The 101,640-nt window shown below is 36.9% G+C and overlaps 8 protein-coding genes, 1 long non-coding RNA gene and 1 pseudogene across 14 annotated transcripts in view; 5 read left to right on the top strand and 5 right to left on the bottom strand.

The window, feature by feature from the left end:
• Positions 1–4,001: 4,001 nt before the first annotated feature.
• Positions 4,002–14,505, top strand: LOC141835894 (magnesium transporter MRS2-1-like). 3 transcript variants are annotated; one of them, XM_074723288.1, is made up of 6 exons: positions 4,002–4,549; positions 5,936–6,064; positions 6,141–6,476; positions 6,553–6,600; positions 14,215–14,308; positions 14,427–14,505. In XM_074723288.1, the coding sequence occupies exons 1-6, from the start codon at positions 4,025–4,027 to the stop codon at positions 14,432–14,434; spliced, it is 1,140 nt and encodes a 379-aa protein (XP_074579389.1). In that variant the 5' UTR covers positions 4,002–4,024; the 3' UTR covers positions 14,435–14,505. The 3 variants fall into 3 exon arrangements, with proteins under 3 accessions (XP_074579389.1, XP_074579387.1, XP_074579388.1); XM_074723286.1 differs by having other exon boundaries at positions 14,215–14,505; XM_074723287.1 differs by lacking the exons at positions 14,215–14,308; positions 14,427–14,505 and adding an exon at positions 13,322–13,530.
• A 4,812-nt stretch (positions 14,506–19,317) lies between these two features.
• LOC141836755 (phototropic-responsive NPH3 family protein NPY1-like) lies at positions 19,318–23,200 on the top strand. Of its 3 annotated transcripts, XM_074724279.1 has the most exons (5): positions 19,318–19,456; positions 19,523–20,046; positions 20,831–20,900; positions 21,233–22,396; positions 22,636–23,200. In XM_074724279.1, the coding sequence occupies exons 2-5, from the start codon at positions 19,985–19,987 to the stop codon at positions 23,128–23,130; spliced, it is 1,791 nt and encodes a 596-aa protein (XP_074580380.1). In that variant the 5' UTR covers positions 19,318–19,456; positions 19,523–19,984; the 3' UTR covers positions 23,131–23,200. The 3 variants fall into 3 exon arrangements, with proteins under 3 accessions (XP_074580380.1, XP_074580378.1, XP_074580381.1); XM_074724277.1 differs by having other exon boundaries at positions 19,318–20,046; XM_074724280.1 differs by lacking the exons at positions 19,318–19,456; positions 19,523–20,046 and adding an exon at positions 20,364–20,576.
• Positions 23,201–28,253: 5,053 nt separating this feature from the next.
• Positions 28,254–35,206, bottom strand: LOC141835510 (beta-galactosidase 7-like; annotated as a pseudogene).
• A 3,937-nt stretch (positions 35,207–39,143) lies between these two features.
• Positions 39,144–40,557, bottom strand: LOC141836425 (chorismate mutase 2-like). Its single transcript, XM_074723913.1, has 5 exons — positions 40,223–40,557; positions 40,051–40,140; positions 39,843–39,986; positions 39,686–39,778; positions 39,144–39,600 (listed from the first exon to the last, which is right to left on the bottom strand). Exons 1-5 carry the CDS (start codon positions 40,499–40,501, stop codon positions 39,358–39,360), a joined length of 849 nt encoding a protein of 282 aa, XP_074580014.1. The 5' UTR covers positions 40,502–40,557; the 3' UTR covers positions 39,144–39,357.
• Positions 40,558–45,606: 5,049 nt separating this feature from the next.
• LOC141836426 (uncharacterized) lies at positions 45,607–46,799 on the bottom strand. Its single transcript, XR_012602452.1, has 3 exons — positions 46,425–46,799; positions 45,919–46,281; positions 45,607–45,827 (listed from the first exon to the last, which is right to left on the bottom strand). It is a non-coding gene; the product is annotated as an uncharacterized LOC141836426 (long non-coding RNA).
• Positions 46,800–56,661: 9,862 nt separating this feature from the next.
• Positions 56,662–67,738, bottom strand: LOC141836610 (sister chromatid cohesion protein PDS5 homolog C-like). 2 transcript variants are annotated; one of them, XM_074724112.1, is made up of 13 exons: positions 67,575–67,738; positions 66,371–66,574; positions 66,075–66,256; positions 58,966–59,092; positions 58,700–58,891; positions 58,401–58,434; positions 58,195–58,301; positions 57,980–58,044; positions 57,850–57,901; positions 57,657–57,755; positions 57,544–57,581; positions 57,312–57,377; positions 56,662–57,224 (listed from the first exon to the last, which is right to left on the bottom strand). In XM_074724112.1, exons 1-13 carry the CDS (start codon positions 67,671–67,673, stop codon positions 56,936–56,938), a joined length of 1,554 nt encoding a protein of 517 aa, XP_074580213.1. In that variant the 5' UTR covers positions 67,674–67,738; the 3' UTR covers positions 56,662–56,935. The 2 variants fall into 2 exon arrangements, with proteins under 2 accessions (XP_074580213.1, XP_074580212.1); XM_074724111.1 differs by having other exon boundaries at positions 58,195–58,434.
• An 18,194-nt stretch (positions 67,739–85,932) lies between these two features.
• LOC141835971 (putative CCR4-associated factor 1 homolog 7) lies at positions 85,933–87,051 on the top strand. The gene has a single exon (XM_074723382.1). The coding sequence runs from the start codon at positions 86,127–86,129 to the stop codon at positions 86,952–86,954; it is 828 nt and encodes a 275-aa protein (XP_074579483.1). The 5' UTR covers positions 85,933–86,126; the 3' UTR covers positions 86,955–87,051.
• Positions 87,052–91,526: 4,475 nt separating this feature from the next.
• On the top strand, positions 91,527–97,545 carry LOC141835509 (brassinosteroid-related acyltransferase 1-like). The gene is made up of 2 exons (XM_074722923.1): positions 91,527–91,622; positions 97,048–97,545. The coding sequence occupies exons 1-2, from the start codon at positions 91,527–91,529 to the stop codon at positions 97,543–97,545; spliced, it is 594 nt and encodes a 197-aa protein (XP_074579024.1).
• A 109-nt stretch (positions 97,546–97,654) lies between these two features.
• Positions 97,655–100,640, bottom strand: LOC141836575 (putative aldo-keto reductase 2). Its single transcript, XM_074724082.1, has 5 exons — positions 100,347–100,640; positions 100,055–100,255; positions 99,200–99,372; positions 99,008–99,110; positions 97,655–98,145 (listed from the first exon to the last, which is right to left on the bottom strand). The coding sequence occupies exons 1-5, from the start codon at positions 100,578–100,580 to the stop codon at positions 97,810–97,812; spliced, it is 1,047 nt and encodes a 348-aa protein (XP_074580183.1). The 5' UTR covers positions 100,581–100,640; the 3' UTR covers positions 97,655–97,809.
• A 724-nt stretch (positions 100,641–101,364) lies between these two features.
• Positions 101,365–101,640, top strand: part of LOC141836574 (26S proteasome regulatory subunit 6A homolog) — an 11,120-nt gene continuing 10,844 nt past the window's right edge. Inside the window, exons 1-2 of the mRNA XM_074724081.1 lie at positions 101,365–101,511; positions 101,635–101,640. The exon at positions 101,635–101,640 is cut by the window's right edge and continues 111 nt beyond it. Of these exons, the coding sequence (XP_074580182.1) occupies positions 101,395–101,511; positions 101,635–101,640 (123 nt within the window). The 5' untranslated portion in view covers positions 101,365–101,394. The remainder of the gene's footprint in view (positions 101,512–101,634) is intronic.

The following is a 101,640-nucleotide window of genomic DNA, read 5'->3' as shown; positions in this document are numbered from 1 at the left end:
TTAAATAAATTTTATCTTATTTTATTATTACTAACTAAATCTTTTTTTATCTTCTTTTTTCTCATTTAATAGACGTATTTTTCATAGTTTCATATCACCTAACTAGAACATTTATTGGTCGTCTAAGTACATATCCATACTATTTTAAATATATCTCTTGAAGTTTTTTCTCAATAAATAAAATTCTGACTTTCTTTTTAATGCTATCATTTCTTATTCTGTCCAGTCTCGTATGATCATACATCGATCTTAACATCCTCATCTCTGCAATTATCATTTTCTGCTCATGTGCTTGAGTCATAGCCTAACATTCAACGTCATATAACATAGTAGGTCTAACCGCTATTTTATAAAACTTAATTCCCTTTATGTTTTAGAGGTATTTTACTATCATATAAAATACTCGATGCTCTCTTCTATTTCAACCATCCTACTTGTATTCTATGTAAGACATCTCTCTCAATCCCTCTTTTATTTTGTAAAAATGATCTTAAATACTTAAAACTCTCAATTTCAGATAACTCATCATTTCAGACAATTTTATGTATAATTGCATGTATTGACTTATAACTTACATGTGATTACTAGTTTAAGTGGCACTGAAATGGTTGTAAGTAAACCGTACCACCTATAATGGTGAAATCTTAAAATCCAAAGAGAGTAAATTTAACTTGTAACTATCTTTTCTATTCTTGCATAACAATCAAAAATCTAAATTTTCAAATGGATGAAGAATAGACCATAGGTACTGCTAGCGCTTGCACCTGGCTCACTTTAGCGCTCGTGCCCGCACCCGGATTGCCTTGCTGTTGCTTGATCGACTAGCGGCCGACCCGCCTCAACACCATGCTTGCCCCAACCAGCGGTCGATCCACCCAGCCGTAGTGGCCAACCCGCCCAGCCGCATTGGCCGGTTCGCCCAGTCGCAGCAACTGACTTGCCTTATCGCCGGGCCACCCAACTCCATCGCCTTGCTCGCCCAACCCCACCGGCCCAACCCAATCGGCCGACCCACCTTAGCGCCAGACCCGCCTCAACGATCGACCGATCAGGCTCATTGACATTCTGGTCGGCCAACCTAATTGCCCGACTGGCTAAATTAATCGGCTGTAGGGAGAGGGGAGAAGAGGGGAGCTGGAAAGGAGAGGGGAGGAAGCTTATATCGCCAAAGCTATCGAACCCCTCGTTCGTCGCCGTCAGGATCGGGAGTGGGAAAACGCTGGGATTGTTGAATGGGGAATGGAGATGGAATGGCGAATTTGGGTTACGTTAGAGTTTTTAAATTCGTCATCAATTTCGTCATCGAATGTCGTCAATTTGTGATGAATTTTGTAATAAAAATATTTTTAGTGATGAATTTGATGACGAAATTTATTTGTTATTAATTTTACGACTAAAATATTTTTATCGCAAATATCATCGTCAATTGACGATGAAATAATTGTTCGTCACTAAGTTTGTTGTAGATTTGTAATGAATTATTTTCGTCATTAAAATTCATTGCTAATCAACTCATTTTTTGTGGTGACTTATCATGTTCAACAATATTTATGTTATAACAACTATGAAACTGTAGTTACTATAACTGCAATAGTAGTTACGAAACTGTAAGTATTACAATGTAGCTATTATAATATGGATTTGTCCAGTTCATACAACTGATCGATCCGTTCAAGATTTAACCTTGAAATTGATTTGTTCAAATCAACTGTCATTTTACAGGAGGGTTGATGGGATGGAGCGATCTTTTGATAAAAAAATAAAAGAGAGCTGCTACTGCGACGATGTAAATAAAAAGGGATGCTTCTTTGATTTTTGCCTTAAAAACTTTACCAACTCTTTTTTGCCTAATTAAGATGCACCTTAAGTTTTTTTTTTTTGATAGTGCAATAAAATCCTAGTGTTTCATAGTATATCCGATATAAGAGCTTTAGGGTTTCTCCTAAACCCTAATTATACTTTCCAACTTAGTCCATAGATGGGCATAGTAGAATAGCCACACAAAATCATTGGAAACTATAATTAACCCTAGTTTCTTCTAAATCCAAGATCATTGGAAATTAAATCCATCTGTTCCCATCCATCTGCTCCCATCCAAGATCATTGGATGCACATGCATGCAGTAAGTAGCACCATGAAACAATTAAAGCCTTCAGCTACCTCTAACTGGAGCACTGTAGGTCTGTAGCCATGATTTGGCAAATCTATACTATATATATCTTCATGTGTCTCACAGCTGTTGCCTTAGTGTGGCTTGAGTTTAATTGGGGCCTGCTACAAAGTTGGCAAGCATAAAGAAGTAGCTAGAGAGGCAAAAGGCTAATTGCTTCATGTGTTTCAGGCAGCCAAGCCAAGCCCCTTCATATTATTAACTAAGGAAACAAGATGCATGTGCTCTCAAAAGAACTTAAATAGAACACTATATTTACATTTATGGGAGAAGTGAAACAAATTAATTGCTCATCATCATGCCATGCCAGCTCTAAGTACTTTCATCAAATGCTTGTACTTAATAGATAAGGGAGAATGGGTGAAGGAATACTTTGGAAGAAATTTCACTTGCCACTATTCACAAAGGCGCTTTCTATCCAAGAGAATAGTCAGCCTTAGGGCTTCCCTTTAAAGTTAGAAGTGCTGTAGTTTGGAAGCTAGCTCTGTGCTTCTTCACATGCACTGATGAGAGTTGGGAAGTTACTGCAGGAAGAATTGTAGGATATATATATAGATGCCAAGGGAGTTGGTCAAAATGGAAAATGATGGTGAAGGCAGTGAAATGAGAGTCAATTTTCTTCTTGACAAAGCAACTAAAAGAGCAGAAGACTTAGATCCAGTAACTTGGCTTTAAAGGATGGAGCCTCTGAATTGCAATACAAGAAAAGAAAGGATTACTCGCGAAGTCGTTGGAAATGTTACTATAAACACATGCACTTAACAATGCCCCTTCATCTTTTACATGTGTTTGAGACTATTTCTTTGCTTCAACTCCTGCTAATGTCAACTGACTCCTTAGAAAGATTACCTGAATGTATTAGAATTATTGAGGTGGAGGGCATTTTTTTTCACCTGGTTTGTTCAAAGTTTATTAAGGTAGAGGTATAGGAATACAAGGGTATAACTGTTTGTATATGAGACATAGAGATAGAAAGAACAGATTGTGAAACAGAGTTAAGCATGACCTCTAGATCATCCTCTTTGTTTCAGTTTGATAAATATAAAGTACAATTATATTGAACTTTTTTTTGGTAATTTAGATTTCTAATTCTTCGTGCTATTTTCCATAATATTTCTATCAAATAAAGAATATGTATGTTCCAATCAAGAATTGATGTTCTGAAAAATCCACCAATAATCCTACCATTGTACCTTGATTGAGGGATAAAATTATATTGAACTTGATCCTTCTAAAAGAAGATAATTAGATAGTTTAAAATAAATATTTTAATCTTAACATATAATATATATGTACATTATATATAATATTCAAATTATATTATATTATTTTGTTATAATTATTAAATTAAAGACGTAAAATATTGCAATAAAATTTAATTTAAAATTGTAATAATTATTTAATAAAAAATTATTACTTTCAGAATTTGTTTACTCAAGAAATATTATATTTATTTCAGTTCACTTATTCATATCACAATTAATTCAGTTGACTTAATCATTAAAGCATGAAAGAAAAAAAAGGTAATCGATCATTTTAGAGAGAACAAATAAGATAATTGCAAGTAAGGAAATATCAATCAATTTTTTTAGTGAAAGGAAATAAATTTCTTCCTTCTTAATTTTCTTCAACATTCTTCAACTGAACTGGGCTTTCCATGTTCTGGGCCCAGTTCAGCAGATCTCCGGTTCATTACCGGTCCAGCCCAATCTCGTAATCAAACCGTTGCAATCAGGCCGGGGCCCGCGATGCTGACGCCACTGTGACGTTTCGCTTTACCTTATCATTTAATTAAATCCAACAGCGTCGCCCCAAAATCCAAAGCCTTCTTCTTCGTCTTCTCCTGCCACTCGGATGGCGGAGCTCCGCGAACGGCTCCTCCCTCGGAAGCCCTCCTCCACCTCCGGAGCCCACGAGCCCGCCCACGGCCGCCGCCCTCTCTTCCAGGGCGTCGATTTCTCCGGCCTCAAGAAGCGCGGCCAGAGCCTCCGCTCCTGGATCCGCGTCGACGCCGCCACCGGTAACTCCCAGGTCATCGAGGTCGACAAGTTCACCATGATGCGGCGCTGCGACCTCCCCGCCCGCGACCTCCGCCTCCTCGACCCCCTCTTCGTCTACCCGTCGACGATCCTCGGCCGCGAGAAAGCCATCGTGGTCAACCTCGAACAGATCCGATGCATCATCACCGCTGACGAGGTGCTCCTCCTCAATTCCCTGGACAGTTATGTCCTCCAGTACGTGGTCGAGCTCCAGCGCCGTCTCGCAGCCGGCAATGGCGAAGCGCTCTCCGGTGGGACGCCTTCGCCTGATGATCTGCCCTTCGAGTTCAGGGCCCTCGAGGTCGCCCTCGACGCCGCCTGCACCTTTCTTGATGCGCAGGTTCTGTACTTTCTCCGGTACTCAGGTCCTTTTCCTTTTCTTTTCTGCTTCTTTTGTGATTCGATTCCCTTCCTTATATCCAGACTATGGCGTCAGGATTCCGATAAGCCAATCTAGGGCTTCAATTTTGTTCGCTGCTTTACTGTTTCTCCATCTCGCTTGGACGACATGGAAGTAGCAGAAATGAAAATCTAAAATTAGGATTGAGATTGTTTTCGCAAAGTTCACATATTTGATGCTAAAAAATAAATAGTTCAATTAATATGACATAAAAATTATGTTTTTCTTTGTGTTACCATTGATTTGGAATTTGGAAACAAAATTGACACCTTATAGGGGACGAATATGGTGGTCTTTGATATAGCATTTAGTTCTGGTGGTATTTTTATAATATTTTTCGTGCAAGCAATAAATTCAAGTAGTTGATTGATTAAGTAAAGAATGGCATCAGTTCAAGACCTAAAAGGGACTCATCTGCTAGTAAGAAAAGTAGTTCAGCTGGGAGAAGAAACATATTTGTATTCCTTTGTGGATGTGGGTAAGGTGTTTTCTGTGGGTCTGTTGCACACTTGGATTGAAGGCATACTATACAAAATATACTCATTTTTGCAAATGACATAATGTGTACCATTTCACCAAACAAAAACACTAAATACACTAAGTATTCACAAGAGAACAGAAAGGATGGTCTTTATACCCTGTTTTTGATGTACACTATTAGACAAACAAGAACTTGGTTTGTGCATGAATAAGGATATCCTCAATTTGACATTCTTCACAAAGAGTGAAGCATGTAATATGCATGACTTACCCCTTCGCAGAAGAAGCATTTGATTCTGTAATTTCTAATGGTATGTATCTCTATGTTGGATCTGTTTATGGAGGAAGTACTAACTGACAACTGCCTCCAAAATCTGTCTACTAATCCATGTTCATATTTAACAGATTCCCTGAATCTCTTATATGTAATCTAACTTCAAATTGCATAACTTCTATAGTGCACCTATATCTGAAAATGGTTGGTTCATTCCTCTCAACTTCCATCTACCATTAGATTTGATGAATCCCTCGTGATAAAATAAACACATATGAACTTGTTGATTTTGTGTTTTGGACACTCCTTTTCCATCAGTCTTTTACATATTTTCGGAGAAATGATAACCTGATGAAAAAAGATTTTCATCCATAAAGTAGGAAAATCAGTTGGTGTACCTTTTTGTTTTACTAGTTACTTCTTTCAGTTTCTTAGGCTCTTGTAACTTGTAAGCATCTGAGTTATAAATTTGCTCAACTGAACAAACCTAGCTTAATGTTGTAACTAGATAATATTTCATTTTCATGATTAAATAAGTGCTAATGGTGTGAATGAAAATTGCAAATTTTTAGGCTGCAGAGTTAGAAATTGAGGCCTATCCATTGTTGGATGAGTTGACATCTCAGATTAGTACCCTTAACCTGGAACGGGTTCGTCGCTTGAAGAGCAGGCTTGTTGCCTTAACTCGGAGAGTTCAAAAGGTATACCACAAGCTACAAGTTTCGTGCTAATTCTGTAGGATCATCCCACTCTGACTGTACACTGAACTTTATGTAGGTCAGAGATGAAATAGAACAGCTGATGGATGATGATGGTGATATGGCCGAAATGTATCTCACAGAGAAGAAAATACATATGGAAGCATCATTTTTTGGTGATCAATCAATACATGGGTTCAATTCAGCTGGTGGTGCTGTATCTGCTTCTGCTCCGGTTTCACCTGTTTCTTCACCACCTGACTCTCGAAAGCTTGAGAAGACGTTAAGTCTTGCAAGGAGCAGAGTTGACAGTATGAAAAGTTCCAGCACCATCACAGAGAACATAGAGGAGTTGGAAATGTTATTGGAAGCTTATTTTGTGGTCATTGATAGCACCCTGAACAAATTGACTTCGGTAAGCTGTTATTCTACAGTGATCTCCCTGGTATAAATTTGAGAAACTCAGAGTTTGGTCTTTTGCACATTTTCAGTTGAAAGAGTATATTGATGACACTGAGGATTTCATTAACATTCAGCTGGTATGTTCTGTCCTCTTGATATTTAAGACAATAAATGATAATTGCTCATTTATTTATGAATACATATAGATATTTTTGTCAAAGTTAACACGGCTAGTTACATTTCTCATAACGTGTAAGATTTAATCAATAATCAATCACAAATAATGACAAAAAGAAGCCTTTTCACATTTCAGAAGTACTTCCTATTGGTCTATGGCATAAATTCCTCCTTTGTGAAGGATATAGCTTGATACAATCAGTCAAACTCAATATGTAAGAGGTGTTGCATCTTATACAGTTTCAATATGTATGAACATAGATATACTAGACTAATTTGTTTAGTGGAGAACTTAGCAAGTTGTGGATCTTCAATTATGTTGCTCGTATTATTTCATCTAATTCTTACCTACCCACATTGGTTAAAACTAACACAGTGAATCAAGCACCAATATTTCCATTGACACTGCCAGCCACCTAAATTCTGTATCTGTGTCAAATGTTCGAGTAAGAGTAACATAGATCTTCATACTTGGTGAAAGAAGTGGAATTTTCTTAACCATCAGAACATCTCTTTGAACAATTAATTTCAATAGGTTGTGCTAGCTCATTGAAGACCGGAATGCCAATAATGAACACAACAACTTGGTGATTACATGCATGATCACAGGATCTGTATAATTGAATTGAAATTTCTCCAAAGAGTGAATGCATACTCGTCAACAACTTGTAAGGGTTAATCAATTCTGAATAATTACAATAAACAAGGAAATGAAGCTTTTCAATATTCTGAAATTCCTTGTAGTGGTATATGGCATACATTCCTCCTTTGTCGAGGCTGTGTTCATTTCCTTTAACTTGTATTTGAATATCTTGCATAACTTTATGCAACAACCAATTGAAATGGAGGAAGAAATAATATTATGCAATAAATAAGAGGCATTATAGTGCACATTACGGGTCTAGAAATGCATGAAAAGAAAAGAAAATAGCTTATATGGGATTCCTATTACATGTTATTTTAACACTCCTCTTAAGCTAGAGCATAAATATTACCACACAACTTTAAATTCAAAAGTAGAAATGTGCTAGTTGTTTAGTGAAGAACTTAGCAAGTTGTTGATCTTATGTTGTTCAAAATGTTTGCCATAGAGCATATATGATTAAATAATATGTATAATTTATCTGAAACTCTTCCAAGACCAAATTTAGCTATCAATTCATATATTATTGTGTGTGTGTGCCATAATAGCTTTTTATCTTTCTTTGGTACTGGAACAAAGCATCAAGAATATATATTTTTTTCCATAGAACTAGATGTCCATACATCCTAAATACCTTAAAAGGAGGGTGTTTGCCAACTATACACCAACTAAGGTGTAAAGAAAATGAGGATGGTGGCAGCGAGCTTAGTGATGGTAATAGCAGGAGGAACAAAATAGTATGTATGGTCCAAGGATAGAATCAACTGAAACAAAACTGCAATGAGGGAGAACGGTAGCCGATAATCCTTTTGAGTTTTAGAAAGGAAGAGACATCAAATTAAATTGGGGATTAACATGATATGTATAGAGTGAACAAACAAAGAAATGATCAATGGGATCTAATATGGCTCACAAGAAAGGAGGGAGCCTGACCATCAAGAGCGCACACAACCAAACACCATGTTTAAGGCATTATCAAAATCCAAAATATCACCACCAAATTTCTTTTATATTTCATGATAAAAGACTTAGGAATTATAGGAGATCTCCTTTTAAGGAGACAAAGCTATGTCATGTAAGAATAATCATCTATTATGGCAACCAAATATCTAAATCCAGATACAGTAGAAACTAATATTAGGGTAACACATATATCAGTTTATTTTGATTTGGATTTTGTTTATACATATCTTTTACCCTATGCTTGTTACAGTTCTAGATATGCGAGTCCAAGCCCAACTTTTAGAATTGTATCACTCTGGCTAATGATCAAAATTCCTTCATAGAACGATACTTTAAACCTTGTGGATTGGTGTTGAGTTGGTGTACACCGATTCACAAGATAGTAAACACTTACGGAATCATGATGCCTTTCTTGCATATATTGCAAAAGATATAATGAATGATCAAAAAAATGTCACAGAATAGATAAAAAAACATAGTAGGGTATGACATGTAAACTAACTAGACCTTGTGGATACATTGTGGAATATAGAGAACTTACCAATAAAAAATAGAAGTATGAAAAGAAGTATCAGAAATAAGGATGTGAGAGCCATTAACAATATAAATATGAGGTATATGTATGGATAAGTTAGTAATAGGTAGTGAAATGTAGCTTATGGGAAGATGCATTTTGATCATGTAAAATTATACAAAGAATTATAGAAGATCCATGACAACACACATAATAGATATATCTACCACATCACCTATTCAATAGTTAAGTAATCATCAAAATAATTATTTAACTTCACTTATTAAATTAATTATCTAAGCTCTAAAATGAACATAAATATATAAGAATTCATGTTAATCAGCTTAAAAATTCCATATAATATACAAAATTATCTACCTAATGAGTTTTATCTATTAATTGGATTGGAATTGATTTCATCAAATTAATACTAGTTTGAACATGACTCTGACTTTAATATGCTAGAGATTGGTTAGCTCACATAAAATATGGCTCCTCATTGCATAAGTAGCTTTAGTGACCATTTTATACTCAGAAGCTTCTATCCCCTTTAGACTTGTATATATTGACACTTTGACAATGACACTTTGAGTGAACATACACTATTCTTGTTGACTACATGTAAAAGGTTTTAATAATAGTTATGTTGAATACTTGGATCCACACCTTTGTTGGATATTGGTTGCCAATACCAGGTAGATTGTTATTGAAAGTAAATATTGAATGTAATTATCCAATAATACAAGTATTCTGACTTCTCTATATCCGGAGAGGATGCAACAAAAGGTTCTACAATATTGTAAAACATTAATCCTATGGGGTATAACAAGTGTATCTTTTCTATCTAGTTGGTCATTCCGCAAATAATTAATAGTCTTCAGGCTGTCTGAAGATGAGGTAGTTTCCTTGTACTCACAAAACTGCTAAGGAATTCAGGATACAATATTTATTTAATAATATGGAAGTAAGTCTTCCAATAGAATGTGGTAAATCTCCCTTTGGAACACAAGTCCCCTTGTAAAATGAGTTATGTTTATGTATTGGACTAAAATTGATTTTTGTCAAATTAATAATTTGAACATGCCTTGGACTTTTATATGCCGAAGATTGGTTTAGCTCACATATTAACGTTCTTCTTCATCGCACAAGTGGCTATAATGATCATCTAATAGTTGGACTCTTCTTTTTTCTGAATCTGTCATATTGACACTTGGATACGTTGCCACTGCGACGAAAACAGATTTTCGTCGCAAAATATCGATAAACAGTAAATTACAATAGATTTGCGACGACAATGGATTCATCGCAATATTCATCGCAAAATCTAAATTCGTCGCAAAATCTGGATTTTTTCTTCCCTATCCTACTCATTTATAGGTTATCCCGTAGATGCATAACGATCCGATCGGATCGATTCAAATTTTCCATTCAACCTGTTTATACAAACATAATAAACAACCACATTCATTCAACACAATATTCATTCCACCACAAATACAAAAATATCAAATCATATAACATATAAAATGTTTATACAACCATTTCAATCCACTACATGATAACATGTTCATATAACATCTAATCAAATCCACTACATGATACCAAATCAATCAACATGATATAAAATATAATCCACAACATTTAGTCATAATAAAAATCCATATCAAATGATACAAGTACTATAAAGAAGTCTGAAGACAAGAAAAAGATACAACTAAATCATTCTTTGCCCTCCGGAGACTCTGCTTTCTTCTCCATCAATATATTTTCTCGTCCTGCATAAGAAAACAAACAAAGAAAAAGTATCATTCTTAAAAATAAAAATAAAACCTATAAACTAAATATGTAAAGACTTACCTCTTTTTCTGATTTTGCTTCACAAATCCTGCATTTGGGAGGAAGGTGGACACCTTCATCCAAATGCAAACTGAGCCAACTATGACCCTCAGTAATGAGGATTTTTTTTTTATTTTTTGAATCCATTCATGTAATCTTGTAACATGACCTGGATGGAACTTTGTAAAAATGATTTGCATAATGAATAGAATGACATGATTGGTCGCTCAAAATCTTTTATTAATGAATAGAATGACATGATCTGGAGGTAAATAGAGGAACAGAAAATAGATAAATAAGTGTATGAAGAGGAAGGTGGCCAGATGACTCAGTGCAATGACTGTAGTCAATGGGAATGGAATGCAGAATGGCAACCACTTCTCTCTAGAGGATATTTTGGATCACATGGATGATATAGGCCTACCACAAACTGGAAAATATAATAGTTCTTTGCTTGTTAAGCAGCAAGGCAACCCCCTTAATAAAAAAAATGTATGAAGTATATAAAGGGTTAATAAGCTTGATTAGAATGCTGATAACACAAGTTCTTCACATAATACAATAAACCAAAACTTGAATTTACTACAACATAAACAATAACAATGAATAAACACACTAGCTTTCCTAAAGGGTAACTTTGTGTGCAAGACCATGTCCAAAGCACAAGCTAGTCTGGTGTCCAGAAGGACGAATGATATACAACATTATCCGGGCACAAGGAAAGTAGTTTCCATAGCCTGAACCAACATTAACCCGGTGACATGGAAGCAAGTTTATCTTTGTGCCAAGGTTTTTCTACTAAGATGCTTTACTTTCTTTACGATTTTAATCAAGTTAAATCAACGCAAGTACTAGATTTAGAGTTGACCAAGAGAATGTGCAATGATTAATGAATATGCCAACAGAGCAAAAGTAACAGGAAGGTTATAGCTGAAGACTTTAAGTTTGTTAGTAACATAGAAACAATTTTTGACAAAGATATTTATTGGATTGGCCTAGCGCATTATAAGCTATCCAATGATCTAAGATTGAAATCAAATTCACATAATATTGTTAAGGATACAGAGATGGTAGATTGGTAGAACTTTGCATAGAATGGATAAAGTAAATTAAAAAAAAATCAGTTCAGTATCTGTTAAGGTCATTACCCAGAACATTTACTAGATAGACTTTCTCTGATAGATTGCATTTGATGGAAATAGAAATCCTAAGAGCAGAATGGATCTTAAAGGATCCATCAAAGTAGTCAACACTCGGAGCCTTATCCCTTCATACGAAAACTAAGGGGGGAAAGTCCATTCAACATTCAGAATCAGATAACATCTTCATACTTAAAGAAAATATACTGGAAAGGAACTAATTAAGCAGAAAATTCATCAAAAATCACAGAGACAAGGAAAGTACTTTGCAAGGAAACACTTGAAAATCTCAAAAAAGAAGAACAATATATCACGATCTAAGTCGGGGAGCAAGCAATCCACCCAAACCCCCCCTTTTTTTCAGAAGAGACGACAATAAAATCCAAAACTCGATCCACAATGCAATCAAAGGAGGGCTGCGCCGGGCCAGATCGAAACTAATTCTCGAAAATCCCCAACCCCTCGGCGCAGATCCAATCCCCGCACCCATGCCACGAGCAACGAAAACCGGCAAAACCACCAGACGAAGCTAGAAGAAGCTGGCAAAGACTACCTGGCATCCAAAGATCACAACTTTAGGGCACCTTCTGATGGACTACGACGCTTATCGCTTCCACCGCGACATCGTCGTCCATGGATCGCCTCTTGCTGCCTTCCTTCCTACTCATCGGTAATCATTCAGCAGCGCGCAGGAGAGACAGAGGCGCAGTTAGGGAGGAGCTTACCTAGCCCTAGACGCGAGGAAAACTTGGAGAGATCCGACAGAAGTGGCGATGGTGGAGGCGTGTTGCGAGAAGTGAAAACGTGAGAAGGAAGGAAGTGAAAACACGAGAAGGAAGAAAGATTGGCAGATCCAGGGTTATTTGGGAAATTTGGCGATTGGCGATGAATTTCAAGTTTCGTCGCCAAATTGGTGACGAAACACGATTTCGTCTCCAAATTGGCTAAATTAGCAACAAAACACAATTTCGTCGCTAATTTTTGGCGATGGATTAATATTTTGTCGTCAAATTGGCGACGAATTAGATTTTTATTGCCAACATTTAGCTACGAATTAAGTTTTCGTCGCCAATTTGGCGATGAATAAAGTTTTTGTCGCCAAATTGGCGACAAATACGATTTTCATCGCCAACATTTGGCGACGAATCAAGTTTTTGTCGCCAATTTGGCTACGAATTATATTTTCGTTGCCAAAATGGCGATGAATTCGATTTTCGTCGCCAATTTGCGACGGATTGTGTTTTGTCGCAAATTAGCGATAAATATTGCGATAAAAATATTTTCTGCAACGAAATTTGCGACAAATTTAATATGTTGCAGAATTAGCAACAAAAACTTTTTCGTCGCAAAATTTATCGCTAATTAGCGACGAAATTATTTTTTGTCGCAAAATATGTTGCAAATTTGCGACGAAAAATTTTCGTCCCTAAAAAATTATTTTTTTGTAATGTACTAACATTCTGAGGAATATCCGATATTCCTATTAATCACATATAACTTTTTTTTGGGAATCGCTACATCGAATACTTCGATCAGTATGTGTATTGGATAGTGTATTTAATACAATTCTGACTTCTCTATATCAGGACTGGATGCAACTGAAGGTTCTACATTATTGTACAACATTAATCCTCTCATCTGTAGCGGGTTTATCTTCTCTGGAGTTAGTTCATTCCCCAAAAAATGTTGTCTGAAGATAACTAGTTTCCTTTCTACTTGTAAAACTGATCAGGAATTCAGGATGAATGTCTATGTTATATGATTATACTCATACTTACAATTGGAAATGACTCTTTAGTGCTGCATAAGACAATGGAAGAACAATTATTTCTTAGTAGTTAGAAAGTTAACTTAAAATAGCAACTTAACCATGAATATTGCTATTGAGGTATGTGGTTGGCTCCAGGTAGTACATATATCTTAAAATGGATTTTCTTTTCATCCATTTAAGCTGTCTTCTAAATGATTCGAAACATCTGTTTAAGTTTTCTACAAGTCATCCCTCAAATTTCTGGTGTGGAGTCAGATCACATAGTTTAGGAAGTTAGAGAGCCATGCTGACTACATAAGTTTTGTACATTGATGCAGCTTAAAACTTTACCAAACTCCAAACTCGAAAGATTTCTATGTATACAGCTGAAATCTTTTTAAAACTCCTTTTCACACTCTTCCTGCCATATGGCATTACTAAAAAGTGGCCTAGTAGCAATATAAGTATCTACGTTCCTACAATCATAACATTCTTTAGCTTTGAACGTTTGTAAAGTAAATTTGCATTAGTTGTACAATTCTGAACTATCTTTCACAATCAGAAACCAATTAAATATTGTGATAATGTTGATTAAAGTTTAATAAAGCAGTCAATGCAATGTTCTGTCATTCGTTTTGTTCCTCGAATGTTTTTTTTCTTCCTCATCATTTATGTGGCACATTCACAATGTCTTATTGCGTAATTTGACATCGTTTGCCTCGTCTTTAGGACAATGTGCGGAATCAGCTGATCCAGTTTGAACTGCTACTAACTACCGCCACATTCATCGTCGCCATTTTTGGAGTTGTTGCTGGGATATTCGGTATGAACTTCGAGATTGCTTTATTTGACGTACCATCTGCATTCCAGTGGACCCTTGTGATCACTGGCGTGAGTGGCGTGATTATTTTCTGTTTGTTCCTTTGTTATTTCAAGTACAGAAGACTAATGCCCTTGTAAGTAGCCGTTTGAAGAGATGAGGGGCTCTTCCACCAAATATTATGCTTTAGCTTTCGTCAATTCGCATCCTTCAACCCGGCCCCCATTCGTGTATATTAAATTATAGCATCATGCTGGAAACAAAAGGCTTTTGAATAAATCATAGATTTGGCAATGGAGAATATTTATATTCATCTTTGCCTTCTAGTTTCTCATGAATGTTCTTGCATGTAAAGAAGGATCACACTTGTTCTTGCGAGTGAGCACTTGATAATTGACAAAGCGAATTGTAATTCTCCACTGTAATTACCTAACAAAATTATAGACTTTTGAAGTTTAAGTGTATTTCTAGGTACCATTTGAATTAAAGTGGTCCATTGAAATATTTTTTTCTTCAGCAGACCAAACTAGTCAACTGAATGCCTGGATATTGAACCTTGCAAGCTGTGGATGAGGTTTCCTGTACCCGAAATGCAGAGGTGAGTGTTATCTTGTATGACCTCTAAATCTTCTGATGTCGACTTTGTCTCAAGATCTTTCCATGTTGTTATCATGTCACAACTCTGCCTTCCCAAAGTCACCAAGCTCAGCTTGTTTGTTGTGGAAGAATGAAAAGAAAACTGCCAATAGACAAAGTTCGCCCATGTGAAAAGTAGCTAATAGTCACACAAGGCACATGATTGACAATGCGAGTCGAAAGACAAGTATGGTTAAGGTCGAGCAGACAGAGAAGACCTCATCCAAGTTAGAGAGATGAAAGGGAGAGGCTTTATAAACCTAACCAATCATCATCTAATTGCAAGAATATCACAATCTCTATAGACATGGTGGACCACAGTGTTCCCGAGTTCGGAAGGCGCATAGATCATGAACTCGGAAATCCCTCAAAGAACAAGTGATCCAAATTGGCCATTGCTAATGGTTGAAAGCAACAATTCCATTTCTAAGCTCTGAGGACAACGAGCAATCCAATAATTCACAAGGGAAAGCTCATCAAGTCATCCTTTTCCCTTCTTTTAGGAGCAAATCTATAAAGTTGGTTCCATATGTGGACCAAATTAGGGTAGTCCATTTCCTTGACACAGTGCTACACGCTCCATAAGGATGATGGTTCTCTCATGGCACAAAGCACCAAAGTCATCAATCATTTTGCTTGTGGCAATCCAAAGTCATTCATCATGAGTCCATTTTGTTGGTTAGAATTGTTTAGGGACTACTTGACTCCAAACCAATCTAAGGTAGATGTGTTTATGAACCATTTTGCTTGCGGCAGCTCAACTCTGTCCGTGCCACCTCGTACAATCTATCTACACCCGCGTCGAGCTTAGCACAAGCTTCGATCAAGCAGCAATGAGCTAGGCTCAATGTTAGTCCTTATTCTTCAGCAAAAGGTGAAATCCGCCATCCCAGCGGCCCTATACGGTCAGTCCCACGACCATATGTGAGGAGGTAAATCGAGAAGTTACAGTTGACCACGACGGAGGAGAGCATTATCTCAGCTTCGCCGAGATTCGACCCTTGCCTACTTTAGCAAGTCTGCTCCGTCGTAATCAACTCAACTATGCTTCGGGGATAATATTAGTCCTTATTCAAAACCTAGCTAGGTGAGGTCTGTCACTGTACCTCTATGCAAATTAAATCATATTGAAAAGAGGTGATCAGGATCAGTATTGTATTGAAGGCAGAGATGTTGAGGCATTGATTCCTTCAATCAGTAGCCATGCATGATTGTAAGCATTGTTTTATCATGGGACACAATATATATATATATATAGCTAGCTTTGCAGCTGAAAGAGAAGGTGGGCAAAGGCCATGCATTTTGAGATGTGCAGGTTGCCTTGCCTTGAGCTAGCACATGAGAACCATATATATTTTATTCAGCAGATCTGCAGCCTCACATGCACCTCTTTTGACTGACTAGCTAGGAATTCTTAAGGATTGTTGGCATCAACTCCTTGTCTTTTTTATGCTCTTTCCTTAGCTTCTGTTTTTTTATCGTTTTGAGATTTCAACTTCACACTTTGTTTTGTCCAAAACATACACATATTACCGGAACACTCGGGTTTGTTCCTAGCTAGCTAGTATAATTTAAGCTTTTAGTCTTCGTCCTTCGTTATGTTGCTTTCTCAATCAATTGCGTTAAGTTTATTCGTACGGGCATAGGCATGTGATGAAGGTTGTCTCTATTTCTATTCTACTCTATAGGTAACCTTCACTTTCATTGTGTGGTTCTAAAATTTGAGACGTGTTAGGATTTCTAAACAATATGATGATTTCGTCAAGATGATATTTTAACACTTTAACAAAAGACCTCAAGACAAATAAGGACACAATTTTTGACATAAGTCTTTATGGACCACTAATGTGGTTTGAGTCGAATTAGGATAGTGAACCTAAGAAGGTCAAGTGATCGAAGGATATGGTTGGATTCCTAGGAGCTTTATGAACCACCCATTGATGGTTTTAAATATTTTTTTGATAAGTTTAAATAATTTTAACTAAATTGATAAAAAGCTTTTTGATATTGAAGTTCTCTACATATAATATTTTTTATTAAGTTAAATTAAAAAGAAAATAATTTACTTTAAATATGTTGTAGTAATTATGACATAGTTGTTATAAGTCGTAGCCGCTACTGTTGGAAAATTAGTTTTGAATAATAAAGGTGTGAATGAGAAATTAAAGTCCTTCACTTGATTTGTGATATGACTTAATTTGGATCATCGTATTAAGATTATTAAGATGGGCAAATCGGATTTATCCAAATGAGAAGGCTTAAGTGCCTTTTCGGATGACTCAATTTCATCCATATAATTCAAAGTGGAATATTTAGATATTTCCAAACGAAGAGACAAAGCACTATTTCAAATGAAATTTGATCTGAATCGTTAGTTTCAAAATAGATGAATCCAATGAACCCAAGGGAAGGGACATTATATTCCTTCATGAATGGACATTGTGTTTCCTTAGGAAGCAATGTGATCTAAATTATCCAATTCAAGTTGGATTGATGAGATTTGATTGAATCAATAGATTCTTCTATCCATTCACTGAGTATAAATAGGATCTCTAGCTCATATGGTAGAGTGTTTGTTTGGCAATATCCTCCTGCGTCGTAACCAACTGCACTTTCTCGATTTACCTCCTCACAGATGGTCGTGGAGCCGACCGTGTGGGGCCGCTAAGGTGGCGGATCCACCTTTTTTGCAGAAGAGTATAAATAGGATCTCTCACATTTTCATTTCATTCATTCAATTTAAAAGCAAAGCAAGTATTACATTCCATACTTGCATTTGGAGAGTTCAAGAAGCTTCTTCGGTTGGAGGTCTTGCAATTTGCAGTGTTGCTATCATAAGATAAAGTCATTGTATCTTAGGAGATGATTACCATATCTCGTGAGCATCGTGTGTGAGGTAAATTTGTCTTAAAGAGATAGAATCCAACTTCACCTAAGTGGTGTTATATTGTTATTCTATCCGTGCTTAGATTACACCATCACCACTAGATCCAACAGTTTAAGATGAATTTTCATGCAATCTTGATGGATTCATCATCGACAGCTCCTGTTCCACCAGTGCATGGCGAGAAATGGAGAAGTTTACAAGTATTGATTTCAAGATGTGGTAGTAAAAGATGTTATTTCACCTAAGTACATCGAACCTTGTGAGGTTCCTATATGAAGATGCCCCCTCTATATCTCAAGGTGAGACTGATAAAGGGAAGAGGGCAACATATGATGCTTGGAGACATAGTGACTTTTTATGTCAAAACTATGTTCTCAATAACTTGGACAACACGTTATACAATGTGTATAGTTCAATGACATTTGCAAAGTAATTATGAGAATCTCTTGAAAGGAAGCATAAAATAGAAAATATTGGATTGAAGAAATTCATTGTCGGTAAATTCTTAGACTTCATGATGATTGATTTCAAAACTGTGATGACTTAAGTCCAAGAGTTACAATTGATCCAATATAATATGCATGTTGAGGGCATGACAATGAATAAGTCCTTTCAAATTGCCACAATAATTGAGCAACTCTCATCTTCGTGGAGGGAATTAAAAAATTATCTAAAACACAAGTGAAAGAAGATGAGACTTGAGGATTTGATTGTAAGATTGTGGATTGAAGAAGATAATAACAAACAATCATAATTCGTAAAAATGCTTATATATGCTAAGGCAAATCTGATAGAATTAAATACTAGTAGGAAAAGAGAGTATCTTGGCACACAAAGCCAAGGGAAAGCAAAGAAGTTCTAAGGAACATGTCACAACTGTGGCAAACTAAATCACAAGATCAAAGATTGTCGATGTTTTAAGAAAACCACTCAAGTGCAAATGACCGAATATAAGTAATGCCAACAGTCATGTTGTAATTGAAACCATAAATTGATTTATAAATTTGCTTGCAGTATATTTTATTCACTGCACAAAACTATGTCCTCCCAATCAACATTTTAATAAAGATTAAGTCAAAATGACAATTAAAAAAATGAAGTAAATTTATCCATTCAGTATATTTCAGAAATCGGATATTGAATTTTTTTTTTGGGTTTGTTTATCAAGAAGAGAATAAAATATCATAGATCTAGATACGGCAAATAGAATATTGCGAATTCTGAACCAAATCTATAAATATCTTGCAAGATCCGACAAAACGAATTCTAAGAAACTCCAAAAGATAAAATAAAAAAAAAAGTTTTGATCTTGCCATTTACATAAAAGCTTCGGTGGATTGGCTTCCTCCAGTCCAACTCACCATCCGCCATTACGTTTTTTGACCAGTCCTTTGTCTGCAGACTTAGCTTCGGAAAGCATCCAATGCCCAAGTCGACGAGTATTTTGCAAAGAGAATTCGGCGGCCATTCAATGCATGATTGGCATGCCAAGAACTGTTAGAATCCCCTCTCCGGTGGACTTTGTTGTGCTTGATTGATTATTCATATGCCGGCAGCAGCCAGCGAGTAAAAAGTCATAGTTTTCCCATCTCAACAACCGCCATGATCAACACCTTGCTTAATCGTTGGTCCTCACTGCTGCTTTACTCCATCTCTCTACTCTTTTTATTATATATATATATATTTTGATGCAGAGAAAGTTAGAGAGAGAGAGAGTTCGCGATTGCTTTGTTTGGAGTGCGGAACCACAGCACCGAAAGCGACGCTTACACTGGTCCCGGAGGCGGCGGCGCAGCGGGCGAAGCTTTGTTCATGCCTTTTGGAATGGAAGCTGAGCGCGAAGTGGGAAAGCAAGCTGCGGCGGTACGGGTCTAGTGAAGGAAAAGGGGAGGAGCAGAGAGGAAGGGCGACTGCAGTTGTATTTGTATAAGGAATAATACAGCACCACCAGCGAAGAGGGAGTGCGTGCGTGCCATTAGAAAGCGAAGGGGGAGAAAGAGGAAGCCAATAGAAAGAAGCAAAGGACGCAGCTAAATTAATACTCTAACGTATCGCCATTGCTGGACACACCGTTTTCTCCTCGTCTCAGTCCCCACACTCTCTCCCCGAGAGAGAGAGAGAGGAGAGGAGAGGGTGCTTCTGCTCGTATAAGAGAGATGAAGTATATGAAACTGGGATCGAAGCCGGACGCGTTCCAGTCGGACGGCCGTAACATCAGGTTTACACTTTCCCTTGTTTCTTGATTTCTCATCCTCTCAAAATCCGCCCTTGCGATTCATCCTGTGATTTATTCTTCTTTCGCTTTGTCTTTGCATGAGTGCCAAGTTTTTTGGGTGCAAATTTTTTGGTCTTCTTGTTGGCCATGATAAAAACAGGAGCTCCATGCTTTGATCCTTTTTGGCGGTGCTTGCTAAAATCGAAGGAGGTGAACAAGGGGATTTCTTGGACGAGGAGTATGATGCAGTAGATACCCCTTTCTTTGACTTCGATTCCAGGGTGGAAGATATGCTTTTGAATGATTGAATTAGAGGCATTGCATTATTGCAATATCGTCCCACTCGATGAACGGAGTGGAAGACTCCCATGCTTACAGTTCGTCATTTCCCTATCTGAATGAGACTGCCTGTAATAGTTGGACCACTGCGCGCCTATTTAGGTTGCTGGTCTGGTGTTTTCAGGCCTTCCTTTCAGCTTAGCAAGGACTATCTTCTCCATTAGAAATTAGATGACCTTTACTTTTCCTCTTAGGTACGTTTCAAACAGTAGTTTTTTCATCATTTGGTCAGTCTTTGTGAGTCTGACAATAATGAAAAAACGAAATGGAGGAAGCAAGAAGGAGACATTTATTTAATCAACTGAGCTGAAGTCAATGGTTGCTTGTGCTTGTACTTCCAAAAGTTGGTTGGCATAAGCTTGAAGAATTACTGATTGCCTACTTGTATTTTTATGTATTTCAAATATAAGATTATTTAAGGTTAGCTATTGATGATCAACCCATGCAGATTTTTCGTGTCCGAGCTACCAGCGGATGTCTTTGTGCATGTGGATGAAGTGAGGTTCCATTTACACAAGGTAGAGAGCTCTATCCTTGAATCCACAAATTACACTGAAATAAGGATATCCAATTGCTTGTTTGATATGGAAGTCTAAACATACATCAGAATTTTCTTTAGGATATGCGTTTACCGGCCTAGAAAGCTATTTGCAATCATACTCTATTTGGGTTGTTTTCTTAAAGATAACATTCTTCTAGATATTGAGTTTAGATTGCATGTTGATGTTTGAAGTGGTTCCAGAGCAGTAGCAGTAACTTCGCTGTGACATCTTTTTGGGTCTCAATCTGGCTGTTGAGTTATCCTGTTAATTTGTTCTTATGATTGCATATTCCAAATTTCTCAATGCAGTTTCCTCTATTATCGAAGAGTAGACGACTACGAGGGTTAGTGACTCAGGTCTGTGACAACAGCAAAGATGAAATATTCTTGCATGATTTTCCAGGAGGATCAAAAGCCTTTGAAGTATGTGCTAAATTTTGCTATGGCATGGTTGTCACTCTCAGTGCCCACAATGTTGTGGCTGCTAGATGTGCAGCAGAGTACCTCGAGATGACCGAAGATGTTGATAAAGGAAACCTGATATACAAGATTGAGGTTTTCCTCAACTCGAGCATCTTAAAGAGTTGGAAAGATTCTATTATTGCTCTACAGACCACAAAGCTTTTATTACCATGGTCTGAGGAAGTGAAGTTGGTCGAAAGATGTATCAAATGCATTGCTTCTAAGATATCTACAGACCCAAGTAATGTTAGTTGGTCTTATACTTGCAACCGGAAGTGGACTGCGTCTGATAGCTTAGTTGAGATTGAACAAGGGACACATGAAATTCCAGCTGATTGGTGGATCGAAGATATAAGTGAGTTGGACGTTGAGCTTTACAAGCGAGTGATGATTGCTGTGAAATCCAAGGGGAGGATGTCGTCGGAGATTTTAGGAGAGGCACTTAAGTTCTATGCACTCCGATGGTTGCCAGATTCTTATGATGCCTTGGTTGCTGATGATTATATGAGAAAAAACAGGGTTCTAGTGGAGACCATCATCTCTCTGCTGCCTTCGGATAAATGTGGGGGGTCATTGTGCAGGTTCCTTCTGAAATTATTAAAAGTCGTCATTTTGATTGGAGGCGACGGTCCAATGAAGGAAGAATTGATTGATCGGATTAGTGTGCAGCTGCACAAAGCTTCAGTAAAGGATCTACTTGTTCCAGCAAAGTCTGATGGTAATACGATATACGATGTGGATCTGGTACAATGCCTAGTGAGTAAATCTCTGATGCAAATGAATACCGAAAATGACACAAGCTTTGATAAGAGTGACAACGGGTTTGTTGAAATTGCTTCCCAGAACAAAGTTTTACTGGCCTTAGGAAGGCTTGTTGATGGTTATCTTGCTGAAGTAGCCCATGATCCAAATTTGTGCATTTCTAGCTTCATTGACATCGCGAAGTCAGTTCCTGAAGAAGCTAGACCCAGTCATGATGGATTATACATGGCCATCGATATCTATTTGAAGGTGTGTTATCTGTTAACTTGTAGATGTTTGGGGGGAAAATTTTTGAAAAATATACTTTAATTTCCTTTTCCAGAATCTTTTAGATACAATAGTTTTGATTTTAAGAATCAACTGTTCAAATATATATCGAGTGTGATTCAAGTTGAACTTATGCATTGTGTGAGATCATCAAGATTCAAAGCTTTTTATTGATGTTATGGAAATCACTTGAGAAATTTGTGATATTGCCTATTTTTCAGGATCATCCAGACTTGACGAAAGAGGAAAAGAAAATGATTTGTGCTTTGATGGATGTCAAGAAATTCTCGTCCGAAGCCAGCATCCATGCAGCACAAAACGAGCAACTGCCTCTCCGCATCGTCGTCCAGGTGCTCTTCTTTGAGCACTTGAAGATATCAGGGGTCATGCCAACCGCAACCGATGACATTTCAATGAGTCAAGCAACCATGGATGGAGATTGGGAGGGGAGAATTGCGGATCACCATGACATTCTAAAGCATCAAATGCAGAACTTGAGCATAAAGGCTGATGAGTACCAAAATGGTGAAGGAAAAAAAATAGTTAAAACTAGATCCACGAGGATTTTCGACAAGTTGTGGATAGATAAAGGGCAACGCGAGACTGGTAAAAGATCTGAAACATCTAGGAGCTCACAAAGTACGTCGACTTCTGTCAAACGTGGAGAAGACAAAACTACTGGATCTTCAAGGAACACAAAACACTCTATATCATGAGTTTCTTTTCTACACATTGTACAGAAACAAAGAAAAAAGTGGCAGTGTGCCTGGTACATGCATTTACAAATTATTAGCTAGATATCACAGGTATGAAACAGTTGGTTTAGATACAATGATGATAAGGAAGAAAATGAAGAAGAGAAGCAAACATACACGAAAGGGTTAGTGTTGTGTGCTTTGCATCTTCATCGTCGTCATTTTTGGGCTTTAGTTTAATGATGTGTGGCAAACTGTAATGCTGTGTTTGGGATTGAAAAGTTCTACAAGATTTTGCTTTTGAACTAGGTTCTTGTAGTTCAAAGAACATTGAATACCCAACATTTGAGAAGATGAGGTGAGATTGTGTGGTAATTAAAGATGGTGACCACTTTGTTTCGATTGTGTAGTGTTAAGCTCGGCTTGGTACTCCTAGCTGATTACTGTGGATTCTAGAGTTTGTCTTTTAGGTTGGGAGATTAATGCCTCTGCTAACCTTAATATGAATCTTTACAGAGTGGCTTGGAGATCAAAAGTTGACACATTGTCTACTTGAAATCAAGCAAAGCTCACTTTTGTAAGATTGAGTTGAGGGGAGGGTGAATAGTATATCATCGTTCTATAAATACTCGCAGAGGATATTAAAAAAAAGAGATAGGGAACTTGCGGATTTACTTGGTCTATAATTCTTCAAGGTTAGTACATCTAAAGTCTATGCACGGGAAGATATCCGTCTACTATTGATCTTCTTTTTGAAACTTTTTCGAAGGTCGTGAAACTCGTCCTTGAATGAAGCACACTCTTTCTGGAGCTTCTTTGGTTGTACGAGCTCGCCTCCATTCATGTTCAACAACACCACAGTATGAAGATTTTGGAGTAGTAGAGATGTTTTGTTGTTGCACATGAGGCTCCTTATATAGACACTTCCGGATGCCTAGATTCTTATCCAAGCGTCCCGATCTGATTCGATCTTTTCGGTTTTTATTGGGGTCGATTCTTCTTGATCCGGGCACCTGGACCATTCAAGGGCGCTTGGAGTAACATCCAAGCGTCCGAAACTAATTAACTCGGGTTTGACCCGAGTTGACCCCAGACTTGATTCGACTGCTCCGATTTGCTCCTCTTGTGTTTCTTCAGTTTTATTTCCAGCTCCTGGTTCCTACAATATTAGCATATAAACAAACAAGCAACCTAAGTTTACTTGTAGTCCATTGATTTACTAGGCTTACTTAAGTCTTACTCTGTAGGTCTAACCTACTAGGCTTATCCGTGCTTAACTTCAAATTAGGACTAGTTACTTTCATAGGTAGACTTTCCACTTGCCAAGCATCCGGTCACCCTTGACCTGTTTGGACTTTACCTTACCTAACCTCCAATTAGGACTAGTCACTTTCATAAGTAGATTTTCCATCTGCCAAACATCTGGTCACTCTTGACCTACTTATATTTTCCCTTGGCAAATCTCTAGTTAGGACTTTCTATCCATCTTCACTCACTAGGACTTCTCTTAGCCTCCAACTAGGACTTCTTCTGCATAGCCTCCAACTAGGACTTCCCTTGTCTAGCCTCTAGATAGGACTTTCCCTTGCCCAGTCAACCTGACTAGGATTTCCTTGTCCGGTCCAACTGACTAGGATTTCTCGCTAGTCTTCTAGTCAAATTGACCTGACTAAACTTTACTCATATCCAAATATTATGGTCTATTTGAATCAACCCTTGATCAAACAGACTAGACCTAGGTGTATTTGTAGAATCATTGGAGTGCGTTAGAGGGGGCGGGATGAATAGCGTGTGCTTCATTTTTTTCAGTCGGTTCGTTCGTTTCTAACATAAACAACTTACCAGCGGATTAAATAAACAAGCATAGAGACTCACGGATTTTACTTGATTCCTAACCCCCCCAGGGTTAATACGTCCAAGATTTATGTACGGGAAGTGCCTGTCCATTAGTGGTCTCCTTTCTAAACGTTCGTTCGGAAGCAGAGAAATTCATCTTATAGTTCAGAGTAATAACAAAAATAATAAAGGGCAAGATAGTAATAAAAAGATCAAACTCTTGTGTAGACCATTCTGGAAGTTCTGAGCATAGCATACCCTTTCTGGAACTTCCTCGGTTGCATGAGTTTGACTCCGTTCGCGTTCAGCAGCACCGCAGGATGAAGAGAATGGAGAATTAGATGATCCTTTGTACGTGGTGCACTTCAGCCGCCTTATATAGAGTCTTCCGGGTGTCTGAATAAGATCCGATCCGATCTCCTCAGACTATATCCGGGCTGATTCTTCTTGATCTGAGGGCTTGGACCATCCAGGCGCCTAGAATAACATCCGGGTGCTTGGATCTAGTCAACTTGGGTTTGACCTAAGTTGACCCTGAACTTAGTTCGACTGCTTTTGTGTGTTCCTCTTATGCTTCTTCCGTCTTGCTTCTAGCTCTTGATTCCTGCAAGATAAACATACAAATACGCAAATAACATAAGCCTACTTGTAGTCCATCTGACCTATTAGGCTTACCTAAGCCTTATCCTGTAGGTCTAATCTCCTGACTTACCCATGCTTAACTCCCCTTAGGATTAATCACTTCCAAAGATAAATTTATCATCTGCCAAACAAAATATGTCTCTACTCTTATTCATCATGCAAAGATAAAAAACTCCAAGTGGTTGTCATGTTTTTTTTTTTTACTATTTTATGTATTCATATTAATATTATTATTATTATTATCATACACATTTTTTTCTCTAGTATATGTTTTTATTCTGGGTCATATATATTCTTGTTTCTACTTTGTACTTCTATTTTTTTACATTTTTTAAAAATTAAACAGTAGACAAGTTAAATTTCCAAATTTATATAGTCACATTAAAAATGGGGAGTTCAACATCCAAAAAGAAGTCTTCTTTCCATGTAGCCATCAGTAACACAATCATGTATCTTTCACTAACATGAAAATTGTTTGGTGGATGAGATTTGTAGCGTTGAGTTAAACTTGGTTGAGTGTATAGTCTGAATAGGAATTGATTCAAGAGCTCCAAATCTCAACTGCCATGCACCCAATCAAATTGAGCAACAAAGAAATAGCTAGGCTACATCCAGCTCAACTCCTAGGTCATATGGTGCACTGTCATTAAGAGGGTGTGAGGGTGCTCACTTTAAGCCTATACATGATAGACACTCACTATACTTTGGCACAATCAACCACACCCCTGACACCCAAACCAATTCCATACAAATCCATTTTGAAAAAAGTTGCCTACAGTTTGACCAAAGTCAACTTACTTTAGGCGTGCTCTTAATAGTTCAACCATTGTAAACTTGACATCTAGCCTGATTTGTTTGTCAAAGTGTTAGTGATCAAAGTAGCAATTCATCTGGAAAATGATAGTTTTTAGCTCTGTCACAACAAATACATTGACTAAATTTCTTCTCCTCCTCTATAAGATATTGAACATACAAGAACAACTAAATGTTTGGTGCATGAGCATACTTATTTTACCAAAGTTCAAGGACCAAGCAAAGTGATAGACTACAACTTGTGACAAATAGTGCCCCAATCAAATTCTTTAAACCAGGCAACTAGGTAATGTAACCCTTCCTAACTAAAGGCATCATCCCCAATGAAGTTGCCTCAAAAAACAAATCTCTAAGATTATATTTTTATGTGATATATCATGCTTTCATAGCTATAGGTCTTCAACCTAATCAATGATCCTCACCATAGAGTTTATCTCACCAAGCCTTTGGTATATCAAATACACCATGCTCCCAAGCTTGTTCCATGCCATCTAATCCTCCTTGACTCTTAGTCCATTTTACATGCAATCCTAGATTCTACATTAGATTAGACCTTGGTCCATCAAATGCATAAAGCTCCATGAGATTTCTCCCATTAGATCCTCCTCACCTTCTATAACAAGCTTGTCCCAAGTGTCAGAGCCACCAAACCTTTGATCAGATAATCACATACACAACCGCTCAATGCTCCTAGTACTAAAGTGTTTTTGAAGCTCCTCCAAATGTGCAACACTTGGTTATAGTCCTCCAAGCCATCGAGGACAAATTGACCCTACCTCATCAAGTCAAATAGCTCTGAGCTCCATGTGCATTAAGTCACTTCATTGCACCTAAACTCATTTCCCCAATAATGAGCCTTTATATTTAGTGTTTGATTTTAATTATTTCCTCTATTCTCATTATATCTCACACATTTATTTTCTTCGCTTTGCACTTGTGTTCTCAATCTCCACTTTCTTTTAACCTCCTGGTTCATAGTCTTGAGAAGATTACTTTATGTTGGTCATGTGTTTAGTTTGTTCACGCTTAGAAATGCTCGACAATTGATTGGAGATGAGTTGTAGTATTGTATCTTTTTACTATTTCATGTATTCATGTCATTGTTGTTATTGTCATAGGTATTTTTATTCAAGTATGTTATTTTACTATTGTATGTGACATTATTCAGCTAGGGTTTTTAGATTTATATGAATAAAATAAAGACTCTAATACTATTTTAGTGATTTGAATTTTCCTTTTGTGTTATCTTGTGGTTGTGATGTAACAATTGATGTCATAACAAGTCAAGAGCTTGTTCCTTATATAGGAAGGGAGCTTAAGATGTTGACAAATGGAAGAGGAGAAAAGATGGTGATACAGTGTAAATTTCTAAGGTTGGAAAATGATGCAATGATAGACAACCATCTAACTATTTCATATATATTAAATAAAATCAACTGATTAATGGTCCAATATTGAAATAGGTGAAATAATTTTAACGACTCATGATAACCATTGCACTTATACAATTTAATCAAATCGAGATGAATTATGGCATAACAACATGCATTTGATCACTGAAATATAAGATTCCATTGTTGACTAATTATCAAGCCCTTCCTCCTTAAGACAAAGGAAGTGTATTGACTTGTCTAAGTCAATGACATACCTTTAATTTGCTAAGTTCTCAATTAATATATATAGTGATGTATAACACATCCATATATTATTCAACGAGTGTAGACGATGACATTTAGCTTAGACATCCATCTCAAATTTAGTAATAAGAAATTTTATTCAAGGAATTCAATATGGTTGGACAATGTACAATAGGAGTTCGAATTTAGCATCCTCGTATTGAAAAACATAGAAAATTAAACACCTAATCGACATCTTGCTTGCACCACTGCTCTTTTGGTAAGATTATTGCATCCACTATATTTAAATGCACTCTTTGTAACATCGATTAAGCATCGAGCTTGGGAACACATGCCTGCAATCACAAAAATTTGATCATATATTACTTAATGTTGTGGTTATATTCATATTATAATTATGTTATTACTAAAATATCTCTTAACTTTGCGTTATTGACAAGGCATCAAGATCATCACAATATCCTTCCGCAAATAAGCCTCAAAATATACTCGCAACAGACACTTTTTGAAGACTTATTTTGGATATATCTCCTCCAAAATCTTCAAATAAGATCAATGTATTGGGCCCTTTTGTAGTGAAGTATCTGGGAACATGGTACCTGTTTGAAATTGTGCTCTTAGGATCAATGTAAAATTATTGCATAAGAAGAGATACATCCCGAATTAATATCCACATAATCATATCAATATTAACTGAAAAAATATAATGAGAAACAAGAAAATCAAATAAATTCTCAAGTGCATGATAATTTAAGATGTAATATTTTTAGAAACCAATGCGATTATACTTTTACATTATCTAGAAACTCACTAAAATATAATCATTTAGTTCAATTCTTTACATATTCTATTGTGTAGCCTTAGGGAGCGGTGAATACAATATTTGACAAGATAAACTTTTAGATATCTCAAATGTAGTAGTAGTTGGTACTTAAGAAAACTTGTCTAACAATTGAATGTTCCTTCTACCAAAGTTTACTATTCTACAAACCTATAAGAGATCCACAATGAAATTTTAGGGAAAAAAATATGACTTTCAACCATAATTTCACAAAATTTAAATGCAATATAGAACTTAAGTATCCAAAATTACAAGGATCGAGGCACTTACCATCTTTGAGAAGGCTTTCCACAATCAGTTCTACATCTATTTGAGTCATACTCTTGTCTATAATCACAAGGTTCACATCCTTTACCATCAGCAATGAAGGATGGCCAATATCGGCCAATGCTCTGTCCATTCACCCAAGCATACCCTTTCCCCATCCCTTGCAAATCGAGTACCAAAGTATCATTTCCCTCAGGAACCTCAAATAGAGTCTGGGATAATAAAAAAACAACTAGTTCATAATTGTAATGAAAAAAATGTTAAACAAATTAAGTATATGACTATAGTGGTTCGACAAAGACAATTTAATATCACAATATGAATTTGTGTTTCTAATAGAAAGACCAAAAGTTTCTTACCTTATACCATGTCAGTGGTCTATTAATAGGTAGATGACCAGAAATCCACTTGATACTCTGTTGTTTTGATGGCAAGTAAAATTGCTCATCCTCTCCATCCAACCCAATCTTAGAACAATTTTAGCATGATTTTAAGAATTTTTGTAACATACAATATAATATTTAAATGAATATTCTAAAATATGTACTTGATGGTACCTTATATGTCCATGTGTTTGATGTCAAGTTGATTGTCGCATTTCCATATCCAATAAGTGTAACTGGACCACCATCGATTCCGGCCCTTTGTAAATCAAAATATGCTCCATAATTCTAACCAGTGCAACAAACATAATATAATATTGTTAGCAAAGTTTTAATTCCAAAAATTAGTTGGAAGAAAAATAAAATAAATAAGGTCTTAAAATCATGCATTTTCTATTAAAACAAAGATATTGTCTTAAAATCATGCATTTTCCATTAAAACAAAGATATTGTAATACCAATATAAGGAACTTTGTAAAAAGTAATATTGAGATACAAATTTTATCTTAAAATACATTAGTCTAAGAGATACAAGAAAAAACTTTTGTGCTTAGTGTCTTGAGAGAAAGAAAAATAGTAGAATATTTTTTTCTCTTACATCTCAATTTATGATCTTTCAAATATGTTCATAACATTTTTAATTTTCATGCTATACTATTTTAATTCTCAATTTCCTCAATTGTTGGATGTATGATCACAATTGTTTGAAGAAAGAGAAATTTTCATCTTTTCATATACTTTGGCAAAAAAATTAAAAATATATCTTGTTGAAGATAAAAAAAATGATATAGAATAATAACATGTTTAATATAAGGAAATACAAACCGCAAGTCCATTTGTAGCACTAAGAAGGGATATGTAATTGTGCCCTTTTCGCATTTTTGTTGTCGGCTCAAATTCAAACTCATACTTTCCATTCACAGCATATTGAGATCCTGGTTGATAAACTTCATTAAATTCTTTTCTAAATTTTTCACCCTAGCTAATAATCATAAATAATTTGAAAAATAAATTGCATCACTTTATTGATCTAAAATTTAGACAATCTAGAAATAATGGTCAATTAGATTCAATAATTAGGCAATCAAGATATAGATGGAACATCAATGATGGAGATTATTAGTAGAACACCATATAACATTAAGAATAAACTAGGAAAAAGTGATCACCTATAAAGTGCTTGTTAACAAAAGCATGAATAATGTGCCCTTTTGTGTTAACATGAAGCTTCATTTTCTTACTCCAATATTGGTGGAATTTGCTCAAATCAATGCTGTAACATGTGGAAGAATAAATCATAGTTAAGTCGCCTACAATGGCTAAGAAAGGGACAAATCAAAAGTGAGTTCTTTGTTCTCTTTTGCATGACTAAATTATCATTGTTTTGAAATCTATGTGGAAACTTACTAAAATTGATTTAATTGATGTAAAAGCCAATTACCTAGTCATGTACCATAGGTAATCACTAGTATCACCAGTAGTCATGATCTGCTCTAATAGAGAGTTGTTAGAGAATGATCCCTTTTCATGAAGAGTGTCCTTGATATTCTCAGGTCGCCATTGCCAATTGAAAATTGATTCAGTAGGCGTGGTGACTATCAAATTAGTTGGAGCATTCACCTGTTTTCATGAAGAGTTGACTTTAAGAATAAAAATCTAATTATCTCTCAGTATCGAAAGAGGTGACTAAGTTTGATTTATTTACCAATAATAATTTCACTTTTCATGAATTTTGTTGCTATATTTTGTTACAAATGTTAAATGTATCATCAATTACAAACATGTTAGCTTTCCAAAAGATGCCTAAATTTTACCTTAGCAGTGTTATACACTTCTTTCTCACAATTAGAAAGGACACTGATAGACTTGGAAGGAACAAAATATGTCTTTCCATTGTATGTCGCATTGATATCACTTGATTGATTAGCATTTATCAAAAAACAACCAACACCAATCCCATTTGCAATGTATTTTGTCACCTGCAATTTAGTAGTGTAACATTACATTTTATGAACAAGACTGAATCTGATCGTATATAAGAAGCAAGTAGTAGACTTACTGCTAATCCATCTCCTAAGTCTGTAGTATTGGCAACTCCATATACGAGAATCTTTTCCATTATTTTTATGACATTATGTAATTGCTTTAAGTGTCCCCACTTGGGTTGCCTTATATTCCCTATATTTACAAGAAGAAAAGAAAGAATCATGCAAGTCACTAATTTTTAACAGGTAAAAATAATTTGACTTTTGGATAATAAATTTTTCTAGACATTGATTAATGAAATATATACCATATTCATCTAGAGGAGCATCATAATCGTATGATGTTACTATATACGGGCCACCTGATGTCCGACCAAAGTTTGTTCCTCCATGATACTGAAAATAATTATGCTATTACCACATGAATTCAAAAAAATATTGAAAAGAAATAAAGATGTACGAGGAGCTAATGTAAGTTAGTAAGTAGCAATGAAACATTAGTTATAGAGTTCAAACCATATAATAGTTTTGCAAAGTTCCTCCAGATGCAAAAAAGTATGCAACCGCATAAGCTATGTCCTCGACAGGCCTATGTGGTTTACTTTGCCCCCAACCTTGAAACCTGAGCAAATCACCATTTATTTATTTCATATTATTAAAGAAGTGTAATACTCATTATAATTTTAAAAAAACTAAACTTACCATCCTGTCCAATTCTCTGTCCACAATTTAGGGCTAGTTGGACGATTTGGTGTAAACTTGTGACAGTAGAAACCATTACAAGTATTTATCTGTTAAGAAGGAGAGAAAATATATGCATTTTACACCAAATGAATTAAAAAATTTATCATGATCATGTGCCTATAGAATGTTCAAAATGATATTGCATTCAAGATTGTACATAGGCTCATTTGATTAACAATTTTATCATTTACCTTATTATAACAATACTTGTGAGAGGGAAGTTAACTGATATAATTCATAATAAAATTTTAGTAGTTTTACCTTGATGCCTTTAAATTAAAATATTTAAGAATTATGCACTTACCATAGGAGATGGGGCATCCGCTTGCTGGCACATTACCCATGGCACACCTACATTAAGTGATTCTGCCATATTTGCACACCATTGGATATATCGTTTCCCAGCAGATCCGTACTTGTCCATGATGTTGCCATACTCATTTTCAATCTAAGTACATGTCACAAGTTTAGTAGGTCTTTCAATGACAATGAAAATGGTTAGAGGACATTGCTACTTTGTTACACAAGGTATAAAAGATGACAAGGTAATTAATAATCAAATTAACTACATAATTTTATGGTACGTATTTCAAATTTTGTCTAAGATAGCTACTATTTAAATTAACTACATAATTAAAAATATATGTAGAAGTTTGAAGAAGACATGGAATTGAAATAAAATCGTTTGATTGTATTTTTTTCCCCTTTTCTTAGTACATACTTGGGATATGATGATCGGTCCACCTTGTGAAGCAAAGAGATCTTCATTCTTGACCATGTTCACAATCAAGGTGGTGAAATTTTGCATCTCAGCCTACACAATATTAGATGGTAACATAAAAAAATAATATAAAAAGGAGTTGAATTCAAGAGTCAAGCTAAGTGCATATTAGTACCTTAAATATTTCATTATCAGTCCTCATTTCGATTCCTGGAATTTGGTGCAGCCACACAGGAAACCCACTGAGAGGAGCCAAAACAATTTTCATATATTCTATCCTTACACATGGAGACAATATTATGCAAATGAAGTTGTTTAGGTTACCCATAATTCCATTCAGCACAAACATATGGTCCGATTCTAAGAATTGCATAAAGGCCTGCATCTTGCACAATCTTGATGAACTTGATAAAGTCTAAGTTTCCAGTAAAATTGTACTATTGGGAGTACAGAAAAATAGATAAGGTTAGGAAGGTTCAACATAGGTACATGATGAATCACAATAAGGGTAGTTAAACCTCTCCTTTGGTAGGCTCATGAGCATTCCAAAAGATATATGTCTCAATGGCATCAAGTCCTCCTTCCTTTGCTTTTTGAATGAGGCCTGACCACATCTGAAAGAAAGGAAAATCGAAAGGATAAGGATGGTGGCGAGGAAGGTGAATAGTTGATCATTCAATTTGTTTGCTTATGTTGATAATCGAGTTGATATGCAATGGAATATTAAACATAAATACAAATGATGAAAAAAATTATATCATATTAATAACTTTTTGTCAATATTTGTTCATAATTAAAGGGAGTAATATGCCATCTTAAAACAATTATATCATCCTAATAATTTTTTTAGCTTAAGGCCCAGTTTACTTGGAGGTGCGGAAAGTAAATCTGAGGAAAATTTTTCTTTGCATGCATACATCCACTGTTTACTTTTATAAAATCTTAATAGAGGAAAGAAATATAATCCATCCGTGGATCATTTTTCTCCCAAAAATGAGCCCTCCAAAATTGGACGGAAAGCGAGGATGGAAAATAAAATTACATTTCTCTCCCATCTTTCTCTCCGATCGCGCAGCCTCCCTCCTGCTCTCTTCCCCTCCTCCGCCATGACTTCGCCGACACCTACGGCCTCCCGCCGGATCTTCGTTGTCGTCCGCGCGTTGAGGAAGCAAGGAGCAAGCCGAAGCCCTACTACTGTTCTTCTTTCTCGGGAGCAGAGGTGTGCCGCTGTCACGTCTCATTCGCGCGAGGGTGAGTACCGGCATCCTTCCTTGTTCACCGGTCATAACCTTCTCCCTTGCGCGGCAGAGTCTTTTCCCTCGCACAAGAACCTTTCTCCACCTCCACCGGCAGAACCTTCTCCCCTGCGCGGCAGCCTTCTCCTCTGCTTGACACTGATCTCCTCTGCCAGCAAGAAGAACAGAGAACGAGAGATGTTGCTGGAGAACTGCTCTTGCTGTCGCTGGAGAGCTGCTCATGCTGTCGCCGGAGAGGAGCCCATCCTCCACTCTTGCTGTTGCTGTCAAGAACAGAGCTGAGCTCGTTGTTTCGTGAAGAACAGAGAGCTCTCCTTTGAGGCGGAGGAGAAGGAGCCACCGGCGATTAGGACGGCGAAGAAAAGAGGATGGCTTCGACGAGGAAGAAGAAGGTTCACGGATGGGATGGGTACTTTAGACCAGAAACATAAATTTTATTTTCTTTCCTTAGTTAAGGTAAACAAGGTTTCAGGGATAAGGATGAGGATGGATTTTATTCACCTTCCATCTCTTTTCCTTATCCTTAGATTTGTTTCATCCATCCACCACCCACTCTTTCAAGTAAACTGAGCATAAATGATTACTTTGATATGATTATTTAAAGAATTATTCTATGTTATAATATTTCACCATATTTGTGAAGTTAAATGGTTAAGCTTTTATGTAGAATTTAAAATAATATTTTATACATAAAAATTGTTCCATAAATATCAAAAAGATATGCACTATATGTGAGAGAAACCATATAGCTACTGAAACACTTAAAAACTCAAAGTTACATGTGAGACAAACCACAATGGGACTTACATCAGGAGTGCTGCGTGGATAATGAATTGAACCTGAGATGAGAACTCGTCTTTCTCCATTAATGATAATTGCTCTCCCATCATAGGTAACATTTGTTGCTAAGGATGGAGAAATTGAAAAACAAACAATAAGCAATAACAATGAAATTCTTGTTGTCATCATCATTGTGATAATTAACATCGCACTTGATCATCCTCCAACCCTCTTGGAGCTTTATATAGTGGGATTATTTTGGATAAGTCTTAGGCATGATTTCATGTGTTGTCATTGTACGTTTCTTTAGCTATAGATAAGTTTTTTTGTAGGCATATTGAAATAACTTTGTTAGTCATTATCTCTCAATATTTATCTACAATCTAGATTAAAATAGACGACAAACAAATTATAGTAAGAGTCTAATATTAGATTACATATGATCATGTCAAACTACCATTTTGTTTTATTGCCAACTTGGATTTACAAGTCTTTTAAAATTTACCAATTAAATATTTATTGTATATTTATTCACTCATTTATGATTGTCATTTATTGGGGTGAGCAATTGATTAATAACCGAATCGATTGAATTGATGAAATCAAAATCGAGCAAGCCAAACCTATCGAACTTTATCATGAAAATCGAATTGATAAAAAAATCAATTAATCTGATCGATTACCGAATTAACTGATATTTTTTTATCAATTGATTGATTATGTACATCAGTTGACTTCTATTATACAATCGTGTCGGGAATCAAGATTTTAGAAAAAAATTTAAACACCAATCAATCACATCAGTCGATTATTTATAATATAATAGTAGATTGATGCTGGTTTAATTTAATTGATTTAATTAATTTTTAAATTTTAAAATTGAGATCGAATCGAATAAATAAAAATAACTAAGATTTTTTTAAAAAAATTGAATTTTTGAATAAACTCAATCAAATTTTCAAATTTGATCAGTTTGATAGGTTAATTCAGTTTAACCGATCATTTGCTCACCTCTATTCATTTGTATCTACTAATTGGGTTGGTAAGTAATATTTATGTTGGACTCTTGACCATCTTCATTCATTAATTTTTTCCTTTTCTATAATTCTGCTTATAAGACTTGATATTGTTTCATATGCCTTTTTAAATTGTGAATATTTAAATAATTTAAATTAGTGTATATATATTAAAAGTTATGTCAAATACTTGGAGTTCTAATTTTGTAACTATTATACTTTTGAAGTTTTGTTAAACTAGCCAATCATATTCTTCATTTATAACTAAGCAATTATTTATATATTGGTTATTTAGTGTCACATGCATTTGCCAAAGTAAAAGTGATACCGAATTATTAAATCTCTTTTGAGATGCAAATTATTGTATTATACATGACCGTTTGTTTGCTTCATTAGTAAAATTGTAAGAGAGTTTGCACGGGAGATTTAATTCTCTTAGATAAATTTATGAGTTTTGTAACTAAAAATCAAGCATTTTTTTCAGCATCTTTAAAGAGCAATCTTGTTTGATAAATATTGGGTCCAAAAGGATGTTCGTATGTCCACAATGGTATGATATTGTCCACTTTGGGCTTAAGCCCTCATGACTTTGTTCTTGGGCTCTCCCCAAAAGGCCTCATGCCAATGGAGATATCTTTCATCCTTTTAAACCCATGATCTTTTCCATGTGCTTTAGATGTGGGACTATGTTTGCACCCTTGCAACCCAACAATCCCCCCCTCAAACAAAGGACCACAGGCCCCCCGGTCTGAATCCTCGACCCATCAGGAATTTTTACCCCTCGGTCCACCTGACCTACCAGGACTTTCACCTAGCCGCAACTAGGACTTTTGCCCCTTGGTCCACCCGACCTACTAGGACTTCTCACCTGGTGTAATCCCCCCCTCAAACAAAGGACCACAGGCCCCCCGGTCTGAATCCTCGACCCATCAAGAATTTTTACCCCTCGGTCCACCTGACCTACCAGGACTTTCACCTAGCCGCAACTAGGACTTTTTGCCCCTCGGTCCACCCGACCTACTAGGACTTCTCACCTGGTGTCTGGTTTTCTTGATTCAGACACGGGAGCACCCACTTCCTTTGTTTAAGGTTCAAACCACATGGTTAGATCTGGATCATGGCTCATCCGGCGGTTAGTCCGGTGAAGAGCAACCTCGCTCTGATACCACTTGTTGGGTCCAAAAGGATGTTCGTATCTCCACAATGACATGATATTGTCCACTTTGGGCCTAAGCCCTCATGGTTTTGTTCTTGGGCTCTCCCCAAAAGGTCTCATGCCAATGGAGATATCTTTCATCCTTTTAAACCTATGATCTTTTCCATGTGCTTTAGATGTGGGACTATGTTTGCACCCTTGCAACCCAACAATAAATTTGTCATATTAAGCTTTATCCCTTTCAAGAAAGTGATGAGTAATAACGATGTGGGATTTGGTGTAGGAGAGTTCTTCAAAACATTGTAACATGTTTATTAATATTGCTTGTTAAATCACATAGAGAACCCAAGTGAAATAGCATATAATTATATATATTAAAATAAGAGAAAAAATTGATGTTGATATACTTATTCTGTTGTAATTCAAACTCACACTCTAGAGTGATCTTCAGTACATTAGCATGTTATGCAAGAATCCAATCCATTACTACATACTTCTAGATAAATGCCCCCTTGTGCAACTAAGTATAAAATTCTATGTTTGTATTTTCATTTACATATTGGATATGCATGAAAATAAAATTAAAAAAATATTTTATTTGATGAGATAGTAGTTTTCGAACACGATCTTATCTGATAAGAGCGTATCAACCCTAAAAGTTAGAGTTTGATTTCCTCTTTACATAGTAGCTAGCATTATGACGTCGGTAACAAAAGATTCTCCAATCATGGTAAATCCCAGTCAGTCTCATGGACTCAATCTCTGGGAGTGGTCGGCTCGGTCCCACGGAAGTTTTCCACCGACCACCAGGGTAAATCGGGAAGCGCATACGGCGGTCAATCCAGATGCCTAGCATCCTTTGATTGCATTCCCCATTTGGAAGAAAATTCTTACAAATATGCCGTAGTTGGGGATCGAACCGACAACCCGGGTGTCAAAGATTCTCCAATCATACTCATGAGACGGATGACTATTGTGCTCATATGGATACCATAGAGACGCGAACATATTTATCGCACTTAGATCGACTACACTCTCCAAATCCACAAAAGTTTTACTCATCAAAAGGTATCTTTCTATACAAATGATTAAGTTAGAATTCGCATGAATCTTTGATGGATTTCTTTTCTACTGTGTTTTCATGTTTTATTTCGCTATGGAACTCAACAAAAACAACATTAAAGATCTTTAAAAAGTATCATAAAGAGGTTGTTTGCGATTTTAAGTTATAAACACTTTGATAGAGTAAATAAGGTGAATTACACTATGATACTTGATAAATTAAAGAAAATGTAATGATTATACGAAGTAAATGGAATTTTAATTTTTCATCTTCTCATTATATCATCCATATTTTTTTACTTCACTTGGCATTTCTATACTCATGCTCCACTTTCTTTGACCTCCTCCTTCATAGTTAATTTTAAGACGATTAGTTTAGTCATGTTATTGTCAACAACAACTTGGAGACGAGTTCTGGTATCATGCTTTTTTTACTATTTCATATATCCATATTATTGTTGTTATCATCATATACTTTTTTGTTCGAGTATGTTTTTATTTTCAGTCATATACTCTTGTCATTCATATTCTTATTCCTGATTTCTGTTTCTATCTTTTACATTTTTCAATTGAACAATAAACATTTCAAATTTATATAGCCTCATTATAATTGGAGAGTTCAACATCTAGGAAGAAGTCTGCTTTCCACGTAGCCATCAGTAAGACAATCATGTGTCCTTCGCTAACATGAAAATTGTTTGGTGGTTGAGATTGATAGCGTAGAGTTAAACTTGGTTGGGTGTATAGTTTGAATAGGAATTGATTCAAGAGCTCTAACAGTTCAACCATGCTAAACATGGCATCTAACCTGATTTGTTTGTCGATTTGTCAGTGTTTAAGCTGGCTGAATCGTTTCAGCAACCAACATGATCAAGCTAGCAATTTATCTGGAAAAAGATAGTTTTAGCTCTGTCAGAATCAATACATTGCCCAAAGCATACAAGAACAGCTAAATGTTTCATCTCAGTTATTACTTATTGAAGGAACTGTTATATGGAAATAAGAACTGATAACCATTAGAACTGTAATTTGTTTGACTCCTTCATCAATTCAATAGCCCAAAGCATGAGATCAGATTCAGTGCACCATTGCATCACCAAATATGATCATCAATCAAGGCGATGGAGAAGGTACTCCACTTCCACAAGCTTGGTCAAAGGGATGACCCAATCCCCATAGAGATGATAAACTACAGCAGGGTCAACTTTGTACTTGGGACGGCTGCTCTCGTTTCTGCCAGTGTTATTTACAGTCACATCTTGCCCAAACACCTTTGCCTTCTTCTCCGCTCTCCTCTTCACTGTTTCTTCTTGAGCCTCGGATGTAAGCAATCTCATCAAAGCATCCCTATCCTGCACAAACATCATCGATGTCTCTGGATTTTTTTATTTTTTAGCAAAATGTAAGGAGAAAAATGGAGAGTCATTGAGATGCTACTCCAGCTCTGATTGCCCTGGTGTAGTCTTCTGGGGCATCTCTGAACTTGGCTTCTGCCACAAATCGCCCATAATTGATCCTTCTTGAAAGCGCCTTCATTTAGAACACACATACGTTAACTAAATCAAACAAAGTATTCATTAGAGATTGTGTTCACCTGTAGGCACACAAGATCTGCAGCTGCTGCGAGTGCATATCTGCCATCATCTCCTTTTGCAGTGAATTGTGGAAGAAGTTGATTAAAATACATCTTCCAGATGGCGTTCCTAGCATTCACAGATGCAGCAGCAGGGTGCAACACCTGTGAGTGCATTGCAGAGAATGAGATCCATCCCTGGAATATATATATATATATATATAATCACCTCTGGATATTTGTAAGGAGGGACAAATATTGGCGGCACTAGAATCTTTGGGAAGAAGGGAATCTCCTCTGGGTTTTGATATCTTCCAGCCTACAGTACGTACGTTGAAGGAAAATAGAGACGAATTACACAATTTATGAACAAATTCAAGCAGTGGAAGTCAACGCCTTACCCTGGCCTGCACTGCCTCTGTTTCCCTGACGAATAGGTCGAGCAGGGAATAGTTACGGAAGACTCCTCCGGCCAGGTAAGAGGGATCATAAGCAGGAAGGTTTGAGGGGTATTTGGCCCTCTCGATGAGGCTGAACACGATGCTGTCTTCTTCCCTAGTCAAGAACTCTCTCACTGATTCGAGATTGAACTGGTTGGCCATTTCCTGGAGTTGTCTGCAGCTGCAGAGACAGGAAAAGGCGAGGAAGGAGAAGGCATAGAACAGTGGGCGAGAAGCCATGGACGTGAAGCTTGATTGATAGGCAGAAGGCTTCTGATCTCTCTCTCTCTTGCTTCTTTTAGTTTGTTAGTTGCGGAGGTTTTCATTCATTTTTTAATTTCAAAAAATATATCAATAATTTGACTAAAGGACTTGTTGAAAGGAAGACAAATGTGTTCAATGAACGCAATGATTTGTTCGAGTTTCAACCAATCCACAATCATCTCTACTTTGACTTCCTATTCTAGTTGACTTTTGGATGTTAATTCAACGGCTTACGACAGTTATTTTTGACTTGTACAATTGAGAAATACCATGGGGTGCCAGGATTAAACCAAATAGCACTTAGACACAGTGATCGGCATATGGCTGAGTTATCATCTCTTCTGTATAAGATGGAATCCGTCACCTTAGCGATCCCACACGGTTGGCTCCACGATCATTTATAAGGAAGTAAATCGAGAAACTGTAGTTAGTTACAACAAAAGAGGGTATTGCTCGCCTTTCGAGATTCGAACCCTTGTCCTCTTCTGTAAGTCTACTCCGTCATAACCAACTCAGCAATGCCCTGATACTAAGTTATCATCTCTCTATGAGCGTTGACTATCTTATCCTAGCTATACCTCCCTATTTATTTATTGAATGCCACTTGAAGTTATCGTTTGAGTTCATCAAAGTCAAATTAAGTTACGCGCGTCTTTCAAATAAACGTTATCAATTGAAGATGCACTCTTTTAGCTATAAGAGGTACGTACGTCTTTTCATTTGGTTATAACAAATACTTTCAATTAGTTATACTAAGTATTTTTATTTGAGCTATAAGAGGTTTTTCATTTAATCAAAGTATATATCTTCCTTTAGTTTAAATGACCATTTATGGCAAAAATAATTTGTTTCACCTTTAATCATGTCGTCCACTCAATCCGAAGGCGTTTTTGAGCTGTTGTTTTCATCCAGCGGAGCACGCACGAGTACATACATGCGTGAAAAGAAAGGGGAAAGTCAACTCAAAAGTCAACGCTGAGTTTCACAAGGCACTTGTGGATAATGGATATAAACCTCATATCATTCACATGATTAATTCACAAGATGTTTGCTTTTAGGGTGGGTTGTTGCTCGATCGCTTTCTAATCGAGAAAGAGTGAAAAAAAATTTCTTTATAGCAAATGGCTAGAATTTGTTATGAGTTGCGTTAACTATGAGAGGCAAGTGTAGTTTAGTTGGTATAATCTTCAATCGCTCATCTATTGCATTTATAATCCATCAAATATACATCATTAATAATATTATTTATTATTATTTTTTAAATTTATCTTAATATTTTATTATTATCATACTAACATTGTATATTATCTAACATTAATGTATATAAAATATCTTAATTTTCAAATAGAATTTAATTTAATTTTAAAATAATTTCTCCATCCTAAATTCAGATCAATTCAAATCCAATCCAACCAAAAATATATATATCCAAGTCAAATTTCAAGTCCAACCCAATCTAACCCGAACCCTAAAACTTTCAATCCTAACTTGATATTTTTCGTATCAATTCGGTTGGCGAGTCAAATTGATTTTTGACACCCCTCTATCATTACTAATATATAAATATTGTAAAAGTGTTTTCTAGATTTTCATTATTAGAATTTAATCCTTTTTTTTTTGAAAAATATCATAACGATAGTATATAATCTTTAGGGGTAAAATGATGACAATATAATTACCACAATCTCATTCACTCTCTCTTTCTTTTTAATTTTGAGAGACTATAAAAATATTTGCTAAAGTTGATCGTTTATTTGCTAAACATCTGTTTGAAAATGTTTTTTCATAGTCGAAGGCTTCCATCGTGTCAGAAGTCAGCATTGCTCTCAGATCTCAATCCTAGACAGAAATTCTTGAAATTACAAAGAATGAAGTTAATATATCAGACCAAACACAGATTATAGATGTATTCATGGATCGTGTTAAGTCAATTTTATAGTATTCAGCTTCGTAGATCAGATTATATGGTCAACCCATGATCACTCTATTAATGATCCATTCTTAGCGATGAAATCTAGAAATTCTATCCCTACACTCAGCCAGAAGAAATCTCCTGGCCTGATGGATCTTGTGGAATTTCTATTGGCAACTTGAAGATATATACATCATTGAAGGTAATATATCATCAACTTTTCATCCATTTTTATTCTAGTTCTATGAATCAGGGCAGCTTAAAACTAAACTTTAATCCTTGCTAACAAAGCTGGAATTAGAGAGTCTTGTCCTATCTAGTTTTAAAACAATAGCTCCCTAATCTTAGTAATCACACATATTTCTAAGGCCGTTAATACATGTACCAAATTAAATTACAAACTATGAAACAAAACCAAATTAAATTAAATTTCTAGTAAAACTTTTCTATAATATTAAATAAGATAATTAGCTACATGATTTCCTTTAAAGACTTTTGCTCCTAAAGAGGAAGACATATCAAAATACTCTTATAAATATTAATTTTTTAAAATTAAATTCTTAATTTTCATTATTATCATTCCTACTATTATTGGCTCTCATCAATATGCATTCTTAGGATCACAGGTAAAAGAACTATTTTAAGCAGCTCCATAGATAATCACTAGTGCAAAACTATAATTGCAGAGGTTTCTTTACTGAAGATTGATATGGAGAAAGCTTTTATTTGGTAAACTAGCATGCCTTTCTTTATGTATTATAAAGGTTTTATGGAAGATGGATTATAAGGATCGAGGCTATATATTATCTCTTCTTTAGTGGAGGCTTGACAGTTTTGTTTAGTAGCGAGTCTGATCCTTGGTTGAAATGTCCTCATGGATTGCACAAAGACAATCCACTCTATCCTTTACATAACCTATAATATAATCTGTGTAGATCTATACAGCTAGGTAATTCAAATGGCACCATCAAAGCTAACAATTTCAGATATAAGTGGAGATGATCAGCAAATTTTAAGTGTATTGAAATTTCAACGAAACAATCATTTTCTCAAAGGTAGAAGAGATAGCCATATGCAACTTAAAAGTTTTGCTTAAAGTCTTTGCTAGGTAATTAAGGCAGACTTACATGCGAGCAGGTGATCTTGTGACATGGCTTATATGCAACTACCCTGACCTATGATATCAGTTTTACACTAGGCAATATCCAGCCATATCAAGAAATTTTGTTCAAGGTGATAAACAAGGGCAAATCTATAGGTGGAGGATGTAGATTGGTGAATTTTGCAGTGGACCACTTGATGGGATGACTTGAGCATTTATGTCATCCTATCTTTTTAAGATCTCAAGTGAGATCCACCATGATCAGTTCTTGAAAATTCCACCTGAAGGAATTAAGAACAATCTACCTACTAGGTGAGGCAGTCCCATTGCAGATCCGCCTAGGCTTACCATGATTTTCATGTACATGTTCGACTTTATCATCTAATTTTTATCAACACTTCAGTAACTATAAAAGTCACGATCTCTATTATTTTTACATTGATCTAAATATAAAATATTGATATGATACTGAAATAGTATCGTTTCAATCAAAATTCAAAACTCTAACATAGTTCGACATTTTAAACCTTAGTGAGAAGAGAAAATATTAATGAAAATTTAGTAAAATAATTAATTAGAAAGTATAGTGGAAAACGAGAAAACACCCTTAGAGATGAGAATAGGGGAAATCATAGTTAGAGAATCAATGAAAATTATAATTGGAAGCTTGGATGGAAAGATACAAATTATGATTATATTTAAATATGAACAATCAAACAAAAAATAAATTTTCCCCACTAAACTACTTGGACCATCCATGGGACCACCTGAGCTACCTAAGTTGTCTAGGGGTTCTTCTTGGGGTCGCTTTCGAATGGGTTGCTTAATATGGACCACCTACCACCTAGGCAAGGTGAAGCCTACTTAACCTTATCTAAAAATAAAGCCTACTCGAAAAGAGATCAGGCTACCATCTAAATTGCTTTTTAAAATATTTCTCTAGAACAATTATGGCGATCTCAAAGAAAACAATTAAGAGAATTTACTTAATTAGATATGATCAATAAATTATCAATAGGTGATGAAGACTAGTTTACCATATACTTTACCTGTGTTGTTTAACTTAATTAAGCTTAAGAAAGTTATGGAAGAAGGTTAGGAGATTAGGAATTAGAATCTCTTCCATTCAAACACTAGCCACGATATAATCTTTATTACTTGGGAGTGTTACGAGTTGCATAAAATGGATATGTTTTCCTAGTGGCCTAATATCGATATCATTTGAACCATGAACCATCATCCTCACTACTATAAATCACCCTTCAAAATAATTTTTGATTTAATGAATTTAGAAATTTTTTTTTGAAGGTGTTACTGGCCTTGCAAGTTTACCCAATATTTGGAACCATCAGAAGAAAGATGGATAATTACTCTACAGTAGCATAAAAATTATTTTAAATAAACATAACTTAATTACCTTCTTTTCAGTGACAAGGAAACAACGATACTCCAAGATGAACTCAACAAAGGATATCATATAATAAAACAATTTGGTATACTGACCTAATTTGTCATAAGCTCAATGAACCAACTGTGCAATTGCAGGAAACGAAAAGATAGCAATAGAACTTCTGTCAATTAAATTATACCAAAATAAAAGCACTAGCATTTCACATAATAATTAAACTTTCTTTCCAGCCCAAACATGAAATTAAAAGATGATCTAAAATTAAAGTGATCCTACATGTCTCTGTCTCAAATTTCATAACAACCAATTTTCCTTTATGAATTTATGTATAATTATTTTTATGAATATTTCCAATAAAACTGTTTGATTTTAACCATATATATCTTGAGACATAACAAGACAGACCAAAATTCATATCGCATTTGACTGTGAAAGTTAACACCTATGTGTCATCAGTGTATTCCCCCATGAAATCAATATACTTTCACTTTAGGTATGTTTATTTATGTTCAATATACCTTAGCTAGAGTTTGAATAATTTGATTGCATATCCAGGTGAGCTGATGCAAAATTCTAAAGCATATTAAACGGACCAGTATGGTATCTGATGGTTTAAAAGGAGTAATCTGGAAGTTCTCGATAGATAAGTAGCACACAGAGTAAATCTGGAATTTTTCATTCAATTAAAAGACCCAATTAGTAATCACCCCATAAAGAAAGCATGTGAACTTATGCGCACAACTATAACAAGAAGTTTTGTAAAACATACAAAACAATGAAGCAACAAGAAGCTTTATTCTCACCTTAAAGTGGGAGATGTTCCTGAACCATTTCTTCACTGTTGTATAGTGAAGAATATAAAATGTTAACGTCTGTTTTCCTAGAAAAAGAGGATCTGTAAGAAATATTACATGTATTCATGTAAACGTGACTAAATTAAAGAAAGTAGCCTCAATAAGTTCTCTCCTTACCTTCATCGACGGAAGTTGGTTGCTGTCTACGTCCCGTTCATAATTGATGTAGCTCGACCTTTGCCAGACGAGAAAAAGCAAACAAAGCCGGTTCAACAAAGTCTCTTGGAGCTTCTTCAAAGAATACATTCCTCCAGATAAAAATTAGCAAAGGAACGAGCGGCCAAATAAATATTTCCAACAAACAAGTTGAAGCCTGCCCGTGATGAGTCGCTCTCACCTATGTCTGCCAAGAAAATATTGACAACGAGATCAAGCGGGAGGGTCCTTAATCACAAAATGAAGATGTGGCTTTCCATCTTCGGACAAAATTAGAGAGTACGGAGACGCAGACGGCCGAGCTCTAGAAATCAGTACATCAATCTGCAGGGAAGAATTTTAAACAAAAAAAAAAAGATACAAAGCAAGCAAAAGAAATTGTTTCTGTTTTAATGAAAAGAAATAGAAAGCAAAAGAAGAACAGTGATTTCCGTTAAATCCGAATAGATGGCAGAAGTAGGCGGTACGTGTATGCAATTGGTTCCTTCCTTCCCCGATGCAAGAACTCTCCTCCGAAGTCACGCTTCCACGCAAAATATTTTCTTTCCTATTTTCATTCAAGTTCTTTGTTCCAATCTGGTCTAAATCGAGCAAAACAAAAAAATAAATAAAGTGGGGATGCGTTGAAGACGAGAAACAAGTACACCCTGTAATCACATGCCGAAGCCTCCTCGGAAACCAAACTCGACAGGACAGAGGAGGAAGGTAGGCTAACCGGCATGAGTTAACATGAAGGACAGCCTGCACCCCGAAGTTCGAGGACGAAGGCAAAACCGAAAAGATCGAATAAAATAAAATAAAGCAGATCGAAAGCGTGTAAATCGCACCACCCACTGCTCGACCATTCCATCTCTCTCGTCCCATTTCTCCACAAAGAGTAAGGAACAGGACGCAGATCTGGGCAGCGGGGGGCCATGCCATGCCGGTGGCGCAGAGATCATCGGGATGACAGAGGATGACAGACAGAGCAATGAGCACGCAACAGCGAGGTCACCGCGGCTGATGCCCTCCCCGCTGCGTGCTCACTCTCTTCTGTCAGCCTAAATCACCTCCCAAAAACTTCAAAACAAGACGATTCATGCGTCGATCAATCAGAAGCAAATCCAAAAACGGAGAAATATCACAAAGAAGCAAATCCCAAAAAAAAAGGAGAAACATGTAGTGGAAGAATCTCGCCTCCCCTTCGCCTCCGATCGATCTCCCTGTCACTCCTCTCTCTCCCCCGCTCTCTTTCTCTCTCTTTATCTCATCCAGTTCTAGGGTTCGCTCTCCTTTTATCGCCGCTTCGCACGTGCGGCTTCACCGTCGTACAGAATTTGAATTAAAGCATTTTCGGGGGGCAAAATGGAAATTGGACGCTGACTACGTAGGTGTCGTACAGGCACAGTCCCAATGGAGGGACAATCGATCGCATGGACGTCGAGAGGGAAATGTTTTATGGCGAGTCCCGAGGCTACCGTTTGATAATTGCTCCAATGCCACGACGACACCGCATCGGCCGTCCGATTCCCGCAGCGTGAATCTTGAAGCAATTTTGTGGTTGAATTTGATTTTTTTTTATAATTCAGTTATTCAATTCTTCTGCAAGTTTGCTGCGTCGTAACCAACTCATTTATGTTCCGGGGGCTACAGTTATTCAATTCTTGATTAGTCTGATGATCGATCCGTTAAAATTTTTCATCGGACACAGATAAATTCTCATAAATTTTTATTCAAATTATTCAAATATAATATAATATATCCAGAGTGAAATTTAAATTTTTATTATTTAAAAAAAATTCTGATCTTTTATCCAGTATCATAACCCCGAAGGTTGATCATCTTCAATGTGAAGAAGAATTGAAGTGTGGGATGATTATCTCCGAGGCATATCTGAGTTGGTTATGATGGAACAGACTTGCATAAAAGGGGAAGAGTTCAAATCTCAGTGAAGTTAAGCAATACCCTCCTCCATCCCGCTGGAGTGGCGGATTCCATGTTTTGCTGAAGAAGTGTGGGGTGATTAAACACTTAACTCATTAGTGTCCCACAATGATGTTGGATTTAGAGGGTGGATGGGAATGGACCATATTAACCAATTCGTTTAATTGGAAGGAGACATTTGAGCTATGCTGACTAACATCTTCGTTTGAGTGATTGACAATAAATGAGAATACTAAAGATTTTTACTCCGAGGAAGGAAAAGAAAATCTAAGGTGAAAATAATTCCATAAGAAAGTAAAGTGGAAAGGATAAAAAAAAAAGAGAAAATAAAGGAGAGGAAAAGAAAAGAAAAACACAGCTAGCCTCACAAATCTCGCAGCCATGAGCGAGGCAGACCACCCGTGGCCATGAGTGAGATCACCCGTAGTCAGGAAGTTGCAAGTGAGGCAGCTCACGCCCAAGCGAGGCTGCTCGTGACTACAAGCTGCCTATCTTGTGGGCATGTAATCGACTGATTCTATTTGAGATGAAGGATGAGTTGATTCCTATCGAGTCATCTTCTGCTGTGTTAAACTCTAACTAATTGCTTTCTGTCGGCTCTCGCTCTAGCAACTCGTCTTTTGCTATGTTAAACTTAGGCTAGTTGTGTTTTTTGAGCCAACTTCCGTCTAGTCAAACCCTAACGTGTCGTCTTTTGTTGCGTCGATCTCTGCCGGATCAACTTCTGTTGCGATCTCGAATAGTAGTATAGACTCGTCTGACATCTTAGACTTGTTTGACAAAGATTGTCAGCTTCGACCACTGGAAGAACTAGAAAGAAGTTAAAAAAGAGGACCCTTCCATGATAATAAATTGCCTTATATAGGGAAAGAGAACACGTGCAAGGTTCCTAGTAGACACATCTTTGTAATCGGCGCACCTCCTTCTTTACTTGACATCATTATACTTTGCAACTAACATACATTTTTCTTTAATTGTCACCAATATTAAAGGCGGCTCCAATCTTCCACCGTTGTCTTTTCGATAACCAACACTTCTTCTATCTTGTCACTGAAATAAATTCCATCTGGGGATGGACTCGGGAAGTTCAGTCTAATCTAATCTAAGTTCGCCCCTAGTTAAACCAACTTGAATCGAGTTTCAACTTAACTCAGCTTGACCAGGATTTACGTTGACCAAGTCTTGTACATGTCATGTGGTAATTTGATTCCTCCACGTCATAAGTATGCCCCTCAAGTCTACTCGAAGGAGGAAATAGTCCGACTGACTAGGCGGTTATTGTGTCTGTGACTTCCGAGCTCCTGACATCAAGGTCTACATGGCATATGTTTTCTAATAGTCAAATGTCATTTTGTCAACATAAATCGCCACTTCCATCGACCTACCTTTTATCTGATATCTATCGGTATTATTATTGATTTGCTTCGAGAATCTTCTAATACTCTATCATGGGCATAAATGTTTCCTTGCTCGCATCATCATTCCATGACCGATCCCGAGAATGACCTTTCCCCTACCAAGCCTCATACAAAGGCTTCGCCCAGGGAGCAGCGCTTTTATCCTGGACCTTGGCTTAACATATACCCTTCCATGATAATAAATTGCCTTATATAGGGAAAGAGAACACGTGCAAGGTTCCTAATAGACACATCTTTGTAATCGGCGCACCTCCTTTACTTGACATCATTATACTTTGCAACTAACACACATTTTTCTTTAATTGTCACCAATATTAAAGGCGGCTCCAATCTTCCACCGTTGTCATCTTCCACTGTTGTCTTTTCGATAACCAACACTTCTTCTATCTTGTCACTGAAATAAATTCCATCTGGGGATGGACTCGGGAAGTTCAGTCTAATCTAATCTAAGTTCGCCCCTAGTTAAACCAACTTGAATCGAGTTTCAACTTAACTCAGCTTGACCAGGATTTACGTTGACCAAGTCTTGTACATGTCATGTGGTAATTTGATTCCTCCACGTCATAAGTATGCCCCTCAAGTCTACTCGAAGGAGGAAATAGTCCGACTGACTAGGCGGTTATTGTGTCTGTGACTTCCGAGCTCCTGACATCAAGGTCTACATGGCATATGTTTTCTAATAGTCAAATGTCATTTTGTCAACATAAATCGCCACTTCCATCGACCTACCTTTTATCTGATATCTATCGGTATTATTATTGATTTGCTTCGAGAATCTTCTAATACTCTATCATGGGCATAAATGTTTCCTTGCTCGCATCATCATTCCATGACCGATCCCGAGAATGACCTTTCCTCTACCAAGCCTCATACAAAGGCTTCGCCCAGGGAGCAGCGCTTTTATCCTGGACCTTGGCTTAACATATACCCTTCCATGATAATAAATTGCCTTATATAGGGAAAGAGAACACGTGCAAGGTTCCTAATAGACACATCTTTGTAATCGGCGCACCTCCTTTACTTGACATCATTATACTTTGCAACTAACACACATTTTTCTTTAATTGTCACCAATATTAAAGGCGGCTCCAATCTTCCACCGTTGTCATCTTCCACTGTTGTCTTTTCGATAACCAACACTTCTTCTATCTTGTCACTGAAATAAATTCCATCTGGGGATGGACTCGGGAAGTTCAGTCTAATCTAATCTAAGTTCGCCCCTAGTTAAACCAACTTGAATCGAGTTTCAACTTAACTCAGCTTGACCAGGATTTACGTTGACCAAGTCTTGTACATGTCATGTGGTAATTTGATTCCTCCACGTCATAAGTATGCCCCTCAAGTCTACTCGAAGGAGGAAATAGTCCGACTGACTAGGCGGTTATTGTGTCTGTGACTTCCGAGCTCCTGACATCAAGGTCTACATGGCATATGTTTTCTAATAGTCAAATGTCATTTTGTCAACATAAATCGCCACTTCCATCGACCTACCTTTTATCTGATATCTATCGGTATTATTATTGATTTGCCTCGAGAATCTTTTAATACTCTATCATTGGCATAAATGTTTCCTTGCTTGCATCATCATTCCATGATCGATCCCGAGAATGACCTTTCCCCTTCCAAGCCTCATACAAAGGCTTCGCCCAGGGAGCCGCGCTTTTATCCTGGACCTTGGCTTAACACATACCCTTCCATGATAATAAATTGCCTTATATAGGGAAAGAGAACACGTGCAAGGTTCCTAGTAGACACATCTTTGTAATCGGCGCACCTCCTTCTTTACTTGACATTATTATACTTTGCAACTAATACACATTTTTCTTTAATTGTCACCAATATTAAAGGCGGCTCCAATCTTCCATCGTTGTCTTTTCGATAACCAACACTTCTTCTATCTTGTCACTGAAATAAATTCCATCTGGGGATGAACTCGAGAAGTTCAATCTAATCTAATCTAAGTTCGCCCCTAGTTAAACCAACTTGAATCGAGTTTCAACTTGACTCGGCTTGACCAGGATTTACGTTGACCAAGTCTTGTACATGTCATGTGGTAATTTGATTCCTCCATGTCATAAGTTTGCCCCTCAAGTCTAGTCGAAGGAGGAAATAATCCGACTGACTGGACGGTTATTGTGTCTGTGACTTCCGAGCTCCTGACATCAAGGTCTACATGACATATGTTTTCTAATAGCCAAATGTCATTTTGTCAACAAAAATCGCCACTTCCATCGACCTACCTTTTATCTGATATCTATCGGTATTATTATTGATTTGCCTTGAGAATCTTCTAATACTCTATCATGGGCATAAATGTTTCCTTGCTCGCATCATCATTCCATGACCGATCCCGAGAATGAACTTTCCCCTACCAAGCCTCATACAAAGGCTTCGCCTAGGGAGCTGCACTTTTATCCTGGATCAGACGATTCTCTACAGTCGGTTAATTCTTCCTTAGGGCAAAAAACTTTTCCAATCGGCACCACTTGCGCATTTGTTGTCGTCATTCTCTTCCTCTTCTCAAACTTGCGCATTCAATCTTCTGTGTTTCTTCTACTCTAACAACCTTCCTCAGTAAGGTTTCTTCCTCATCCCTTTCCTCTTCACCACTCTTTTCTTTGCTTTCTTCATCATGACTTCCCCATTCTAGTTTGATGTCACCCTGTCAATGTATACAAAGATCGATAACTCTGTTTTCCTACAACCTTCAACATCCCCTCCGATCATCTAATTTAGATCCTTGTTCCTCCGAATGCCCCCATCTGCCACCCATCGATTACATGACCTTCTTCTATAGCCAACTGGCCGATGAACTCTGATTTCCCTTCCATCCTTTTTTCGAGGCAGTGCCCTCTTATTTCCACATTTTTCCTCAGCAACTGACTCCAAACTCCTTCTGACTCCTTTATGGGGTAGTGATTATTTTTAATTTTTACCATCTTCTTTTAATATCAAGCATCTTTCATTAATTCTTTTATCCTAAGATGAGCGAAGTCAGGATCTTCTACTTCACGGTCTGTCCTTCTTTCCAATTTTTGGAACAATATCCGACCTCTAATAACTCTGGAAAATCCATTAATTCTCTATCAAACTCTATTCTCCCTTCAAATGGTCTACTGGTCAGCAAATAGAACTCCTGCCCCAACCTGACTTAGGCCGATTTAAAAAGAACCCCACCTATCAAGAGATTGTTGACTTCCAAACTGATTTATATTTTGATATCAACTTTCTTCTCGAGGAAGACCTTATGTTTCATTTCGAGTTAAGTCCTATAAAGACAGAACTCGCTCTTCTGCTTGGTAAGCGATTTGAAAAGTTTATCTTCCTTCTATGATAACTCATGTTTTCTTCATCTTCTTACAGACCACAAAATGTGGCATGCCACCCTCAACAAAAATATGAAATTGACTATAACTGACAGTACTCCTCCAATCTCTGTCAAGACGAGCACTTCCGCCAACCCAAGTCCCTCTCTCGAGATGAATCCTTGGTCATACATACTTCCTCAAACTATTTCCTCAGGAGAGTCTGAGGAACTCCTACGCCCTCAGGCTGATGACTAATACATTATGCTGGTCACAACTCCTCTCGACTATCGTCCAGTCCAAGTCTAGGTCCTCCTTCACCACCTTGTCCTCGATAACCTTCCTCGCCAGTACTTGCATCATCAACATTTGCACAACTTTTATCTGCCCAGGATGCAGCACCTTCTTCTGGCCCAAACTCTCCCTCTCTACTAGAAATTACCTTGGCCCCTAATATCCCCCAACAAGCTAGGTCTCCACCTCTTAGTAGCTCATTAGCCAGTATCCAGGCAACTGAAGAAGAGGCAATGCGGAACCTTCATCTTCAATGTCAAGGTGATGCTGCTTCTCTTATTGATGAATTCCTTAGTTTCACATGATCTACTTCTTTCTGTTTTACAACTTCTGACCACTTTGTAGGAGCTCATGACTTGCATTCCCTACTTGACCGAGCACCTTCTTTTGGCCCCCTCTGCTAGGACTTACCTTGGGTTTCAATATCCCCAAATGAGCTAGGTCTCCACCTCCCAGTAGCTCATTGGCCAATATCCAGGCAACCGAAGAAGAGGCGGTGTGGAACCTTTCCCTATCGATAACATGGTCATCTTCAACATCAAGATGATGCTGCTTCTCTTATTGATGAATTCCTTAGTTTCACATGACTGACTTCTTCCTATTTTACAACTTCTGACCACTTTATGAGAGCTTATGACTCGCGTTCCCTACTTGACCGAGGATTACCGTCGGATGTCTACATAAGATGATGACCATCGTGCACTGATAGAGTGCTAAATCTAGGAATTGGCAAAGGCCAAGGCTAAGTTGGTTCATTTAATCAGGTAGCTGAGTAACATCTCTGAGCAACTGACCACTGCCCCAGTTAAATTGGAAGTGAACACAGTTAAGCGTTAGGCGACAAAAATAAAAATAGTCAAGGAGAGAGACAGAAGGTGACTGAGTTGGAATGCGCCAAGGAAGAATTGACCAGGTATAAGGTTGGTGAAGAAGGGTGTTGGTTGCACAAAAAGAGAGCCTTTCCTGAGCTGGCTCGAGTTCTTCAAGTTGCTTGGTCCTCATCTGCTTCTTTGTTCGAGCATAGTTATAAAGGGGTTGTCAAACAGTTCAAAGAAGTCGGCTACCCACCTGAGGGAGCCTTGATGAGATTCCTGGATCTTTAAAAAAAGTCTTGCCAACATTTTTGATGACCAGTTAATGGATTAATTGTTGCTCTTTGTACTTGATTTTTTTAACGATATTGTAATATTAGCAGGACCTAGTCCTTCTTTTTGGTATTTCTACAACTCCTCGCACCTTTATACCTGTGATTTCTTGTGACTTCATAGTTAAGTAGGAGAGACTTAATCGATTAGTTAGAAAGGATGACTTTCCTTGAGACAAAAAGGAAACGGAAGAGATAATGAACATAGACTATAAATTGAGTATGTCTTGAGTGGAAGAGATCTGGTCCTTGTGGTGATCAAAGGTGAGATTAATCCTGTTGGCAGGACCATCATTGTGTCAGCTTGTATGTACGGATCGACATCTGGATCTGTGTGTTAATCACCTCTCAGAAATGGAAACAATCTTGTCCCACTGTCTATTCTTGAGAATCTAAAAAATTATCCACTTGAATCTGCCTATTGGCTCATCATTGGTTGTGCTTTTTGCTTGGATTCGTACGTTTGTTCCCTATTAAATCTTTCCTTTCAAGAAGCAGGAGAGCCACGTCATCAAAATCTTGTCTTAGAAACCGTTGATTCTATCTTCATAAATATAGATGTTATATCTACTGTCAATCTTGTCATGTCCTCGCACTTCTCCAAGAGACGCCCTATAATTGTTCATCGTTGAATCTGACGATGCCCAATTACGATTGCTTGAATTCAAAATAGGACTTTCTTGGAGCTTGATCATTCGGCCATCATCTTCTATCATTGCTTCTAGCCTTCCGCTTCCTCCGAACTTCAGTTCTTTTCTCCGATAAGTAAGTTTGTTTTTTGTTTTCTTTTTTCTAAAATGGCATTCAACATTTCCTCCCAACCTTGGTTCATAGCCCTATCTACTACTCACACTAATGAGGATAACCCAACCCTTAGGGCTACCTTTGCAATCCCTACTGCATACCACCTTTGCATCCCATGACCTTCCAATCACCCACACTAACCACCTTCTGGCTTCTCCACCTTCTTCAACTTCAATAAAAAGGTGGAATCTGCCACCCTAGTGACCCTACACAGTTGATCCCACGACCATCTGTGAGGAGGTAAATTGGGAAGCTGCAGTTGGCCATTACGAAGAGGGCATTATCTCGGCTTCACTGAGATTCGACCCTTGCCCATTTCAGTAAGTCTGTCTCGCAGTAACCAACTCAACCATGCCCCAGGGGCAATTCTCCACCTTCGTCGATGATCAACTAGTCAATGACCTTCAATTTTTTCTTCCTTTATTCTTTGAGGAGATTTTCATTTATTTCTATGTTCCCTTTAACCAATTAACTCCTAATGTCATTAGACTTCTTTGTAGGGTTTTCATCATTTTCAATTTTTATCAAATCCCCCTCACAACCATGATTTTTCATTATTTCTTCTTCCTAAACAAGTTGAGGTTGGAGTCGTTTACTTTGGTTATTGCCCTCCTTTATGATTTCTTGACCAATATTCGGCTTCTCACAAACTTTGGAAAATACACTACTTCTTTCTTTGTCCTGCCTCTCCCTTTGTCTAGCTGTCTTCATGACAACTCGAACTTCCTCCTCAACTCGAACTAGGTCAATTCAGGAGTAGCCTGACTTACCTAGAGGTCGTTGGAATTTTGAAAAATCTTTACTTTGACAACAACCTCCTACTCGAGGAAGACCTCTTTTCACAATGGAGATGAAGCTCACTCTTCCCTTAGGTATGTAAACAAAAACTACTCCCTTACCTATGAGAACTAATTGATTCTTCCTTTTTGTCTTTTATAGCTAAGAAGATGTGGCGAACTTCTATCAACAAATATATGAAATGGTCACTAGTCAATATTGCAGCTCTCTTCTTCGAAACCCCTTCTAACACTGACACCCCTGCATCTGCCGAGACTCCTGCTGCGCAGGAATAAGTATAAGGTTGAGGCAACTCTTTTCTCAAAACAACTCTTGCATCTTCAAACCAGTCTGGAGGAATCCAGAAGGTACGAACATCGCTACATAGAAAAAATGATAAATCCCAATTAGCCTCATTGACTATCCCTGAGTGACTGGCTCGGTCCCATGAAAATTTTTCACCGGCCACCAAAGTAAATCGGGAAGTGCACGCAACGACCAACAACATCACTACATAGAAGAATAGAGAAAAGAAAGAGAGAGAAAGAGATCAATACAAAGCAAGGAAGTTCACTCCTTAGAGAACTAAGCACTCCATTTGTCAAAGTAGGTCCACTCTGGATCAATTACTCACGCATCAAAATACTAAAGAATAAATACAAAAGAAATAGAAAAGAGGAAGAGCGGTCTTAAAAGATAAAGAAAGGATAGGAGTGTTCAGCACAAAACAACTCTTCCATCTTCAAACCAGAGGGATATAATGATGCTAACTAGATATCGAAGAAATCCATGAGTGGTTATGCTTTCACCTTTAAAGAATGAGTAGCGTCCTAAAAGTCCTGGAAATAGACTTTTAGGAATCAAGCAGTGACAATCCTATTCCACTATGAAAGTTTTAAAGAACAAACTACTTTTCCATATGCAAACTTAACAACATCAAGTGGGTTTTCAAATCCAAATTTCATGCTTGATGACATTCTTTAAGGTTGAATCTCCACACATGATTAATTGCAACCGCAAGAAGGAATATTTGCATCCTTCAATGTAAATAAACTAGCAAATATAACTGAACTGAATAAAAACAAAAAGCAATCCGATTAAAAACCATCTCCTGATGCCACAACTCCTTGGAGTAATTTGAAAGAGACGAGTAAACCAGACAGCCAGAAAAAAGTTCAGTGACCAAACTGATTATAGAATTTGAAATCTTAACTCTTAAATTATGCCCTTCCGCCTTGCAGTTCTCTTCGCTTTCAGCTTTCCCTGATGGAGGCAAGTTCTCCTTTGCAGGAGATGCCTCCATTTCTCCAATCTTAGCTGTTCTCTCTTTGGGGATTTAAACTCGTCTTTGGTTCTCCACCGCTTGCGTTCAGGGAAGGTATATCCTCTGGTTTTTGATCCGGTTTAGAGGATTCATCCTGTTTACTTCTCAGTATGTCCTTATCATTACCTGTGACTTTGCTTCTAGGTTCATGCATGTCCTTGAACAAAAGCTTTTGGTCAACCTTGGGAGAAACATCTTCCATCGGCTTAGATTGGCCAGACCTTCCAACTTTAGGCGGTCGGCCTTTTCTCTTCGGCAGTTCAGAACTGGCAGCAGCACTGAAATTTGAACCAATAGCCATGTAAGGGAGTTATCCAGAAATTTTATCATCATAAAGGCAATAGGTTGAAAGAAAATTAATCAACCTCTTTATCACTGTCTGCACATTTGTTTCTCCAGCTGTAGAATTTGATTTTGTGTTTGCCGCTTTGCTGAGATGCGAAAGATCCAATGAGAATGGATCAGATAAAACAAGTAGGTCATAAACAATTAACATCTTCAATAATAGCAACAGCTACGCAATCTAAAGATGGACTTATGTTATGCATATCTTTGAAATGGGAAACTAATGATATAAAAATTCAAATTAGCACATACTCGTCCAAAGAAGCATCGATAGCATCTTTTGCATCCTCCTAAAGAAAATAAATAAGCTGAATTAGACCTCAAAAAATCACACGACTAAAATGATATTGGGCAAAACAACTTACAGCAAAATCATGCGTTGGAGATGTTCTTATCTCACTGGCAAACATCCAACGCTCTTCCTTGAGCAAAAGTATCTCCACGTCCCCATCATCATATAAGACCTGAAAAATAAAGAAAAATTTAGTATGCTAACAAACAAAGCAGAAGAAAAAGCAGCAAACCCATTGAGGATTCACAGTTCAAAGTGCTCAACACCTTATGTTTTTTAGTGGCATGATCATACTCCATAATCGTGCCAGTGTAAAACCTGAGGATCAAACAAATGGAAAATAAATTTTTTAACAATTTCTAACTAAAATATATACATATATATATATAAACTCACAGCTGATCATCGGGCCACCATACTTGAACTCTTTTACCAACTAATCTCTCATCCAGTTTTCTTATCTGAGAGTCAGAAAACTGGGTCAACACTATAATATTCAGAAGCCAAATATAACGAGCATTGCCATGAAAGTGATAAGGTATAAAGATATTAGCTGTGGGATATCTTTGGAGATTAGGGCAAGCAAGAATGGAAATTTACTGCACAAATACCTTCTTCCTCATCTCTCCTGCAACACCTTTCTCTGAGTTCTGTTTTGCAGATGAAACTTCCCCAACAATCTTACGCTTTGCAGCTGCCAGCATTTTTGGTTTTGTTCCTGAATTATTTGAGCCATAAGAACAACCTACTTTTAATCTAGATTTATCAGAACTCTCAGAAGGGTTTAGGCTTGGAGATGTAATGTTAAGAGTCTCACCATCTGTGTCCTCTCTCTTTGTATTTGCTAGTTCCTAAACAACAAAATGCAGTATGTCATTTAAACAAATTAAATAACCCCTAAGCCTAAATTACAATGTCTTAGTTTATATTTAAATGCAATGTCCTGGCTATCACACAAGCTATTAACATTTAGAAACCATGTTCCTTATGTGGAAATGCTCACTTTAAATTTCGAACAGTGCCTATAGGATGCTACAATTAACAGCTAAAAACATAAAAAGTAAATGCATTAAATAGGAAAGGTCTCAGCCATATCTAGATAAAAGACTGTCACACCTTAACATTGGCAGAATTTATGACCTTTTGCCCTCCAAAACCAGAATTTCCTTCAATTATGGAAGCAACAACTTTGCTATAATCTCTTAAGACCACCCTTGGCTTAACGAATTTCCCTAAATATGGTTTTAGTTTTGAGGCACAGGCTGCAATTACTCTTTCTGCAAGCTTGTGAGCAATTGGTAATGTGTTCTGAGCAGAAAAGCAAAAACATCAGAAACTAGTAAAGTCAATAGATAAAATATGGAATTAGAGCAATATTTTACTTTATTGTCAATTTTAACAGCATCCAGAAGGCAGAAGAGAAGCCCTTCCGAGATGTTATCACTTTCTTCCAATAAAACAGTCATAATGGTTTCCATGGAAGAAAAGATGCTCTCATTATGATTTGGCCTGAAAGTTCAAAATTATACAGTAAGAGAAAACAGACACGACACAAGCAATGATCATAATAGGCAAAATGGAGCAAACATGAATTAGAAGCAAATAGGAACGACATTAAACTAGAGCTTACTGTCATGTTATCAAGTGGATATAGTGCTCGCATGGGAGAATAGGAGGAATATTGCTATCTATAGTCCTCATTGCCTAATTTGGAAATCACAGGCCCTATAAATAAAGGCACTCCTCTCCCAACTGTCACATCTGAGATCGATGGGAAGAGGTATGCATTCTAAGAAAGTAGGATGGTCATGGCACTGCTAAGAATAATCCCAGAACATCAACTTCAAGAATTTCTGGACACTTTAAGTAAAGGCTGCACTCTTAGATGAGTACTCACTTTGTGCCAAATGGAAAGTGTAAGACACTAAAAAAAGGAAAGAATAAAAAGGTTATGCTCAAGACTGAATGATATTTAATGCTAATGATTGAAACAAATTATCGATCATCATCCAGAAGAAATGTAATTTGATGCTTTGCATTAACAATGTGAATATTAATCAATAATTTAGAAAAGACCATATTTATCTACGTAATATGTATATAATTAATATCTGAAATGTTTATCACTTGCAAAACAAGTGCTTTAGTTAAAACTTAATAAGTTAACCAAAATATTTATGTAAGTAATATGTATATAATTAATAACCTAAATGTTTATCACTTGCAAAACAAGTGTTTTAGCTAAAATTTAATAAGTTGACAGGAAAATAGGATAGCTTGGATTTAAGTTAATGTGGTCCAGTGTAAATCAATTCCAATGAACCAATAATGTTTTCTTAATTTCTTAATCATGTAGGATGCACCTTGCTGCCTAAAGAGGGACCACCATCCCAGTATGCTATTCAATCCCCTTCTAAATCCACCTTGGTGGTTGCATATGTGACCCAAGCAGCCACTTTCAAAAACCATGATTAGATAACTCCATAATAATAAGGTATAACTAAAATGTGATGGGAAATAATAATGAATCTCACATAGTTACACTTAAATCACCAATAGTTATGATCATAGTACGTTGTATTAAAATATTCAAGTATTACTAGAGTATAAAATAGTATCAGATTTCCATATATCTGTACTGAATAATTAGTATACAATCACTATTTAATAATAGAAATGTCACGTTGATATATGATAATTAACAAAATTAATTAGATTATCAATACTTTCATTTCATATTGGACCATTATTAACATATAGTTATTAATAAATAAAATTTGTTTACTAACAATTTCAATTTATTTATAGAAATAAACCATGTCATACTTGGTCATTAGTTAATAATACATAATGTAGCCTTCAAGAATTGAGTCTTAGAGAAAACCAACCCCTAAATGGGCCTGCAAATGTCATGTTGATATATGATAATTAACAAAATTAATTAGATTATCAATACTTTCATTTCATATTGGACCATTATTAACATATAGTTATTAATAAATAAAATTTGTTTACTAACAATTTCAATTTATTTATAGAAATAAACCATGTCATACTTGGTCATTAGTTAATAATACATAATGTAGCCTTCAAGAATTGAGTCTTAGAGAAAACCAACCCCTAAATGGCCCCGCCCCCCCCCCCCCCCCCCCCCCCCCCCCCCCCCCCCCCCCCCCCCCCCTAAAAAAAAAGTTCGTGCTTCCCACCACCACCAAAAAAAAATATTTGTGTCAACTAGCAAGCTTTGTCCTTGCCTCCGTGGTATGCCACTTTCATCAATGATTCACCTCCGACCAAGCTTCCACAAGGGTCCACTCATAATCAAACCCACCAAATCCAAAACTTTGTTCTTGCCTCTGCCAAAAGCAACATTGAGCACACAGTTACCCCATTTCAAGATCTACTTATAGTGCACCTTCTCCCCCTTTCCCATTCCTTTTTCTATACATTTTCCCTTTTCAACCTGATTCTAGTCTAATTTTATTCAGTTAGGCAAGCTAGTTCTCATATTGGGTATATTCTGCTATCTCTTCTGATGTCTTAGTAATGCTTTGTTAGTTGTACAAATTCTAGAGACTGAACCGATCAATCCTTATCCAACTTGTCCGATCCAATGAAGGATTCACTGACATTTCAAAATAGGAATACAGAGCTATGGAATTGCATCTGGAATATGACATTAAATATGCATATATAGCCATCATAAAGTACTTTTATAGAAATATATTTTAGAAACAATTCAATTGTCTTAGCAGGTACCTGGGCAATGGCTGTCCTAGTTGGAGCGAAAGGCAATGGTTGAGAGTCTTGAAAGATTAACAACAAACCTAATGAGAAAAATGAGACGAGGGATAAATTTTTGAATTAATTAGATAGAGATCAAGAACAACCAACCCTAAACTACTCAATTTGTAGATGGGTCGATAAGGAGCAGGTGGTGGTGTCAATAATGCAGATTAGGAAAGAAATTGAAGAAATGTGTTTTTTTCATCTTATAAATTAATACAATTTCCAATTTGTCTCTCTGAGTGAGAGTGTTTCCCCTAAGAATTTTCCCTTTGAATAAGGGCTTCGTTTCCTTATTCACTCATCACGCTACATCAAGCAGTATCAAATTCAGACCTAGGTCGGTTCACTACCTCCTCCTATAAGCTTTCATCTTGTGATTCTCTTCCTCGTCATCCATTTTCCTCCACCACTTTTCCCATCATATTTTCCCATCACCTCCACCGTTCCACCACTTCTGCTTCACTCTTTCCCATTATTATTCATCTCCACCGCAGCCTCCAACTATGCCTTTGTCTACATCTTCCACCCTTTGTTTGTGCGCCTCAAAACCCTCCTCTGTCCAGTCACTATGGTGACCCACAATCTCCTCTAAGCAAATCGACATCCTCCTCTCCACTATCCACCTACCACCACTTCTTCTCCAACCTCCACCGTCGATAAATCCACTACTCTTTTGGATGCTCAAATTATGGCCAATGGTATCCCTGTCTATTGTCACTCCCATTTGCATATCTAGATTAGGAGATCCTTATCTCCCTTTACCAGCAAATTCGACCTATCATCACAGTATCAAGCTCCTGCTACTATAGCCAAGTTGACACCACCTCCGGCTCAACACAAGTTGCTTCAAATCTAACAATCTCATCATCATTGGTGCAACATGCACCCAACAACACCACCAGCAGCACATTGTCGCCTCAGTCACACACTTCCTCTAAAGCATTACCAACACTAGCTTCTCATGTTGGTCATGATATCATCGCCCCTATCTCTTCTAAACCAAAGCCAATGTCAAATTAACTTGGATATAATTTAAAAAACAAGTTGGTATTTTTTTTTCATTTTTAACCCAAAAATCTTGTAATTTTACATTTTAGTCCTAAAGAATCATTTTTTGTTGGAGTTTACCTTTTCTTTGACTCACCATGAGATCTTACTTGTGTGGGGACTTCATAGCATAAATTCTATGGCAAAGAGACTTGAATCAATCTAGTAATATTGCTCTTTCTTTAAAAATTACTATTGTTCTAATTTAGCAACTAGTTAACTTCTATGCATTGCTTGTTTTCCCTACATTACATTTATTCCTATCATCTTCTTTTTTTAGTTTATTGCCTGTTTCATGTCATTTTATTTACGAAGTTTTTTGCCTAGTTTATCATTATTTCCTAAGTTTCTACTTATTTCCTTAAATTACTTGCTTTTATCATTATTTCCACATTAATCATGACAAAAAGCCAACTAACAGAAAGGTAAACAGTAGGTGTGAGCTGTATAAGATGAGCTTAAGAGCCTCCAATCTATGGTGAAAGATTAGAAAGGCTTAAGGTTTATGCTACTAGCCTAATCAACAAACTAGTAAAGGACAAGAGTCTCGATTCTGCAGACCATACATCATATGTAACTTCACAATCACCTAGGCATAATTCACACCGAGGCCATCATTCTATCCTTGATGAAGAGAATCACTTTCTAGACACTCGAGCCCAACCTAAGCCTAGACCATAAATAGATATTACCCACCGAGTCAAATTGGACGCCCCTAATTCCAATGGTTAGCTAGCCCCAAAGACATTTGGGTAGCCAAGATTAAGAACTACTAGCATAGCATGACCCAAACCAAACAAGCATGATTTGCAAAACCAAAACTCATAACTTCAGCAAAGTAATCCTGGCAAGTGTCCAAGATCAATACACCATGAAGGGTAATAATCAAGCTTAGAAACAAAATGGATACTAAATAGAAAAATATGTTCTAACATACTTTAAAGGCCAGCAATACACCATGTGGATCGATATAAAATAATTGAACATAGCGTAATTTGATACCTAAGCACACCTAAAAACTTACATATGTGATGTAAACCCAATAAACGCTATGGAAACTCTTATCCAGTTTATCATTGAATTAACACTGAAATTTAACAAGTTAAATTATTTGCCTCACGCTTGATCAAAGAGTTCCGCTAGAAGGTTAAAGAGATTCAATAAAGAGACATACCTTCCAAATCTAGGTAGTGACGAAGAGGTCGAACCTTTGACGAATTCCACGAACCTAAAAGGACAGAAGAAGAGACTATAGGACTTTATGTACTATGTTGTATGCTTTCTATGCCCACATCAAACAACATATGGAAGTACACTAACATCTTCCACACATAGGCAATATGTAAAAGTGTTACAAAATGCTTATCAACAACGGTTACACAAAGGTGTTTGGTTCTTGTTGAGATGGATCCATATGAGGACAAGATGTAGTGCGATGCCTGAGCACGGTCGTATGTCACCCTTGGTTAGTGTTGGCTTTATAATCTCTTTATCACTCACTAACAACAACAACAGCAACCAAACCTTTATCCCACTAAGTGGGATTATATATATGGATCCTCCTATGCCTATATCCTCTTTATTACTCACTATGAACAAGAAAAAATCTACTCTTTAGGACACAATGAGAAGAATGCCCAATTGTACCTAGCAAGCCCGAGTTTAACCCTAAACCAAGCTAGCCCAATCCTCAAAATAATCTGTCCACCTTCTCATACAGTCTCAAGTCTCAATTTAAAGAAGGAAAGAAGTTAAGAGTCATGGTACCATTAGTGGCCCAAGACCTTGCAGTAGACCCTAGCGAATTACCAAAGGACCTTCCAATTGAAGTCAAAGAGATTGTCAACAAGTTCCAGAATATAACTCATGAGAAATTTGCTAACCAACTTTCACCTATGAACACAATCCAACACACCATGGATCTGATCCTGAGGCCACAGTTGTCTATCCTACCACTTGTCAAATTTGCTCATTACTTGGTAAACTGATGTATTAGTCATGGTTTATTCGAAGTCGTGTATGGGTCGAAGGTTCATCAGCCTATTGAATTGTCAACTGAGAATTTTATTGAGCATGCCAGGGACATCCATGCAAATGTTAGGAAGAAAATTGCATTGAGTAATGGGGCTTATAAAATTCAAGTTGATACACCTAGTGATGAGTACAATGTAGGGGATTATATATTTGTCCATATTCATCCTAGAGGCTTTCCTATAAAATACTTTAAAAAGTTTCATGCCCACTCCTCTAGTTCATTCCAAATTGTGAGGAAAATTGGTACTAATGCATATGTTATTAACTTGTTTATTAATTTGAACAACAATCATATTTTGAATATTGAGGACTTCCTATCAATACTGGGACATCCAATCCTTCCTCTTATCTATTTATTTACCTATAGGTTGTGTGACTATTGGCTCCTGTGCTCCCAACAATGACAAAGTTGTCTCATCAAATTGAGCATGCATTATGGACTCTTAAATGGTGATATCTCTAAATGGAAGTACTCATAGGTACCTAGTCCATTGAAAATGGTTTCCATAGATTGAAACGCTTAGATCACCAAGGATGAGATTCAACATCTTTCCCCCGAGCTTCTTGAAGAAATAGAGAGGGGCACCCACCACTTCACACATATGTGTAGCACCACAAGACCTGACTTGAACCATTCTATCTCCCAACAAGTTCTTGGTGGGGAGCAAAAATTATGAAAGAAATTGAAAAATTATTTGAGATTGACATGTCTGCAACAAATTTTAAATTTGATTTTAACGTTTAGTAATTTAGAGCCAATTAGCATTTTTCTATTTTGGTAATCAATAGAGAATAATTACAATCCAATTAAAATCTAGTATATTTTTCTTATTTAGAATATTTGATTCTATGTTTGTTGTCAAATCAAGTTCATAAAAGTCTTAGAGTCTTGTAATTTATTGTTAAATTAATATAGCTTCCATTTTCTCTTTCTCTCTAGGAGAGTTTTCCCTTTAGGTGAGGGGTTTGTTTCTTTTCCACCTGTTGTGCTACATCAATTGGCCACAACACTTTCAACCTACGGGCCATGCTCAATCTCGGATTATGTCAAACATGGCACCAAGTTAGGCTGCGGATAACACGCAATTGTAACTAACCCATGAACTATATTTTTTTATTTTTTTATTCAAAGATATTCATGTTTTTTTCGTAACATAATCTTAGTATAGTTAAAATCTTATCAATTTAGTTTTATTTTTTTAAAACAATATAATTGATTTTCTTGATATTTTGATTTTCCACCAATTTTATCCTTCAAAAAGTTATTACAATCCCATTACTAAATTCGTGATCTAGCCAAGCTTAGTGTAGCACAGACCAATTATTCTAAGACTCATGTTGGACCTAAGTATATTCCATCCCAAATCATGCTTGGCACAACCCTATTGAACTAGGATGCCTTGACATAGGCATGGTTCATTTGGCACCCCTTATTGTCATACATGGATAAAAGCATCATAAAATACCAAAAATAATTGATAAATTCACAAAATATAATATAAGCTATTATGGAAGAACACAATGTCAACGAGGCAACTAAACAGGATATTATATCTTACTTTACAAATATAATAAACAACTAAGACATTACTATTTGTTAAGATAAATGAGCAACCCTCACCGAATTGTTCTAAGGAAAATGCGAAACATATTCAAAACCAGAGCATCACATTCAAGATCCAACATCACAACAAATGATCGAACTTTGGCAAAGGTGTCAACAATAGAAACCCTCTTAAAGAATGAGTCATTAGATATGTCATCCAATTTGTCAAGTGTGTCAACTATGTTCTCAAACACTTCCTGCATGATGGAAGAAAGAAAAAGTCACAGATAAGTACTTGAAAAAATAAGTTAAATTTATGCTATGTAAAAGAAATAATGTGCATGGTATAAATGAAATCCATATATCTAGACCTTCATTAAATCATCATTATATGGAGCATCAGGTGCAGTGATTCTCATAATTTCATTTGTACATGAAGCAACTATCGCTTTCACATCTTCATTTGGATGCCTCAAAAGTCTCTTGTCAACCAACAAATTCATTGCAGGATGAAGCGCGTCTATAATTGACTGACTTGGTGACTGACGGACTCTCATTAAAAGTTGCTCAGTTTGCTGAAATCAGAAGGCAACATCAAAACAAGACCATGTGCCAAAGATAAACACTATTACAAAGTAATGTTCCCAAAAAAGATTGATACTATTAACTCAAGTGCATGAAAGAAAAAAGCAAAGAACACTAAATATCATTCCTAGTTTAGCAACACACAATCACCGAATCAATAGATTCACTATAGTGCAAAAAAGCCATTTATTAAAAGGAAAGAATGCATTTTTCTTGCTTCAAGTCAATAACACCCCTTTATTCAGCACTTATACTTCCTCATTGGGCAAGATGTACATACATTTATTGTGTGATTCACGTAATAAGTGATACAAGAGAAAATGTTACTTTGCAAGTCTTAAGTTAGTGTAGGAAGCTTTAAGATAATATCATGAACTTAAGGATAAATTTTTCGTGCCAATATTTAGATCTCAATTATCTCTAAATTAGCACAAAAAAACCCATTTCCAACAAGTGACTCTAGACTAGGTATATTTCACATCTCTAAACTGGCACAAAAAACAATTTCCAACAAAGTGACAAGTATATTTCACAGCTCAAGCTTACCTTTCCTAAGTCTTAATTAATTGTATGAGAATACAAAATACGAGTATAATTGTTGATAAAGTTTTGCACTTATTTAAATCTCAAGCAACTCCAAACCACTTATGAAAAACTTCTCGTACAGAACCACAGGTAAACTGTATTTCTTACAGAATGTCAAAAGTTCACTTTACCAATATATCCAAAGCCACTATTAGATTGTTTAAGAAATTTTTCCATAGATGTCACAAGAAAACATCATGCAAAACACGAACACTCCACGAAGAATGCAATAGAAATTAGTATTTAGATATAAGATAAATATGTGCAACCTTACCATCATCCAAAAAGTGAGAAGCAATACAGCCAGATATTATATACAAAATCTGATCAACTGCGTAGAATACTAGCAAAAAAAAGGGAAATGGAACGCGATGGATAAAACACAACCAAGCACGGGGGTCTTACGTCAAGCAGGGTGAGGAGATCGTCGACATCGGTGGGAGGAGATTCGAGCTGCTTCCCGACGTCCCTAAGATCGTCCACCAGTTCCTTCTCGGTGTCCATTGCTCCGGCCTACGAACTCCGGGACTCGCGTTATGATCAAAACCCTGGAAGAAGTAGAAGCTACGGCGGGGGAAGGAGGGGGCAGCGATCGAGGGCGAGGGTTTCGTTACATACGATGGAGGAGCGGAGAGAAAATGAAAAAGGTGGAATTCCGATCTCCGCTTCTTCGCCACCCGTCGCGGCTCCTGCGATCGCAGACGCAGCCGTTTCCGTTTGCAGAGTGCGGGTGGGGGAAGAGTGAAATGGAGAATGGCCACGCCTTTTTATTCAGCGCAGCGCCGAGCAGGGGAGGGGGGTTTAAGATTTTGCCAATAGAAAGTTGCCAAATAAAATTAATAAATATTTAATTTTAAATTTATAATTGTTTGATTATTTTGCATAACAATATCTGGTTTCCAATCTTTCTGATTAACTGAATATTAAAATCAAATGGGTGATTTTATAGTTTTGTTACTTTCCAAAAACATTTATAAAAATAAATTATATATATATATATATATATATATATATATATATATATATCCCTTAGATCGTCTTCTTCGGTTAAGTAAATCATTAAAATTGAAAATTTTAGATAAGGAAAGAATCCTTTACAAGACTTAGAGGATAGTAATAACTCTACTAATCCTCTAATAAAATGAAATACAATAATTAAAATTACTGACAATAAATGAATAGAATTTGGAGTAGATTGTCAGGGATCATTTCGGTGTAGTAGACGTGCAGAGCTTGCTCAAACAATGAAACAGATGAAGGAGTTGTGTACAAAGAATTAATGTTGAGTCTCGAATTCTGAGCTTCTTTTATAACATTCCTTTGGTCGACTAATCTTACGTTCAGTCGACTGAACCAAATATGATCCTGCCAACTTTGCACTTGATTTTTGAGTTTTCCAATCGACTGAACCCTAATCTTTCCTTCCTTGTTCGATTCGATCCAATTACATCCATCACAATCCGCTTGATCAGTCGATTGAACATCTTATCGATCTACTGATCCTCAAAGTTTCCTTCACTATCATACCTGATTGCATCTGATTCTCGATTTTCATATGTGTTTGGTTGACTGATCTTAATGATCGATCGAACCTTAGTTTCCTTCTGATTGGATCAAAATCGAGTCGTGCTTATCTTCTCATGATCGGTCAATCGAATCCTTTGGTCACAAAAGACTTTATTTTTCTGCAAAATTAAATTAGTATAATAATAATAATAATCCTGCAAAATAGAGATAGAAGTAGTTATATTTGTGTATGCTTTATTCTGATAGTATGACTGTCTGATTTCGACTAAAAACTCTGAGTTGATTTTTTAGTTAGATCATCACCTACATATTTTATCTCAATTGAAGCACATTTTCATTATCTTTCATTCTGAAAGGGCTCTCCAGGACTTACCTTACTTACCCGTCAAACATCCGGTGCAGCTGACATATTTGAACTTCCTCTACTCAATCTCTAGTAAGACTTTCTTGCAACATCAAATTAGCACAATATAGATAATAGAAATACTAGTGTAAAAAAATGTTAGCCACACTATTCTTTGGTCAATCAAATATGCTAGTCCGATTGACTATGTAGTCACCCTTAATTGCTTGAGTTTTCTCTTCTGTTAAACGTACATCTGTTCAATCTTGACCTATCTAAACTTTTTCTTGTTAAACATCCGATCAACCTTGACCTGTTTGATTTTCTCTTTTGTCAGTCATTCGGTCAATCTTGACCTAACTAGACTCTTGTCAAATATCTAGTCAACCTTGACCTATTTGAACTTTATCAATTATCTGGTCAATCTTAACCTGACTAAATTTTAGCCTTGGTAGTCATTCGGTAATTCTTGACCTGACTAGACTTTCCCTTTACTAGTCATTTGATTCCTTAACCAGGCTAGACTTCTTTTTGTTAGTCATCCAATCAATCTTAGCCTGACTAAACTTCTCACTTAACTAGATCAAACTTGATCAAACTTCATTAAATATATTGTTAAATAAAAATCAAACCCTAGAGGTCTATTGCACTAACACCTATCTCTTTTGTCATTAGCATTCCTCTAACTTTAAAAGGAGATGAAAGATAGTTCATCCTACCATCAATTAGGGTTAAGGACAAGTTGCTTGATTTGAAAGCAACCAAAGGAGGGAGCTAAAGTGAATGCAAGGGAGGAAAAAAGAAATAAGGTAAATAGTTGACTAGTTACTGTTGTTCCGGTAGCTCCGGGAGTACGCAAACTGATATGTATCGTCGAGGCTAGTGTTAGACACTATCTCCGTAAACGATATTGCTCCGCTACTGGTGCTAACGGATAGCAGCAACTCGTTCCCAAGATACAACGACGATCGTCTCGGAATAGTAGCACTCCAAATTCCGAGACCAGCGAACCTTCTCGTAGACTTCTTGGACTCTTGAACTCACAAGATGAGATGAATGCTCAAGAGAGAGGAGAGAATCGATGAATTGGATGAGTTTTCCACCATCTGGAGGGTTCTATTTATACTAATCAAAGAGGTTTGAAGAGAGGATGTGTTCTTTGGGCTGGATCGATCTGGATCGTCCAATTTGAAGGGTTGTAACCCTTCACACAGCCCACTCGAATCTCATCCATCAGATCTGAGGGACACAACCCTCAGATCTCGCTTATTACCATCAGCCATCGGATCTGGATCCATTCACTCCGACGCTTCAGATCAAGTCTCTTCCCAAGCGGTCTGATCGTGACTCTTCGCGATCCAACGCTCCAGATCGCATCACAAGCGATCCATCACACCTCTTTGATCGACGGTTGCCATCTGCCTGCCCAATCAACAACACAGTCACCTCTACTTGCCCACGCGGATGCCACACAGGCAATGCCACGTCACATGCGCGCCCGACACGTCACCCGAGTGCCACGCAGGCACTGCAATGTCACCCGGAGCAATAATTTAAGCTCCTCAATGCTCCTCGCGACGACGCGTACGTGCGAAGTGCAAAGTGCGCCTACAAAGCGCCCATTGCGCACGTGCGCACGTGCGCACGTGGCGGGTGGCGGGCTCACAGGTGCGAGCACCAGCTCGCCCATGGATAGAGAGTACCTGTGCTTCTTGTGTTAACTTCATTAACACAGCAACACATATAAGGAAACATTAGCTATCGCCGGTTAGCAATGTGGGACTAAAATCCCATCTTTTCCTTAATATTATTTTGGACACCACTTTAGCCAATTAATTTCTCATTCACCCATAATCGGTTTTGAGCAAATTAATAGTCTAGATTTATCTACGCGAAACGTAGATTTCGATTTTGAAGTCATATCAGACTTTCAACGATCGATGGCACTTTAATTTTGCCTTGCAAAATCATATCCAACAATCCCCCACATGAATGGAAATTAATGCAATGTATGTATGCATGCTGACACTTTACAAGAGTCCAATCGATAAGTCACTGCATCAGGAGAGGTAGCTTGTGGCTTTGAACCTTCCGTAGTGGAATGCTATCGAGTATACTAGGCTGCGCAGTGAACGTGATGTCTTGAACTGCTCAGCTGTTGGTGTATACTTAGACAATAACACCCACACAGAGACCTATCTCACCTACTTTAGGTTCTCATGGTTGGTTCCGTTTCGGCCATGGACACCATCTTGGATTCATGAGTGTTTCATTGAAGCGGCCTGTCTTCACACTCACATAGGTGACACTTCTATCAAGAGTATCCTACCATACTCCACCTTATAAGGTATAGAAGTCATTAAAAGCATAAGCTTAACCTCACTACATGTGGTAGGACAGCACAAATTCATCCTAGGATTGGGATAGAGATAAAATATCTCATGTGCTGTAACACAACTTCTGTAACTTCGTTATCCCATTGAACCAAGATCTTGGGATCTCCAGTCAACAAGGTTGGGTTACCGCTACAGTCGTTTTCAGTTGTAGATTTTTAATCCCATTCCTCTTGATGAGCAGTATACTTGATCTCGACCTAGCCCCTTCGTTAGGGGATCTGCCAAATTATCTTTGGATTTGACATAGTCGATTGCAATCACTCCGTTCGAGATCAACTGCCTAATGGTATTGTGTCGACGACGTATATGTCGTGACTTACCATTGTACATACTACTCTGTGCTCTTCCAATCGCCGATTGACTATCACAGTGGATCAGTACGGCAGGCACAGGTTTCGTCCAGCTCGGAATATCTTCCAAGAAATTCCGCAGCCATTCAGCTTCCTCAGCTGCTTTGTCTAGTGCTATAAACTCGGATTCCATAGTTGACCGAGCAATGCACGTCTGCTTAGTGGATTTCCAAGATACCGCTCCCCCACCGATCGTGAATACATATCCACTAGTGGATTTGGAGTCTTTTGTATCTGATATCCAATTAGCATCACAATATCCCTCCAACACAGCGGGATATTTTCCATAATGTAATCCATAGTTCATAGTATATTTCAAATACCTAAGAACTCGCATTAATGCTTTCCAATGGGTGTCGTTTGGATTACTCGTAAAACGACTTAGCTTGTTGACCGCACAGGCAATATCCGGACGTGTGCAGTTTGTGAGATACATCAAACTGCCTATTATCCGAGAATATTCCAACTGCGATATGGGTTCACCATGGTTTTTCGCTAAGTGTTGACTTAGATCCATAGGTGTTTTCACTGTAGAGAGATCATGCGCATTGAACCTTTTCAATACTGACTCTACATAATGGGATTGTGTCAAAACTATCCCATCAGATGTTCTGAGAATTTTAATTCCCAATATAACATCTGCTTGACCCATATCTTTCATATCGAAATTCTTGGTCAACATTTTCTTTGTAGTCATGATTACATCATGATTACTACCCATTATTAGCATGTCGTCTACGTATAGACACACGATTACATATCCTTCAGGTGTGTTTTTGACATAAATGCATTTGTCACATTCATTTATTCTGAATTCGTTTGACAGCATTACTTTGTCAAATTTTTCGTGCCATTGTTTAGGCGCTTGCTTAAGTCCGTACAATGACTTAACAAGTCGACACACCTTCTTCTCATTTCCTGGAGCCACAAACCCCTCGGGTTGCTCCATATAAATTTCTTCTTCCAACTCACCATTTAAGAATGCAGTCTTAACATCCATTTGATGTATTTCAAGGTCATACAGTGCTGCAATGGCTATTAGCACTCGTATGGACGTAATCCTTGTCACTGGTGAGTAGGTATCGAAGTAATCAAGGCCTTCCTCTTGCTTGTACCCCTTGGCTACAAGTCTGGCCTTATACTTGTCAATCGATCCATCAGCTTTATACTTGCGTTTTAGTATCCACTTACAACCTAATGGTTTATTACCAGAAGGAAGGTCTACTAATTCCCAAGTATGATTATTCATGATGGACTCGATTTCACTATTGACAGCTTCTTTCCACATTGGAGCATCGGGACTAGAGAGAGCTTCACTTAATGTTCTTGGGTCCATCTCTGACATAAAAGTCATGAAATCTGGCCCGAACGATTTCTCAACTCTAGCCCGTTTGCTACGACGTGGCTCTTCGCTTTGATCGTCAATAGTTCTTTTATAACAACTAAGTTCGGTAACGTCATTTCCGTTTGAACTTCCGTTGTTATCACTTTCAACGTTTCCCTTCTTATTTGGGAATACGTTCTCAAAGAATATCGCATTCCGAGATTCTATGGTTGTTCCCACATGAATATCAGGAATGTCTGATTTGTGAACTAGGAAACGATATGCACTACTATTATGGGCATATCCGACAAATACCGCATCGAACGTTTTAGGTCCGATCTTTACTTGCTTTGGTTTAGGTACTTCGACCTTTGCCAAGCACCCCCACACTTTCAGGTATTTGTACGATGGCTCGCGGCCTTTCCATAGTTCGTATGGAGTTTTATCACTTTTCTTGTGAGGGATTTTGTTGAGAATGTGATTTGCTGATAATATTGCTTCCCCCCACAAGTTCTGAGGTAAGCCTGAATTTATCAACAAGGCATTCATCATCTCCTTTAGTGTCCGATTTTTACGTTCGGCAACACCATTCGATTGAGGTGAGTAAGGCGCCGTTGTTTGATGAATAATGCCAGATTCTGAACAAAATTCATTAAACGGTGCACCATATTCTCCACCTCTATCGCTACGAATTATTTTAATTCGTTTGTCAAGTTGATTTTCAACTTCTGTTTTATAGGTTCTGAACGCCTCTAAGGCTTCGTCTTTACTTCTTAAAAGAAAGACATAACAGAACCTCGTGCAGTCATCGATAAAAGTAATGAAATACTTTTTACCTCCTCTAGTTTGCACGAATTTCAAGTCACATAGATCACTATGTATTAACTCTAGAGGAGTCGTTGACCTTTCCACCGAATGAAAAGGTAGTTTCGTCAATTTAGCTTCCACACACACTTCACATTTGTGTGTTTCGTCAACATTGACGTTCGGTAATAAATTTAATTTGACGAGACGTTTCAGCGTATTATTATTGACATGCCCAAGACGATCATGCCATAAATTGAAACACTCAACAATATAACTGGAAGCTTTTATTTTATTACCATTGAACTCACGGTGTACAGTCATTACAACCATTTTGAACAAATTTTGTTCCAAATATCCCTTACCTACGAAGACACCGTTCTTCGTAAGTACAAAGTTGTTGGACTGGAACACTAGTTTGAATCCGGCTTTAACAAGTGCCGATCCAGAAACTAAATTCTTCCTGATGTCCGGAACATGAAGCACATCAATGAGAGTTAGCTCCTTCCCGGACGTCATCTTGAGAACCACTTTCCCGAGTCCAACAATCGGGGATGTCATGGAATTGCCCATATAGAGCTTTCTTCCATTTATTGGGGTATACTTGGAGAACATAGCCTTGTCAGAACAGACGTGGCGGGTTGCTCCAGTATCGATCCACCATTGCTTCGGGTTGTCCACCATGTTGGCTTCGAACACGACCGCAGTGAGATCCAGGTCCTCAAGAGAGGATGCGACGTGGTTCGCAGCATCCTTTGGCCCCTTGGTTGGCTTCTTTGGGCGTCTGCAGTCCTTGGACATGTGTCCTGACTTTCCACAGTTGTAGCACGAGCCCTTGAACTTCTTGGGTTGAGCCTTCTTCTTGAACTGCTTCGGCTTCTTGGCGTTCGGCTCAATCAGGTTGGACATGTCGTCGACAGTCCGCTTTGTTCCTCTAGAGTCGGACAACTTTTGATTATCCTCCTCTATTCGCAGCCTCAGGATCAGGTCTTCCAGTCCCATCTCCTTTTGCTTGTGCTTTAGGTAATTTTTGAAATCCTTCCATGACGGAGGGAGTTTCTCGATTACCGCGGCTACAGCGAAGGACTCGTTCAGCTTCATGCCTTCGGCGTCCAGATCATGCAGTATTAATTGCATATCCTGAACTTGGGATGCGACGCTCTTAGAATCCACCATCTTGAAATCCAGAAACCGGCCGACGATGAATTTCTTCAACCCGGCATTCTCGGTCTTGTATTTCTTCTCAAGTGATTCCCATAGAGATTTTGCCGTCTCCAATGAACTATACACGTTATAGAACGTGTTGTCCAAGGCGTTGAGAATATAGTTGCGGCACAGGAAATCTCCGTGAGACCACGCATCGCAAGCAGCCTTACTACCTTCCGTAGCGGCTGGCGGGTCTTCGCGCAAAAACCGTACAAGGTTTAGCGTCGTTAGATAGAACAACATCTTCTGTTGCCATCTTTTGAAGTCGGCTCCGTTGAATTTCTCCGGCTTCTCTCCGTGCGGAATTGATGTCGGCGGCATGGCGGTTGGAACGGCCGTCGGAACGGTCGTCGGAACGTCGTTGGTAGCCATATCAGATTGCACAAATATCGTTTACGACTGTTGTTCCGGTAGCTCCGGGAGTACGCAAACTGATATGTATCGTCGAGGCTAGTGTTCGACACTATCTCCGTAAACGATATTGCTCCGCTACGGTGCTAACGGATAGCAGCAACTCGTTTCCAAGATACAACGACGATCGTCTCGGAATAGTAGCACTCCAAATTCCGAGACCAGCGAACCTTCTCGTAGACTTCTTGGACTCTTGAACTCACAAGATGAGATGAATGCTCAAGAGAGAGGAGAGAATCGATGAATTGGATGAGTTTTCCACCATCTGGAGGGTTCTATTTATACTAATCAAAGAGGTTTGAAGAGAGGATGTGTTCTTTGGGCTGGATCGATCTGGATCGTCCAATTTGAAGGGTTGTAACCCTTCACACAGCCCACTCGAATCTCATCCATCAGATCTGAGGGACACAACCCTCAGATCTCGCTTATTACCATCAGCCATCGGATCTGGATCCATTCACTCCGACGCTTCAGATCAAGTCTCTTCCCAAGCGGTCTGATCGTGACTCTTCGCGATCCAACGCTCCAGATCGCATCACAAGCGATCCATCACACCTCTTTGATCGACGGTTGCCATCTGCCTGCCCAATCAACAACACAGTCACCTCTACTTGCCCACGCGGATGCCACACAGGCAATGCCACGTCACATGCGCGCCCGACACGTCACCCGAGTGCCACGCAGGCACTGCAATGTCACCCGGAGCAATAATTTAAGCTCCTCAATGCTCCTCGCGACGACGCGTACGTGCGAAGTGCAAAGTGCGCCTACAAAGCGCCCATTGCGCACGTGGCGTGGCGGGTGGCGGGCTCACAGGTGCGAGCACCAGCTCGCCCATGGATAGAGAGTACCTGTGCTTCTTGTGTTAACTTCATTAACACAGCAACACATATAAGGAAACATTAGCTATCGCCGGTTAGCAATGTGGGACTAAAATCCCATCTTTTCCTTAATATTATTTTGGACACCACTTTAGCCAATTAATTTCTCATTCACCCATAATCGGTTTTGAGCAAATTAATAGTCTAGATTTATCTACGCGAAACGTAGATTTCGATTTTGAAGTCATATCAGACTTTCAACGATCGATGGCACTTTAATTTTGCCTTGCAAAATCATATCCAACAATTCAGAGAGTAAAGGTAGATGTTCTTTTTAACGATGACATGATCCACCTCTAAGCACTGCTTAATCTTGTTAGGAAAAACTTCGCAACGTGGGAAGATGCGTTGAGTAATATAATTAATCTAATGAGAAGGCTAAGGCCGATGGAAGATGAGTTATGGTTTTACGCCATCATTGATAGACACTAAATGTAAGTTAAACATGCTTTGCATAGGAGTTATGATAGTGATTCAAGAGTTGCACATGCTTTAAAGGAAGAGAAAAAAATGTTCACTTTTGTCATCATCATTTTTAAAAAAAAGTAAAATCCATTTCAAAATCATCTATGAAAAGGTAAATCAAGAAGTTGTAATTGGCCACTATAGGGAAGGACATTATCTCGGCTTCGTCAAGATTCAACCCTTGCTCACTTCAGCAAGTCTGCCCTATTGAGATACAATCAAAGTCCCATATTGAAAATACATGGAAAAGATCTTGAGGTTATAAGATAGAAAATATCTCATTGGTATGAGGCCTTTTGGGTAAAACTTAAAAATAAAACCATGAGGGTGTAGGCCTAAAGTGGACAATATCATACTGTTGTGGAGATATATATGGTTTCTATCAGATCTAACTCTAGTATCAGAGCGGGTCTATGTGGTTGGTGGGGGCTTTAAGGAGGGGCTCCCAATCATGAGAGCTAGTAGTAACTACTCTTACATCAACTTTGTGTTTCTAGTTTTATGCGTGCAATTTGTGTCAATTTTATATTACAAAGCTCAATTACCCTGTTAACAAACCAATGCTAGTTCAAGTGATATGATTCTTAATTTAATTATATAAAGAAAAAAAATTTATTCATAACTTGATATTTATTGATACCTCAAGTGGGTTTTTGATCAATTTTATTACCGAGTCAACAAAACAAAACATGATTTGAAAGTCATATAAAACATCAATCGAGCCTTGTAAATTATGTTCTCTGATTTTTTAAATTGTGTTTTTTTTTTAATCTAGATTTTCAATTTTTCGAATTGACTAATTCTGAAGATGACCGACTCGACCTCATAGAAATTTTTCACCGACCATCAAGATAAATTCATGAAGTGCTCATATTGAAGCCACTGATAGTCGACTTCCACGATCAATTTATCACTGTAGAGTGTCATGCTCCATTTGACTATTAGAACTGTGAGTCGTAACATGATGACTCCATGAGATGGTAGTCCGATCATCTAAGTAATCGTACTTTATACTATTTTTCATAATTTTTCTGCAAAATAGAGTACATGTATATATATATATACTCTAATCAAGAATCAAATCGTGGCACTATGGAGAATCCACCAATAATCTTACCGTTGCACTATGCCTCAGGGTTGTAAATTGTGTAAATTAGTGATAGAGCAAGATGTTGCAAATTTTATAATTTGATCCTACGATCATGAAATACTTGAGTATCTTAGATGAGCTTGAAGTTTCTAATGCTACTAAATGAGGTAAGACATGATTATTTGATGAGCAAGTGTGCACATTGATGTTGACTCATTGTCAATTTGATGATATTGACTTCTTATTATTGTTTGTGTCTCTTAAATTGACTCTTCATCAAATGTCATTTTGAAAGATCTTGTCAATATATAAATTATGCAATGTTCTTATCAAATAATTATACAAAAATCATTTTTTTTCTTCGTGCATTTAAATCTTTTTTTAAAAGGTATATAATTTGTCACAATTGTATATTGAGTTGGTGACAATATAATTTAATTGGTGAAACCAATTTGATGTGTGATAAAATTAATATGATTTACTTGAATATTGTGTCATATTAATCTGATGATTATTAAAAAAGCGTGATCTTATTTGCTTAATGTTTATTGTTGTATTTGTCTCATGATTACATATGTCAAACTAGCATTTGTATTTGTATAATTTTTTTTCTAATTAAAAGTAACGTTAAACACTAAGATGAGAAGATTATTAATACAATTATATCTTAAATTTATTAGTATGAATAGAATTAAAATATTTTTATAATGGTATGATATTATTTATTTTGGATTTAAGTTTTCATGATTTTCAAGATATCTTCCATCTTATAAATTCATGGTCTTTTCCATATATTTTCAATATGGAATTTTAATGGTATTCCAACAAAATTATCATGTTATACTAAAATATTTTGATATTTTTGACAAAACTATTTAAGGAAGCAAAAGGTGATTTTGCTCACTCCAAGCGATGTTAGTACCGATGGAATCAAAATATCTCCACAATGGTATAATATTGTCCACTTTGGGCCTAAGCCCTTATGGCTTTGTTCTTGAGCTCTCCCCAAAAAGCCTCATTCCAATGGAAATACTTTCCATCCTTTTAACCTCATGATCTTTTCCATGTACTTTAGATGTGAGACTATGTTTGCACCCTTACAACCCAACAATCCCCCTTTTAACCCCATGATCTTTTCCATGAACTTTAGATGTGAGACTATGTTTGCACCCTTGCAACCCAACAATCCCCCCTCAAACAAAGGACCACAGGTCCCCCCAACGTCGTTTTGATGTCTGAATCCTCGATCCACCAGGACTTTTTGCCCCTCGGTCCACCCGACCTACTAGGACTTTCCACCTAGCCGCAGCTAAGACTTTTTGCCCCTCGGTGTACCCGACCTACTAGGACTTCCCACCTAACCACAGCTAGGACTTTTTGCCCCTCGGTCCACCCGACCTACTAGGACTTCCTACCTAGTCGCAACTAGGACTTTTTGCCCCTCGGTCCATCCAACCTACTAGGACTTCTCACCTGGTGTCTGGTCCTTTTGATTCAGATACGGGAACACTCACTTCCTTTGTTTAAGGTTCAAACCACATGGTTAGATCTGGATCATGGCTCATCTGGCGATTAATCCGGTGAAGAGCGACCTCGCTCTGATACCACTTATTAGTACCGATGGAATCAAAATATCTCCACAATGGTATAATATTGTCCACTTTGGGCCTAAGCCCTCATGGCTTTGTTCTTGGGCTCTCCCCAAAAGGCCTCGTTCTAATGGAGATACTTTCCATCCTTTTAATCTCATGATCTTTTCCATGTACTTTAGATGTTGGACTATGTTTGCACCCTTGAATGAGATAGTGTTATGTGTGCATGAAGTTTGCAAGAACTTAATAAAATGCAAATGAAACTCATTTAATTGTTGACACGACACACATGATTTGACATAATAACTCAGAATACCATTGGAGATTAACGAAATATGCGATGAGACATTCAAGGGACCAAGTAATAAGAAGAGCATGGAGTTGGTTCAATAACTTTTATAACAATGGTAAGAGGTGGACTATGTTGGTGCAACGGTGACTAGGTTGATCAAGCTCAAGTTGACTCAAATTGGAATTTGAATGTTTGATGAATATGCTAGTTAGTCGAGTGAGATGTCAAATAGGTCAAGATTAATCGAATATTTGATAGTTGATCAATATGTTAGTTGGTTGAGTGAGACGTCAAGTAAGTCAAAATTGATCGGATATTTGACAGTTGATCAATATATTAGTTGAATGAGGAAGAATCAAGTAGGTCAAAGTTGACTGAATATTCGATAAGATATGAAAAGTCCAAATGGATCATGGTTAACCGGACACTTAATGATTAGAAGTCCAACAACGACTTACTAAGTGGGAAATTGATCAAGTGGATCATAAGTGACTTGACACTTGACACTCGAAAGTCCAATAACAAGTTGATAAAAAAGAAAGTCCAAGTGAGTTATAATTGACCGAACACTTGGTGTTTGGAAGTCCAACATGGAGTTGACACAAGATGGAAAGTTCAAGTGGGACACGGTTGACCAGACACTTGATGATAGGAAGTTTAAACAAGTCAAGAAAAATTAGATGTTTGGAATGGATGAAGTTTTGGCATGTCAAGGGTGACCGTAGGCGCATGAAGTCTAGATAGGTTAAGGGTGGCTAGATATTAAGTGAAGAAAGTTCTAGTAGGTTGAGATCAATTGGATATTTGACAAGATAAGCTTTTAGCTTTGGAAAGGCTAAAGCAAGGGAAGCAATCGATTGCTAGGAAGGGGCAATCGATTGCTAAAAGGGTGTTCGAGGCGCTCGAGACTTAGACTGCTCGGATGCACAAGGCTTCTCAAGTCAGTTGACTCTGGCTTGGACTTTGGCATTTGGCTGGGACCTTAACCTACTTAGACTTCGGCTGCTCAAGCAAGGCATTCACCGAGTTGGCACTCGGGGACCCACTCGAGCAAGACTCAGAGTCGGTCGGGTGCTCGAGGTGCTCAGGTGTGTTCGGGAGTCAATGTTCGGTTGAGTTGGCACTTGAGAACTTAGAACAAGGAGTCGGTCCATGACAGTTGGTCGGGACCCACTCGAACTTGGTACAAGGCAGCTATCGTGACCCACTCAGGGTGGGGACACGATAATTGATCATAGCCCCACTCAGGGCCGGGACATAGTAGTTGGCATGACCTACTTGAGCTTAGGCATTAGCAATCAGTCATGACCCACTCAGACTCAAGTTTCGACAATCAGTCACGACCTCAACCCACTCAGGCTTGGGCTCCTACCAAGGGTGGAGCCAACCATTCTTTTACCCGGGCTTTAGCCCGGGGGCCCAACGGATTTACAAAAAAATTACTGTTTAAATTTGCTATAAAAAAATATATATATGTGAGAAGAGAGGATAGCCCGAGGACTTTTGATCCGTTCGGGATTAGCCCGGAGGCTACCAATTTCTTGGCTTCGCCATTGGCTCCTACTGTTGATCACAAGTAAGCCCACTTAGACTCGGGTTGGATTGCACATGTGATGCTACTAATTGATTGTTGGGTGATAACAATCGACTGTTAAATCAATTCGAATAAATAGAATGCTCCCAAATCGATTAGCTAGTTCAACTGGTGGTTAGCAATTGATTAGTGTATCTCAACAATCGATTGATGGTGGTCAAACAATATGGAAAGAATTGTTGCAGGTGTCAACGATCTAATTACAGCGAAGCAATCGATTAATGAAGACTATCAGTCAATTACTAGGTGGAAATCTACCTAAACAACAAATTATAAAAGAGAGTTTTAAGGTAAATCGAAGAAATCGATTCTTGAAGGTTTGAGTACAAAGTGCTGCTACATTTTCAAACTAATAAGATACAATTTCAAGCAATAAGAAATCGTCCAAAGCAAGATTCGTGTAAAATAGTTTACTTTCATTGTATTTGCTTTATCTTTTGTGTTTGCTTATATTGTTTGTAAAAACAGCTTGTAAGAGACTTCTTCACCTTCAGAAGGTATCCGAGAAGGAGAAGAATAATAATGATAAATCACTAGGATTAAGTCTTAGAGTAGTCGCATTGGGAGGTGGTGAACCAAGAAAAATGATTTATCTTGTGCTTGTGTTTTCTTTTGTTATATATTTTTCCGTTGCATGTTAACCTTTTGTATACAAACATGAAATTAAGACGAAGTGATTCACCCAATCCCTCTAGCTCTTGCATGGGTCCTAACAAATTACGTAGATAACCTAGTGCACATGTGGAATGATTTGAAGATTTAATGCATATAAGGGATTGAGTACCTAAGTGAATGTGTGCTCTTAGGGAACACCAAAGTAAAGATGTGAAGATTTTGAGATTATGTGAATTGCAACATTTGGGTTTGCGCTTCCAAGTTAATTAAGCTTAATTGAGAGCCTTTAGAGTAAGACACATACCAATCACTAATACATGCATTTATGAGGTTTGGCATCTCCAAAGACTCTACTTTATGAATTATGATTCATCAGTGGATCACTCTTAGGAAGTTACTATCCTTTCTTCTTCTTGGTCAACTAATAGTAGTGAGGTGGAGAAACCCCTTGTATGCTCAAAATACAAAAGGATTCCAAGAAAGCTTACGAGTGGAAAGGAGAAGCTCTAATAAAATTTAAGAATTCTATTTCGCTAACCTTAAAGCCTAGACCAAGCCCCTTTTATATAGCATTTTATCTTATTCTTTTATTCTTTTTTTTTTTGGGCCAGCATTTTATCTTATTCTTCATTGACTGTAAAGTTGATCTATAATTGATTAGTTGACTAAAAGCAACCATCAGTTGATCTAAGTCTGGTAGCCAATTGTTGTTGCGTAGCTTTTTGACTTCAATGACTCTTTCTATTAGCATCAATCTACTAAGATCAATTGATTGCTTACTCGATTGAGCTATGAACAAAATTTTTTTATTTACTAGCTCCTCAGCATGAGCCGACTTTCTAGTTGACTTAGTCATCATCAACTAATTGATGTTCCTAATTAGTTAATTGGACCAAACCATAAAATATTGAATAAATAGTAGAGTTTAGGGTTTATAGTTAATTGAATATTTTCATTTTACCCTTGTCCCCATGTGTACAGGTATTCAACTCTCACAACTTACCATCAAACTCTTACACTTGCAATTGATTTCATCGTCATAGTTATGTCCCGTCACATTACTTATCTCTCGAATGTACCAAACCCTCATATCCTTTGTGTATCATTCTTCACACTTTACTTATATGGTGCACCTCTATTGGATGCCATCAATATTGCCCTCGATGTTCTTAATCTTATGGTCTCTTAGCTTAGATGCACCATGTCACTTTTTCGATCTCTATGAACCTCAAGTCGCTAGCTATCAACTTAGCCTCTCGAAATTATGTTCTAGAGCTATTCCAACACCACTTCGTTGCTTCAGCCATGCAGTCCTTTAGTCACCTCATGCAACCTTCTCCATGGGCCTCTAAGCCACCAAGTCAGTGTGTCTCTAAATTATAAGACAAGGTCGTCTAATATAAAACTTTTATAGAAACATCAAAACCTAAGTTGAAACATAGCATTTGGGACACAATTGCACCAAGAAAATCTATTCTCGAGATGACCATCGCTGTTTGTTTGAATTGAGTTGACTGGAATGATAATTGAATCAACTAAAAAGTCTATTGGATGGATAAGTAGCATAAGTTAGTTGGAAAGGCCAATCGACTCAATTAAAATGGTTTGAATTGATTAATTAAGATTCATTGTACCTTGTTGAGTTAATTGAAGACGGTAGTTGTTGGTAGATAAACTTACGATCTTATTCATCTGAGTTAGTTTGAATTGTTAGATCCTAGATCCAATGGAATCCACATATATTTCTAAAATGATATGATATTGTCCACTTTAGACCCAATCATTCCTTTGTGAGAGCTTCCACATGATATCACATAGACCTACTCTGATACCACTGTTAGATCCTAGATTTAATGGAATATATATATATATATATATATAATGGTATGATATTGTCCACTTTGGAATCAATCCCTCATGATTTTATTTTTTAACTTTACCCAAAAGGTTTTATACCAATATAGATATCTTAATCTTATAACTCTAAAATCTTTTTCATATATTTTCAATATAGAACTTTGATTGTATCCTAACATGAATCACTTAGAGTTGACTCATATGCAGTTGACAATTAGAAGCAGTTTAAGTTAATATTAGTTATTAGTAGATAAGATTTCCTTATCATCATTTTAATTGATGGAACTCTGATTAACTCAAATCAACTAAAGGCTAATCAAATGAACAATTTTATTCTCTATTTGAATACTCTTTTTGTTACTATAAATAGGGCCAATGAGCTCTTGAATATCATGATCAACCCAGATAAATAATTTAAACGAATTGAGTGAAATTTTATAACTTATTTATAAATAGATTTAAACAGACCAACATGTGTGAGTTGCACATGTAGATGGATCAACTCATGGTGGGCTCAGGTTGACTTGCACGTGGAGAAGAATTTTTTTTTAAAAAATTAGATTATGAATTTAAGATGATACATGTATTTTTTTAGTAAAAATTATAAATTTTTTATACCAATTGCTTTGATAAATATATATAAGTAATTTTAAGGTTTTCTTCTTTGTGCTTTCAATTTTTATATCTTATAAAGAAATTACTTTTTGTACCGCTTTCCATAGCTATAGTACTATATCTATGTATTCAAATTAAAAAATTAACTCAAAATGTTACATAATTTATCTATGTAAAGTGTATTAATCACTTTACATAATATTTTTAGTCATTTAATCACTTTGAATGCATGACTAGACTAGACTTTGATGGTCTTCTAAACTGTATTTATCTATTTAAATTTAAAATTTAAAAAGAAATATTCATATAATAATTTTGATCAAAATTATTAAATGAGCAAATATAATTGGTTGATAAAAATATCATAATTTTATTTATATTATACTTACATAATTTGTATCATTTCGTTCTCTATTATGTTTTAAAAAGTATATTTTAAAATATATAAGTTTTAAAATTTTATATATATTTTAAAATATACATAACATTTATAAATTAAAAAATATTTTATCATGTTGGTCCAACTTTTTAAAACTTGATTAAAATTGTTTTAACAATATTAAAAACATCATAAAATTATTATAATAGCTAATTAATAGTTGTTACAACATTGTAATAGTAATTTAATGGCTTTAATATTATTGTATTAATACTAAATGACTACTATTATAATTTTAATTTTTTAAAAATAATTTTAATCAAATTAAATAATTTTAATTAAGTTGACAAAAAAATTCTAATATAAAAATGTCATATGTTTATTTTAATACATTATAATAATTATTTTTGATAAAAAATATACTAGGTGCTCCTTTAACTTTTTTTTTATAAAAAAAGAATATTATTTTGACAATTCAGATAATTAAGGGTGTTATCTGAATTTTTTATCTTAATAGTTTATATTATTTTACTCTCGATATTTTTAAAATTTTTAATATTTAAAAATTATAATGCATGAGTTTTGATTCAAATTACTAAATAAAATGAGCATGGAATAGAGATTTACAGAGATAATTTTAGTAGAAAAAAAAATTAAATAGATCATTCTTACATAATAAATTAAAATAGAGTTCCTTTTTTTTCCTTGAAACGGGGAATGTAGGATCAGCACCTACGGTTGGGTTAGGTACGGATGAAACCACCACGTCTTCGTAGGGCCAGTCTCGAGACGGCTCGGACCAACATCCAATTTTGCTTCGTGGGTCCCATACGAATATGTCTCCCAGAACTAGATAAAAATTACGAAAACCGACGTGGAATCTTCCCGCATCAACCAATAACATCACGCCACGACACTCCACAGCGTAAGCGTAACCATTACCAGCGGTGCACCAGAAACGAGTACTCCCCCCTCCCTTATATATCTAGTCCGACCTCATCCCTTTCCCCATCCCCTCTCCCCTTCCTCCGCCTCCTCTCTCGTCTCTCCTCCCATGGCGGAACCCTGTCCGGACCGGCGCACGCCGTGTCCTTGAACGGGCATATCGAATCCTCCCCTCTTCAATCTTTCCGCCTTCCTCCGTTTCAAAACAATCCCTAGAACCCTACCTCAAATCCCTCCGCTAGGGTTCTTGACCTCGATTGATGCTGCCGCGATGTCGTCGATCCTGCCCAGGAACGAGACTGTTCAGATCCGCGAGGTGTGGACCGAAAACCTCGAGTCGGAGTTCTCCCTGATCCGCGAGATCGTCGACGACTTTCCCTACGTTGCCATGGACACTGAGTTCCCCGGCATCGTCTGCCGCCCGCTCGGGAGTTTCCTCTCCAACTCCGACTTCAATTATGCTACGCTTAAGGCCAACGTCGACATGCTTAAACTCATCCAGCTCGGCCTCACGTTCTCCGACGACCTTGGCAACCTCCCCACCTGTGGCACTGACCGTGGCTGTATCTGGCAGTTCAATTTTCGCGAGTTTGATGTGCAGCGTGACATCTCTGCCTCTGATTCCATCAATCTCCTTCGCGAGAGCGGCATCGACTTCGAGAAGAATGTCGAGGAGGGCGTCGACGCTCAGAGGTTCGCTGAACTTCTGATGTCGTCTGGCGTCGTGCTGAATGACTCCGTGCACTGGGTTACCTTCCACAGCGGATACGACTTTGGATACCTCCTCAAGATTCTCACCTGTCAGAACCTCCCTGACACCCAGGTTGGGTTCTTCAAGCACATTAAGATCTACTTCCCAACCTTGTATGACATCAAGCACCTCATGAAATTCTGCAATAGCCTCCATGGTGGACTTAACAAGCTTGCTGAATTGCTCGAGGTTGAGAGGGTAGGAATATGCCACCAGGCTGGCTCAGACAGCTTGCTCACCTCCTGCGCCTTTAGAAAATTGAAGGAGTCTTTCTTTAATGGTTCCACTGAGAAATATGCAGGGGTATTGTATGGGCTAGGCGTTGAGAATGGACATATGGCTCACTGAGTCAGGAAGTAATAAAAATAACTAAATTATTATGAATTGCCTTCTCTGTGTGCTGGCGGTACTAATTTTCTCATAAATATTTGATATTGGTAAACAACTCTCTTAGTTTATTATATAACTAATCAAGTCTTTCCATTTCATAGGGTTTACACTCATTTGTTTTATTCTCGATCTGAATTCATGCAACTTTGAATAATCTGAATTACTGAAATTGCATTACCTAAATGGTAATTGTGCAAGGCCTTTGACATGGTATGTATCTCTTTAGCATAACAGGCGCTTAGAGGTTGTTTTACTTTGTGCCCTTCTACGAGGTGATCAAGGTTTCTATGCAGTTAAATTGTTCTAAGGTATGCATCTCTTCTTCTTGAATTTATATAATGCAGTTTAGGGATTTGAATAGAAGGTCAGTGTCATCTATTTTTGCTCAAATTTATATATTGCAGTTTCGAGCTTTGATCATTTAAGATAAACTTTGTGTTTTCTTTGAGTATAGCTCCTTGCATGAAATTTATACACTTAATTTGAATGCCCAAGCTTCTCATTTATTAAAGAGAAAAATTATTGAAGCAATGACTTAAGTATCCATGTCTCTTTGAGTATCAAGGTTTTCGTTAGTGTAATGAGATTGATATCAGCAGCAAGGTTAGTTTGTTGTTAGGTATGCTTGCTTTCAGTAACATTAACAAAGTAGGATATTTATTCTTGAACCCATACACTTACCTACGAATCCACCACATTCTTTTGGGAAGTTCGACAAAGGATAAGTTATGTTTTATGCTGTCAGGGATGCATGCTTAGAGTTGATCAACTTTTGGCTGTCTATGTTCCCCAGATCAATGTTTCAAATACTGGTCTGAGCTAGGTATTAGTCCTCATCTGAAACAATACCGTACCTTGTTGGTGTCTCAGCAATGGTGCTGGTGGCACCAATTAAGAGCAGGCAGGAATCAATTTGGGGAAGAAAAAGAGGAAGAGAAAGAAGCTTACATCTAGGAGGAACCAATTAGCTAGCATCTCACATCACTTCCCCTTGCATCATTGGTGCTGGAGGGAGTCCACACATTGCAAAAGAAGCTTCAACTCGCATTTCGTGTCATCGTGTCGCTGATTGGAGGGAGCTTCTCTCTATGCATAAACCTTGGCTCATGTCTCCCTTTACCATTCCTCACATTTCTAGTGATAAAGGAAGCCCTTACACATTGCAGACAAAGAGAAACCTTACTGGCTGGATGGCAGAACAGTATATTTCAACTATGACAGACACAAAATATGCTGTTTAAAGTCATGTCTCAGATATTGGAATGCTGTAATGATCATGGTGGAGTGACATCTCACTTTTGTAAGGAGAAAGCTATGAATACCTTAGTTTTTTTAATCTTCATCAAGATAATTATGAGAAATGAATAATAATGACCAAAAGGATTAGGCTACTGATGCTTCCCCGCATAGGAAAAATTGTAACTGATGTTTTTGTGAAACTCGAATGCTGCAGTAGTTTTTCAATTGAGAATACATCTGTACACTTTTCTCATATATCAGGTATGTTAGCTATATAGTTCAGGAGGTGGGCTTAGATCCAGTATTCAAATTGGCTCTGCATTACAAGCCATTTTAAGCATCAGACATCATTGAAATTGATGAGAAACATAGAAGTTCGTTGTTTCGTTATCATTATGGATGAAATTTATTTTATAAATTTTATTTCGAGATGGGTTACAGATCTTATGCATGAAGTGAGTCCATGACAATGCCACAATGCTAGGAGGCTAAATTATAAAAAAATTGATTAATTAATCTTACGTAGCCCCATCTAACTATCCAAGGCTTCAGAATTGATGTATTGCCCTTATCAAAATAATGCTATGTTGGCATCTAGCTATCCTAGGTAGACCCATTGGTATAATCCCACTTTAACCTAACAACATCCCTCTCTCCACCTTCTTCTCTTTTAATGCCTATCTTCTTGCTCTCATGCCCTTTGTGTGGTGGCAATGACTAGACCCAAGATCGAAAAGTTGTGTGGTGGAGATGATCTCTTATCTCAGTGTTAATCACAATGTATTCCCTTTGTTGATCTTGTCATGTTGTATTGCGTAGATTTCTTGTCTCGTTCCATCAAATTTCATGATTGGAGGTCATTTAGGATTTGTTCAAATTTGGTAAGGGTTCCTTGGTGTTAAACATTATTCATGCTCTTTTTAGCTATGAACATCCAAAGTTGTACCCTTTCTTATTTGTGATTAGTTTGAACTGATATGAGTCTCATGCTATTGTACTCTCTTCTATTGCCTTCTTGTTGGGAGAATTGTTAGGTAAGAGTTTTATTTTATTACATTTTCGTTTTGGTATTATGTTGATGTTAATGTTGACATAAATGGTTTACAGTGTTGTAAATGACAGTAGGCAGTGGCGGGGCGGTCAGTTACCATCTACCATCTCGGTCGCCTAGGCGGTTGATTTTTTTTTACTATTTTTATACATAATATTATAAATAGTCCTTAATAATTAAATAAAGGATAAAAATTAGGAAAAAAACTTATTATAAAATATATCAATTCAAAGTCTAAAATAAAAAGTTAATCTAAATATCTCGGCAACGGGATTGGAAGTGTCGCCCGAGCTCGGCAACTGGCCCGGATGTGTTGCTCAAGTTCGGCGATGCGTTTGGACGCGTCACTTGCGTTCGGCAACGAGGCCAAAGCCGAAATGTTGAAATTGAGAGTTAGATTTTTAGTTTGTAGCAGCAGTGGTGATGGATAGCAGCAGCGGTTCAAGGGGGAAGGAGGCAAAAGAAGGTGAGTTGTTTTGAAATCACTAAGGCACCGCAAAGGTTTTTTAACCTAAGTTGACTTTGACCATCGCCTTTCACAAATGTTGTGCGGTTGAGGTCTGCCTCCCGCTTAAGCGGCCGTTTCAACCGCCATTTAGAACATTGATGGTTTAAGAGTTGTTTTTTATGGTTCTATTTTATTTGAATTTGAGTCATGGTATGATAATCGGATCAAGATTGGGTCCAATGATCTTAAGTTTAGTCTAATCCCTAGATTAAGTGTACTTATCTTGAGGTTTTCTAAGTTCTTATATTTATATTTATAGATACTCATAGCAGAGGAGCATGCTAACCTCGTATACTTCTGGTTCTTTCCTTAGTACATATTTGTCAGAATATCCTTGATATCTTATAAAATAGATCTTTGTGTATGAATATAAAAAGAGATAGATCTTTAAGTATGGTTTAATATTTTTTTGCAAATATTTTTGAAAAGGGGACTAAATGCTACTCAACTAGTGAAATGAATTCTAACTGAATTATAATAGGTTTAGCTTTTTGGTTAATAATTCCTAATTTTCCATGCCTTATATCATGTGAGCTTTTGTGTACCATCAAAATTAGGGGGCAGGGAGGGGCACAAGCTTGTGAACTATAACTTGATATTCTGATTACTTGTCTATTTAATACCTATCGCTTCAGTTTCTATGTTTGGGATTGATTTTATTCGGTTACTTGCATGCTATATACTTGTTATGATGTAGCTCTAAAAACCCTCTTTTGATACACCATTAAATTAGCACAATTTATATTAAGCAATGATATAAGTTAGTCCCTCAAACTAACCAAACTTTTTAACTGTGAAATTTCAACAAATTGTGTAAACTCAAAATCGAAACGTTGAATGTGGGAACCCTTAAGGGAACAAGCCGCTAATATAACTAGTGGAATAAATGCTAAAAGTCAAAACTTCAAACTTTTTCTTATGATCAAAGTTTTAGCTTCGCATAGGGGCATGGTTGAATGGGTTTTCATCGGGTTAGTCCTTTTCATGTGATGTTATATTGAGGGGTTCATCTCACATATCAGATGAGAATTTAACTCTAGTAATTCACTTTTTAATTGATGTATGCACTGTAAACAAATGTGAAATAGGTGCAGATGTATTGAAATATTATTATTAGTCAATATAAAGATTGAAACTTGACTATACTTGATCTAGTGAAACTCTAAAGCTCAAATAAGAATTATAATTCATGTGGATTCTTTATTAAGAAAAAAATCATGGATATCTTTCCTATTTTATTCACTTAGCAATTTTTGCTTATCCCATGTTTCCCTTAACCTCCAGGTTTGCTGGCTGTGACATGCTATGGAGTCTTTATTGGTTTTAGTCAGTATATAGGGTTGCTCAGTGATTCTTTGTCATGTTGAAAATTAGTTTTGCTTTACAAGTGGAAGAATCAAATGGCCATGCTGAGAAATCTCAGATTCTTCCCTCTACAAAGTTTTCTCTACAGGCTGTGCAGCCCTCAAAAGGTTTCCATGCTTTAAAAGACCTCCTGGCGTATCTTGTTGTATTTGTTATGGAAGAGGGATGTTTCAACTGATACTAGCTCAGCTGGAAATAAAAAAAGGTAAACAAAAGGTTCACGGGACTCCCATCTTTTTTCCATGAGCCTAGCATATTGGAACATTTGAGGGGTTAATTCTTCCTCTAAAAAAAGGTTCGTGTGAGCTTTTATTTCACAGTATAATATTGCTTGTGTCTTTCTTTATTCTGGAGACTCATGTGTCTGATGAGGATGCTGGTTATGCACAAGCCAGAAACAGAGGATTTAGGTGTTAGTGAACTGGTAATGGTGGATGTTAAATTTTGGAGTATCTCTACTCAGGTGATTTCTAGTGAAATATTGTTCATGATCTTTGTGCTTACCTAGATTTTCAGCTATATGTGGTTTACATAAATTTGAGGAAAGGAGATCATTGTGGGAGGACCTTGGCCAAGCCTTGGATATTAATAATCTGTCACATTGGTCGACTTTGACTAGTATTCAGAATAAGATGGGTGGTGCCCCTGTTCATATCAATAAAATAGGAAGTAGAAGCTGTACTTAATCATCTATGTTTTGAAGGAATTGAAGTGAAATAAAAAAGCTGTTAGCGTTTAGGGTGTTTTAGAAACTACTCAATCATGTATTTGTTTAATGAAAGCTTGGCTTGGTATGGTGATTCTGAGGTTTTCTTCTTGCCTTCGAGTGCAAGTGTAGTGCTCCTTGGATGAATTGACCTTTCAATTTCAGGGTCTTTAGCTATTGGTTTTCTTATGATGAGATTTTTCGACATTGTCAATAGGGTGTGAAGCTTGAGTATTCAAAATAAATGTGGAAGGAAGCCAACCCCTATCTTCACTTTATCGACAAAGTTTAAGTTAGGCTGAACTTGTAGTTTGTTGGGCAGCACAACAATTGTCTTGGTTCAATTCAATAAACTGTGGCAGATCCTTTCAATACTGAGTTGCATTTGGCTGGACAACTTCTTCAAATGGAATTGTCTATAATATTCAGAGTTTGAAATGAAGCAGAAATCTGGTGAGCAAGTTGTTTCCTTAAGTGATTCTTATTTTATTTTATTTTTCAGTACATCAAGGTTGTTGGTAAGCACTACATCTATTATCTCTATCGAAGAAGAAAAAGAATCCTAATTTCTTAGATTTTCTCTATGTTTGTAGAGTGGTATATGGATTTATTTTTAATAATATTGCAAACAAATTGAAGGTGGTACTTCCTTTTAACATCAAGAGTAGCTAGCCTGTTGCAAAAGGGTTAATTCACGAGGATATTGCTCTTTATTATGATTTTTTTTTCATATCTTGAAGAAAAGAGCCCCGAAATGAGGTTGACATCCATTAAGGCATGCCATTCTTTTAATAAAATTGTCTTGTTGATCTTCTGTGACAATTAGGTTTTCTAATTTTTGTCAACGTTAATACATTGTTATAATTTTTTTTGTCTTTAATACATTAAATTTTGTACACATATTTTTCAAAATTTTAAACACTGAAATTAATGCAAAAAAATATGATGAATATATACATTGGTTTTAATTTTTTATATAGCTTTATGACTGAATTTTTTATACATTTTAATTATCTATTTTATCCTATTAATGATATCTTTTCGAATATTCTTTTTAATAGATATCATAGCGAAAATTCTTGCAAAAAATCATTTCTAATATATTAAATATTTCTTTGCTTTTTTTCTTATTAATAAACATATCATATTATCATTAATGTTTATTTAAACTCATCAATTGACATGCGTGAGTAATGCAAAAAGAACATCACAAATATTTGAAGCTCTATATACTAGGAGCATAATTAACTTAGTATCATTCAAACATCGACCAAGTATAATCTATCTATTTCTGAAATAAGAAAAAAAATCTAGATAACACATATTTAATACAAATAACTAAACTATGAATTAAAAAATAATTTTATCTACCACGATATCACCTCTACTTTTAGCCATGTAAAATTTATCCTATTGTGATTAGTGAAAGAACAACTTGGACAACAATAGGGTATGAGTAATTTTAAATATCTATAGCCATATGCATGATGATAGTCGGTAAAATTATGCTACAATTAGTAAGTAATCAATTGAAATTTGTATTCACTTACCATATGCTCATTATGCACTATGTACGGTTATCCGATCCCTACCCACCTTTGCCAAGGTTGTTCAATAAAAGACGGACAACCTCTTCTACACAATACACTCTCAAACCTATGCACCTTCAAGTTAGGACCATCTTGATGTTCCTAAGTAAATCTCGTGCGTACCTTGAGGAATCGAAGGGCTACTTTTTGAACACAATGGAGTAATGGGTGAAGGTAGGGGGACACTAGCCCTAGTCCAAATCTCTCTCACTTCCATTAGGCTCACACTATCACCCCACCTAAAGATCCACTTGTAAATTGGCAAATATGTAGTTAAAAAATTTATTTTCTAGTATATTACTTCATTCTATTTGAGAATTTCAAAATATCCCACATGAACTAGTTATAGAAGTTCAAAACCTTCACACACTTAACCAAAAGGCGATAGAAGGCTTGCAATATGAGTGAAAATGGTGCTCACACAGCTATTGACAAACTTATGAAAATTTCATAGAAAATAATAACAATGAATAGCTAGGTCTTAGCTTTCTCCATGATTCACATTGACAAAGGATGCATCACGATTAAGCTCTCAAAGCTGAGACTTGCTCGATACTAAGGTATCTTATGGAGTTGTATAGTCAAGGACAATTGTGGAGTGCATGCCTCAAAAGCCTCATTTGTGCCATATCTCGCCATCTATTTTATATACATAATTACCTAAAGTTGACAAAAAAAAAAACAATGAAGAAGTTTGATGCATAAAAGGTATATACAAAACATTTGCATACATTAGAACTAAATATTTATTTTCGACCCTTATTATCATGTTATTCCCTATTAAACTCCTCGTCAAGTTGCACTTTGCTCCTCTATAATATGACAAAAGGAAGATCATCTATCTCATTTTTTGCTTTATGTGCATTCACATTATATATATATACACACGATTGAAGAAAGTCATCACTAGCTCCATTAAGTTCTTTTTATGTTGATTACATTTTTATCGTGATGGCTTGTTGCTTTAAGCTTCCAAACGAGCCATTATTGTTTTGAAAGTTTTTTACTTTTTGACAAAAACTTTATGTAATATATATACTTATTATGCTTGGATGTTAATACAAATGACTTATAGGTTTTTAGCCTTCCTCACATGTTTACTTTTAAAATATCATATTTTTAGCGAATATGAACACTTCAATTAGGTTGTTTATTGTTGTCCAATAGCATTTGAACATATAATAACAACAATAACAATCAAGTTTTATCCACTAAGTAGATCGGTTATATAGATCCTTCTAAGTCATTGAACTCTATCTCCTATTATATCATTATTTATATTTAAATAAATTTTATCTTGTTTTATTGTTGCTATAAAGTTTTTTTTATCTTCCTCTTTCTTGTTTGACCTGTACATTTGTCATTGTTTCATATTGCCTAATTGGAGCATCTATTGATCATTATGGAGCATTTATTGGTTGTCTATATACATGTTCATACCATCTTAAATATATCTCCTAGAGTTTTCTCTCACTAGATGTAATCCTGTCTTTCTTTCTAATATTTTTATTTTTTATCTATCCATCTTTATATATTCACACATGCACCTTAATATCTTTATCTTTGTAAGTCTCATCTTCTATTTATGTGCTCGAGTCATAGTTCAACATTCAGCTCCGTATAACATAGCATGTCTAATAACTATTTTATAAATTTTTTTTAAGTCTTAGAGGTATTTTACGATCATAAAGAACATCTGACGCTATTCTCCATTTCAACCATGCATTCCACTTATATTCTATATAAGACATCTCTCTTAATTCTTCCATCCTTTTGTAAAAATGATCCTAAATACTTAAAACTCTCAATTACAGATAATTCATCATCTCCTATCTTAACAATTATCTCATTTCATCTAATATTACTATACTTAAATTTTATATATTCTGTCTTTACTCTATTAAGTCTAAAATCTTTCAATTCTAACATTTTCGTCAAAATTCGAGTTTAACATTTACTCCTTCAAATGTTTTATCAACCAAAATAATATTATTTGTAAATAATATACACCGTGATACAATATCATCTCCCAATAGCATTTGAACATAACGGGATAAATCCATTCTTGCCAAACTTTGGGGAACTTTGTGCCAATGGAAAAAAAGGTAATTCATGGGGATTACAGCAAGCGAAAACCTTGACACACTTCTTCTCTTATACCAAGAAAATGCAATTTTATGCATTAATCAAATTAACCTACATGGTGAACATTATATTACATCACAATGTAAGACGACTTATAGGCCAAAGATATTGTATTGTACATCGTATTGAGATATCAAAGTGCAATGCACCAAAAGTGTGATCTAAATAGATGAAGACTAATATTTTACCAACAAAATCAATAGCGTCGTTGGCAATATCATTACCACAATATATCAGTGATGACTTAAGCTTACTTTAGAATATAAATATCTTTCTATTAGACATATATGTTTAGATGATTATCTTTATTCTATATGTTAAACATGAACCAATATGATCAAAAAATAAACAATGTTATGAATGACCTTGTAACAAAGTAAAGAAAATTAGAAAGATGTAGTTACCTCTCAAATTAATTAATGTATCTACTAGTAGACCTCCTATTTTTTTTCTTCTTGTATATAGGTGTATAAGTAGAAGTTCCATTAAATCAAGCACACTCAAAGAAAATATTTTCTCTACTATGCACAATAATTGAAGTTGATATTACATGTCAATTGTGTAATTTCTTCAATCAGTTGTACCATTTCTCCATTGTGTACATGTCTAGAGGATTTGTTCCACAAAATTTGAGGGCACTTATTGAAAATATATATGTTGTTGGTAAGAAATGTTGTCCCTAGTTAGTAAGCGGCTAAGCGCTTAGATTGTGGATAAGACCATGGTTTTTTAGTTTGTACAATGGTTTGCTCCCAAAGCACGGTTGAATTAGTTACTACGGGGCAGACTTGTTGAAGTGGACAAGAGTCGAATCTCGATGAAATCGAGACAATATCCTCTCCCGTAGTGGTCAATTATAATTTTTTGATTTACCTCTTCACAGATGGTCGTTGAGCCGACTGTGTCAATAATGCTTAAAACTAGTTTATATTCACTAATAAACTTGCAAATCAAAATCCCTCATTTTATTGCCTCTAAGGTGCAATGCAATGCACTACACTTCTATTGTTGAGTCAGCTACATCTACATTATCTCTTGCTTAGAACTCTTCTATCTCATTAAACCCTCATTAAGATAGAAAACATATTTTCAAAAACTCATAGTTGATTCACAAACTCATGTTTGAGAATCTTAGTGATGACTTCACAACCTACTCAATACACTAACAATAAATCCTTAGTGCTTTAATTTTTTTACTACAATCTCATCAACAATCCAAGTTATTGAGTTTTTTTTGATATCTTTATAACGTATAAACTTTGATAAGTAGAAACCAAATTATTTATTCTTAACAATAGGTCAAAAATAAAATAAAATAACTAAGAATATTACAGGTTCTCAATGTAAACACATTCTGGTTTTGTTCATTTATTTATTTATTTATTTTTACGTTCTGAATGTTATTTATTTATTTTGTTCCTTAAAATTACAATTATTTACAATCTCAGGCACGGACCAAAGCCCTCAACATCCCTAGCCACAGGACAGTGTGCCTCCAGTTCACCGTCGACGCCCGCGGCCGCATGCACCCGCCGCTGCCGCCCTCCTTCGCAGGCAACGCCTTCGTCCTCTCCTCCCTCCTCTGCACTGCGGCCGAACTGGACCGCCTCCCCCTCGCCGCCGTCGTCCTCCGCATCCAGGCCGCCAAGCGCGCCGTCACCCACGCCTACGTCGCCCGCTACATCGCCACTCTCGGCGAGGCGCCACGGACGTCGCTTCCGCCACTGCCGGAGCTGACCATGGTCTCCGACTGGACCAAGACGCCGTACCACCGAGTCGACTTCGGCGCAGGCGAGGCGGCCTACGTGGCTCCGCTGGCCACGCCGATGCCGCAGGCGGCGTACTTCATGCAGAGCCCCAGCGAGGCCGGGAGGGTGGACGTCAGGATTGGGCTGCCGGAGAAGACCCTGCGTGCCTTCGAAACCTATTTCCTCCATGGATTCTGATTCTCAGCCTAGCAATCTTCATCAAAATACCTTATATTATATATATAACTATAAAATATAAACAATAATTGAGAAACTAAAATAAGGATCAGACACTGTAAAACGATCATGTCTTCTGCTTCAGGACCAGAAGCAGATTTAAAATGAAAAATTCTCACATACTCCATGATAAAACATAATTCATGTAGGCATGTAGCATGCTCGAAAGGTTTCAGTTTCCATGCATAACAAACTATGCCATTTTCCCAACAATATAACAAAGCTTCATTCAGCTTTCCAGGAAGATAAAGGAGGAGTATCAGACTCTCTCCATGTAACCATTGCAGTAGGATATCGATCCCCTTTAACATCTACCGAAGCATATGATTCAAGTTCAGCCATCTCTTCGGCTGTGAGTTTTATTGTCAGAGCTCCAACGTTTTGATTGAAGTTTTCTATCTTGGTAGTACCGGGTATTGGGCAAACATCTGATCCTTGGTGGTGAACCCAGGCCAATGCAAGTTGTGCAGGGGTGCAATTCTTCCTCTTAGCCATTTCATTTACACGTTCAAAAATTATTGCATTTTGGGCAAGATTCTCAGGCTGAAATCTAGGGACAAGCTGAAGACACAATTTATCATTCAGTAATATTGTAGGTTAAAAATGAGGTCAAGTGAATAAAACATAGTTTGATATATATATATATATATATATATATATATATATATATATATATATATATATCATTGAGTTCAGTTCTGTCAAAAAACATCAACATGCCTTAGTATCATTAATATCAAAAGATCTCTGCGGACTACTGCACTTCTATGTTTAAAAAACTAAGCCATAAAATAGGAATGGTTGTAGTGGGATGTGTATTTTGAGTACACTGACTGTCCAACCTATTTAACCGAGTTTTGGTACCCATTAAAAACATGTGTATAAGCCATAGACATGTAAGGAATAAATTTGGAATCAAAGATTTCAAATAGCAGGTATCTGAATAAAATGTATGTATACATTATTAATCCCTAATTCTTATCCTCTATTTCACACATTAGAATGGGAATGAACTTCAGTGGCATCCTCAGGTACCCAACCCATTTGGGATGGGAACATGTATCAAGTGTCCTGGATGGATATAAGTAAGATAGTGCACATTTCGTAGGTATTTTACATGTTGTCATTCCTATCAACAATATCAATAGATTACATTACCCTAAGTGAGACTAGTCAAACCTATAATCATGCAAAATGTAGTGTAGTTGTGAATACATTTTATCGACATATGATTAAAAAAATAATCTAGCTTGAACAAGTTTGATTATTAGTTTAGTGACTGAGATGAATGGTAGTTTATTAATGTCTGTTTAATACTTTAGTTCCCTTTATATCCACTAGATTATTCACAACTAACAACATAGAAGAATCACTTCATTATTTCTTGTAAAACACATGAATCTCCTATCTACCAAATGATTACCTTGCGGAAATCCCTTTCAGAAAGATTTTCAACTAGCTTTGGTCCAGAAGAAAAGAAGCCCCTTCCTAGCGGACTATATGCAACAATTCCTATTCCAAGTTCTCTGAAAAGTGGAATAAATAATTCAAAATATATGCAAGAAAAGCAGAGTAAGGTGCTTATCAAATAGATCAGTTAATCAGACAGCTTCACCTGCAAGTAGGGATTATATCCTCTTCAACATCTCTTGACCACAAAGACCATTCAAGCTGAACTGCAGTGATTGGGTGGACAGCATGTGCCCGCCTAATTGTTGAAGCAGAGGCCTCAGACAACCCAATGTACTTAATTTTCCCCTCTTCAACTAGTTTCTTAAGTTCTCCAATCTAGTTAAGAAATGACAAAATCATGTGCAAATTACTGGGCACAAGTAGCAAGCTTGAGAGCTGATAAAACAGTCAAAATAGAAACCCTATAGTAAGAACATTCACAGAATAATACAAAGTGAAGTAGTGAAAGCAAGATTAATATGATTAAATGTCTAGGATTCACCTTTTTTACTTGAATAATTTTTCAGCATCAGTATAGTTTTTTATTCATTGAGCTTATTTCCCAATTTGTTAGAACTAGGACATGGTTTACTTTAGGGGCAATTGATAACCTGTCATATTGCATATTGTCATTAAGCAAATAAAACAAGCAAGAGCCAAGAATAGGCAGGAATGCTATAATGTCGGATACAGAAATGGTAGGCAAGCACAAAATGAGCTTGGACACAAGTACACAACTTGAAGAGGGGTGCATTTGTAGAATCTTTCCACCCTTTCGTTCTTGATAGGAACGCAAGTTTGGAGATGGAAACATTAAAGAGTCTTTCCATTTAAAAACAAGAAAAGAAAGATAGCAAAATCCTTTTCACTGGAGGTCATCACAATTCTTCCTATGAATGCATTTTTAAGGTGTCAATCAACGAAAAACAAGCATTTGAGTACTTCTGCAGAATTATGTCAAACATGCAAAGTGCGTGAGAGGTCCAACGATGAAATTAATCACAATTGAACAACTCACCGTGATCTCGATGGGAATCCGAGTGTCAATCCGGTGCTGGTAATAGAGATCGATGCAATCGATCCCCAGCCTCCTCAAGCTGCCTTCGCAGGCAGCCCTCACGTACGCCGGATCCCCGCGAATCTCCCTCTTCCCGTCCGCCACGCTGATCCCAAATTTCGTGGCAAGCTCCACTTTCTGCCTCAACCCATCTCGTAGCGCCTCCATCAAGCAAAAAAAAAAAAAATTCAAATTAGACAAAAACCGATCGAGCAGGAACTCTAAGCACGGCGGCGTTGAAGGAGGTAGCTACCTTGCCGAGGAGGATCTCGTTGGTGTGAGGGCCGTAGATGTCAGAGGTGTCAAGGAACGTGACGCCGGAGTTGACCGCGTGGTGGATGAGGGCGATCATGTCGGCGTCGGGCTTGGGCGGGCCGTAGAAGGCCGACATGCCCATGCAGCCGAGGCCCTGGCTGGAGACCTCCAGCCCCTGCGACCCCAGCTTCATCCGCCCTATCGTCGCCGGTGCGGTCTCCTCGCTGGCCATCTCTTTGATCGCGGTTTCTACCAACCGCCTCGGCAGCAGACCACGGGTTGCGGCGGCGGTAGTGGTTGCAGTGGCTCTTTGACCTAAAACCAAATTTATAAGGGCATCTGCATACCCTTTTTTCTTTATTTTTTATTTTATTTTACTTATATCTCTCTCTCCTATTCAAATGCTTTAATATTTTTTCTTTGTTTTTTACATTATAAAAAATAAAAAAAAAATACATGTGCTTTAATCAATTTTGATTATTTTTTTATCTCTCTCCTCCTACGTATTACAATAAAAAAAACAAAATTTAAAAAATAATACATTGAAAAAAATACAAGTATTATGAAAAAAATAATAAATAAAATTAATTAAAAAATAAAATTTATATAAAATCAAAAAAATATAATAAACAAAATTGATAAACGCGCGTGGCAGATAACTTTTAGTGGCCATATTAGCTAAAAAGCCCCTTGTTTTTATTTTTTCTCATAAATCGTCTCTATTTTGTACAAATATATCCTTTGATATTTTTCTCAAAATTATTATAAATTTATATTAAAATTTAATACCTATCATTACTTCGTTAAAAATATTAACTTAAAATCTACAAAACATTCGTAATAAGTTGTAAAGTATTTTACAACTGTCCAATAAATTAAAATATTTAAAATAAAAAATAAATTTTATCCGATCGGATCAGGTCGGATCGAAATAAGCTTCTAACCCGATCCGATTCTCCATCACCCTTAAGTACAAGGATCCGTCAGCCAGTTTGCTTGCAAAAGAATCAACTCAGCGGTTTCAGGAAACCCTCTGCTCTCGACTCATGGCAACGGCGATGGTGGAGGACGCCGCGTTCGAGGACGACCAGATCTCTTCCATGACCACCGAAGACATCATCAGGGCCTCACGCCTCCTCGATAACGAGATCCGCATCCTCAAGGTCTCAAACCCTAACGCCCGATGAATCCTTCCTCCACTGCTTTTCCCTGCAATATAGGGTTTCTTTTTTGTTTCTCATTTTTTCGCCGTCTTTTTTTATGTCGTGTTTCGGTGTTGGTTGCAGGATGAG

The sequence above is a fragment of the Curcuma longa genome, chromosome 10 (genome assembly GCF_044706935.1).
Source record: "Curcuma longa cultivar G26 ecotype Majalengka, Jawa Barat chromosome 10, ITB_CL_G26_1.1, whole genome shotgun sequence".
NCBI lineage: Eukaryota > Viridiplantae > Streptophyta > Magnoliopsida > Zingiberales > Zingiberaceae > Curcuma > Curcuma longa.
Note: the sequence above shows the minus strand (reverse complement) of the source record. Positions and strands in the feature narration are given on the sequence as shown.

Bases quoted from the DNA above. Each gene is read 5' to 3' on its own strand.
- LOC141836425 (XM_074723913.1), bottom strand. From the start codon at position 40,501: ATGGCTTCTCGCCCACTGTTCTATGCCTTCTCCTTCCTCGCCTTTTCC. The intron at 40,141-40,222 runs GTAAGGCGTTGA...TACGTACTGTAG, and splicing joins CAGAGGCAGTGCAGGCCAGG to GCTGGAAGATATCAAAACCC. The intron at 39,601-39,685 runs GTAGCATCTCAA...ATGTTTGTGCAG, and splicing joins CCAGGGCAATCAGAGCTGGA to GATAGGGATGCTTTGATGAG.
- LOC141835971 (XM_074723382.1), top strand. From the start codon at position 86,127: ATGTCGTCGATCCTGCCCAGGAACGAGACTGTTCAGATCCGCGAGGTG.
- LOC141836575 (XM_074724082.1), bottom strand. From the start codon at position 100,580: ATGGCCAGCGAGGAGACCGCACCGGCGACGATAGGGCGGATGAAGCTG. The intron at 100,256-100,346 runs GTAGCTACCTCC...TGCTTGATGGAG, and splicing joins ACGAGATCCTCCTCGGCAAG to GCGCTACGAGATGGGTTGAG. The intron at 99,111-99,199 runs GTGAAGCTGTCT...TCCACTTTTCAG, and splicing joins GATATAATCCCTACTTGCAG to AGAACTTGGAATAGGAATTG.
- LOC141835509 (XM_074722923.1), top strand. From the start codon at position 91,527: ATGAGGATGCTGGTTATGCACAAGCCAGAAACAGAGGATTTAGGTGTT. The intron at 91,623-97,047 runs GTGATTTCTAGT...TTACAATCTCAG, and splicing joins TTTGGAGTATCTCTACTCAG to GCACGGACCAAAGCCCTCAA.
- LOC141836755 (XM_074724279.1), top strand. From the start codon at position 19,985: ATGAAGTATATGAAACTGGGATCGAAGCCGGACGCGTTCCAGTCGGAC. The intron at 20,047-20,830 runs GTTTACACTTTC...CAACCCATGCAG, and splicing joins TCGGACGGCCGTAACATCAG to ATTTTTCGTGTCCGAGCTAC. The intron at 20,901-21,232 runs GTAGAGAGCTCT...TTCTCAATGCAG, and splicing joins TGAGGTTCCATTTACACAAG to TTTCCTCTATTATCGAAGAG.
- LOC141836610 (XM_074724111.1), bottom strand. From the start codon at position 67,673: ATGGACACCGAGAAGGAACTGGTGGACGATCTTAGGGACGTCGGGAAG. The intron at 66,257-66,370 runs GTCTAGATATAT...TCCATCATGCAG, and splicing joins ATAATGATGATTTAATGAAG to GAAGTGTTTGAGAACATAGT. The intron at 57,378-57,543 runs GTATGTGCTAAT...TTCGCATCTCAG, and splicing joins ATCGATGCTTCTTTGGACGA to CAAAGCGGCAAACACAAAAT.
- LOC141835894 (XM_074723286.1), top strand. From the start codon at position 4,025: ATGGCGGAGCTCCGCGAACGGCTCCTCCCTCGGAAGCCCTCCTCCACC. The intron at 6,477-6,552 runs GTAAGCTGTTAT...GCACATTTTCAG, and splicing joins CCCTGAACAAATTGACTTCG to TTGAAAGAGTATATTGATGA. The intron at 6,601-14,214 runs GTATGTTCTGTC...CCTCGTCTTTAG, and splicing joins ATTTCATTAACATTCAGCTG to GACAATGTGCGGAATCAGCT.